General features: G+C 46.5%; 2 protein-coding genes across 4 annotated transcripts; one reads left to right on the plus strand and one right to left on the minus strand.

The window, feature by feature from the left end:
• Positions 1-5,441: 5,441 nt before the first annotated feature.
• On the minus strand, positions 5,442-59,329 carry PTPN21 (protein tyrosine phosphatase non-receptor type 21). Of its 3 annotated transcripts, XM_056545945.1 has the most exons (20): positions 59,062-59,329; positions 47,119-47,406; positions 42,151-42,320; positions 40,819-40,916; positions 40,121-40,188; positions 39,104-39,174; positions 37,778-37,865; positions 36,611-36,699; positions 35,399-35,486; positions 34,111-34,187; positions 31,038-31,142; positions 30,148-30,202; positions 28,776-28,857; positions 24,969-26,437; positions 24,278-24,418; positions 22,683-22,904; positions 19,842-19,970; positions 18,373-18,607; positions 16,865-17,025; positions 5,442-6,971 (listed from the first exon to the last, which is right to left on the minus strand). In XM_056545945.1, the coding sequence occupies exons 2-20, from the start codon at positions 47,296-47,298 to the stop codon at positions 6,843-6,845; spliced, it is 3,657 nt and encodes a 1,218-aa protein (XP_056401920.1). In that variant the 5' UTR covers positions 47,299-47,406; positions 59,062-59,329; the 3' UTR covers positions 5,442-6,842. The 3 variants fall into 3 exon arrangements, with proteins under 3 accessions (XP_056401920.1, XP_056401921.1, XP_056401922.1); XM_056545946.1 differs by lacking the exon at positions 31,038-31,142 and having other exon boundaries at positions 59,062-59,324; XM_056545947.1 differs by lacking the exons at positions 42,151-42,320; positions 47,119-47,406; positions 59,062-59,329 and adding an exon at positions 41,440-41,913.
• Positions 59,330-64,131: 4,802 nt separating this feature from the next.
• On the plus strand, positions 64,132-106,414 carry ZC3H14 (zinc finger CCCH-type containing 14). The gene is given in 18 exon segments (XM_056546168.1): positions 64,132-64,284; positions 74,720-74,762; positions 74,979-75,093; positions 77,283-77,323; positions 79,478-79,640; positions 79,991-80,423; positions 81,477-81,640; positions 82,235-82,335; positions 96,228-96,368; positions 97,016-97,090; positions 98,545-98,680; positions 102,552-102,653; positions 102,655-102,761; positions 103,191-103,299; positions 103,822-103,958; positions 104,504-104,586; positions 104,669-104,775; positions 106,065-106,414. Coding segments are annotated over 18 exon segments (2,100 nt in total). The 5' UTR covers positions 64,132-64,248; the 3' UTR covers positions 106,072-106,414.
• The last annotated feature ends 928 nt before the right edge of the window (positions 106,415-107,342 follow it).

Consider the following 107,342-nt stretch of genomic DNA (forward strand, 5'->3'; position numbering starts at 1 on the left):
CGCCACCCCTGTCTGCAGGTGGTGTGGGGTATTGAGGCTCAGTCCTTCTGAAGTCAATGGAACAAAGTTGTAATACCACACCCAACCTGAGGACGGCTGTGGCACTGTTCTTGGAAGTAAGAAAATGTTTTTGTAATCCTGAAAACTGCTTTTATAGGAGTACTCCAGCAAAAACGAACTCATCCCTTAAGTAGCTGATCGCGGGGGGCCGGGCCCTGCGACGGGACAGGACCCCGACTCTCTCACTGAGGAGTGTGTGCTGCAGGTGGCTCGCCCTCCATTCATTCCTATGTGAGCGCCGATGATGCCCGAGTGCTGTATTTGGGTCTTTTCGGCGCTCCCATAGGAATGAATCAATGAGCCCGTGATCAGCTACTTATCCCCAATCCTGTTGATGGGGGAGGAGTTACTTTTTGGCAGAGATCTCCTTTAAGGCTGTGATCACACAGCAGAATTTCTGCAATTCCACACAAATTCCATTTCCACAAAGAATGCTAAATATAAATCCGTGCTCTCAAAACACAGAATTCTGCTGCAATTAAAAGCCCCGGAATTTCACTGCAGAAATTCACTAAATTAAAGACTGGCTTTTAAATTTGAGGAAAATTCCGTTAATGTCAATAGAATTCTTCAGCGGAAATTCTGCTGTCTGAACGTGGCCAAAGACCGTTTTCTGAGATCTCTGCTTGCCATCAGTGAATGAAGAAGAGACCAAAATGTATTAGAAATGTGCAGAATCTTATTCATTAAAGGGGTACTCCAGCCCCTAAAAACATCCCCTATACACAGGATAAGGTAGGGTTTCCCAACCAGGGGGCCTCCAGCTGTTGCAAAACTACTGAACTTTGAAACCCACCTGCATTCTCTAGAAGGAGGACAATCCTGTCCTAGAGATCGCTGGGGGGACCCAAACCCCATGATCAGGTACTTAGCCCCAATCCTATGGATAGGTGCTAGAATACCCCTTTAACTGAAATTAAATGGTTTGTGCAATATTTGGAAAAACATATCTGCTTTTTCTTCCCAAAACCAGCGCCACCCCACTCCATAGGTTCTGTGTGGTATAGCAGCAAGGATGGGATTGAGGCTCAAATGCAATTCCAAACCTGGCCTGTGGACGAGTGTGGCACTGTTTTGGGGAAAAAAGCTATTTTTTTTCCCCCCTAATCCTTTAGGTTCTGTTCACATGCAGAAAATCTGCAGCATATCTGGGAAAAAATCCCATCCATGCTGCGAAGAAAATCTGCTGATAAATTGACCTGAAATTTGAACTTATTGATAAATTTCCCTCATTCCAATCTGAAGGAAATGTTGCAGAATTTCTGCGTGAAAATCTGCAATGTTTAAAAAAAAAAAAAAAATTAAGATTGGGATACCTTTTGACAGTGTAGCAGTGCAGAGATGGATACAATGTAACAAAACCTACTGGTGTGTGTGTGTGTGTGTGCAGGATGGAACATGTTCGTTTACTGACTGCAAGCAGAGATCTTGATACTCTCCTATAAGATGATGAGTTTGTATAGGTCAGTGTTTGCCTGCCAGGGTGCCTCCAGCTGTTGCAAAACTACAACTCCCAGCAAGCCCGGACAGCCGCTGGCTGTCCGGGCATGCTGGGAGTTGTAGTTTTGCAACAGCTGGAGGCACCCTGGCTGGCAAACACTGGCCCAGGCTTATTGACAACAACTAGAGATGAGCAAACATGGCCGCCACAGGCTGCTGCACATATACTGTGTGAACTCACCTCTAATCAGAATGGCGATTAATTTTTATGTAGAACGATGAGGGTTGTAGTCGTGACATCTGACTCGTTTTCTTCCGGATCGCTCAGATCTAATAAATTTCCAGTTAGAACGTTTACAACATGAACGCTTTGTGTTTGGCGTTATTGTCACTCGTATAGTTTGTAACCATTACGTACACTTGTGCTCATATACTGGAGCCAATCAGAACAAGCAGAGCTGCAGTGTAAAGAGGGAGACAGTAGCAGCCTGATCCTTATAGAAATACAGAGCCGATTTCTGCAAAAAAAAAAAAAAAAACTGCACCACCTTCAGGTTGACGCGGCGGCTGACACACCCCACCCATGTATCCTATAGATACATGGAGGGGGCTTGTCAGCCTCCGCCGTTTCATGCGGCCTACCAGGGTCCCAGCGGTCAGACACACCCCCCCCCCCCCCCCCCCCCGCGATCTATAATTTATCCCTTATCTGAAGGGGATAGGTTCTTTTGCACTACAGTATTCCTTTAAAGTGAGTGGAGCTAAGTTGCAATACCACACACAACCTGAAGCACAGAGGTGGCGCTGTTTTTGATGATTATCCAGGTATAGAAAAACAAAGCTAATTTCTTCCAGAAACAGCGCCAGCTCTGTCTTCAGGTTGTGTTTGGTATTGCAACTTAGCTCCACTCACTTAAATGGAATGGAGCTACAATACCACACACAACCTGAAGGTGGCGCTGTTTTTGGAAGAAATTAGCTCTGTTTTTCTATACCTGGATAATCCCATCAAACAGTGGATTTCGGACGACCTCAGTCTCCAATGATGATCATAGCTGCAGTATAAAGCAGGGTGTCCGCACACGATTTATATATAACTAATGGCGCGGCCGTTGTCATCTTTACAACACAGGACGCCGCGGTAACCGCCCCAAATATTTTATTTCCATGGCAAAAATATACTATATTCATTTTTGCATAAAATATCACATATGTTACATATTTGGTTATACAGAGATTATCACAGTCTGTACAGCGAGCTGCACCCATTATAATGTACATGAACCCCAAAAAGTCCACAGGACGCCCCTGCAGGTCGGGGGGGGGGGGGGGGGGGGGTGGTCAGGTCGGGGGGGGGGTGGTCAGCTCTGCCCAACCTGCTCTGGAGTCATAAATGCTGGTGATCCAATAAGATAAAGGACTCCAGAACAGGAGCATTGGGATCGTTACATTGTATTAATATACAGAGCTAACTTATTCCAAAAAGAGCGCCACCCCTGTCCACAGGTTGGGTGTAGTATTGCAGCTCCGTTCCACAGACTTATATGGAGCCAAGTTGTAATACTACAACACAACCTGATGCCAGGGTTGGCGCTATCCACTTTGTTTTTCTATTCCTAAACAACCCCTTTAAAGGGGCACTCCAGAGGGGGGGGGGGGGGAATTATTCAAATCAATTGGTGCCAGAAAGTTAAACAGATTTGTAAATTACTTCTTTATAATAATCTTAACTCTTCCAGTACTTATCAGCTGCTGTATAGTCCTTTCCAGTCTGAGCACAATGCCCTCTGCTGCCACCTCTGTCCATGTCAGGAACTGTCCAGAGTAGGAGCAAATACCTCAGTCCGTGTCAGTAACTGACCATAGTGCCCTCTGCTGACCCCTCTAGCAAACAGGACAGACTGGAAAGGACTACACAACTTCCTGTGGAGCATACAGCAGCTGATAAGTACTGGAAGGGTTAAGATTATTATAGAGAAGTAATTTACAAATCTGTTAAACTTTCTGCCACCAGTTGATCTGAAAACTATTCTCATTCCCCCCGGAGTACCCCTTTAACGTATTACACATCAGAGCTCAGCGTTTAGCATTGGCGCTGTGTACAATAAACCCACATTACTTACATTCACTTCTGTATCTCAAACTCTGGAGAACCATAACTCCCAGCATGCTGGGTGTTTTTTTTTTCCCTGTTTTGTCTGGTTTTGAAGCAGAACCTTAAAGGGGTACTCCGGTGGAAAACTTTTTTTTTTTTTTTTTTTTTTTTTTTTTAAGTTAAACTCTCTGGCACCAGTTGATTTAAACAGATTTATAAATGACTCCTATAAAAAAAATTTTTTACCCTTCCAATACTACTTAGCAGCTGTATGCTACAGAGGAAATTCTTTTCTTTTTGAATTTCTTTTTTTTTGTCTTGTCCACAGTGCTCTCTGCTGACACCTCTGTCTGTGTCAGGAACTGCCCAGAGTAGAATAGGTTTTCTATGGGGGATTTTCTTCTGCTCTGGACAGTTCCTCATCAGGTGTCAGCAGAGAGCACTTTGGACAAGACAAAAAAGAAATTCAAAAAGAAAATTTCCTCTATAGTATACAGCAGCTAATAAGTACTGGAAGGATTAAGATTTTTTTTTATAGAAAGTGAAACAGATTTATAAATTACTTCTGGCACCAGTTGATTTATTTTTATTTTTTCCCACCGGAGTACCCCTTTTAAAAACAAACTCTTCTCTACATGAATTTCATGCACATTTATCAGACATGGACCCTTTTACAAAGAGGCAATGACAGCAGCGGCAGCTTTATAAGGGGGCGCCCCACCAATTGCTATACAGTCGGTAAATTATGGGTGGGGGTCATGACTCCAGCAGCCTATTTATTGTCTCCCAACCAGGGTGGCTGCAGCTGTTGCAAAACTACAACTCCCAACATGCCCGGACAGCCAACGGCTGTACGGGCATGCTGGGAGTTGTAGTTTTGCAACAGCTGCAGGCAGCCTGGATGGGAAGCACTGCCACAGGTTTATTGACACATGATTTAGTACTTTGCACTATCTGCGTGGGTTTTTTTTTGCATGTTTTTTTTTCTGAGGGTTCTTGTCAGCCTATTAGTCATTTGCACCCTTGTGCACTAGGGGTTCTTGTCGACCTATTAGTAATTTTCACCCTTGTGTACTGAGGATACTTGTCGACCTATTAGTCACTTACACCCTTGTGCACTAGGGGTACTTAATCTAGACATATGATTGATGTCTTGCTCCTTAATTGTTTCCAAGAGTTTGTTTAATCATTTTTGCAATATTTTTTTCGCTTATAAATGTATCTTCGTTGTGTAAGGTTTGTAATAGAGATGAGCGAACTTACAGTAAATTCGATTCGTCACGAACTTCTCGGCTCGGCAGTTGATGACTTATCCTGCATAAATTAGTTCAGCTTTCAGGTGCTCCGGTGGCTGGAAAAGGTGGATACAGTCCTAGGAAAGAGTCTCCTAGGAATGTATCAACTGCCGAGCCGAGAAGTTCGTGACAAATCGAATTTACTGTAAGTTCGCTCATCTCTAGTTTGTAACAAGAGGGTGGGGGGGGATGTTAATTATTTTGGTGCCCGTTATTCAGACATAAAGCGCCCCTCAATATAAAGATGCTGCGTCATCAGTGCCCCTAATTTCCTATAATAACCTGCACTTCCCATCACCCCCCCCCCCCCCCCCCCCCACAGAGCCACAAACAGCGGCCTATATACTCCTTCATATCCGGAACAGATATACACTATATACAGAACTCATCCCTTCAATGCAGTGGTTCACAACCAGGGTGCCTCCAGCTGCTGCAAAACTACAACTCCCAGCATGCCCGGACAGCCGTTGGCTGTCCGGGCATGCTGGGAGTTGTAGTTTTGCAGCAGCTGGAGGCACCCTGGTTAGAAAACACTTAACTTAGGAAGTGTCTTCCAACCAGGGTGCCTCCAGCTGCTGCAAAACTACAATTCCCAGCATGCCCAGAGTTGTAGTTTTGCAACAGCAGGAGGCCCCCTAGTTAAGACAAACTGCTTCATTCATTGCTACAGCTCACCCCCAGATATCACTTACCTACTCATTCAGTAGTTCTTGAATTACGTCATACTCCAGTTACAGCCAGAGCTGCGTTCACAATTCTCATACAGTCAGTATTTCCATAGACTACTGGCAACCTTGACTGATACTAGAGGAAAAGACGACGTAACTCAAGAAATACGGTAAAATACAAAACAAAGTTACTAAACGTTATGTATCCGTAACCAGTGAAATGTTCAGGACGTAGCCGTTCCTCTCACCTTCCAGTAAAACTTCACCCAAGACGTTGCGAATCTTATCAAACATTTCCAGCACCTTAATCACATCCACAAAACCAATGCATCCTCTCCTCCTCTCCCCCCCCCACTCTCCCCCCCCCCACACTCTCCCAATATAATGCGGGAACTTCAGCCGTCGTGTTTTCAGTAAAATCCGTACACAACCGCCCCTTAAGATACAAATATCTATTTTTTTTCTAATATAAAACAATTGTTTCCAAGAGAAAAAAAAAACACTAAAATTCTTCATATAAAGTTGGCAAAAAAAAAAATATACAAAATCACTCCAAGGTCATCTGACTGTACAAAAAGCGAGGCCCACGCATTTCGGTAGTGGGGGTTGCATAAAACTGCGCGGTATCCTGTGTGATTGGCTAAGGCTGCTTAATAAAAAGGAAAAATAAAAAACACCTTAGGCAAGAAAAAGTGGCGGCATACATCACACAACCCCCGGGGGGCAGCGCAGGCAACGTACTGATCGCCCCCGCACGCGCTCCTGTATTAGGAATTAAATTGCTCCCCCTAGAGGCGATCAAAATAGTTGCAATGTGCCCAGATAGCTGCAACCTGATTGTGGGTTAGTAGAATTAAGGGGGCGTTAAGATATATATATATATGCAACATCATAAATAAAATCATAAAAAATAAAAAGTGCTTTAAACATCACAAACGTCAGATTTGATTTCAACCAGTAAAATCAGAGCTGTATAGAGTAATACTGCTGTATGCGGAGTCCTCCCACGAGGTAACCACGGGCTGTATAGCGCCCCCGAGTGGTCAAAGAGCTCTTGCTGGCACTTGAATTTGTTTTCGCTTCGGCACTGTGCAGGAGCGGATGACGCGTTTCGGGTTCTAGTGTCAGGTAGAGACCCTCCCAGGGACCACCCAGAGCTCCGTAAACTTCAGTGGTCACTATGGTCATCAGAGGCCACGTCCGGCCAGTAGTAAATCGCCCAGCAACTTATCTACGTGACCGGGTCTCTGGCTGCCCCTCCCTCCCTCCATGAGATGTCAGGGGTTAGATGAGGCGAGAGTTCTTCAGGAACTGGATCAGGACTTTGTACACAAACGTGTACTGCGCGATGGTCTGCACAGTCATCATCCTCTGGTGCCGCAGCATGTCCAGAACTAGAGGGATGTCCAGCATCTAGGAGAGGAGACAAGGAGATTATTATATCATTCTGGATCCAAACTACAGAATAAACCTGCTGCGGGGGGGAAACATTAAAGGGGGACTCCGCCCCTAGACATCTTATCCCCTAATCACAGGATATGGCATAAGATGTCTGATCGCGGGGGGGTCCCTCTGCTGGGGACACCCGCAATCTCGCTGAGCATCGCTGGAGCACCGGAGGCTCGTGACATCACGGCCACACCCACTCAATGCAAGTCTAAGGGAGGGGCCGTGATAGCAGTCACACCCCTTCCCATAGACTTGTATTGAGGGGGCGTGGCCGTGACATCACGAGTCTGCGCCCTGCATTGCCAGTCATCTGGCATGGAACAAAGTTCGCTCCGTGCACTGGATGTCTGGGGTGCCACAGCAGAGATCATGGGGTCCCCAGCTGCGAGACCCCCACGATCAGACATCTTATCCCATATCCTGCGGATAGGGGATAAAGATGTCTAGGGGCAGAGGGTACTCACCAGAAAGTTATACAGACTAGTACATTACTTCTATATGAAAATCTTCACCCTTCCAGTACTTATCAGCTGCTGTATGCTCCACAGGAAGTTGTGTAGTTCTTTCCAGTCTGACTACAGTGCTCTCTGCTGACACCTCTGTCCGTGTCAGGAACTGTCAAGAGCAGGAGAAAATCCCCATAGCAAACCTCTCCTGCTCTGGACAGTTCCTGACATGGACAGAGGTGTCAGCAGAGAGCACTGTGGTCAGACTGGAAAGAACTACACATCTTCCTGTGGAGCATACAGCAGCTGATAAGTACTGGAAGGGTAAAGATTTTCATATAGAAGTAATTTACAAATCTGTAATCTATCACCAGCTGATTTAAAAAAAAAATATATATAATTCCTCCAGAGACCTTTAAGTTCATACAAATGTATATACTGAGAAGCCTCAGCTATAACAACAGGTGGTTATATATATATATATATATATATATATATATATATATATATATATATATATATATATATATATATATATAATGAGAAGCTTCATCTATAATAACAGGCGGTGATTATATATATGTATATACTGAGAAGCTTTATCTATAATAACAGGCGGTGATTATATATATATGTATACACTGAGAAGCCTCAGCTATAATAACAGGCGGTGATTATATATATGTATATACTGAGAAGCCTCAGCTATAATAACAGGCGGTGATTATATATATGTATATACTGAGAAGCTTCATCTATAATAACAGGCGGTGATTATATATATATATGTATATACTGAGAAGCTTCATCTATAATAACAGGCGGTGATTATATATATATGTATACACTGAGAAGCTTCATCTATAATAACAGGCGGTGATTATATATATATGTATATACTGAGAAGCCTCAGCTATAATAACAGGCGGTGATTATATATATGTATATACTGAGAAGCTTCATCTATAATAACAGGCGGTGATTATATATATATATGTATATACTGAGAAGCTTCATCTATAATAACAGGCGGTGATTATATATATATATATATAATGAGAAGCTTCATCTATAATAACAGGCGGTGATTATATATATGTATATACTGAGAAGCTTTATCTATAATAACAGGCGGTGATTATATATATATGTATACACTGAGAAGCCTCAGCTATAATAACAGGCGGTGATTATATATATGTATATACTGAGAAGCTTCATCTATAATAACAGGCAGTGATTATATATATGTATATACTGAGAAGCCTCAGCTATAATAACAGGCGGTGATTATATATATATATATAATGAGAAGCTTCATCTATAATAACAGGCGGTGATTATATATATGTATATACTGAGAAGCCTCAGCTATAATAACAGGCGGTGATTATATATATATATATAATGAGAAGCTTCATCTATAATAACAGGCGGTGATTATATATATGTATATACTGAGAAGCTTCATCTATAATAACAGGCGGTGATTATATATATATGTATACACTGAGAAGCCTCAGCTATAATAACAGGCGGTGATTATATATATGTATATACTGAGAAGCCTCAGCTATAATAACAGGCGGTGATTATATATATGTATATACTGAGAAGCTTCATCTATAATAACAGGCGGTGATTTTATATTATATACACTGAGAAGCTTCATCTATAATAACAGGCGGTGATATATATATGTATATACTGAGAAGCTTCATCTATAATAACAGGCAGTGATTATATATATGTATATACTGAGAAGCTTCATCTATAATAACAGGCGGTGATATATATATGTATATACTGAGAAGCTTCATCTATAATAACAGGCAGTGATTATATATATGTATACACTGAGAAGCTTCATCTATAATAACAGGCGGTGATTATATATATGTATATACTGAGAAGCTTCATCTATAATAACAGGCGGTGATATATATATGTATATACTGAGAAGCTTCATCTATAATAACAGGCGGTGATATATATATGTATATACTGAGAAGCTTCATCTATAATAACAGGCAGTGATTATATATATGTATATACTGAGAAGCTTCATCTATAATAACAGGCGGTGATTATATATATATATGTATATACTGAGAAGCTTCATCTATAATAACAGGCGGTGATTATATATATATGTATATACTGAGAAGCTTCATCTATAATAACAGGCAGTGATTATATATATATGTATATACTGAGAAGCTTCATCTATAATAACAGGCGGTGATTATATATATATGTATATACTGAGAAGCTTCATCTATAATAACAGGCAGTGATTATATATATATGTATATACTGAGAAGCTTCATCTATAATAACAGGCGGTGATTATATATATATGTGTATACTGAGAAGCTTCATCTATAATAACAGGCGGTGATTATATATATGTATACACTGAGAAGCCTCAGCTATAATAACAGGCGGTGATATATATATGTATATACTGAGAAGCTTCATCTATAATAACAGGCAGTGATTATATATATGTATATACACTGAGAAGCTTCATCTATAATAACAGGCGGTGATTATATATATGTATATACTGAGAAGCTTCATCTATAATAACAGGCAGTGATTATATATATGTATATACTGAGAAGCTTCATCTATAATAACAGGCGGTGATTATATATATGTATATACTGAGAAGCTTCATCTATAATAACAGGCGGTGATTATATATATATGTATATACTGAGAAGCTTCATCTATAATAACAGGCGGTGATTATATATATGTATACACTGAGAAGCTTCATCTATAATAACAGGCGGTGATTATATATATGTATATACTGAGAAGCTTCATCTATAATAACAGGCGGTGATATATATATGTATATACTGAGAAGCTTCATCTATAATAACAGGCGGTGATTATATATATATGTATATACTGAGAAGCTTCATCTATAATAACAGGCGGTGATTATATATATGTATATACTGAGAAGCTTCATCTATAATAACAGGCGGTGATTATATATATGTATACACTGAGAAGCTTCATCTATAATAACAGGCGGTGATTATATATATATGTATACACTGAGAAGCCTCAGCTATAATAACAGGCGGTGATTATATATATATGTATATACTGAGAAGCTTCATCTATAATAACAGGCGGTGATTATATATATGTATATACTGAGAAGCTTCAGCTATAATAACAGGCGGTGATTATATATATGTATATACTGAGAAGCTTCATCTATAATAACAGGCGGTGATTATATATATATGTATATACTGAGAAGCTTCATCTATAATAACAGGCGGTGATTATATATATATGTATATACTGAGAAGCTTCATCTATAATAACAGGCGGTGATTATATATGTATATACTGAGAAGCTTCATCTATAATAACAGGCAGTGATTATATATATGTATATACACTGAGAAGCTTCATCTATAATAACAGGCAGTGATTATATATATATGTGTATACACTGAGAAGCTTCATCTATAATAACAGGCGGTGATTATATATATGTATACACTGAGAAGCTTCAGCTATAATAACAGGCGGTGATTATATATATATATATATATATATATATATATATATATACTGAGAAGCTTCATCTATAATAACAGGCGGTGATTATATATATATGTATATACTGAGAAGCTTCATCTATAATAACAGGCGGTGATTATATATATATGTATATACTGAGAAGCTTCATCTATAATAACAGGCGGTGATTATATATATGTATATACTGAGAAGCTTCATCTATAATAACAGGCGGTGATTATATATATGTATATACTGAGAAGCTTCATCTATAATAACAGGCGGTGATTATATATATATGTATATACTGAGAAGCTTCATCTATAATAACAGGCGGTGATTATATATATATGTATATACTGAGAAGCTTCATCTATAATAACAGGCGGTGATTATATATGTATATACTGAGAAGCTTCATCTATAATAACAGGCAGTGATTATATATATGTATATACACTGAGAAGCTTCATCTATAATAACAGGCAGTGATTATATATATATGTGTATACACTGAGAAGCTTCATCTATAATAACAGGCAGTGATTATAGATATATATGTATATACTGAGAAGCTTCATCTATAATAACAGGCAGTGATTATATATATATATATATATATATATACTGAGAAGCTTCATCTATAATAACAGGCAGTGATTATATATGTATACACTGAGAAGCTTCATCTATAATAACAGGCAGTGATTATAGATATATATGTATATACTGAGAAGCTTCATCTATAATAACATGCAGTGATTATATATGTATATACTGAGAAGCTTCATCTATAATAACAGGCGGTGATTATATATATGTATATACACTGAGAAGCTTCATCTATAATAACAGGCAGTGATTATAGATATATATGTATATACTGAGAAGCTTCATCTATAATAACAGGCGGTGATTATATATATATGTATATACTGAGAAGCTTCATCTATAATAACAGGCGGTGATTATATATATATATATATATATATATACTGAGAAGCTTCAGCTATAATAACAGGCAGTGATTATATATATATGTGTATACACTGAGAAGCTTCATCTATAATAACAGGCGGTGATTATATGTATATATACACTGAGAAGCCTCAGCTATAATAACAGGCGGTGATTATATATATATGTGTATACACTGAGAAGCTTCATCTATAATAACAGGCGGTGATTATATATATACTGAGAAGCTTCATCTATAATAACAGGCGGTGATATATATATGTATATACTGAGAAGCTTCATCTATAATAACAGGCGGTGATTATATATATATGTATATACTGAGAAGCTTCATCTATAATAACAGGCAGTGATTATATATATGTGTATACACTGAGAAGCCTCAGCTATAATAACAGGCGGTGATTATATATATGTATATACTGAGAAGCTTCATCTATAATAACAGGCGGTGATTATATATATATATGTGTATACTGAGAAGCTTCATCTATAATAACAGGCGGTGATTATATGTATATACTGAGAAGCTTCATCTATAATAACAGGCGGTGATTATATATGTATGTATATACTGAGAAGCTTCATCTATAATAACAGGCAGTGATTATATATATGTGTATACACTGAGAAGCCTCAGCTATAATAACAGGCGGTGATTATATATATATATATATATATATATATATATATATATATATATATATATATATATACTGAGAAGCTTCATCTATAATAACAGGCGGTGATTATATATATGTATATACTGAGAAGCTTCATCTATAATAACAGGCGGTGATTATATATATACTGAGAAGCTTCATCTATAATAACAGGCGGTGATTATATATATATGTATACACTGAGAAGCTTCAGCTATAATAACAGGCGGTGATTATATATATATATATATATATATATATATATATACTGAGAAGCTTCATCTATAATAACAGGCGGTGATTATATATATGTATATACTGAGAAGCTTCATCTATAATAACAGGCGGTGATTATATATATATGTATATACTGAGAAGCTTCATCTATAATAACAGGCGGTGATTATATATGTATATACTGAGAAGCTTCATCTATAATAACAGGCGGTGATTATATATATATGTATATACTGAGAAGCTTCATCTATAATAACAGGCGGTGATTATATATGTATGTATATACTGAGAAGCTTCATCTATAATAACAGGCGGTGATTATATATGTATATACTGAGAAGCTTCATCTATAATAACAGGCAGTGATTATATATATGTATATACACTGAGAAGCTTCATCTATAATAACAGGCAGTGATTATATATATATGTGTATACACTGAGAAGCTTCATCTATAATAACAGGCAGTGATTATAGATATATATGTATATACTGAGAAGCTTCATCTATAATAACAGGCAGTGATTATATATATATGTATATACTGAGAAGCTTCATCTATAATAACAGGCGGTGATTATATATATATATATATATATATATATACTGAGAAGCTTCAGCTATAATAACAGGCAGTGATTATAGATATATATGTATACACTGAGAAGCTTCATCTATAATAACAGGCAGTGATTATATATATATGTATATACTGAGAAGCTTCATCTATAATAACAGGCGGTGATTATATATATATATATATATATATATATATATATATACTGAGAAGCTTCAGCTATAATAACAGGCAGTGATTATATATATATGTGTATACACTGAGAAGCTTCATCTATAATAACAGGCGGTGATTATATGTATATATACACTGAGAAGCCTCATCTATAATAACAGGCAGTGATTATATATATGTATATACTGAGAAGCTTCATCTATAATAACAGGCGGTGATTATATATATATATATACTGAGAAGCTTCATCTATAATAACAGGCAGTGATTATATATATATGTGTATACTGAGAAGCTTCATCTATAATAACAGGCGGTGATTATATATATATGTGTATACTGAGAAGCTTCATCTATAATAACAGGCGGTGATTATATATATGTATACACTGAGAAGCCTCAGCTATAATAACAGGCGGTGATATATATATGTATATACTGAGAAGCTTCATCTATAATAACAGGCAGTGATTATATATATGTATATACACTGAGAAGCTTCATCTATAATAACAGGCGGTGATTATATATATGTATATACTGAGAAGCTTCATCTATAATAACAGGCAGTGATTATATATATGTATATACTGAGAAGCTTCATCTATAATAACAGGCGGTGATTATATATATGTATATACTGAGAAGCTTCATCTATAATAACAGGCGGTGATTATATATATATGTATATACTGAGAAGCTTCATCTATAATAACAGGCGGTGATTATATATATGTATACACTGAGAAGCTTCATCTATAATAACAGGCGGTGATTATATATATGTATATACTGAGAAGCTTCATCTATAATAACAGGCGGTGATTATATATATACTGAGAAGCTTCATCTATAATAACAGGCGGTGATTATATATATATGTATACACTGAGAAGCTTCAGCTATAATAACAGGCGGTGATTATATATATATATATATATATATATATATACTGAGAAGCTTCATCTATAATAACAGGCGGTGATTATATATATGTATATACTGAGAAGCTTCATCTATAATAACAGGCGGTGATTATATATATATGTATATACTGAGAAGCTTCATCTATAATAACAGGCGGTGATTATATATGTATATACTGAGAAGCTTCATCTATAATAACAGGCGGTGATTATATATATATGTATATACTGAGAAGCTTCATCTATAATAACAGGCGGTGATTATATATGTATGTATATACTGAGAAGCTTCATCTATAATAACAGGCGGTGATTATATATGTATATACTGAGAAGCTTCATCTATAATAACAGGCAGTGATTATATATATGTATATACACTGAGAAGCTTCATCTATAATAACAGGCAGTGATTATATATATATGTGTATACACTGAGAAGCTTCATCTATAATAACAGGCAGTGATTATAGATATATATGTATATACTGAGAAGCTTCATCTATAATAACAGGCAGTGATTATATATATATGTATATACTGAGAAGCTTCATCTATAATAACAGGCGGTGATTATATATATATATATATATATATATATACTGAGAAGCTTCAGCTATAATAACAGGCAGTGATTATAGATATATATGTATACACTGAGAAGCTTCATCTATAATAACAGGCAGTGATTATATATATATGTATATACTGAGAAGCTTCATCTATAATAACAGGCGGTGATTATATATATATATATATATATATATATATATATACTGAGAAGCTTCAGCTATAATAACAGGCAGTGATTATATATATATGTGTATACACTGAGAAGCTTCATCTATAATAACAGGCGGTGATTATATGTATATATACACTGAGAAGCCTCATCTATAATAACAGGCAGTGATTATATATATGTGTATACACTGAGAAGCCTCAGCTATAATAACAGGCGGTGATTATATATATATATGTGTATACACTGAGAAGCTTCATCTATAATAACAGGCGGTGATTATATATATACTGAGAAGCTTCATCTATAATAACAGGCGGTGATATATATATGTATATACTGAGAAGCTTCATCTATAATAACAGGCGGTGATTATATATATATGTATACACTGAGAAGCTTCATCTATAATAACAGGCGGTGATATATATATGTATATACTGAGAAGCTTCATCTATAATAACAGGCAGTGATTATATATATGTATATACTGAGAAGCTTCATCTATAATAACAGGCGGTGATTATATATATACTGAGAAGCTTCATCTATAATAACAGGCGGTGATTATATATGTGTATACACTGAGAAGCTTCATCTATAATAACAGGCGGTGATTATATATATATGTATATACTGAGAAGCTTCATCTATAATAACAGGCGGTGATTATATATATATGTATATACTGAGAAGCTTCATCTATAATAACAGGCGGTGATTATATATATATGTATACACTGAGAAGCCTCAGCTATAATAACAGGCGGTGATATATATATGTATATACTGAGAAGCTTCATCTATAATAACAGGCGGTGATTATATATATGTATATACTGAGAAGCTTCATCTATAATAACAGGCGGTGATTATATATATATGTATATACTGAGAAGCCTCAGCTATAATAACAGGCGGTGATTATATATATATGTATATACTGAGAAGCTTCATCTATAATAACAGGCGGTGATTATATATATGTATATACTGAGAAGCCTCAGCTATAATAACAGGCGGTGATTATATATATGTATATACTGAGAAGCTTCATCTATAATAACAGGCGGTGATTATATATATGTATATACTGAGAAGCTTCATCTATAATAACAGGCGGTGATTATATATATATATATACTGAGAAGCTTCATCTATAATAACAGGCGGTGATTATATATATACTGAGAAGCTTCAGCTATAATAACAGGCGGTGATTATATATATATGTATACACTGAGAAGCTTCATCTATAATAACAGGTGGTGATTATATATATGTATATACTGAGAAGCTTCATCTATAATAACAGGCGGTGATTATATATAGAAGCTTCAGCTATAACAGGCGGTGATTATATATATATGTATACACTGAGAAGCTTCATCTATAATAACAGGTGGTGATTATATATATGTATATACTGAGAAGCTTCATCTATAATAACAGGCGGTGATTATATATAGAAGCTTCAGCTATAATAACAGGCGGTGATTATATATAGAAGCTTTAGCTATATTAACAGGCGGTGATCCGCGGACCCAGCACTTCCTCACCTCATTGTGTTCCAGGCAGGCGATCATGATCTCGGACAGTATGACCACCCCGGTCCGGCCAACGCCCGCGCTGCAGTGAACCAGCACAGGGGGATTGGGACTGTTGGGGTCCGTTGTGCTGTTTGTATGGCGACGAACAGACTGGATCTCTTCTAGATAGGCTGAAAAGGAAGAGAGAGATGAGGATCGGGAGAAGATGGGATCAGAGGCAGGAAAATCCAAAGCAACAGGGCAAACTCTGCAGGTACAGGGGGTCTGCACTTTATAAGAGGATGAGGGGCCTAACAGCTTAGATCTACCGCATTCTCAATATAGAATCATCAGCAGAATAGTGAGTGCAGCTCTAGAGGTGACTGGAGGATAAGACAAGATGTAACAGCAGAATAGTGAGTGCAGCTCTGGAGGTGACTGGAGGATAAGACATGTAACAGCAGAATAGTGAGTGCAGCTCTGAAGGATAAGAGAAGATCGAACTTAAAGCGCAGCCGTCATCCTATTCTGACCCCCCAGACCCCTATAATGGTGTCCAGATGATTATACGGTGACTGCAGTCATTTACCTTTATTGCTGTTTGTTCGTCTTTTCTTAATAAAAACCTTTTATCCAAAAGTCAGGCAGAGTCGGATAGGCGTGGCTTGGGGTTCGCCAATCACCGCCGCCACGCCTATCCTGCCTTCCAGTGCTGGGACCGCTGTCTTACTACACAGTGCATCCACAGCGCATGCGCCCGTCCCATTGGCACAAACGTGCACACGCCGCCGCCGCGTTGAATTGACAGAGCGAGCGCTCACTCCCAACGTCTGTGCGCTCAGTGTGCATGTGCTGTACCAGAGGTAGACGCTCATCCACTCACTGCCTCTAGTACAGCACTGAGCGCACAGACGTGGGGAGTGAGCGGCGCGTCCACGTTGCAACGGGACGGGCGCATGCGCTGTGGCTGCACTGTGTAGTAAGACAGCGGTCCCAGCACTGGAAGGCAGGATAGGCGTGGCGGCGGCGGTGATTGGCGAACCCCAAGCCACACCTATCCGACTGTGCCTGACTTTTGGATAAAAGGTTTTTATTAGTAAGAAAAAAAACGAACAAACAGCAATAAAGTTAAATGACTGCAGTCACCTTATAATCATCTGGGCACCATTATAGGGGTCTGGGGGGTCAGAATATGATGACAGCTGCGCTTTAAGTTCTATATGTTTGTTTTATAAAGCTTTCAAAACTAACAAAACAAATCTTTTGCTTAATATACTTATCTTTACATGGTAACAGCAGTAAAATATACTAAGTATAATAAGATTTGTTTTGTTAGTTTTGAAAGCTTCATGAAACAAACATATAGAAGTTAAGGTCGATCTTTTCTCCAGAGCTGCACTCACTATTCTGCCGTTTTCTATCAATAAGCAACATCAGAGGAGAGCAGATAACCCGCAGACACATTGTACTCCTCAGACCTGTTACTTTGCCGTTTTCCCCATTCTCGTTGGTATCACCAGAAATCCTATTACACTTACATAGAAATCCCTTCAGGTCCTCAGGGTGCCCGTGCTCAGGCCAGTCCGTGTACTGCAGGTGCCACACCGTCCGCTCCTGACCCGTCAGAAGGTGTTTTATCTTAAGGCCCGTGGTGGCGTAACACCCCGAATCTGTGCGGAACCGCGTGGTAATCTTGAACCTGCCGTAGGTGACAGTGTTGTGCCGGGAGCCCAGTCGTGGCCAATATCGGTAACTCTTCTCTCGGCCGCTCTCCTGAATGGGAAAAAAGGAGAAGGTATTATAAATCTATAAAGGATGAGGAGTGATTATACCATATAGGCAGCAGCTCTGGGGCTCCGGCAAAGAAGGGTAACAAAACTCTGTATCCACCACACCATGAAAGGGGAAAGAGAATAATCATACTCCAGAGCTGTACTCACTATTCTGCTGGTGAGGTCACTGTATACATACATTACTTATCCTGTACTGATCCTGAGTTATATCCTGTATTATACTCCAGTGCTGCACTCACTATTCTGCTGGTGAGATCACTGTGTACATACATTACATTACTTATCCTGTACTGATCCTGAGTTATATCCTGTATTATATTCCAGTGCTGCACTCACTATTCTGCTGGTGAGATCACTGTGTACATACATTACATTACTTATCCTGTACTGATCCTGAGTTATATCCTGTATTATACCCCAGAGCTGTACTCACTATTCTGCTGGTGGGGTCACTGAGGATCAGTACAGGATAAGTAATGTAATGTATGTACACAGTGACCTCACCAGCAGAATAGTGAGTACAGCTCTGGGGTATAATACAGGATATAACTCAGGATCAGTACAGGATAAGTAATGTAATGTATGTACACAGTGACCTCACCAGCAGAATAGTGAGTACAGCTCTGGAGTATAATACAGGATATAACTCAGGATCAGTACAGGATAAGTAATGTAATGTATGTACACAGTGACCTCACCAGCAGAATAGTGAGTACAGCTCTGGGGTATAATACAGGATATAACTCAGGATCAGTACAGGATAAGTAATGTAATGTATATACACAGTGATCTCACCAGCAGAATAGTGAGGGCAGCTCTGGAGTATAATACAGGATATAACTCAGGATCAGTACAGGATAAGTAATGTAATGTATGTACACAGTGACCTCACCAGCAGAATAGTGAGTACAGCTCTGGAGTATAATACAGGATCTAACTCAGGATCAGTACAGGATAAGTAATGTATGTACAGAGTTCTATCCTGTATTATACTCCAGATCAGCACTCACTATTCTGCTGATTGTTATTGGTAATTACAGACTTATGCCCCATGACCTCTTAGCTGAGCTCTGATACAGAGGACGCATCCTATTATAATTCATCAGGAAATTATCTTTACCGACAGTGAACAAGCAGGGGGTGCAGGGAGATAGCAGCTGTAATGATAAGGCATACATAATGGCATTCTGGGCTCTTCCTCCTATAGGACTCACCTCCTCCAGCGTTACCATGGCGATAATGGCCACCCCCTGTTCCCACACCATCTGCCAGAAGTCTTGGCACGTGTTTTGCAGAGGACCCTGCGTTGCGATGTAATCCCACTCCACGCCACCGACCGTCACCTGTGGAAATGGCGGCAGATGTTCACTAGAGCCTGAAAATTTCCTTGAAATCAGAAGCAAAGGGGGGGGGGGGCGAGGGAGGGAGTTACCTTTATGTGACAGGAGGCAGAGCCTGGCGTGACCTTTATGTGACAGGAGGCAGAGCCTGGCGTGACCTTTATGTGACAGGAGGCAGAGCCTGGCGTGACCTTTATGTGACAGGAGGCAGAGCCTGGCGTGACCTTTATGTGACAGGAGGCAGAGCCTGGCGTTACCTTTATGTGACAGGAGGCAGAACCTGGCGTTACCTTTATGTGACAGGAGAGCGTCCCCTTTACAGTGGGGCAAAAAAGTATTTAGTCAGCCACCAATTGTACAAGTTCTCCCCCTTATAAAGATGAGGCTGTAATTTCCATCATAGGTTATAACCAACTATGAGAGACAGAATGAGAAAAAAAATCCATAAAATCACATTGTCCGATTATTAAAGAATTTATCCGCAAATTATGGTGGAAAATAAGTATTTGGTCAATAAGAAAAGTTCATCTCAATACTTTGTTATATCCCTTTGTTGGCAATGACAGAGGTCACATGTTTTCTGTCTTCACAAGGTTCTCACACACTGTTGCTGGTATTTTAGCCCATTCCTCCATGCAGATCTCCTCTAGAGCAGTGATGTTTTGGGGCTGTCGCTGGGCAACACAGACTTTCAACTCCCTCCAAAGGTTTTCTATGGGGATGAGATCTGGAGACTGGCTAGGCCACTCCAGGACCTTGAAATGTTTGTTATGAAGCCCCTCCTTCATTGACCAGGCGGTGTGTTTGAAGGTGAAACATGGCTGGGTCTTACAGCATGACAATAATCCCAATGCCCTTGCTGATGGAAGGAGGTTTTCACTCAAAATCCCATATTACATGGCCCCATTCATTCTTTCCTTTACACTGATCAGTCGTCCTGGTCCCTTAGCAGAAAAACAGTCCCAATGCATGATGTTTCCACCCCCCATGCTTCACAGTAGGTATGGTGTTCTTTGGATGCAACTCAGCATCTTTCTCCCGCCATGTTTCTCCTCCAAACATGGCGGGTAGAGTTTTTACCAAAAAGTTCTACTTTGGTTTCATCTGACCATATGACATTCTCCAAATGCTCTCTAGCAAACTTCAGACGGGCCCGGACATGTACTGGCTTAAGCATTGGGACACGTCTGGTACTACATGATTTGAGTCCCTGGCGGTGTAGTATGTTACTGATGATAGTCTTTGTTACTTTGGTCCCACCTCTCTGCAGGTCATTCACTAGGTCCCACCCTGTGGTTATGAGATTTTTACTCACCGTTCTTGTGATTATTTTGACACCACAGGGTGACATCTTGCATGGAGCCCCAGATGGAATGAGATTATCAGTGTCTTGTATGTCTTCTATTTTCTAATAATTGCTCCCAAAGTTGATTTCTTCACACCAAGCTGCTTGCCTATTGCAGATTAAGTCTTCCCAGCCTGGTGCAGGTCTACAATTTGTTTCTGATGTCCTTCGCCAGCTCTTTGGTCTTGGCCATAGTGGAGTTTGGAGTGTGACTGTTTGAGGTTGTGGACAGGTGTCTTTTATACTGATAACAAGTTCAAACAGGAGCCATTAATACAGGTAACGAGTGGAGGAAAGAGGAGACTCTTAAAGGAGAAGTTACAGGTCTGTGAGAGACAGAAATCTTACTTGTTTGTAGGTGACCAAATACTTATTTTCCACCATAATTTGCAGATAAATTCTTTAATAATCAGACAATGTGATTTTATGGATTTTTCTCATTCTGTCTCTCATAGTTGAGGTTATAACCTATAATGATAATTACAGCCTCATCTTCATAAGGGGGAGAACGAGTACAATTGACGGCTGACTAAATACTTTTTTGCCCCACTGTATGTGACAGGAGGGCGTTACCGTTATGTGGGAGGCGGGACGAGGCCGTACCTTTATGTAAGGGATAGGGCCGGAGTAACCTTTAAGTAAGGGGCAGGACAAACCGGTTACCTTTATATAGGAGGCGGGCCCAGGCATTACCTTTATATAAGGGGCAGGACAAACCGGTTACCTTTATATAGGAGGCGGGCCCAGGCATTACCTTTATATAAGGGGCAGGGCCAGGCGGTACCTTTATGTGAGAGGCGTGGCCAGGCATTACCTATGAGGGGCGTGGCCAGGCATTACCTTTGTGAGGGGCGTGGCCAGGCATTACCTTTGTGAGGGGCGGGGCCAGGCATTACCTTTGTGAGGGGCGGGGCCAGGCATTACCTTTATGTGAGTGGCGGGGCCAGGCATTACCTTTATGTGAGTGGCGGGGCCAGGCATTACCTTTATGTGAGTGGCGGGGCCAGGCATTACCTTTATGTGAGGGGCGGGGCCAGGCATTACCTTTATGTGAGGGGCGGGGCCAGGCATTACCTTTATGTGAGGGGCGGGGCCAGGCATTACCTTTATGTGAGGGGCGGGGCCAGGCATTACCTTTATGTGAGGGGCGGGGCCAGGCATTACCTTTATGTGAGGGGCGGGGCCAGGCATTACCTTTATGTGAGGGGAGGGGCCAGGCATTACCTATGTGAGTGGCGGGGCCAGGCATTACCTATGTGAGTGGCGGGGCCAGGTGGTACCTTTATGTGAGGGGCGGGGCCAGGCATTACCTTTATGTGAGGGGCGGGGCCAGGCATTACCTTTATGTGAGGGGCGGGGCCAGGCATTACCTTTATGTGGGAGGCGTTGATGTATCCCGTGTTGTTCTCTTTGGTCGGCACTAGCTCTACGCGGGTGTCATCGTATGGCAGCACGTCCTGGAATCTGTTGCGTTCTGCGTTCTCGGGGAGGCGCGCTATGGTGCACTCTGTGTCTGGCAGCCGTTTCTTGAGTGTCTGCTCATACTCAGTGAAGACCATTCCCTGCTCCAGCCGCTCCTCAAGGAGTTTACACTGAGAGAAGAGCAAAGAGGTGAAACCGCGAGGCAGCAAATAAACCATCCGCGCTGCGTCTCAAAAGATTTATATCTTTATCAGTCATAGTCAACATCTCTGCTTGTGGTCAGCAAATGGAGACATCCATAATGACCCCATATATACCACAGCAGAGGGTTTGCTACAATTGCATCTAATCAAGACAGCAGCTCTAATCCATTTCCTGTCCTGATCTTTTGCTACATTTAGACCCCGAACCAAAACTTCACAGCTGAGGTTTAGTTACAATTGCATCCAAGCTTGTTACAGTATAGAAAAGCAGGAACGAGATATCAGTCTGGGGTCCAGGATGTTTAGCTCACAGAGCATTGTCTAGACTGAATACAATTGTATCACTTCTCAGCTGAGAGCAGGACTAGCTATGTACAATGTATCAGTCTGGGGTCCAGGATGTTTAGCTCACAGAGCATTGTCTAGACTGGATACAATTGTATCACTTCTCAGCTGAGAGCAGGACTAGCTATGTACAATGTATCAGTCTGGAGTCCAGGATGTTTAGCTCACAGAGCATTGTCTAGACTGGATACAATTGTATCACTTCTCAGCTGAGAGCAGGACTAGCTATGTACAATGTATCAGTCTGGAGTCCAGGATGTTTAGCTCACAGAGCATTGTCTAGACTGGATACAATTGTATCACTTCTCAGCTCAGGGCAGGACTAGTTATGTACAATGTATCAGTCTGGAGTCCAGGATGTTTAGCTCACAGAGCATTGTCTAGACTGGATACAATTGTATCACTTCTCAGCTGAGAGCAGGACAAGCTATGTACAATGTATCAGTCAGGGGTCCAGGATGTTTAGCTCACAGAGCATTGTCTAGACTGGATACAATTGTATATACTTCTCAGCTGAGAGCAGGACTAGCTATGTACAATGTATCAGTCTGGGGTCCAGGATGTTTAGCTCACAGAGCATTGTCTAGACTGGATTCAATTGTATCACTTCTCAGCTGAGAGCAGGACTAGCTATGTACAATGTATCAGTCTGGAGTCCAGGATGTTTAGCTCACAGAGCATTGTCTAGACTGGATACAATTGTATCACTCCTCAGCTGAGAGCAGGACTAGCTATATACAATGTATCAGTCTGGAGTCCGGGATGTTTAGCTCACAGAGCATTGTCTAGACTGGATACAATTGTATCACTTCTCAGCTGAGAGCAGGGCTAGCTATGTACAATGTATCAGTCTGGGGTCCAGGATGTTTAGCTCACAGAGCATTGTCTAGACTGGATACAATTATCACTTCTCAGCTGAGGGTAGGACTAGCTATGTACAATGTATCAGTCTGGAGCCCATACTGGCCCTTTAACAATGTGTACAACAAACGTACCCTCTCGTCATTGGATGCTCTGGCAGGCTCCTCCCTCTCATCATCCAGCATAGGCATTCTGGGCACAGTTAACCCATTCCATGCTGCTAGTTTCAGGGGCCCCATTTTTTTTGCTTCCATGCGGTTCCCTTTCTTCATTCCCTACAAAAAGAGAAAAAAAAAACGCAATGAAACAAATAAAATGCAGGGGGCGTGCACCCCTCCCCGTGGTGAAGTAATGTGGGCGATGCAGCGCCCTGACGTCCATGTTCCCCCAATCTCCAATCTGTACATAGAATTTCAATAAACTCCACTCTAGGTCACATCCAAATCTGCTGTCTCATGAACCTGTAGTGTTCACAGCAGGTTTTGCATCATGGTCACTACAGCAGTGTTTCCCAACCAGGGTGCCTCCAGCTGTTGCAAAACTACAATTCCCAGCATTTGGCTGTCCGGGCATGCTGGGGGTTGTAGTTTTGCAACAGCTGGAGGCACACTGGTTGGGAAACACTGCTCTATAGTCATGCATCTCATGGCTTTTTTCATAAACAGTGCCACCCCTGTCCACAGGTTGTGTCTGGTATTGCAGCTCAGTCCTTTTCAATGAAGAAACCCATGGACAGTTGTGGAGTAGTTAATGGTAGAAGCAGCCATGTTTTTTATTTTTCTAATCTAATCCCTTTAGGTGGCGCCCCCTGTGGGCTGTACTCACTCCTGAGGGTGGTAGTCCTTCTACGATGTCCTTCTTCCCAGACAGGAAGTCGGACACTGGTCTCTTCTTTGCAGGCTCCTTCTTTACTCTGTAACGCACGGTCACGGCCGTCAGGTCAGATTCAGAAACTGAAGGCGGGATTGACCCATTGCTCCTCCGACCGGTCAGGTGTTCTCCGAACTGCACGGGGCTGACGGCGGTGACTCGCCGCTCCTTCTCCGCGTCGGGGGCCTTGTGTTCGTAGATATGGAGATGATTGACAGGCATAGAGCTGTAGGGGTAATTGGACTCTGACTCGTCGGTGTAGGTCTCCATCACCGGCCTCAGCTGGGATCGGTCATAGAGCGGCTTCTGGGAAACATTTGCGCCGTTGTTGTCTTCTTCGTTGTCCTCCTCATCGTCCTCGCTGCTGTGGATGAGCATGGTGGCGTCCGACAGGGACTTCTTGTGACCATATCGCCCCCTGTCGTGCTCGCCTCCCTGCTCCTCCTTGGTGCGCTCAATATAAACGTTAGTTTGCGAGTCTGTCGGGTTGATCCTCTGAGACGCTGCGTTGGTGGCAGAGGAAGATGTGGTGGTCCTCTCCTTCACCCTCATCCCTTCAAAGCTCTGGGTAATCCCCGCTATTTCGATGCTGTTCCGTTTTTGTACTTGGCCGAGACGGGCGGCGGTCAGCGGTTCGCTGACCTCCTGAAGAGAATGCGCCACGGGCAAACTGTCCTCCTGAAACATCTGGACAGAATGGTGGACGCGCCTGGTGATCAGGTCCGGATTACTGCTGCTCGTATGGTGGCGGGTCAGATCGGGGGTGCTGTTTGCTGGCCGCGGGTAAGGATACGGAGGTGGAGGCCGGTAGACCTGAGTCTTCATGATGTTGGAGGGAGTGTAATCCTGAGACTGGAGCTGGACGTTGGTCAGCTCTGGGACACTGACTGCTCCCACCACCGGGCGGCGCTCTGCCTGGTATGGGTATGGCGACTGGCTGTGGAAGCTATAGTTCAGGTTGAAAGGATAATGATGAGACTGGGGCGAGGTGAACTGGGCATGCTCCCGGATCTCCGGCTGGCTGTACACCAAGGCGTCCGGTCTGCTGTAGGCGTAGGAGCTGCCAATGTTGAGGTTCCGCATTGAATGGCTCTGCCGGTCCGTGTGCATTATACCCCTGTTCAGTTGTCTCATCACGGTCTCGTAGTCGGGTGTAGGGCGATAAGAGGGCGGGATAAGGGCGCTGTGCCGGTGGGAGGGGATGTACTCCTGCCTCATGATGTCGCTGCCCGTGATGCTGGGATTGGAGGACATCGGGGAGGGCTGCATGTAGTGCTGCTGCGTGTTCAGAGAGTTGGTGCTGTGAGCGCTGTAGACGCTGCCGTTGCGGATTCTGCCGTTGTAGTCGAGCGGGCTGCGGTCCAGGCTCGTCTGGGAGTGATAGTAATAACCGTTCTGATTGCTCACAAACACTGGGAGATTGTCTGGAAGGATAAAAACAGAGGAAAGTGGTTAAAATGGAAGATTTATGGGCTAAAGGCTCAAAAGGAAACAAAAAAAAGTGTCCAATCATCTAGGCTGGGGCTACAGGCACAAAGATCGCAACGTAATCAATAGTGAACAGTGCTGCTCTGTAATGTCACATGTAATGTTAGTGAACAGTGCTGCGCTGTAATGTCACGTGTAATGTTAGTGAATAGTGCTGCGCTGTAATGTCACATGTAATGTTAGTGAATAGTGCTGCGCTGTAATGTCACGTGTAATGTTAGTGAATAGTGCTGCTCTGTAATGTCACGTGTAATGTTAGTGAATAGTGCTGCGCTGTAATGTCACATGTAATGTTAGTGAATAGTGCTGCACTGTAATGTTAGTGAATAGTGCTGCACTGTAATGTTAGTGAATAGTGCTGCACTGTAATGTCACGTGTAATGTTAGTGAATAGTGCTGCACTGTAATGCCACGTGTAATGTTAGTGAATAGTGCTGCGCTGTAATGTTAGTGAATAGTGCTGCACTGTAATGTCACGTGTAATGTTAGTGAATAGTGCTGCACTGTAATGCCACGTGTAATGTTAGTGAATAGTGCTGCACTGTAATGCCACGTGTAATGTTAGTGAATAGTGCTGCACTGTAATGTCACATGTAGTGTTAGTGAACAGTGCTGCGCTGTAATGTCACGTGTAATGTTAGTGAACAGTGCTGCGCTGTAATGTCACGTGTAATGTTAGTGAATAGTGCTGCGCTGTAATGTCACGTGTAATGTTAGTGAATAGTGCTGCGCTGTAATGTCACGTGTAATGTTAGTGAATAGTGCTGCGCTGTAATGTCACGTGTAATGTTAGTGAATAGTGCTGCGCTGTAATGTCACGTGTAATGTTAGTGAATAGTGCTGCGCTGTAATGTCACGTGTAGTGTTAGTGAATAGTGCTGCACTGTAATGTCACGTGTAGTGTTAGTGAATAGTGCTGCACTGTAATGTCACGTGTAATGTTAGTGAATAGTGCTGCAGTGTAATGTCACGTGTAATGTTAGTGAATAGTGCTGCGCTGTAATGTCACGTGTAATGTTAGTGAATAGTGCTGCGCTGTAATGTCACGTGTAATGTTAGTGAATAGTGCTGCACTGTAATGTCACGTGTAATGTTAGTGAATAGTGCTGCTCTGTAATGTCACGTGTAATGTTAGTGAATAGTGCTGCACTGTAATGTCACATGTAATGTTAGTGAATAGTGCTGCACTGTAATGTCACGTGTAATGTTAGTGAATAGTGCTGCAGTGTAATGTCACATGTAATGTTAGTGAATAGTGCTGCGCTGTAATGTCACGTGTAATGTTAGTGAATAGTGCTGCACTGTAATGTTAGTGAATAGTGCTGCACTGTAATGTCACGTGTAGTGTTAGTGAATAGTGCTGCACTGTAATGTCACGTGTAATGTTAGTGAATAGTGCTGCACTGTAATGTCACGTGTAATGTTAGTGAATAGTGCTGCACTGTAATGCCACGTGTAATGTTAGTGAATAGTGCTGCACTGTAATGCCACGTGTAATGTTAGTGAATAGTGCTGCACTGTAATGTCACGTGTAGTGTTAGTGAATAGTGCTGCACTGTAATGTCACGTAATGTTAGTGAATAGTGCTGCACTGTAATGTCACGTGTAATGTTAGTGAATAGTGCTGCACTGTAATGTCACGTAATGTTAGTGAATAGTGCTGCACTGTAATGTCACGTAATGTTAGTGAATAGTGCTGCACTGTAATGTCACGTAATGTTAGTGAATAGTGCTGCACTGTAATGTCACGTGTAATGTTCGTGAATAGTGCTGCACTGTAATGTCACATGTAATGTTAGTGAATAGTGCTGCACTGTAATGTCACGTGTAATGTTAGTGAATAGTGCTGCACTGTAATGTCACGTGTAATGTTCGTGAATAGTGCTGCACTGTAATGTCACGTGTAATGTTAGTGAATAGTGCTGCACTGTAATGTCACGTGTAATGTTCGTGAATAGTGCTGCACTGTAATGTCACTGATGAGAGACAGAAGTCGGGGAATACTGCACTAAGCCATCTGCCATCTGGATGAACGGTCGCTGCAATGGTCTCCAGGAGGACGATGACCAAACGGGATCCATTACAGAGATCCCACCGTAACCTTAAGGTACTAACGCTACTACACAGGTGGATTGTACCTCTAGGATCCCAAAACACTGAAATTATCTGCATGTTACTGCTATATGTTATCAGCCAGTCAAGGATTAGACGAGACTGCAGCAAAAAGAAAGAAAATGTGTGACCCAAAAAATCCATCACATCAAGTCCTGTTACCCTGTGAGGAGGTGTAGGGCTCATTGTAGTGTCCATTGTAATGCATCTGAGGAGCCGGGATCATGTACGGCTGGTGCTTGGGCTGCAAGAGACAAGAATACATACAGAATAAAGACCCTGATCACAGCCCCGCCCCCTGTATGACATCACTGATATAATATAATAGTAATATAATGACATGTGATCACAGCCCCGCCCCCTGTATGACATCACTGATATAATATAATAGTAATATAATGACATGTGATCACAGCCCCGCCCCCTGTATGACATCACTGATATAATATAATAGTAATATAATGACGTGATCACAGCCCCGCCCCCTGTATGACATCACTGATATAATATAATAGTAATATAATGACGTGATCACAGCCCCGCCCCCTGTATAACATCACTGATATAATATAATAGTAATATAATGACGTGATCACAGCCCCGCCCCCTGTATGACATCACTGATGTAATATAATGACATGTGATCACAGCCCCGCCCTCTGTATGACATCACTGATATAATATGATAGTAATATGACATGTGATCACAGCCCCGCCCCCTGTATAACATCACTGATATAATATAATAGTAATATGACATGTGATCACAGCCCCGCCCCCTGCATGACATCACTGATATAATATACTAATATGACATGTGATCACAGCCCCGCCCCCTGTATGACATCACTGATATAACATAAGAATAATATAATGACATGTGATCACAGCCCCGCCCCCTGTATGACACTGATATATAATAGTAATATAATGACATGTGATCACAGCCCCGCCCCCTGTATGACATCACTGATATAATATAATATTAATATAATGACGTGATCACAGCCCCGCCCCCTGTATGACATCACTGATATAATATAATAGTAATATAATGACATGTGATCACAGCCCCGCCCCCTGTATGACATCACTGATATAATATAATAGTAGTATAATGACATGTGATCACAGCCCCGCCCCTGTATGACATCACTGATATAATATAGTAATATAATGACATGTGATCACAGCCCCGCCCCCTGTATGACATCACTGATATAATATAATAGTAATATAATGACATGTGATCACAGCCCCACCCCCTGTATGACATCACTGATATATAATAGTAATATAATGACATGTGCTCACAGCCCCGCCCCCTGTATGACATCACTGATATAATATAATAATAATAATAATATAATGACATGTGATCACAGCCCCGCCCCCTGTATGACATCACTGATATAATATAATAATATGACATGATATCACAGCCCCGCCCCTGTATGACATCACAGATATAATATGACATGTGATCACAGCCCCGCCCCCTGTATGACGTCACTTAATATGTCATTTCTCTCACCAGTGACATCCGCGTTGATGATCTCCTCCGCACCGGATTTACCGCTTGCGTTTGCCTTGAATAAAATAAAATGATAAATTATCGACTGTGTTCCAGATGGAGAATGGAAATATTCACTGACAGCAAGCGACAGACAGCCACTACAATGGACACAGGCAGTGCAGTCACTACTCATCATTACCGCCTATTAGACATCACTCAGCTTTCCTAGATTCCTGAACGTCTGTATAGGACCCTGGGAGACCAGCACCATGGGGGCTATAAGGATGAATGGATCCTGGTAACAGCATGTAGATTAAACGTTGCGCACCACTTACAAGTTTAATAAAGGGTTACTTTATTTACAAAACAATGACGTTCCGGCCCGCACTGGACACCTGACGCATGCTCCCAGCGCCTACAGGTCGCACCGCCATATACCCGGCATCACAGCTACAGGACACTTCATTTTCCCAGACCTCCGCAGCAACCCGGTCTGTCCAGTGTGGACCGGAACATTTTTGTTTTGTTGGATTGCAAATAAAGTAACCTTTTATTCAACTTCAAAGTAATGTGCTAAGTTTTACCTCTACACAGCTTTCCAAGAACCCTGACTTGGTTTTGGAACGCAGGATCTATCAATGCATCACCGCCGCTCAGGTGCCTGGGGGAGCTGGATGACACAATGACCCTACTATACATAGAAGAAAGGCCAATAAAAGCTGCACCCAGGCAGGATCAGGCTAATGCTCGCAAGTCAGCTTATGTAGAACTACAAGTGCCAGCATGCTGCGACACATAGCAACAAAATGCCCTCTGCTAGCTGTGCAGTGCAGCCATGTTCTGTTCATGCGGTACAGGATGCGGCAGATCATGCAGCGCAGGTTACGGGCCCCGGGATTCGGGCTCACCCTTTAGGAAGTGACGGACGGGACAGAATCGGAAAGCGTTGGAAAGAGAGAAGAGAAGAAGAAGATTTCTGGGCAGAGTCCACAGGAGGAGGATGAGAGGAATCACTGAGGATAAACACATGAAGAGACCACTGAAATACTCTGTGCTGCGCCGATATACTCTGTGCTGCGCTGACAGCCAGAGAGACAGTGCTGAAATACTCTGTGCTGAAATACTCTGTGCTGAAATACTCTGTGCTGCTGCAGCCTGATGTTTCATGTCCCCATAGGCTGTGGGATGGTGCATCAAGATGTAGGGAGGAGATTCCCCAACCAGCGTGCCTCCAGCTGTTGCAAAACTACAATTCACAGCATGGGCATGCTAGGAGTTGTAGTTTTGCAGTTTCACAACAGCTGGAAGCACCCTGGTAGGGAAACAATGATTTATATCTTATTTATCTATGTCAGTGTTTACCAACCAGGGTGCCACCAACTGTTGCAAAACTACAATTCCCAGCAAGCCCGGACAGTCAAAGAGACAGTGCTGAAATACTCTGTGCTGCTGCAGCCCAATGTTTTATCTCTCCATAGGCTGTGGAATGATGCATCTAGTTGTAGGGCAGTGTTTCCCAACCAGTGTGCATCCAGCCGTTGCAAAACTACAACTCCCAGCATGCCCAGACAGCCTTCGGCTGTCTGGGCATGCTGGGAGTTGTAGTTTCGCAACAGCTGGAGGCACACCAGTTGGGAAACACTGATGTAGGGAAAAGCAAAAAGTGGCACTGCCTTACAGGGTTTTCCAGCCTAGAGAGAGTGAGGGGCTAAAAAAAGTTTCTACAGTTAACTAAATTCTGTCCCCCATTAGGTCTTCTTCTGTCCCCCATTAGGGGGGGATTAGGAACACATTGCTGTTTTATTAAAAAATAAATAAATAAACAAACTAGCACCACACCAGTCCTCAGGTTGAGTGTGGTATTACGATTCTCCATTCACTTCAATGGAACAGAGTTGCACTACCAAACCTTAACTGGAGGTGGCGCAGTTTCCGGAAGAAAGCACAAATGTGTTTGGAATCCTGGATTTAAAGGGCCGGTTCAGTGATAAAATGTTATCACCCGTATAAAGAAACATGTTTAAAGTAATTATTATGAAGGCCTTCAATAGCTGTCAGTGAATGGAAACATTAACATGACCTGTTCATTCTCAGCGTTGAAGGTTTGTTTCAACGTATCAGCGTAGATAAGCGCTATCCTGAAGCTCAGCAAATTATTTAAAAAAAAGAAGTAAATTAAAATAAAAAAAATAAAAAGGTGGAAAATCTCGCTACCAAGATAAACCGCGGCTCACCGTGGGACACTGGAAAAGTTTCCGCTCTCACAGTCAACGCCGTCACATCTTCCATTCATTATCACAAATTGTCAAATTGATGAAAAGAAAAGTAAATAATAACCGAGCAGAGACACAAAGTGCAGGATCCGCTCCTCTGAAAAAACCCACCAAATAATGGGATCCTGCAGCAAGGTCCAGTCTACTATAACCTTTAATAGTTTAATCATTTTACTTTTAAGATCTCTGCTTGCTTTCAGTGACTAGGATAAGTCTAGTTCACACCTAGATGCTGAAAGCCGATCCATGATGTGGGATATGTGTCGCACTGATGCAATGTGATGACAAGGGCCGCCCCGCCCCCCCCACCCCCACCCTATTCTTAGCATCAGTCGGGGTCCCAAAAGGTGTGATCCCCTATTCTGTAGATGGTCAATAACTTCTACCTCTGTGAGCTAAACACCTTGGACCCCGGACTGATACATTGTACATATCTAGTCCTGCTCTCAGCTGAGAAGTGATACAATTGTATCCAGTCTAGACAATGCTCTGTGAGTTAAACATCCTGGACCCCAGACTGATACATTGTACATAGCTAGTCCTGCTCTCAGCTGAGAAGTGATACAATTGTATCCAGTCTAGACAATGCTCTGTGAGCTAAACATCCTGGACTCCAGACTGATACATAGTACATAGCTAGTCCTGCTCTCAGCTGAGAAGTGATACAAGTGTATCCAGTCTAGACAATGCTCTGTGAGCAAAACATCCCGGACCCCAGACTGATACATTGTACATAGCTAGTCCTGCTCTCTGCTGAGAAGTGATACAATTGTATCCAGTCTAGACAATGCTCTGTGAGCTAAACATCCTGGACTCCAGACTGATACATTGTACATAGCTAGTTCTGCTCTCAGCTGAGAAGTGATACAATTGTATCCAGTCTAGACAATGCTCTGTGAGCTAAACATCCTGGACTCCAGACTGATACATTGTACATAGCTAGTTCTGCTCTCAGCTGAGAAGTGGTACAATTGTATCCAGTCTAGACCAGGACCAACTAGTTTGCCTCCAGCTGTTGCAAAACTACAACTCCCAGCATGCCCGGACAGGCTGTCCGGGCATGCTGGGAGATGTAGTTTTGCCACAGCAGGAGGCACACTGGATGGGACACACTGGTCTAGACAATGCCCTGTGAATGGCTAATACATATCTTGATGGAGGATTGTTTACACCAATACACTGTAACAAATCCTCAGATGTGACGGATGCTTTTTTTTTCTAACTTTTGTATGTAAACTAATTTTCCTTTTCACTGCCTGCAAGCAGAGATCTTGAAAATATGAAGAATATTTTTTTTATCCACTTCTGATTTAATAGAAGGTAATGTGCAGACATGAGGGGATATTACGGGGGAGGGGGTCAGCTGTGTGATGGCGGCAGCTGTCCCACCTTAAAAGACAGACAGGCTTGTGCAATGGACAGATGTCCCCACGAGAAGCCGCATTATGTCCACACAGAAGAGTGTGTGTGCGGGGGACAGGTGGCCAAGATTAACACAGCGCGGTGACAATGGCGCTCTATCCTCCTGGACGCAAACAGCAGCCGTAGCCGCCAGATAAGAGGATATAACAGCTGACGGGGAGGGGGATCTGCAGACCCCGATATATATATCCCAGATGTGACCCTCATACTCCTCCACTAATACTATGTAACACCAGGTCCTCCATGGAGGGTGAATGACACGAGGGGTCTACACGTCTCTACTCACAGGTTACAGTTCATTCTGTAGAACTTGTGCCGGGCGACGCACATCCGCCACACGTACTTGGCAGTTTCCATGTCTTCCTAAAAGAACAAAAACAGGAAAGGTGACTGGAAAACCAAACACTGATGATTCACCTGCCGCCAAGTCACATGACACCGCGCCAAAGACCGTCAGTGACCTCTGTACAGTGGAAGTCACCCCCCATGGCCGTGTTATATAGAATTATTCTACAGCCGACTGTATACAAACATTTCTGATCCTGAGTTATATCCTGTATTATACTCCAGAGCTGTACTCACTGTTCTGCTGGTGAGGTCACTGTATACATACATTACATTACTTATCCTGTACTGATCCTGAGTTATATCCTGTATTATACTTCAGAGCTGTACTCTCTATTCTGCTGGTGAGATCACTGTGTACATACATTACATTACTTATCCTGTACTGATCCTGAGTTATATCCTGTATTATACTCCAGAGCTGCACTCACTATTCTGCTGGTGAGGTCACTGTGTACATACATTACATTACTTATCCTGTTCTGATCCGGAGTTATATCCTGTATTATACTCCAGAGCTGTACTCACTATTCTGCTGGTGAGGTCACTGTGTACATACATTACATTACTTATCCTATACTGATCCTGAGTTATATCCTGTATTATACCCCAGAGCTGTACTCACTATTCTGCTGGTGAGATCACTGTGTACATACATTACTTATCCTGTACTGATCCTGAGTTATATTCTGTATTATACTCCAGAGCTGTACTCATTATTCTGCTGGTGAGATCACTGTGTACATACATTACATTACTTATCCTGTACTGATCCTGAGTTATATCCTGTATTATACTCCAGAGCTGCACTCACTATTCTGCTGGTGAGGTCACTGTGTATATACATTACATTACTTATCCTGTACTGATCCTGAGTTATATCCTGTATTATACCCCAGAGCTGTACTCACTATTCTGCTGGTGAGGTCACTGTGTACATACATTACATTACTTATCCTGTACTGATCCTGAGTTATATCCTGTATTATACTCCAGAGCTGCACTCACTATTCTGCTGGTGAGGTCACTGTGTATATACATTACATTACTTATCCTGTACTGATCCTGAGTTATATCCTGTATTATACCCCAGAGCTGTACTCACTATTCTGCTGGTGAGGTCACTGAGTACATACATTACTTATCCTGTACTGATCCCGGAGTGTCTCCAGTAGCAGAATAGTGAGTGCAGCTCAGGATCAGTGACTCATTTATATGGAAATACTTACAGTCTGGAACTGGATGGTCTCCTCCTTACTGGCCAGCTCCAGGGTGAAGAAGGATTTGTTGTGGGACATGTTGGTGATGTCCATCCACCTACAGATAGAGGATAGTCTTTGTTTACACAGCGGCGGTTCAGGCAGCTCCGTCACTCAGTCAGAACAAGAACTGAGCAGAGAAAAACAATATTGCATTTCCCATCTTTTTCTCCGCTCATTTCCCCTAAAATACTGGACACCCAATAAACCCCATTATAATGAATGATCTGCCGGGGCCCAGGGGTGTCCATTGTTCTCTGACCTGTTTAGGGTGTGTTCAGTGCAGAAAGATAATAATAATAAGAACATACCCCAACCAGGAACGGCAGAGTGAACCTCACCTTACAATGTTACCAAATTAATTAAAGTATAAAATGATCCCTCAACTTACAATAGTTATAACATACGAAGGGGTTTTCAGGACCATTGTAGCTATAAACCAGACTCAACATACAATGTACAGACAGTCCAGATCTGTTATACCTGTCAATGGCCGGAAGAACTGACCAATCAGAATGGACATTCACTGGTTAAAACACCTGTATTACTGAAGTGTATGCACTGACTGGTATCTAGTAGCGCCCCCTACAGTACAGGGAGGTGTTACGTGTTCTGTACTCTTTACCTGTATTACTGAAGTGTATGCACTGACTGGTGTCTGGTAGCGCCCCCTACAGGAGGTATTACATGTTCTGTACTCTTTACCTGTATTACTGAAGTGTATGCACTGACTGGTATCTAGTAGCGCCCCCTACAGTACAGGGAGGTATTACGTGTTCTGTACTCTTTACCTGTGCCAGGGTTAGCTGCTCCTTTGGACACCAGGGGAGGGCGGCTCCATTACTTTTTTAGGACATTGGGGGAGATTTATCAAAACCTGTGCAGAGGAAAAGTTGCCCATAGCAACCAATCAGATCGCTTCTTTCATTTTGCAGAGGCCTTGTTAAAAATGAAAGCAGTGATCTGATTGGTTGCTATGGGCAAATCAGCAACTTTTCCTCTGGATGGGTTTTCATATATCTCCCCCAATAAGGTTAGATTTTAACAGTTTGAAAATTCTGCACGCTGTGATCTGCGCACACACAAATATATATTTTATTTATTTATTTATAGATTTAACCTCTCTAAACGGTGCCTGATACATCCGTCATTTATAGTTATATCACAAACCTGGACACTTACCGGAAGATAGCCGGCGCTCTGCCGTTCTTGTGCCTGACGAAGATGCCGTTGAGGCACGCTCCGATGGAGAGGTCGGCACCTTGGCTGTCCTGGGAAGGAGAGGACGGACTGCGGTCAGGGGGGGGGGTCAAATAATAATTTCTCCAATATCTTTTCAATTCACCATTTACATCTACACAGAGGCGAAATCTGCAAAACCGCTGTCTGCTGCTCTACACATTTTGAATTAGACATGTGACCTCATCTGAGCTCCCACAATGCACCGCTCTCCCCAATAAAAGGAAAGCGGCAGAATTGTGAATGCAGCTTTGGATAGGACTGGAGTAAAGGACGGGTGTTAATTACTTTTACTTAAGGTTTACATTTTTTTTCCCCAAAAAACAGCACCACCCCCTGTCCTCAGGTTGTGTGCGGTACTGCAGCTCAGTTCGATTGCAGTTGTAATACTACACACAACCTAAGGACAGGAGTGGTGCTGCTTTTGGAAGAAATTAGCTCTGTTTTTCTATTCCTGGATAATATTCATTTAAGGCTGCTGGGAGGTGTAGTGTTTCAACAGCTGGAGGGTCACAGGTTGGACACCACAGTATTATTACAATTACTCAATAGATGAAACTTCGATACAAAGTGATCAGGACAGAACGTCTAAGGGCCCCATGCTTAGACTATGTTCACACTGCATCTTGTGTTTGTGTCAGTTTATACATTTGTAAAAAAATAAAATAAAAAAACGTATGTTTATGGATGCCAAAAATGAATGCTGCTATGTGCCATACAGCAGGACCCATTTCCCATTAACTTACATAAAAATTAAAAAAAGATTTGCAGCGTATACGTATATTTGCCATACACAATAGCATTGTTGTGTACGCTTTTTGTATGCATAAAAATTAAACACACTGTGGAGGTGCACCCCACCCACCTGGATAATCTGGGTTGTTATATCCAAAAAAAATTTAAAGTGAAAACACAAAACTATCAGTGAATCTACAGATTGAGCTCAGTCAAGCAGTACCCAGCAACAACCTGCAGGTGGCGCAGCATCACGGGATCTGCAGATTGGCAGCACGACCTGACTTTTTCAGTGAACAGGATGGATGTATAACTATGAGCAGAACATGTCCAGGCGTCCCCCCCCCAATCCCCTCGACCCCCGCCATCCATTACCTTGGCAGGGTACACTTCCTCTCCATAGTTTTCCAGCCTCTCAATTTCCTGCATGTACAAGAGCTCGGCCTCTGGAGGGGAGAGACCCCTGTGAAGAGACACAGAATTATAGCTGGAATACAGATACAAGCTGCCCCAGGTATCCGGGGTGAGGATCAGCATTTACTGACTTCCTGCTGAGCTTCTGATTAGAGAACAAAAAGAAAATCTGAACAAGCAGCGCTGCAGTGTAAAGCATGGAGGAGGAGGAGGAGGAGGAGGTGGTAAAATGAACTGCAGAAATAAGAGGAACAAAACAACTCAGACTCCAATAGGCCAGAGCAGCTGAGCTGAGGGGCACTGATCACCGCTATGTCCTAGTGGAGCAGTGTCAGTGTAAAGGATGGGGAAGGGACTGAGGAACTACGGAAGGTTCTGTCGTGATCACCCCAAGCATTCTTCACCTCTACTTGTTTCCTTACCTCTCTGCAGAAGCTACAGTAGTTGCTCAGTCCCATTTCCATTCTTATATAAAAGAAAGAAAAAAAAAAAGTGCACCCCTAGTGAAGACCATTTAACGGGTGTAACCGAAAAGAGATATAGATGGGTTCTTACCCTTAGGTGTTGCGCTCAGGGCACAACACCTACAGTAGCGTCTGGAGAGAAACGGACGGAACGCTGCCATGAGGAACTTCCCAGAGTGACGTCAGTCTATCCGGTGGAAGTAGAGTTTCGGGATTTTTGGAAAGAGATTCCTCTGAATGAAGGCGCTGGGGACCAGCGCCTTCATTCAGAGGAACCTCTTTCCAAAAATCCTGAATCTCTATTTCCGTTCTTTACACTGCAGCTGTGCTTTATTAGGACATAACAGTGACCAGTACCCCCTGCTGCATTGTCTGCAATATTCTGAAATTCCCCTCCTGATATAGAAGAGGATGTTCACACCATTCTCCATCATGCTTTGCACTGCAGCTCTGCTTGTTCAGTCGGGCTGGTGTATAATCCTCCATCCTTTACACTGCAGCTTAGCTTCAATAGGACATAGTTATGAAAAGTCACTCCAAGCATTGATCTGCACCCACATCAACAAAACTGAAGGAAAAGAGCTGCAGTGCAAAGCATGGTGGATAAACAAAGCAGCTGAGCTGCGGCACTAGTCCTAGCTATGTCCTGAGCTGCGGCACTAGTCATACCCGTGTCCTGAGCTGCGGCACTAGTCATACCTATGTCCTGAGCTGCGGCACTAGTCATACCTATGTCCTGAGCTGCAGTATAAAGGATGAGAGCGGAGTGAGCCATAAACCTAGCGTTTCCTGAATAGTAAATAGAAGGATAAGGGAAACGTACCGCAGCTTCTGGTGCAGCACCGCTACGCTCTGCGTTGCCTCCTCCAGCGTTTTTTCATCCTGTATCCATCCCTGAAATAAAAAAAATTGTAATCCAGAGAGTAAAAAAATAAAAATAAAATTAAATAAAAATGATCTTAAAAAGATTTGTCTAGTCATTATGTATTTTTTTAAATATATTGGTATTTGATGCATATGCGTGCACATGTATATGTATTCATTTAGATATTTATATGTATATATGTATATATATATATATATATATATATTTATTCTTGTTTGTATGTACGTATATAACAATTTATTTATTTATTTATGTTTGATTGTATTTAAGAATTTATTTAGGTTTGTACGTGTTTATTTCCATTTATGGACTCCAGGCTGGTACAATGTATCAGTGCAGGATAGGAAAGACCCGAACTGCTGATGTGTTCACCTCCCATAGGGCTGGGCAGAATGGATACATTGTAAGGCTAGGTTAACACTGCGGAATCTCCGGGCAGAAAATTTCCGCCCGGAGATTCCGAGTGCGGCCGGCACTAGGACCGCGCGGACACTGCAGCCTCCAATAGACTGCAATGTGTTCCGCGAGTATTTCCACCTGAAGAATGAGCAACACCATACTTCAGGCGGAAATTTCCAAGCGGACTTTCCGTTCACAAATTCCACTTCACAAATTCCGAAGTGTGAATTTGTGAACGGAAAACCATTCACTACACTATACATTTTAACAAGTGGAATTTCTGCCTCCAATTTCAAAGCAGAATCGCAGGCGGAAATTCCGTAGTGTGAACCTAGCCCAACACATTCAGCTGCGTCAACAGGACAAAGTTAAACATGAAAAGGTTTTTACTCATTGACATAAAAAAAATAAAAAATAAAAATAAAAAGTAGAAGAATGAAAACACATATTACTATGTGGTCAAATTTCTCATTATAGAACAATGAAGCTTTATTTATAAAAAAAGACTGGACAACAAGCTGAGGTTTCAGGACATTCCGGGGTTAATAGACTTACCACAGGAAAAAGCACGTAACGCTGCAGGAAATCCTGAGATTCGTACTGATCGTAATCTCCAAAATCAGCTGGAAGAGAACAAAAACAGAGGGGCCGCCTGTCACCAGGAGCAAAGAACGGAAAACGCAGGCGGCCCGTGCCCAGCGCCAAAGTAAACCGACAATCAGGAGAGCAGCAGTTTAACCCTCTCTGTGCTGTACAGGTCAATCAAACCCCAACGTGACTAACTTCCTCCGCAGAATTTCCTGATCAAATTCCTCATCAAATTCTGCATCCTTTCCGCACCAAGAAGATGGCAGAACTTGCTGAATTTCCTGACCAAAATGATTCCTCGTCAATTCCTTAGTGTGAACAGACCCCAAGAGCTCATTTACGCGCCGCGCCATTCGAATTGCCCCAGAATTTGGTGCAGAAATAAATGGGAACTTTCTCGCGGCTTCCACCGAAAGAATAAACATGCGGAATTCACCCTAAATTACCTGGTGTAAATTCAGAGTGTTACTTCCGTAGTGTGAACGTACCCTTATACATCGGTATCACGCCTGAATACTGACATGCGTACCGAGGTTCCTGTGGTTTTTCCATAGCCTCTGGCTGTGCGGGCATGCTGGGAGTTGTAGTTTTGCATTATACTGTATGTATGTAATAAATGGGGAACCGTCCCTTTAAATCACCCTGAGAGGCGTCTGCGTACTCACCCTGCACAGCCAGACCCGCCAACTGGACCGCCTGCTCCAAGGTACAGGGGATTTTTCCCTCCAATATGTCCTTCTTCAGCTGCAGGTAATACTGGTATCTGCCGCAAAAAACAAAAACAACGATACATCAGGGCTACAACAACATGGCGGATGCAAGACTTTACATACAAGGCAAGCTCATCCCTGAGTCCTGTTGGAAAACTACAACTCCCAGCATGCCCGGACAGCCAACGGCTGTCCGGGCATGCTGGGCGTTGTAGTTTTTCAACAGGTGAAGGAACAATGGATTAAGCAAAGACCATCACCCAGCTTTCCCAGAATACGCAGTAATGTCCCCTTCACAGTATTGTCAAATTTACCCCTCCATTGTGCATGTCTACTATCTCCCAAAAAACAGCGCCACACCTGACCTCAGGATCTGCAAGGTATTGCAGCAGAGCAGCAATACCGCGCACAGCCAGCGGACCAGTGTGGCGCTGTTTCCAGAAAAATGCCATTATATTCTCATTCTGTAGACTTCCATGATGGGCACAAGAATAAGTTCTAGAACTTTCTAATAGACATAGCATTTCAATTCTGTATCATTTCAATGATCTCTACTTGCTGTCAGTGAATAGATACCGGCACAAATCTCTCTCCTGTCCTGACCGGTCGTTACAATGTATCAGCGCGGGTAAAAACGTATCAGCCTGGAGGGTAGAGCTCAACCAGAGTATCAGGCCAGGACGGAAATAACCAGATTTCTATTCAGTGCCTGCGGACATGGTGAGCGATTAAGAACTGAATGTAGGAGATCGGCGCTCAATTACTTAGGCCTAAGAGTCTACTTGTTGCCCATAGCAACAGATCACAGCTCAATATGAAAAGTGAAAGCTGAGCTGTGATTGGTCATCTCACTTAAAGCCGGCACCATAAATCTTCCCCATAGTTTTAGAATGATCCATCTCTGAGGACTGTGGGGGAGAGCAATTATACCTTGTGTAAAGGATCAGAGGACCAGGTGTCCATAGCAACCAATAAGATGGCGGCTTCTTGTATTTTTCAAAGGCCTTTTTAAAGATGAAACAAGCGATCTGATTGGTTGCTATGGGCAATTTTTCCTTTACACAGGTTTTGATAAATCTTCCCGAACATACATCTGGTCACCCCACCCAGTCATACCCTCTCTTACTCTTTGCGCACCCTTAGACCCACTTTATCTGGACCCCCTGCGCACCCCCCCCCCCCCTTACATGCCAGGTACATCCGCACCCCCCATTCTTTCCGCCCCATTACACCCCCCCTGCGCAGCACCCCCCCCCCCCCCCTTCTGTATGCACCTTGCGCCCTCACCTGGTGATCTCCTGCTGCAGCTGGGACACTGAATGCACGTAGTAGACCACCCCAAAATACACGGTGGGCTCCAGGGCGTACTTGTCCAGCTGCTTCTTCAGCGGTTTCTCCAGGTCCACCCATCGCTGCTGGTTCTGCTTGTTGTAATACCACAGGCTGAAATAGGTCACCTGACCGGAGAGAAAGCATAATAATGCAATTACAGTGATATATACACACACATATAATATATATATATATATATATATATATATATATATATATATTTTCACACACACACATACATACATACATATATCTATATCCAAAGAAGTCGAGTTGCTGCAACACACTGTGGTAAATGTCAATCATGATTAAATAAAGGCTGCATGGGCTGAAACGTTGCATTTTTTTTTTTTATTTTTTTTTTTTTTTTTTTTTTTATTTTTTTTTTTTTTTTTTTTACACATCTGGATTGGAATAAAAGCTACTTTTTTCACCCCAAGTGCGCTGCAGCAACTCGACTTTTTTGGATGTATCAAGAAACCTTTTGACCAGGGCCATGACTGCTCATCTAATCTGTGAAGTGCTGTTCCACCTAGATTTGGGGATAGGGATTTAGGGGATAGGGATTTAGGGGATATAGATATAGATATAGCGAGGGGCATAGTGGGCACTGCGGCCTATACTAGGGGTCATCAGGGAGTATATACATAATTACATCAATGAGAGGTCCTCAATGTATATAGATCCCTTATTGTCCAGACCCCTGTATAGAAAGAATATAAATACTATATTAGAAGGTGCTGGATTACAGAGTCCACAGTATATAGATGTCTTACAGCCCTGATATATCTGCCATAAACATACAGATCCTTGTACATAACCCAGAGAAAGGCCAAGACCTGAGAGGGGGGGGGGGGGGGCACATACTTGTCCTGTATCACCGCGCCTGTCATCATTGGCCCTGTATACTCCATAGACATGAGGAGACTTGTCCACTGCGGGGCCCCAGATCCCCCCAACCCAACAGAGAAGACAATCCCAACCTCAGACATATTATCTGCTGAAACTTTATATACCACAGGCCTAAGGCTCTGTATCACACATCACAGGCTTAGATACAGCTAGTCAGCTGACATGATCACATATGATGGGATTAGAAACAGTAGTTTAAAAGACAGTATCACACAGGCTTAGATACAGCAGCCAGTATAACACCTTAGATATATTAACATTAGATAGTATCATGCATCAAAGGCTTAGATACAGCAGCTAAGAAACAGTGTTATACTTGATAGAATTAGATACAGCAGCTCAGCAGACAGCATCACACATGATAGGCTTAGATACGGGGGAGAGGGAGGGGATTTCAGAATCAGAAGACAGTAGCATAGTATCGGATAGAGCAGTTCAGAATGCAGTATCACCTGAAAGGATTAGATACAGCAACTAGTAACACTCCTGATTAGATACATCAGATGTTGCACATAGTATCAGAGTATCACATGAGAGTCTTAGATACAGCACAGACTGTATCAGACAGATAAGCTTAGATACCGCAGCTCAGCAGACAATAACCGCATGACTAGATACAGGAGTATCCAACACCTTGCACGTTCTTATTTTTCAACACTTTTGCGCCTCTAATGTAATAGTCCCCGCATCGCAACGACAAAACCCCCCGCAGCCGCTTCGGAAGATGACGCCAGCAGGCAGGAATGATGTGAAGACATGTTTAGTCGCAGTGCAGCAGGACTGGCATGTGGATCTGTCGCTCATTAGTCACCGACCATCTGGGTCCCGGGAACTACAAACCGCGGTCCTCGCAGGACAATAAACGCATTGTGACGTCAATGGGGGAAAACGGTCCCGAAACCAAGAATGCAAAAAAAAATAAAAAAATATCATGGCAGTCGTCCAAGGAGCCGGCTCTATCACTGCCCTGGAATGCGTTGCACAACGAGTTCGCCGCATTCCGCTCATTCCACGCACGCTGGAAGGTAGGACAGGTTTGTCTGCAAGCCCCAGCTTTCCCAGGTGCAGAACGGAACACAGGGTCACATTACTCATAGCTGCACTGTGATTTTACTTCTCTACTGCAGTGACCCCATGCAAAACTACAACTCCCAGCATGCTCGGACAGCCTTTGGCTGTCCGGGCATGCTGGGAGTTGTAGTTTTGCAATAGCTGGAGTGTGTCAGGTCGGGGGTCATTGTTCTACAGTTTCATTTAAACCTTTAACTCATCCCCGTGCCCTGTATAAAACACCAATAGTAGAGTGTCCGCTCCCTGTACAAAATTTCCCAGAATTCCATTTAAAAATAAAAAAATTTAAATTAAAAAAAAAAAAAAACGCAAAATGAAATTTTTTGTAAGTTTCTAAATATAATTTAGATTCAGAAAACAGGACTTTATCATTAGCGCAGATTTTGGCGAAATTCTAAATGTGTGGTTTCCCCAGCTGCTGCGCAAAACTTATTGGCAGGAATTTATCGACCGACTTGCACTTGTAAAATTGCGCCCACCAGTAGTTCAATACTCCCCCATTGAGAGGCGTAACGGTCGCAGTTCATACACGTTGGGGGGGAAATATATAATTTGTGCTGATTTTTGCGCAGAGAGGCTGCTGCTGTGAATCAAAAGAAACAACAAAGTTGGACAACATAAAAATGGCGCAAAATTATGATCCGGTCAGAGCACGTCAGTGCGTGAAATTAACACACACACAGCGCACGCAATATTGCAGGTAGGTGCCAGGTGATAAATGCGTTTTTTATTTTGCTTATTAACTTTATCATCTAATTTTACGGTATTTTTATGCAGTCAGCGCTGGATTCATCATTTTTGTGCTTGCGGGGGGCGTGGCCATCAGATGCGCTGAATTTATCATAGAATCCAGTCAACATTCCACCGATGTCTATGGTAAAACAAGGTGTAATCAATTCAATAGCTCTGCTTTCTGTAAATGAATGTGAACATTCTAGTTCATACAGCTGAGGGTTCTGTGCAATGTATCAGTGTAGGAAACGGCGCTCAGCCTTGAATCTGGGACAGGAAAAAGATATTCCAGGACTGAAGAAACGCCTTGAAGGCGTGAAACGGCGCTGTCGCTCTGGACGGTGTCCCCAGCACCTTCTGCCCTGCAGTAACATCCGTATTTGTATCGCCATGTATATGGAATAGAGGTTACAGCAGCGGTGAGTGATCTGCGTCTTTTTTCTATTTCCATTTGAATTTTAAAAAGTTACATTTTGCACAGATACAATAAAATTACATTCCACTGGACGTTAATAAGAATCTTCCATTCACCGTCAGTAAGCAGAGATTTTGAAAAATTGCATTGTGAAATATTATCGTTAGATAACACTGGATGGCGCCGCTGAGAGGGGGGGAATCCTTCTTAGTCGTTAGCAATTAATTTCATATCAAAAGTCTAGACATGCTTAAAAGGGAAACGAACAGCCGCTTCTCCCGCACTAAACCCAATACAGCTATGGGGGGAGATTTATCAAGGGATTTAGAGCTCTTTTTTGCTTACAAAAGTCGCATCTGCGCCTAAGCAAATTTTTGTGCAACTTTTGGGGGATCGGCTGGTGCCTCCATCTGTTGCTCAACTACAACTTACATGATGGGAGTTGTAGTTTAGGAACAGCGAGACTCCAGCTGTTGCTAAGTTAAAACTTAAAGGAGTACTCCGACGCTAAGACATCTTATCCCCTATTACTAGCGATCACAGGGACAGAGCATAGTGACGTCACAGCTCTATCTCTCCCCCCCCCCCTCAGAAATCGCTTACCAAAGCAACAATGATAAATGTCCCCAGTAATGCGGGTGAACCGAATTAAAATTATGTATAACTTAGCCGATGCACAGTTCTGGAGATACAGGGTGTATTAGACTCCGCCCCTAGGCCTACTCACCTCGCACTCACATGTGCAAAGTGGTCGATGAATATTCACATGGTGGGCGGGCATATGGGAGACGAGGGAATGGAGGCAGGGATGGATTCTGCGTATGCCAAGTTCCGCCTCCATTGCGCAAGGGAGGACATTTACATATTGGCAATGGAGGTTAACACACCCTGTATCTCCAGAATGGCGGCGCAGTTCTGGGTACGTTATACATCATTTTATGCCAGTTCATCCACTCAAAAACCCTGTGTATTGGGTTTAGTGAACCAGCTGTAAGTTTTCCTTTAAAAGTAATTTACAGCATTTGCTGCTGGTGGTGAGGTCTGCACAGAATCAGTCTCCTTCCGCCTCTGGCAGCTGACAGTACAGTCTTCTCTTCCTTCCCCTGCAAGAGTCTTCTCAGCTATACTGCCAATTACTGCAGATGCTCTGCTCCTTCCATGACTATATAGAGACCTGGTTGTGGGGCAAGTGAGTATTGTGTGTCCCCCAGCTCATTAGGTGGACGGGGAGGGTGACTGAGCATGTGTGTCCTCCAGCACTCAGCTCATCAGGTGGATGGGGAGAGTGACTGAGCATGTGTGTCCTCCAGCACTCAGCTCATCAGGTGGATAGGGAGAGTGACTGAGCATGTGTGTCCTCCAGCACTCAGCTCATTAGGTGGATGGGGAGGGTGACTGAGCATGTGTGTCCTCCAGCACTGAGATCATCAGGTGGACGAGTCCAGTGACTGAGCATGTGTGTCCTACAGCACTCAGCTCATCAGGTGGACGGGGACAGTGACTGAGCATGTGTGTCCTCCAGCACTCAGCTCATCAGAGGGACAGTGACTGAGCATGTGTGTCCTCCAGCACTCATCTCATCAGGTGGATGCGCACATTCTGAACACCAGGTGGCACCATACTGTATAAGCTAAAGTCAGAACACAATCGTAGAGCATTTATTAACGGTAAGTAAATGTAGAATATTGCTTATTTTATTATCTATACAATGTATATGACATTAAATGGTGGCACATCCAGCATCAACCTTAGACAGGAACAGAACTACAATTCCCAGCACAGATAATCATTACCTCTCTGAGCTCCAGTCTCTGGGCCACTGCTTCCAGACACTCCTGCCCCGAACTTTCCACCGACAGGGTAAATTCCACAAACTCATTGTTCAGAAGCTGGATCCGGGCCACCAGGCAGCTCTTACTGGACACCGTGTATCTCCTCGTCCGCTTTAACTTCAGCCCAAAAGGAAGCGGCATCTTCCTAGCGTGAGCGATCAGCTGGAGCGTCCCGAGTGTCCAGCCCAGATCATCCAGCGGCCATTAAATAGAGAGAGAAAAATCTGCACATGGGACACATTCAGGACCCTGCGGGGGGAGAGAGAGAAGAGAGGTCAGCACCAAGATCCAGGGAAAAAAAGAGGAGGAAGAAGAGCAGCACCAGAGAAGAGGAGGAGCAGCAGCAGAGGGTTCAGCGCCTGGGAAGTAGAGGAGGGGCAGCAGAGGGTTCAGCGCCTGGGAAGAAGAAGAGGAGGAGCAGCAGAGGGTTCAGCGCCTGGGAAGTAGAGGAGGAGGGGCAGCAGAGGGTTCAGCGCCTGGGAAGAAGAAGAGGAGGGGCAGCAGAGGGTTCAGCGCCTGGGAAGAAGAAGAGGAGGAGCAGCAGAGGGTTCAGGGCCTGGGAAGAAGAAGAGGAGGAGCAGCAGAGGGTTCAGGGTCTGGGAAGAAGAAGAGGAGGAGCAGCAGAGGGTTCAGGGCCTGGGAAGAAGAAGAGGAGGAGCAGCAGAGGGTTCAGGGCCTGGGAAGAAGAGGAGGAGCAGCAGAGGGTTCAGCACCTGGGAAGAAGAAGAGGAGGAGCAGCAGAGGGTTCAGGGCCTGGGAAGAAGAGGAGGAGCAGCAGAGGGTTCAGGGCCTGGGAAGAAGAAGAGGAGGAGCAGCAGAGGGTTCAGCACCTGGGAAGAAGAGGAGGAGCAGCAGAGGGTTCAGCACCTGGGAAGAAGAAGAGGAAGAGCAGCAGAGGGTTCAGCGCCTGGGAAGAAGAAGAGGAGGAGCAGCAGAGGGTTCAGCGCCTGGGAAAAAGAAGAGGAAGAGCAGCAGAGGGTTCAGCGCCTGGGAAAAAGAAGAGGAGGAGCAGCAGGGGGTTCAGTGCCTGGGAAAAAGAAGAGGAGAAGCAGCAGAGGGTTCAGTGCCTGGGAAGAAGAAGAGGAGGAGCAGCAGAGGGTTCAGTGCCTGGGAAGAAGAAGAAGAGGAGGAGGAGCAGAGGGTTCAGCGCCTGGGAAGAAGAAGAGGCGGAGCAGCAGAGGGTTCAGCGCCTGGGAAGAAGAAGAGGAGAAATAAGAGAGGGATCAGCACCAGGTAGAAGGAGAAGGAGAGGGGTCAGTGCAAGGGAGAAGGAGGAGGAGGAGAAAACCTGCAAAAAAAATTTGCCCCAATTGATCCTGTTTAAATGGTAAATTTGGTGGGAACCTAACTGAGGCCCAAGTGCCCCACTCTGAGCTTAATATTGTATTTCTCTACTATATATCCTCATGAACCTCCAGTTCACCGATACCAGAGAGGAACATGTGACAAGAGACAACTATATCATCACAGTTATTAATAATCACATTCCAGCCATGTCCGGGTAATATAACTACAGCCGGGCCTCACCCTACACATTATATAACCGCCTGATAACAGGTGAGAGGAATATTTATAGTCAGACGTGAGTCACAGACATTATTATAGTATCAGGGAGCGCAACGGTGGAGAAAAGATGTGGAATCTGCATAATGTGCCACACATGACATAAGAAGAGTATTTCAGGAACTGTATGAATAGACTTCCTTAGTATAGTCCTGTACAAGAGGGAGGGAGTCCACAAGAGATTATGTACATAGATTGTACTGATCCTGAGTTATATCCTGTATTATACTCCAAAGCTGCACTCACTATTCTGCTGGTGAGGTCACTGTGTACATACATTACATTACTTATCCTGTACTGATCCTGAGTTATATCCTGTATTATACCCCAGAGCTGTACTCACTATTCTGCTGGTGAGGTCACTGTGTACATACATTACTTATCCTATACTGATCGTGAGTTATATCCTGTATTATACTCCAGAGCTGTACTCACTATTCTGCTGGTGAGGTCACTGTGTACATACATTACATTACTTATCCTGTACTGATCCTGAGTTATATCCTGTATTATACCCCAGAGCTGTACTCACTATTCTGCTGGTGGGGTCACTGTGTACATACATTACATTACTTATCCTGTACTGATCCTGAGTTATATCCTGTATTATACTCCAGAGCTGCACTCACTATTCTGCTGGTGAGGTCACTGTGTACATACATTACATTACTTATCCTGTACTGATCCTGAGTTAGATCCTGTATTATACCCCAGAGCTGTATTCACTATTCTGCTGGCGAGGTCACTGTGTACATACATTACATTACTTATCCTGTACTGATCCTGAGTTATATCCTGTATTATACTCCAGAGCTGCACTCACTATTCTGCTGGTGAGGTCACTGTGTACATACATTACATTACTTATCCTGTACTGATCCTGAGTTATATCATGTACTATACTGCAGAGCTGTACTCACTATTCTGCTGGTGAGGTCACTGTGTACATACATTACATTACTTATCCTGTACTGATCCTGAGTTATATCCTGTATTATACCCCAGAGCTGTACTCACTATTCATCTGTACACCAAATTCCAATCTGTTGAAAAGAAATCTATCTGCATTATTGTGGTCAGATAAGTTGTTTGTTCTTTTCACAATGATGATAATAATAAATAATAATAAATAATAATAATAATAATAATTCTGCCACAACTATCTTCCCGTCTGTGCCCGTGTGGCTGGGATTATTGCTGCAGATCACCCCGGGCTATAGAATCTTCTTGGGCGTTACTTATATACACACGAGGACTGTATAACCGGTCATTATGGGGATTATTCATCCTTGTATACAGGATCTTCCCTCCAATGATTATTAGACAATGACACCAGGTGTCGGGGGGTTTGGTTTCTGGGACAATGTAAATCTATATGTTTGTCCTGCAATCAAATGCTTTTCAACCAATGTGCCTCCAGCTGTTTGGCTGTCCGGGCATGCTGGGAGTTGTAGTTTTACAAAAACTAGAGAGTCACTCTGATTGGGAAACACTGCTGGGTGACTGCTGAATGTAGAACAGTGTTTCCCAAAACATGGTACCTCCAGCTGTTGCAAAACTACAATTCCCAGCATGCTTAGAAAATTTGTCTGGACATGCTGGGAGTTGTAGTTTTGCATCAACAGGAGACACACTAGTTGATCTGGGCACGATGGAAGTTTTAACAGCTGGAGGCCTACTAGCTGTTACTGGGAGTTGTAGTTTTGCAACAGCTGGAGGTACCCTGGTTAGGAATCACTGCTCTAGGTCAACTGCTAAATGTAGGACACTGTTGGACTATGTTTTCCAACCAGTGTGCCTCCAGCTGTTCCAAAGCTACAACTCCCAGTGTGCCAGGACAGCCTTTGGAATCTGGGCATGCTGGGAGTTGTTGGAGGCACACTGGTTGGGAAGCAGTGGTCTACAGTGAGTGTCTCCAGCTGTTGCATAACTACAACTCCCAGCATGCCCAGATTCCAAAGGCTGTGATGGCACACTGGGAGTTTTAGATTAGCAACAGCTGGGGCACCCTGGATGGAAAACACTGCTCAATCCCTTAAAGGGGTACTCCGGTGGAAAACTTTTTTTTTAATTTTTATTTTTTTTAAATCAACTGGTGCCAGAAAGTTAAACAGATTTGTAAATTAACGGACAAAAGATAAAGAATCTGGCACTGCTGAAGCCGCGGCAAGTGGGCAGCCAAAGGTGAGAATATGAAGCAAAATCAATCTGTATGGTGCTCAGTCCAGAAACATCAAATAAATTCAAACAGGCGAAGATAAAATAGTAGACGGCACTCACCCAGGTAGAAGCTTCAGTATATTTTTTATTAAACAGACAGGACCTAAGGCTGAGGTCCTCGGCATTCCTGTTTGTTCACCTGTCTGACACCGCCACTCTGTTATACTGAAGCTTCTACCTGGGTGAGTGCCGTCTACTATTCTAACTTCGCCTATTTAGATTTGTAAATTACTTCTATTAAAAAATCTTTACCCTTCTAGTAGTTATTAGCTGCTGAATACTACAGAAGAAATTATTTTCTTTTTGGAACTCTCTGCTGACATCATGAGCACAGTGCTCTCTGCTGACATCTCTGTCCATTTTAGGAACTGTCCAGAGCAGGAAAGGTTTTCTATGGGGATTTTCTCCTACTCTGGACAGTTCTTAAAATGGACAGAGGTGTCAGCAGAGAGCTCTGTGCTCGTGATGTCACCAGAGAGCTCTGTGTTCCAAAAAGAAAATAATTTCCTCTGTAGTATTCAGCAGCTAATAAGTACTGGAAGGATTAAGATTTTTTTATAGAAGTAATTTACAAATCTGTTTAACTTTCTGGCACCAGTTAATAAAAATAATAAAAGAGTTTTCCACCGGAGAACGGTACCCCTTTAACTATCACAAGACACAATACAAGCAGGAGCTCAGTGCAGACTGTTTTTGTTATTAATTCAATGTATTAGTTGTATGCAGCATGCTCCCCCTAGTGGTGGAACCGGGCAGCAACATTTTAATTCTGCATCTCCATAAATTTTGAACTGAACTCCAAACTGTTACACTCTGCCGCAAGCACCGGCCGTGAACGCAGAGTCCCTGTGTCCACGTCTGCCGGCGGGGCCGGGATTCGCATCGCGGGACGCGCCCGCATGCGAATCCCGGGCCGTCACTCACCATGTTCCGCTGCCGCCTCCTCTCCTGTGTCTCGGCTCCGGCGCGCACGTCTCCATCTCCTAGGGCGCGAGCACCGGAGCTCTGAAATTTAAAGGGCCAGTACGCCCATAATTACTGTTTGCACCTGACACTACATTATAAAGTCCCTGCACCTCCCACACTTCCCTGCCGGATCTTCAGTGCTCCTAGCCTGAGATTAAGCGACCCTTCCAGAGCCTACCCTTGTATCCAGACCTTCCGCTACGTTATTAGACTCCGCACCTTCTGCTACGTCTGACTACGCTATAGCCTTGTCCTTCAGTACCTTGCCTTGCCCAGCTACCTGTGTGGTCGAGCCGTGTCGGGGGTAGCGACCTGGGTGTCGCCTGCCGCAGCAAGCCCACCCTGCCTTGTGGCGGACTCTGGTGAAGACCAGCGGCACCTTAGACTCCGCTCCCCGATACGGTCCGAGTCATCAGCCACACAGGTTGGTGGATCCACATCCAGCTCCGTAACACAAACCCTGCGCAGACATAAGAAATGAACGTCTACATCATTAGGAATCTGAAACACTGACCGAACGATAAAATGAAGTGGAGATTCCCTTCATACAGACATGACGGGGACCCTACACCGATGGCCTTTGTTTCTGAGTATCTAAGCAGCCGGCACATAGCTCCGTCTTGGAGCGGAGCCTCATATCTCTCCATCACACTCGTGGAATTCTTGTGGGTTTATTCAGCTGCCAACTAGAGATCAATTTTTGCCAAGTTGAGCGGCTGCAGAGGAGAAAACACAAGACCCGTGACTCAGTGCCCACTGGCTGCAGAGGTGAAGCTGGCACCGGGCGCTGGACCACACCTGACCCGCATGAAGCTGCCCCCGATAATTCATGGAATGTTCCAGAACATCAGCTCTAACTCATCAGCAGGGCAGGGGCTCCAGGGACACATCAAGCTGGGCAGAGATTAACCCTTGACATGCCGGCTGCCTGATGCATTTGTGACTGAACCCTGCACCACTATGAGCACCGATCCCCAGCTATAATCTACATCAGTGTTTCCCAACAAGTGTGCCTCCAGGTGTTTCAAAACTACAACTCCCAGCATGCCTGGACAGCCAAAGGCTGGGAGTTGTAGTTTTGCAACACCTGGAGGCACCCTGGTTGGGAAACACTGATGTAGATGGGTTATATATTTTTTTTAGCACAATAGAAATGAGCACTATCCCTTTATAAAGGCCTATTTAATGGAAATCCACTCGTATACTATAGCCATGTACCCAGCAGCACTGGGGGAGGGGCTTTTAAGGGGTACTCCGCCGCTAGACATCTTATCCCCTTCCCAGTGATCTCCCTACTGCATCCGGCGTTCGTTTAGAGCCCCCTCCCATAGACTTGCATTGAGGGGGTGTGGCCGTGACGTCACGAGCGTCTTCCGGCACATAGCAAAGTTCGCTCCGTGTACCGGATGTCTGGGGTGCTGCAGCCGAGATAGCCAGGACCCCCACAATCTGACATCTTATCCCCTATCCTTTGGACAGGGGATAAGATGTCTAGGGGTGGAGTACCCCTTTAAAAGGGGATTCTAGAAGATACATATAAAGTGCTCTGTCTGACATAAAAAAAAAAAAAAAGTCCATACTCACCTGCCGCCAATCCCCGGGCAGGTGCTGGTTCATGCAGAAAATGCTGGTGTAATGAAGAAAACTGTGTCCTTGTAGAGAAATGTGACCCTCTGCACACCCTCGGCTACAGAGACACAGTTTTCATCATCCCCGGTCCCCCGCACTCCATCCCCGCTGCCCTCGCAGTTAAAAGGGGTACTACACTGGCCAGTGTTGGGAATGAAATATGCTGAATGCTGTTTTCGCACTGCGGGGGTAGGCCGCGCCCCTTGTGACGTCATTCCCATGACCCCCGCAGCGCGAATACCGAGTCCGGCATATTTAGTTCCGAACACTGGCCAGTGGAGTACCCCCTTAAATATTCTATTCATATCCTGGAATACCCCTTTAACATCATCCACAATGATCAGGTCCAGCAGGTTGGGCCCGGTGTCTGACCAGACAAGGTGATCGACAATAAATGGAAACTCATTGGGTGGAATTTACTACAACAGGTTGTTGTTTGTTTCACGTGTTTTCTGCTTGGCATTTCGTCTGTCGTGTCGCACGGCCTGGGGTAACTTTGGCTATTACAACTTTCTGGAGTCGGCACAGGCAGTTTTCTAAGCGCAGTTGCAGTTGGCGTGGATTTGCGACATTTGGAGGTTGGTCGCACATCGTAAATACATTACCACCAAACACAACCATCTAGTCAGCAACTTTAGAAATATTTTATATGAAAAAAGTTGCAAACTTCTGCCGCAGAAAATGACTGCGCCAAACCATTGCGACAAAGAGAAACAAATAAATAAATCTCCAAGCATAATGATGAATTCCCCCCGATGTATCCAGAAACCTCCCTCGTGCCGGATATAGTTTGTACATTTTACTGTCCTGATCATTCTGTGAAGCTGATCAGCATACAAGGGGCCACATAGGCCGTAACCTACAGGGGACACAAGGAACAGCCCGCAGGGAGCACACAAGACACACCTGAAGGCAGGGGCCACAGTACCCCATCAGCATGCACAGGGGCCCAGACCCTTAATCTTCAGATCACAGATAAATCTTATTTACCCCCTAAGTTTGGGTTCTAAACCCAGAAAGGGGTTCTCTGGTGAAACACAAATTTTTTAAATCAACTGGTGCCAAAACAGATCTGTAAATTACTTCTATTTAAAAATCCTAATCCTTCCAGTACTTATCAGCTGCTGTATGCTCCACAGGAAATTGTGTAGTTCTTTCCAGTCTGACCGCACTTTTTGGCCCATATTCCACACTTTGGATTCCATACGAATTCTGCTCCCAAACCACATCCCATTATTTTCAATAGGAATCTGTGCCACAGAACTACAGAGCATTTACGGTGAATAGATGGACCCAAGTGCAATTGTGGCACCGCTGAGGACGGGCATGGACCCGGCACCGCTGAGGACGGGCATGGATCCGGCACCGCTGAGGACGGGCATGGATCCGGCACCGCTGAGGACGGGCATGGACCTGGCACCGCTGAGGACGGGCATGGATCCGGCATAAAGGGGATCTTACGGAGCATGAAGTAGTAGTAGCCATGTACCCAGTCCCTTATAGGAGCGGTCTTGAATGTATAGGTCTCCAACTGTTGCAAGTACACAACCTGTAGCCATCAGGCATGCTGAGAGTTGTGGTTTTGCAACAACTTAAAAAAATAAATAAATAAATAAAAAAAAAAAGGCACAGATCTCTGCATAATAGAATTAAAGCCATTCCAATAATAAGTCCAATCCAGGCCCTGCAAGATCCGCAGCTGGGTGAATGACACCCTATCCCCCGCCACCCCGTCCATTCATAGGGTGAAAGCTGCAGGAGACTCCATGATACGATACCAGTGACATCACCAATACTGCCCCCCCCCCCCCCCCATCCATTCATAGGGTGAAGGTGCAGGAGACTCCATGATACGATACCAGTTACATCACCAATACTGCCCCCCCCCCCATCCATTCATAGGGTGAAGGTGCAGGAGACTCCATGATACGATACCAGTTACATCACCAATACTGCCCCCCCCCCCCCATCCATTCATAGGGTGAAGGTGCAGGAGACTCCATGATACCAGTGACGTAGAGATGAGCGAACTTATCCTGCATAAATTAGTTCAGCTTTCAGGTGCTCCGGTGGGTTGGAAAAGGTGGATACAGTCCTAGGAAAGAGTCTCTTAGGTCTGTATCCACCTTTTCCAGCCCACGGGAGCACCTGAAAGCTGAACTAATTTATGCAGAAAAAGTCATCAACTGCCGAGCCGAGAAGTTCGTGATGAATCGAATTTACTGCAAGTTCGCTCATCTCTACCAGTGACAGCCGCGCATAATACAATCATAATAATTTATACAATACTCTTGATGCTTTCTGTACAACCACATTATAGAGTTTGCATCTCCTGACGGTAATACTGTCCGTACAACATAGCAATGCGTACTTCCAGATGTCGCAAAACTACAACTTCCAGCATGCCCGGACAGCCAACGGCTGGGAGTTGTAGTTTTGTAACAGCTGGGGGTCCACAGTTTGTAGACCACCGATGTAGCGGATCAGAATTTACAGCGAAGGGATCACAAAATCCAATGACAACGTATCAGCAATGATGACTCAATGTAACAAAATGAACACTAGATCATTAACCCCTTAATTGACTGTCAGGATCACAACAGCAGAGACCAAACCATTACGCGTGGTGAGGATAGTGATCCCCTGCACTCTGCATTATCCTTCCCATAATCCCTGAGCAAATAAATACAGATCCAAAAATACTACAAGACCTGATGATGATGATGATGATGAGAGTGCGGGGTCCACCCCCGGCTGTCATTACACTGGAGCCCTCTCAGCTATTCCAAATGTGCGAGAGCGGAGCGAGGGGACAGGCTGCCCTGCCAAGACCTGGATCCCCCCCCGGCTAGAGTCACAGCGCTTAATATAGAGCTATGAAAATCCCATCTAAACTTCCAAGAAAGACCCCCCACCTCCACCCCGAGCCCGGCTGACCCCAAAACCTGCACCCACCTCTGACCCTACAGCAGAACTGACAATGGATCATCCCATAAAGGTGCAAACAGATACAGCGCCTCGCCGCCGCCGAGATACTACTCCACAGCGCCTCGCCGCCGAGATACTACTCCACAGCGCCTCGCCGCCGAGATGATACTCCACAGCGCACCGCCGCCGAGATGATACTCCACAGCGCCTCGCCGCCGAGATACTACTCCACAGCGCCTCGCCGCCGAGATACTACTCCACAGCGCCTCGCCGCCGAGATGATACTCCACAGCGCCTCGCCGCCGAGATACTACTCCACAGCGCCTCGCCGCCGAGATACTACTCCACAGCGCCTCGCCGCCGAGATGATACTCCACAGCGCCTCGCCGCCGAGATGATACTCCACAGCGCCTCGCCGCCGAGATGATACTCCACAGCGCCTCGCCGCCGAGATGATACTCCACAGCGCCTCGCCGCCGAGATGATACTCCACAGCGCCTCGCCGCCGAGATGATACTCCACAGCGCCTCGCCGCCGAGATGATACTCCACAGCGCCTCGCCGCCGAGATGATACTCCACAGCGCCTCGCCGCCGAGATGATACTCCACAGCGCCTCGCCGCCGAGATGATACTCCACAGCGCCTCGCCGCCGAGATGATACTCCACAGCGCCTCGCCGCCGAGATGATACTCCACAGCGCCTCGCCGCCGAGATGATACTCCACAGCGCCTCGCCGCCGAGATGATACTCCACAGCGCCTCGCCGCCGAGATGATACTCCACAGCGCCTCGCCGCCGAGATGATACTCCACAGCGCCTCGCCGCCGAGATGATACTCCACAGCGCCTCGCCGCCGAGATGATACTCCACAGCGCCTCGCCGCCGAGATGATACTCCACAGCGCCTCGCCGCCGAGATGATACTCCACAGCGCCTCGCCGCCGAGATGATACTCCACAGCGCCTCGCCGCCGAGATGATACTCCACAGCGCCTCGCCGCCGAGATGATACTCCACAGCGCCTCGCCGCCGAGATGATACTCCACAGCGCCTCGCCGCCGAGATGATACTCCACAGCGCCTCGCCGCCGAGATGATACTCCACAGCGCCTCGCCGCCGAGATGATACTCCACAGCGCCCCGCCGCCGAGATGATACTCCACAGCGCCCCGCCGCCGAGATGATACTCCACAGCGCCCCGCCGCCGAGATGATACTCCACAGCGCCCCGCCGCCGAGATGATACTCCACAGCGCCCCGCCGCCGAGATGATACTCCACAGCGCCCCGCCGCCGAGATGATACTCCACAGCGCCCCGCCGCCGAGATGATACTCCACAGCGCCCCGCCGCCGAGATGATACTCCACAGCGCCCCGCCGCCGAGATGATACTCCACAGCGCCCCGCCGCCGAGATGATACTCCACAGCGCCCCGCCGCCGAGATGATACTCCACAGCGCCCCGCCGCCGAGATGATACTCCACAGCGCCTCGCCGCCGAGATGATACTCCACAGCGCACCGCCGCCGAGATACTATACAGCGCACTTGATAAATTCAGCACCAATGCATTTTCCAATGCATTTCCATCTAAAATAGACTTGCATCATGTTCTAAAAATCCTCTACAGCAAAAGTTGCAGAAAAGTCGCAAATATTTAGACAGCGACTTTCAGTGCGACAAATTTAGACAAGAAAAACCAGTCTAAATCCTTTGATAAATCTTCCCCAGTGTATCGCCGCTGAGATACTATACAGTGTATCGCCGCTGAGATACTATACAGTGTATCGCCGCTGAGATACTATACAGTGTATCGCCGCTGAGATACTATACAGTGTATCGCCGCTGAGATACTATACAGTGTATCGCCGCTGAGATACTATACAGTGTATCGCCGCTGAGATACTATACAGTGTATCGCCGCTGAGATACTATACAGTGTATCGCCGCTGAGATACTATACAGTGTATCGCCGCTGAGATACTATACAGTGTATCGCCGCTGAGATACTATACAGTGTATCGCCGCTGAGATACTATACAGTGTATCGCCGCTGAGATACTATACAGTGTATCGCCGCTGAGATACTATACAGTGTATCGCCGCTGAGATACTATACAGTGTATCGCCGCTGAGATACTATACAGTGTATCGCCGCTGAGATACTATACAGTGTATCGCCGCTGAGATACTATACAGTGTATCGCCGCTGAGATACTATACAGTGTATCGCCGCTGAGATACTATACAGTGTATCGCCGCTGAGATACTATACAGTGTATCGCCGCTGAGATACTATACAGTGTATCGCCGCTGAGATACTATACAGTGTATCGCCGCTGAGATACTATACAGTGTATCGCCGCTGAGATACTATACAGTGTATCGCCGCTGAGATACTATACAGTGTATCGCCGCTGAGATACTATACAGTGTATCGCTGCTGAGATACTATACAGTGTATCGCCGCTGAGATACTATACAGTGTATCGCTGCTGAGATACTATACAGTGTATCACTCTACTATCACCAGTCCATAAGCTGCACAATATGTTACACTGTATCCCTCCTGCGCTACACACTAGATACAGTGTATCCCTCGCACCTGTTGCTCTCTCCTCCGGGTGGTATACAGGGGTCCGGCTCTTGTCTCCCGGGGTCCGGTTCTCCTCACACAGTCCCGTAGTCTCCGGTCTCTGCTCCCTCCGCTCGCTTCCTGTCTGTCTGCGGATCAGTGCGCGCTGTGATGAGGTCGGGGGGAAGGAAGAATAAAACTTTCTCGTTAAATAGTCCGTCCCGCTGCCATAGTCCCATGGAGTGCCAGCTGTGCCGGGCAGGGGTGTCTGGCATCGGCCATACAGATAATGAAAGAGAGAGGGATGTAGTCCTGCGCGGAGGGACACAGGGCTGAGGGAGGGATCTGTGCCGCCTGCTGCCCATGATGTCAGGGGGTTGGAATGCCAGGCAGCGGAGATGGCAGGGACAGCTGCTCCTCAGAGGGCACTGCAATACATGGCACACATACAAACTAGTGCAACTACAACTCCCAGCATTCCCAGGGAGCAGAGCACTAACAATCAGCTGCAGATATGAAGTAAACATAATGCAGTGTATCCCAACTAGAGTGTCTCCAGCTGTTGCGAAACTACAACCCCCAGCATGCCCGGACAGCCTTTTGCTGTCCAGGCATGCTGGGGGTTTTAGTTTTGCAACAGCTGCAGGCACATTGGTTGGTCAACGAATGCTGGGAGTTATAGTTTTGCAACAGCTGGAGGCCCGCTTGGCCCTAAGCATGCTGAGAATTGTAGTTTTGCAACAGCTGGAGGCACCCTGATTGGTCCAGGCATGCTGGTAGTTATAGTTTTGCAACAAATGAAGGCACCCTGGTTGGTCCAGGCATGCTGGTAGTTGTGCAGCAGCTGGAGGCACCCTGGTTGGTCTGGGCATGCTGGGGGTAGTAGTTTTGAAACAGCTGCAGGCACACTGATTTTCTGCACATGCGGGGAGTTGTAGTTTTGCAACAGCTGGAGGCACGCATGGTCTAAGCATGCTGAGAGTTGTAGTTTTGCAACAGCTGGAGGCAGCCTGGTTGGTCTAGGCATGCTGGGAGCTGTCTCCTGCAACAGCTGGAGGCATCCTGGTTGGTCCGGACATGCTGAGAGTTGTAGTTTTGCAACAGCTGGAGGCATACTGGTTGGTTTGGGCATGCTGGGAGTTGTAGTTTTGCAACAGCTGGAGGCATACTGGTTCAGAAACACTTGCATAATGTGTAAGTGGCAATCAGTGGTCTGATACTGGGAGTGACATATATTTAGGCAGAATTGGCTTTCAGGAGTTTAGAAAAGCTGGGTGATAATGGTGACCTCATTATGTCTGACTCCACTTTTCCAGAAATATATAAAACACTTAAAGGATTAGAAAACAGAAAAGAAAAACTTCCACATAAAAGAAGAATTCTGATCTGGTTATATACATCTGATGCCAGGGTCAGGCAGGCTGGTGTATATACTGTATATATATATATATACCATGAGAGTCAGAGAGAGGCAGAGTCCTGGAGATGAGTCGGCTCCTGAGGATCCCAAATATGTGCTCCACATTACTGCGACATTACTCATTGTTTACCACAGTGCGCAGCCCTCACCCTGCCCGCAGCTACGTGGAAAAGAATACACACAAAAGGGAGCTGCCCCAAGAGCTAACACTCTAATAAGGATCAGTACAGGATCAGTAATGTAATGTATGTACACAGTGATCTCACCAGCAGAATAGTGAGTACAGCTCTGGCGTATAATACAGGATATAACTCAGGATCAGTACAGGATAAGTAATGTAATATATGTACACAGTGACCTCACCAGCAGAATAGTGAGTACAGCTCTGGGGTATAATACAGGATATAACTCAGGATCAGTACAGGATAAGTAATGTAATGTATGTACACAGTGATCTCACCAGCAGAATAGTGAGTACAGCCCCGGAGTATAATACAGGATATAACTCAGGATCAGTACAGGATAAGTAATGTAATGTATGTACACAGTGACCTCACCAGCAGAATAGTGAGTACAGCTCTGGAGTATAATACAGGATATAACTCAGGATCAGTACAGGATAAGTAATGCATGTACACAGTGACCTCACCAGCAGAATAGTGAGTGCAGCTCTGGAGTATAATACAGTATATAACTCAGGATCAGTACAGGATAAGTAATGTAATATATGTACACAGTGATCTCACCAGCAGAATAGTGAGTACAGCCCCGGAGTATAATACAGGATATAACTCAGGATCAGTACAGGATAAGTAATGTAATGTATGTACACAGTGACCTCACCAGCAGAATAGTGAGTGCAGCTCTGGAGTATAATACAGGATATAACTCAGGATCAGTACAGGATAAGTAATGTAATGTATGTACACAGTGACCTCACCAGCAGAATAGTGAGTGCAGCTCTGGAGTATAATACAAGATATAACTCAGGATCAGTACAGGATAAGTAATGTAATGTATTTACACAGTGACCTCACCAGCAGAATAGTGAGTACAGCTCTGGAGTATAATACAGGATATAACTCAGGATCAGTACAGGATAAGTAATGTAATGTATGTACACAGTGATCTCACCAGCAGAATAGTGAGTGCAGCTGTGGAGTATAATACAGGATATAACTCAGGATCAGTACAGGATAAGTAATGTAATGTATGTACACAGTGACCTCACCAGCAGAATAGTGAGTACAGCTCTGGAGTATAATACAGGATATAACTCAGGATCAGTACAGGAGAAGTAATGTAATGTATGTACACAGTGACCTCACCAGCAGAATAGTGAGTACAGCTCTGGAGTATAATACAGGATATAACTCAGGATCAGTACAGGATAAGTAATGTAATGTATGTACACAGTGACCCCACCAGCAGAATAGTGAGTACAGCTCTGGAGTATAATACAGGATATAACTCAGGATCAGTACAGGATAAGTAATGTAATGTATGTACACAGTGACCTCACCAGCAGAATAGTGAGTGCAGCTATCAGGTATAATACTGAATGTAACTAAGAATAAGTAATATAATAAATTTATGCTGCAATTAGTAAATATCACTTACAATACACAACAGAGACGTAGGAGTAAAGCAGCGCTGTCAGTACTTGAAAACACTCATGGACGCGGTAACATTTCTTATAAAATCCCATTTATAGAGGGCAGAGTCGTACAGGGTATACAATCATCTTGGGGCCATGTTATGGGAAAGGTTTTGGTGTTTTCCTTTCTTTCCATTTATATCAGTGAGATCGGACGCAGCGTCTTCTCTCTGTATCTGGCGGCAGGTTGTGACCATTGATCTGTCCGCTAATCCGATCGTCTCCGCCATATGTTGTCTGATCGCAGGATAATCCCTGAGGAGTCCTGAAGATATTTGTAAGTCCCTGTAATACTGACAGGAATAAATGAGCAGAACATTAAATATAAATCTTCTTTGTTCTCCTGTCATCTCTGCTCATCCATAACACATCAGTAAGGGGTTAATATCTATGGGGTCTCCTATTATTCCCTGATGGTCGGGTACTCGGATTCTAACATGGCATATTATACAACCAATAGAGGAGGAGGACAGAGGAGTGTGGAGGAGGAGTACAGAGGAGTCTGGGGGAGGACAGAGGAGCCTGGAGGAGAAAGACAGAGGAGTCTGGAGGAGGACAGAGGAGTCTGGAGGAGGAGGACAGAGGAGTCTAAAGGAGGAGGAGGACAGAGGAGTCTAAAGGAGGAGGAGGACAGAGGAGCCTAAAGGAGGAGGAGGACAGAGGAGTGTGGAGGAGGAGGACAAAGGAGTCTGGAGGAGGAGGACAGAGGAGTCTGGAGGAGGAGGAGGACAGAGGAGTCTGGAGGAGGAGGAGGACAGAGGAGCCTAAAGGAGGAGGAGGACAAAGGAGTCTGGAGGAGGAGGACAGAGGAGTCTGGAGGAGGAGGAGGACAGAGGAGTCTGGAGGAGGAGGAGGAGGACAGAGGAGCCTAAAGGAGGAGGAGGACAGAGGAGTCTAAAGGAGGAGGAGGACAGAGGAGCCTGGAGGAGAAAGACAGAGGAGTCTGGAGGAGGAGATAGGGGTCTGGAGAAGGAGGACAGAGGAGTCTAAAGGAGGAGGAAAGAGGAGTCTGGGGGAGGAGGAAAGAGGAGTCTGGGGGAGGAGGACAGAGGAGTCTGGAGGAGGAGGACAGAGGAGTCTAAAGGAGGAGGAAAGAGGGGTCTGGAGGAGGAGGACAGAGGAGTCTGGAGGAGATAGATGGTGGCTGTTATTTTATGAGGAGCCTTATATGTGGCCTCTATGATATCTATAAGTGAGAAATGGTCATGGACAGGGGTTTCTTTTTGAAAAACATTTAAAGGGGTACTTTTTTAACTGATCATAAAGTAAATAAATAAAGGTGTACTTCCCTCAGGTATAGCCTCCCGGACTTTTCTGGTGCCGGCCATGACATTGCACTGCCGCTCAGTCTATCACCGGCCGAGGCGGACATCACTGCATCACGCGATTGGCTGGAAGAAGAACCGCGGCGGAGGCCGGCGGCAGGAAACCGGAGGAGCGGCGGGAGGTAAGTTCTATCCCGGAGTACCCCTTCAGGGGAAGATTTATCAAAACATGATAAAAAAGAAAATGGCAGCAGCCGCAGCACACATAGTCAAACGTTTCCCCCCCATCCACCACGCGGAGGTGGCCTCATGTCGGATGGGACCCTCACACACCTCAGCTGGGCACATGGCCTCTGACTGGGTGACATGTTGGATCCACTATGAATCCAAACCACCTCCTGTGAAATAGGGGAGGGGGTGCACGGCTACAGAGGGGGACACTGCACCCAAATTACACTAAAATGTAGCCAGCACCTAAACCCAACATTTATCAAAACCTGTGCAGAGGAAGAGCGATGCAGTCGCCCATAGCAACCAATCAGACCCCAGCTTTTATTTTTCACAGGCCTTTTTAAAAATGAAAGGATTGAACTTATTGGTTACTATGGTCAACTGCACCGCAGTCCTGTGTAATGGGGGATAGCCCTGGGGAAGTTTTCATTCACTGACAGCAAAAAGAGATAGTACAGGGGTTATTGACAGGAGTGGGCGGGGCTGTACGCTCTGCGGTCCGTGCTTGTAATTCGTCCTCCGCCCCGCGAGGTGTCGCTGTGAGGCCGGTGATAAGTGAGCGCTGTGCTGCGGCCTCGCTATCTTCCTGCCCCGCTGTGGTGTCCGGTAACCGGCGTCTGTATCCGGGATCTTAGAGCCGCAACATGGAGATCGGGACGGAGATCAGCCGCAAGATCCGGGTGTGTGACCTGGGGGCTGTGTGTATATTGGGGGGAGGATGTGTGTATATTGGGGGGAGGATGTGTGTATATTGGGGGTGGACACTAGTGATGGGGGGGATGTGTGTATATTGGGGGGGGGGGGGGACACTAGTGATGGGGGGGACACACTAGTGATGGGGGGGGGGTGTGTGTGTGTATATTGGGGGAGGACACTAGTGATGGGGGGGGGGGGACACTAGTGATGGGGGGGGGGACACTAGTGATGGGGGGGGGGACACTAGTGATGGGGGGGATGTGTCTATATTGGGGGTGGACACTAGTGATGGGGGGATGTGTGTATATTGGGGGGGTGGACACTAGTGATGGGGGGGATGTGTCTATATTGGGGAAGGACACTAGTGATGGGGGGATGTGTGTATATTGGGGGAGGACACTAGTGATGGGGGGATGTGTGTGTATATTGGGGAGGACACTAGTGATGGGGGGGGGGATGTGTGTATATTAGGGGTGGACACTAGTGATGGGGGGGATGTGTATATATTGGGGGGTGGACACTAGTGATGGGGGGGGGGATGTGTGTATATTGGGGGGGTGGACACTAGTGATGGGGGGGGGGATGTGTGTATATTGGGGGGGTGGACACTAGTGATGGGGGGGGGGATGTGTGTATATTGGGGGGATGGACACTAGTGATGGGGGGGGGATGTGTGTATATTGGGGGGGGTGGACACTAGTGATGGGGGGGTGGGATGTGTGTATATTAGGGGTGGACACTAGTGATGGGGGGGATGTGTATATATTGGGGGGTGGACACTAGTGATGGGGGGGGGGGGGGGATGTGTGTATATTGGGGGGGGTGGACACTAGTGATGGGGGGGGGGATGTGTGTATATTGGGGGGGTGGACACTAGTGATGGGGGGGGGATGTGTGTATATTGGGGGGGATGGACACTAGTGATGGGGGGGGGATGTGTGTATATTGGGGGGATGGACACTAGTGATGGGGGGGGGATGTGTGTATATTGGGGGGGTGGACACTAGTGATGGGGGGGGATGTGTGTATATTGGGGGGTGGACACTAGTGATGGGGGGGATGTGTGTATATTGGGGGGTGGACACTAGTGATGGGGGGATGTGTGTATATTGGGGGTGGACACTAGTGATGGGGGGTGGGATGTGTGTATATTAGGGGTGGACACTAGTGATGGGGGGGATGTGTATATATTGGGGGGTGGACACTAGTGATGGGGGGGGGGATGTGTGTATATTGGGGGGGTGGACACTAGTGATGGGGGGGGGGATGTGTGTATATTGGGGGGGTGGACACTAGTGATGGGGGGGGGATGTGTGTATATTGGGGGGATGGACACTAGTGATGGGGGGGGATGTGTGTATATTGGGGGGGTGGACACTAGTGATGGGGGGGATGTGTGTATATTGGGGGGTGGACACTAGTGATGGGGGGGATGTGTGTATATTGGGGGGTGGCACTAGTGATGGGGGGGATGTGTATATTTGGGGGGTGGACACTAGTGATGGGGGGGATGTGTGTATATTGGGGGGTGGACACTAGTGATGGGGGGGATGTGTGTATATTGGGGGTGGACACTAGTGATGGGGGGGATGTGTATATTTGGGGGGTGGGACACTAGTGATGGGGGGGATGTGTATATTTGGGGGGTGGACACTAGTGATGGGGGGGATGTGTGTATATTGGGGGTGGACACTAGTGATGGGGGGGATGTGTGTATATTGGGGGTGGACACTAGTGATGGGGGGGATGTGTATATTTGGGGGGTGGACACTAGTGATGGGGGGGATGTGTGTATATTTGGGGGGGTGGACACTAGTGATGGGGGGGGGATGTGTGTATATTGGGGGTGGACACTAGTGATGGGGGGGATGTGTGTATATTGGGGGTGGGACACTAGTGATGGGGGGGGATGTGTGTATATTGGGGGTGGACACTAGTGATGGGGGGGGATGTGTGTATATTGGGGGTGGACACTAGTGATGGGGGGGGATGTGTGTATATTGGGGGGAGGACACTAGTGATGGGGGGGATGTGTGTATATTGGGGGTGGACACTAGTGATGGGGGGGATGTGTGTATATTGGGGGGGACACTAGTGATGGGGGGGATGTGTGTATATTGGGGGGGACACTAGTGATGGGGGGGATGTGTGTATATTGGGGGGGGGACACTAGTGATGGGGGGTGGGATGTGTGTATATTGGAGGGAGGACACTAGTGATGGGGGGGGATGTGTGTATATTGGGGGAGGACACTAGTGATGGGGGAGGATGTGTGTATATTGGGGGGAGGACACTAGTGATGGGGGGGATGTGTGTATATTGGGGGGGAGGACACTAGTGATGGGGGGGGGATGTGTGTATATTGGGGGGAGGACACTAGTGATGGGGGGGGGGATGTGTGTATATTGGGGGGAGGACACTAGTGATGGGGGGGGGATGTGTGTATATTGGGGGGAGGACACTAGTGATGGGGGGGGATGTGTGTATATTGGGGGGTGGACACTAGTGATGGGGGGGATGTGTGTATATTGGGGGGAGGACACTAGTGATGGGGGGGGACACTAGTGATGGGGGGGGACACTAGTGATGGGGGGGATGTGTCTATATTGGGGAAGGACACTAGTGATGGGGGGGATGTGTGTATATTGGGGGAGGACACTAGTGATGGGGGGGGGATGTGTGTATATTGGGGGGTGGACACTAGTGATGGGGGGGGATGTGTGTATATTGGGGGGTGGACACTAGTGATGGGGGGGGGATGTGTGTATATTGGGGGGAGGACACTAGTGATGGGGGGGGGATGTGTGTATATTGGGGGGAGGACACTAGTGATGGGGGGGGATGTGTGTATATTGGGGGGGAGGACACTAGTGATGGGGGGGGGATGTGTGTATATTGGGGGGGAGGACACTAGTGATGGGGGGGGGATGTGTGTATATTGGGGGGGAGGACACTAGTGATGGGGGGGGGATGTGTGTATATTGGGGGGAGGACACTAGTGATGGGGGGGGGATGTGTGTATATTGGGGGGGAGGACACTAGTGATGGGGTGGGGATGTGTGTATATTGGGGGGGAGGACACTAGTGATGGGGGGGGGGGACACTAGTGATGGGGGGGGACACTAGTGATGGGGGGGGATGTGTGTATATTGGGGGGTGGACACTAGTGATGGGGGGGATGTGTGTGTATATTGGGGGAGGACACTAGTGATGGGGGGGATGTGTGTGTATATTGGGGGAGGACACTAGTGATGGGGGGGGGGACACTAGTGATGGGGGGGGGGACACTAGTGATGGGGGGGGGACACTAGTGATGGGGGGGGGACACTAGTGATGGGGGGGGGACACTAGTGATGGGAGGGGGACACTAGTGATGGGGGGGGATGTGTGTATATTGGGGGAGGACACTAGTGATGGGGGGGATGTGTGTGTATATTGGGGGAGGACACTAGTGATGGGGGGGGATGTGTGTATATTGGGGGTGGACACTAGTGATGGGGGGGGATGTGTGTATATTGGGGGTGGACACTAGTGATGGGGGGGGGATGGGTGTATATTGGGGGTGGACACTAGTGATGGGGGGATGTGTGTATATTGGGGGGGGTGGACACTAGTGATGGGGGGGGGGATGTGTGTATATTAGGGGTGGACACTAGTGATGGGGGGGATGTGTATATATTGGGGGGTGGACACTAGTGATGGGGGGGGATGTGTGTATATTGGGGGGTGGACACTAGTGATGGGGGGGATGTGTGTGTATATTGGGGGAGGACACTAGTGATGGGGGGGATGTGTGTGTATATTGGGGGAGGACACTAGTGATGGGGGGGGACACTAGTGATGGGAGGGGGACACTAGTGATGGGGGGGGATGTGTGTATATTGGGGGAGGACACTAGTGATGGGGGGGATGTGTGTATATTGGGGGAGGACACTAGTGATGGGGGGGATGTGTGTGTATATTGGGGGGGAGGACACTAGTGATGGGGGGGGGATGTGTGTATATTGGGGGGGAGGACACTAGTGATGGGGGGGGGGGGGGATGTGTGTATATTGGGGGGTGGACACTAGTGATGGGGGGGATGTGTGTATATTGGGGGGTGGACACTAGTGATGGGGGGGATGTGTGTATATTGGGGGGTGGACACTAGTGATGGGGGGGATGTGTGTATATTGGGGGGAGGACACTAGTGATGGGGGGGGGATGTGTGTATATTGGGGGGGAGGACACTAGTGATGGGGGGGATGTGTGTATATTGGGGGGAGGACACTAGTGATGGGGGGGGGGGATGTGTGTATATTGGGGGGGAGGACACTAGTGATGGGGGGGGGGATGTGTGTATATTGGGGGGGAGGACACTAGTGATGGGGGGGATGTGTGTATATTGGGGGGATGTGTGTATATTGGGGGGTGGACACTAGTGATGGGGGGAGATGTGTGTATATTGGGGGGTGGACACTAGTGATGGGGGGGTGGGATGTGTGTATATTGGGGGGGGATGTGTGTATATTGGGGGTGGACACTAGTGATGGGGGGATGTGTATATTGGGGGGTGGACACTAGTGATGGGGGGGGTGGGATGTGTGTATATTGGGGGGGATGTGTGTATATTGGAGGAGGACACTAGTGATGGGGGGGGATGTGTATATTGGGGGGTGGACACTAGTGATGGGGGGGTGGGATGTGTGTATATTAGGGGGTGGACACTAGTGATGGGGGGTGGGATGTGTGTATATTAGGGGTGGACACTAGTGATGGGGGGATGTGTATATATTGGGGGGTGGACACTAGTGATGGGGGGGATGTGTATATTGGGGGGTGGACACTAGTGATGGGGGGTGGGATGTGTGTATATTGGGGGAGGACACTAGTGATGGGGGGTGGGATGTGTGTATATTGGGGGAGGACACTAGTGATGGGGGGATGTGTGTATATTGGGGGGAGGACACTAGTGATGGGGGGGGATGTGTGTATATTGGGGGAGGACACTAGTGATGGGGGGGGGGGATGTGTGTATATATTTGGGGGGTGGACACTAGTGATGGGGGGATGTGTGTATTGGGGGAGGACACTAGTGATGGGGGGGATGTGTGTATATTGGGGGGTGGACACTAGTGATGGGGGGGATGTGTGTATATTGGGGGGTGGACACTAGTGATGGGGGGGGATGTGTGTATATTGGGGGGTGGACACTAGTGATGGGGGGGGTGTGTGTATATTGGGGGGTGGACACTAGTGATGGGGGGGATGTGTATATATTTGGGGGGTGGACACTAGTGATGGGGGGGATGTGTGTATATTGGGGGAGGACACTAGTGATGGGGGGGATGTGTGTATATTGGGGGTGGACACTAGTGATGGGGGGGATGTGTGTATATTGGGGGGAGGACACTAGTGATGGGGGGGGGGTGTGTGTATATTGGGGGGTGGACACTAGTGATGGGGGGGATGTGTGTATTGGGGGGTGGACACTAGTGATGGGGGGGATGTGTGTATATTGGGGGGTGGACACTAGTGATGGGGGGGATGTGTGTATATTGGGGGGTGGACACTAGTGATGGGGGGGGATGTGTGTATATTGGGGGGTGGACACTAGTGATGGGGGGGGTGTGTGTATATTGGGGGGTGGACACTAGTGATGGGGGGGATGTGTATATATTTGGGGGGTGGACACTAGTGATGGGGGGGATGTGTGTATATTGGGGGAGGACACTAGTGATGGGGGGGATGTGTGTATATTGGGGGTGGACACTAGTGATGGGGGGGATGTGTGTATATTGGGGGGAGGACACTAGTGATGGGGGGGATGTGTGTATATTGGGGGGAGGACACTAGTGATGGGGGGGATGTGTGTATATTGGGGGGAGGACACTAGTGATGGGGGGGATGTGTGTATATTGGGGGTGGACACTAGTGATGGGGGGGGGGATGTGTGTATATTGGGGGGAGGACACTAGTGATGGGGGGGATGTGTGTATATTGGGGGTGGACACTAGTGATGGGGGGGATGTGTGTATATTGGGGGTGGACACTAGTGATGGGGGGGATGTGTGTATATTGGGGGAGGACACGAATGATGGGGGATGTGTGTATATTGGGGGCTGCACACTAGTGATGGGGGGGATGTGTATATATTTGGGGGGTGGACACTAGTGATGGGGGGGATGTGTGTATATTGGGGGGAGGACACTAGTGATGGAGGGGATGTGTGTATATATTTGGGGGGTGGACACTAGTGATGGGGGGATGTGTGTATATTGGGGGTGGACACTAGTGATGGGGGGGATGTGTGTATATTGGGGGAGGACACGAATGATGGGGGGGGGATGTGTGTATATTGGGGGAGGACACGAATGATGGGGGATATGTGTATATTTGGGGGGCTGCACACTAGTGATGGGTGGGGATGTGTGTATATTGGGGGAGGACACTAGTGATGGGGGGGATGTGTGTATATTGGGGGTGGACACTAGTGATGGGGGGATGTGTGTATATTGGGGGGAGGACACTAGTGATGGGGGGGGATGTGTGTATATTGGGGGTGGACACTAGTGATGGGGGGGGGATGTGTGTATATTGGGGGGAGGACACTAGTGATGGGGGGGGGGATGTGTGTATATTGGGGGTGGACACTAGTGATGGGGGGGGGGGATGTGTGTATATTGGGGGGAGGACACTAGTGATGGGGGGGATGTGTGTATATTGGGGGTGGACACTAGTGATGGGGGGATGTGTGTATATTGGGGGAGGACACTAGTGATGGGGGGGTGTGTGTGTATATTGGGGGGAGGACACTAGTGATGGGGGGATGTGTGTATATTGGTGGGTGGACACTAGTGATGGGGGGGATGTGTGTATATTGGGGGGAGGACACTAGTGATGGGGGGGATGTGTATATTGGGGGGAGGACACTAGTGATGGGGGGGATGTGTGTATATTGGGGGGAGGACACTAGTGATGGGGGGGGGGATGTGTGTATATTGGGGGGAGGACACTAGTGATGGGGGGATGTGTGTATATTGGTGGGTGGACACTAGTGATGGGGGGGATGTGTGTATATTGGGGGAGGACACTAGTGATGGGGGGGATGTGTGTATATTGGGGGTGGACACTAGTGATGGGGGGGATGTGTGTATATTGGGGGTGGACACTAGTGATGGGGGGGATGTGTGTATATTGGGGGTGGACACTAGTGATGGGGGGGATGTGTGTATATTGGGGGTGGACACTAGTGATGGGGGGGATGTGTGTATATTGGGGGTGGACACTAGTGATGGGGGGGATGTGTGTATATTGGGGGTGGACACTAGTGATGGGGGGGATGTGTGTATATTGGGGGGAGGACACTAGTGATGGGGGGGGATGTGTGTATATTGGGGGAGGACACTAGTGATGGGGGGGATGTGTGTATATTGGGGGTGGACACTAGTGATGGGGGGGGGATGTGTGTATATTGGGGGGAGGACACTAGTGATGGGGGGGATGTGTGTATATTGGGGGTGGACACTAGTGATGGGGGGGATGTGTGTATATTGGGGGAGGACACGAATGATGGGGGATGTGTGTATATTGGGGGCTGCACACTAGTGATGGGGGGGATGTGTATATATTTGGGGGGTGGACACTAGTGATGGGGGGGATGTGTGTATATTGGGGGGAGGACACTAGTGATGGAGGGGATGTGTGTATATATTTGGGGGGTGGACACTAGTGATGGGGGGGATGTGTGTATATTGGGGGAGGACACGAATGATGGGGGGGGGATGTGTGTATATTGGGGGAGGACACGAATGATGGGGGATATGTGTATATTTGGGGGGCTGCACACTAGTGATGGGTGGGGATGTGTGTATATTGGGGGAGGACACTAGTGATGGGGGGGATGTGTGTATATTGGGGGTGGACACTAGTGATGGGGGGATGTGTGTATATTGGGGGGAGGACACTAGTGATGGGGGGGGGATGTGTGTATATTGGGGGGGTGGACACTAGTGATGGGGGGGGGATGTGTGTATATTGGGGGGATGGACACTAGTGATGGGGGGGGATGTGTGTATATTGGGGGGGTGGACACTAGTGATGGGGGGGATGTGTGTATATTGGGGGGTGGACACTAGTGATGGGGGGGATGTGTGTATATTTGGGGGGTGGACACTAGTGATGGGGGGGATGTGTGTATATTTGGGGGGTGGACACTAGTGATGGGGGGGATGTGTGTATATTGGGGGTGGACACTAGTGATGGGGGGGATGTGTGTATATTGGGGGTGGACACTAGTGATGGGGGGGGATGTGTGTATATTGGGGGGAGGACACTAGTGATGGGGGGGGGGATGTGTGTATATTGGGGGTGGACACTAGTGATGGGGGGGGATGTGTGTATATTGGGGGGAGGACACTAGTGATGGGGGGGATGTGTGTATATTGGGGGTGGACACTAGTGATGGGGGGATGTGTGTATATTGGGGGAGGACACTAGTGATGGGGGGGTGTGTGTGTATATTGGGGGGAGGACACTAGTGATGGGGGGATGTGTGTATATTGGTGGGTGGACACTAGTGATGGGGGGGATGTGTGTATATTGGGGGGAGGACACTAGTGATGGGGGGGGATGTGTATATTGGGGGGAGGACACTAGTGATGGGGGGGGATGTGTGTATATTGGGGGAGGACACTAGTGATGGGGGGGGATGTGTGTATATTGGGGGGAGGACACTAGTGATGGGGGGGGATGTGTGTATATTGGGGGGAGGACACTAGTGATGGGGGGGATGTGTGTATATTGGGGGAGGACACTAGTGATGGGGGGGATGTGTGTATATTGGGGGAGGACACTAGTGATGGGGGGGATGTGTGTATATTGGGGGTGGACACTAGTGATGGGGGGGATGTGTGTATATTGGGGGTGGACACTAGTGATGGGGGGGATGTGTGTATATTGGGGGTGGACACTAGTGATGGGGGGGATGTGTGTATATTGGGGGTGGACACTAGTGATGGGGGGGATGTGTGTATATTGGGGGTGGACACTAGTGATGGGGGGGATGTGTGTATATTGGGGGTGGACACTAGTGATGGGGGGGATGTGTATATATTGGGGGTGGACACTAGTGATGGGGGGATGTGTGTATATTGGGGGTGGACACTAGTGATGGGGGGGATGTGTGTATATTGGGGGTGGACACTAGTGATGGGGGGGATGTGTATATATTGGGGGGAGGACACTAGTGATGGGGGGGGATGTGTATATTGGGGGGAGGACACTAGTGATGGGGGGGGGATGTGTGTATATTGGTGGGTGGACACTAGTGATGGGGGGGATGTGTGTATATTGGGGGGGAGGACACTAGTGATGGGGGGGGATGTGTATATTGGGGGGAGGACACTAGTGATGGGGGGGGGGATGTGTGTATATTGGGGGGAGGACACTAGTGATGGGGGGGGGATGTGTGTATATTGGGGGGAGGACACTAGTGATGGGGGGGATGTGTGTATATTGGGGGAGGACACTAGTGATGGGGGGGATGTGTGTATATTGGGGGAGGACACTAGTGATGGGGGGGATGTGTGTATATTGGGGGTGGACACTAGTGATGGGGGGGATGTGTGTATATTGGGGGGTGGACACTAGTGATGGGGGGGGATGTGTGTATATTGGGGGGTGGACACTAGTGATGGGGGGGATGTGTGTATATTGGGGGAGGACACTAGTGATGGGGGGGGGATGTGTGTATATTGGGGGTGGACACTAGTGATGGGGGGGATGTGTGTATATTGGGGGTGGACACTAGTGATGGGGGGGATGTGTGTATATTGGGGGAGGACACTAGTGATGGGGGGGATGTGTGTATATTGGGGGAGGACACTAGTGATGGGGGGGATGTGTGTATATTGGGGGTGGACACTAGTGATGGGGGGGATGTGTGTATATTGGGGGTGGACACTAGTGATGGGGGGGATGTGTGTATATTGGGGGTGGACACTAGTGATGGGGGGGATGTGTGTATATTGGGGGTGGACACTAGTGATGGGGGGGATGTGTGTATATTGGGGGTGGACACTAGTGATGGGGGGGATGTGTGTATATTGGGGGTGGACACTAGTGATGGGGGGGATGTGTGTATATTGGGGGTGGACACTAGTGATGGGGGGGATGTGTGTATATTGGGGGGTGGACACTAGTGATGGGGGGATGTGTGTATATTGGGGGGTGGACACTAGTGATGGGGGGGATGTGTGTATATTGGGGGTGGACACTAGTGATGGGGGGGATGTGTGTATATTGAGGGAGGACACGAATGATGGGGGATGTGTGTATATTGGGGGCTGCACACAAGTGATGGGTGGGATGTGTATATATTTGGGGGGCTTTGTGCTGGTGTCTCTTGGTTTCATCCCCTCCTCTATATTGCCCCCACAGACGGCCATTAAAGGGAAGCTGCAGGAGCTCGGCGCCTATGTCGGTAAGTTCCTGATATCTAAGTGAACTCTTGACCTTTCCTCCTAAAACAGGGTTTCCCCACCAGAGTGCCTCCAGCTGTTGAAAAACTATGACTCCCAGCATGCCCGGACAGCCACTGGCTGTCTGGGCATGCTGTGAGTTGTAGTTGTGCACAGCTGGAGGCACCCTGTTGGGGAAACCCTGCCCTAGTGTGTGACCTGACTCCATCTCCCTCCAGACGAGGAGCTCCCAGATTACATCATGGTGATGGTGGCGAACAAGAAGAGTCAGGAGCAGATGACGGACGACCTGTCGCTCTTCCTCGGGAACAACACGGCGAGATTCACCACCTGGTAACCGTCTCTTGATGATCACAATTGGCGCGGTGATATCCGATATCGCACTGGAGACTCCGTGTGAACGCCACCAATATAATGGTGAATAGAGCGTTGGTGCGCAGACTGTAAGGGGTACTCCGGTGGAAAACTTTTTATTATTTTTATTTTTTTTTATTTTTTTTAAACCAACTGTTGCCAGAAAGTTAAACAGATTTGTAAATTACTTCTATTAAAAAAATCTTAATCCTTCCAGTACTTATTAGCTGCTGAATACTACAGAGGAAATTCTTTTCTTTAGAACACAGAGCTCTCTTGCTGACATCATGACCACAGTGCTCTCTGCTGACATCTCTGTCCATTTTAGGAACTGTCCAGAGCATCATATGTTTGCTATGGGGATTTTTTCCTACTCTGGACAGTTTTTAACCCTTTAAGGACGCAGCCCTTTTTCACCTTAGGGACTGAGCCCTTTTTCGCAATTCTGACCACCGTCGCTTTACTACTTAATAACGCGAAAACGCTTTTACCGAATATTCTGATTCTGAGATTGTTTTTTCGTGACATATTCTAGTTTATTTTGGTGGTAAATTTTCGGCGTTATTTTTTATCCTTTTTTGGTGAAAAATCCAAAAATTTCATGAAAATTTTAAAAATGTTGCATTTTTCTAAATTTGAAGCTTTCTGCTTGTAAGGAAAATGGATATTCCCAATAAATGTTATTTTTATTCACAAATACAATATGTCTACTTTAAGTTGGCATCATAAAATGGACATATTTTTGCTTTTTGAAAAAATTAGAGGGCTTCAAAGTAAAGCTGCAATTTTCAAAAAAATTCATTAAAATTTGTAGTCTCCAGCGACGATCAACTGTTCCCAGGCATCTTCAGGTAAGGTACCCGGTCTCCATCTTCTTCCCACGATCTCCTCGACATCCAGGGGAGGGCAGAACGGGGGTTGCCATGGCAGCCCACTGTCCTGCTCTGCCATTGGTCAGAATCAGTTCTGACCAATGGCAGGGGATAGGAGGAGATCACAGCTCTGTTACCTCACTCCTAGCCCTCAAGATGATCGGGGCTGTCCCTGACAACTCCGATCATTGCTATTTTCTGGGTTATCGGGTCACCAGAGACCCGATCAGCCCGGAATAGCAGAAAATCGCATGTCTGAATTGACATGCGATTTTCTGCGATCGCCGACATGGGGGGGGACATCATGACCCCCCTGGGCGATATGCCGCGACGCCTGCTGATCGATATCAGCAGGTATCGGGCTCCGACTAGCGGCGGGGGGCTGGGAATGGACAGGACGTACTCATACGTCCTAAGTCCTTAAGGGGTTAAAATGGACATAGATGTCTGCAGAGAGCACCGTGGTCATGATCTCAGCAGAGAGCTCTGTGTTCCAAAAAGAAAATAATTTCCTCTGTAGCATTCAGCAGCTAATAAGTACTGGAAGGATTAAGATTTTTTAATAGAAGTAATTTACAAATCTGTTTAAATATCTGGCACCAGTTGGTTTAAAAAAAAAAGTTTTCCACTGGAGTACCCCTTTAACCAACGCTCCATTCATTGTGTATGAGAGCGCCAAGTATGGCGGAGCACAGCACGGTTTGAATGGCGGTGCGACCCTTTATGCAAAAATCCGGGGGGGGGGGCAAATGTGGTCCGATGCTATAGATCCTCCACAAATAGAACAGTGTAAGATGGCCGACCCCACTGTTGCTGTTTAACAGTATTTTCTAGTATTAGTCCCCGACCGTATGTGGAGGATCTTAAAGGGGTACTCCGCCACTAGACATCTTATCCCCTATCCAAAGGATAAGGGACAAGATGGGACCCCTGGAACCTCTGCGCAGCACCCGGCATTCTAAACAAACATAGACGTGCACAGAAGGGTCGCTGAGATGAAGGGGGGGGGGGGTCCCAGTGGTGGAACCCCGCGATCAGACATCCCTTATTCTTTGGATAGGGGATAAGATATCTAGCAGCGGAGTACCCCTTTAATTCCAGTTTCTTATTTTTTTTTGCGTGTGTCAGTGAATGAAATCCTTATTATTTAAAGCTGAGACCAGCACAGGCCTAATGCCTTTCACAGCTGAGGGTCTGTTACTGTCCAGTCTAGACAATCCCGTCATCTCTACATGTGCTGATGGTTTGTTACAATGGAATAGGATGTTATAATGTCCGCCTCTCTCTATTTTCCAGGCTGCAGGGGGTTCTGGATAAGCTGCGCTCCATCACGCCAGGTCTGTGGCTTTATATCTTTTTTCTTCTTATGTTTCTGGGAGGTGTAGGTAAAATGTGACGAGAGAGCGGCCGCAAAGCCCGAGACCCCTCCCCCGGGGTGCACTACAAGTCTCACTGCAGATAGCGATGCCGCAGCACAGTCCATATGTCTTATATGATGTGCTGCAGGTTTCAGACCCGGACACCATGTAGGGACACAATGGCAGAATTCTGCAGGAATATTCTGCTGCAGCAGTCCCCCATTGATTTCAGTGGGATTCTGCTGCACTGTGCACACGGCGCAATTTCCGTGGACGAAATCCGAATTCTGGCATCCACAGAAATGTTGAACCTGTTCTTTGTCTCTGAAGATTCTGATCGGAAATGCATTCCCATCTATGAAGGCGACGCATTTCTGAGCGGTCCTGGTGCCGCGGAATGTCTGCCGTGTTTTTTAATTTTTTAAATTTATTTTTCTGTCCATCATTCTTCACGTTTTTGGCCATGTAAACATGACCTAAGGGGTTAAATCCACGCAATATTTTGTGACAAATCTAGAACATAAGTGATAAGTGTAACGTGCGTTCTCTATGTTCTGCTACTTGTGGGTGGAGTTCCTCCAGAACCCTGTAAAAAAACTACAACTCCCAGCAGAGTCTTGCATAGAAAATATAATAAAGCAAATGGGATCCACTGATAATCTATTGTAGTTTAGATTGGCCCGACCATTTAGAAGATAGAATCGTGTTTTCCAATCAGAGTGACTCCAGCTGTTGCAAAACTACAACACCCAGCATCCCCGGACAGCCAAAGGCTGTCCGGGCATGCTGGGTGTTGTAGTTTTGCAACAGCTGGAGGCATGTTGGTTGGGATACACTGCCATGAAGGCTGATAAGAACAAAACTACAAGTCCCAGGAGAGTCTTGCATAGAAAATATCCTAAAAGCACATGGGATCCACTGACAATATTCCAGGGTGTCTCCAGTTGTTGCAATACAGAAGGCTGTCCGGGCATGCTGGGAGTTGTAGTTTTGCAACAGCTGCAGGCACTCTGGTTGAGAATTGCTCATATAGGATCCAGACATATATGCGAATTTTACTGTGCAGAATCAAGAACGTCTGGACCCTATATGAGCAATTCCCAACCAGGGTGCCTGCAGCTGTTGCAAAACTACAACTCCCAGCATGCCCGGACAGCCTTCTGTATTGCAACAACTGGAGACACCCTGGAATATTGTCAGTGGATCCCATGTGCTTTAGGATATTTTCTATGCAAGACTCTGCTGGGATTTGTAGTTTTGTTGTTATCAGCCTTCATGGCAGTGTATCCCAACCAACATGCCTCCAGCTGTTGCAAAACTACAACACCCAGCATGCCCGGACAGCCTTTGGCTGTCCGGGGATGCTGGGTGTTGTAGTTTTGCAACAGCTGGAGTCACCCTGATTGGGAAACACGATTCTATCTTCTAAATGGTCGGGCAAATCTAATCTCCACACGTTTTGTTAACCCTTTCCTCATCGGATCGGCGCCGTTACATTTTAAAGGGGTACTCCAGTGGAAAACCTTTTTTTTTATTTATTTATTTTTTTTAAATATATTTTTTTAAATCAACTGGTGCCAGAAAGTTAAACAGATTTGTAAATTACTTCTATTAAAAAAAAAAAAAGCTTATTCCTTCCAGGACTTATTAGTTGCTGAATACTACAGAGGGAATTCTTCTCTTTTTGGAACACAGAGCTCTCTGCTGACATCATGACCACAGTGCTCTCTGCTGACATCTCTGTCCATTTTAAGAACTGTCCAGAGTAGGAGAAAATGCACATAGCAAACATATGCTGCTCTGGTCAGTTCCTAAAATGGACAGAGATGTCAGCAGAGAGCACTGTGCTCGTGATGTCAGCAGAGAGTTCTGTGTTCCAAAAAGAAAAGAATTTCCTCTGCAGTTTTCAGCAGCTAATAAGTACTGGAAGGATTAAGATTTTTTAATAGAAATAAATTTACAAATCTGTTTCACTTTCTGGCACCAGTTGATTTAAAAAAAAAATAAAGTTTTCCACCGGAGTACCCCTTTGTGGTTGTGGGGGGGGGGGGGGGGGTCGTTTGACAATCCTCGGACCTGTTATTCTTTTGACTTTTTTTTTATTTATTATATTTTTTTTATATTTCAATTCAGAAACAAATAGCCTAAAAGCGTCGGAGGCCATCATCTTCAATAGCAGCATGCCTCCCCTTAAGAGCCTGCCGCTAAGCAGAGAGGATTCTGGGAGAGAAGCTCCGCCGCCTCGCCAGGAGAGGATGTACAGCGACGCTAGAGAGCAGCGATCTGCGGATGTCAGGTACTGCGTGACAGTGTGTCAGCTCATCTGTACAGGAGGTTGTCAGGATTATTCCTTTCTGCTAGAATCCCCTTGATACAGGGAGGTCAGGTGTAAAGCCCCCACCCAACCTCCCTCCCCCCACCCAACCTCCCCCCACCCCTCTACCGTTCCTGATTCCCGGCTTCTCCTATAGACAGGATTATCCCCTATTACAGACCTGGGGCCCCTCACATGGATGTTATGCAGAGGGCCCCCCTGTGATCAGCTCCAGGGGGGTCCTGTAGATTGGGGGCAGCTCCTCCGTCTCTATGGATGGCCCCGTCCCTGTTTACTTCACTCGCCCTTCATTTTAGTCCATGGTTTTCTAGGGTCTCTTCTGAGATCGGCACAGCCGCCCGTCTTACCTCGGCAGTGAAGCCCATCTATGAATTCTCCCCCTCCGAGGCCGTGATTGACATCAAGCTGGACTCCGATGACCCCTTCAATGACGACTTGAGCTTCGGACCCGACCATTTGCAGTTCTCAAGGAAGATCCCGGTTACGATCTCCAGTATCCGAGCACAAAGACCTACGGCTCCGCTGTACAGACCCCCGGGGAGCAGCCAGAACCTTTACCAAGTTACAGAGGCCAGCACCATCCAAAGACTCCATGAGAGCGGGGTCCAGACTGCCAGACCCAAGAGCGCACAGGTCAACCGGACCCCCAGTGCCACAAAGATGTATGAGCCCCATGATGTGAGCGCCGCTGAGGAGACCTACATGTCTGCCATGTCCTCAGCCACCGAGAGAACAGCACGAGAGGTGGGTACATGTCCGAAGACTGGTAATCCTAATGTATTATACTCGTACTCACTATTCTGCTGGTGAGGTCACTGTGTACATACATTACATTACTTATCCTGTACTGATCCTGAGTTATATCCTGTATTATACTCCAGAGCTGTACTCACTATTCTGCTGGTGAGGTCACTGTGTACATACATTACATTACTTATCCTGTACTGATCCTGAGTTATATCCTGTATTATACTCCAGAGCTGTATTCACTATTCTGCTGGTGAGGTCACTGTGTACATACATTACTTATCCTGTACTGATCCTGAGTTATATCCTGTATTATACTCCAGAGCTGTACTCACTATTCTGCTGGTGAGGTCACTGTGTATATACATTACTTATCCTGTACTGATCCTGAGTTATATCCTGTATTATACTCCAGAGCTGTACTCACTATTCTGCTGGTGAGATCACTGTGTACATACATTACATTACTTATCCTGTACTGATCCTGAGTGATATCCTGTATTATACTCCAGAGCTGTACTCACTATTCTGCTGGTGAGGTCACTGTGTATATTACATTACTGATCCTCTACTGATCCTGAGTTATATCCTGTATTATACCCCAGAGCTGTACTCACTATTCTGCTGGTGAGGTCACTGTGTACATATATTACATTACTTATCCTGTACTGATCCTGAGTTATATCCTCTATTATACCCCAGAGCTGTACTCACTATTCTGCTGGTGGGGTCACTGTGTACATACATTACATTACTTATCCTGTACTGATCCTGAGTTATATCCTGTATTATACCCCAGAGCTGTACTCACTATTCTGCTGGTGAGGTCACTGTGTACATACATTACATTACTTATCCTGTACTGATCCTGAGTTATATCCTGTATTATACTCCAGAGCTGTACTCACTATTCTGCTGGTGAGATCACTGTGTACATACATTACATTACTTATTGTGTACTGATCCTGAGTTATATCCTGTATTATACCCCAGAGCTGCACTCACTATTCTGCTGGTGGGATTCACTCTCTAACCTCCCGTTTCTTGCAGGCGGACGGTTTCCGTAAGAGGAAGATCCCGGTGGCCAGTTCTGTGGTGAAGGTGAAGAGATTTGCTGAGGATGTGCAGGAGGAGGAGGAAGACGAGGAGGATCACATGTCCCGGGCGGCCGGTTTATCCAGCAGTGTGTCGGTGCCGTCTCGGCCGGAGAGGAGGTAGCGGAGGAGAAATCCCATGATCCTGGGGAGCATTCCATAAAATAACTAAACATTGTCTACCCCCCCCCCCCCTCTCGAGCATTGTTCTTCAGTCCTTGCATAACTACAATTCCCAGCATGCCCTGATGGCCATCGGCGGGTAGTTGTAGGCTGTATGCTGCCCCCCCCCCAACCCTAAAAAAGAACACAACAGACCTTTACCATTAGTCAATAGGACTGGACCGAATACTGATTTCTGATCTGACTTTGCGGCACCTGGATAATTCAGGGCCCCGGGCTCTATATATGCAGTCACATGATGTAGGTAATTTGCGTACCTAGGTCCCCACACTATAGGGTCTCACCTGTGGGCTCCGCTCGGGGTCCTGGGGTTCGGAGTTCCTACTCGTTCTGTTGTGATTTGTATTTTCCCCAGACGCTGATCGGTCATCTGATGTAGGGAACCATCTCCCATTGTATTTTAGGACCGGTCTGTCTCCAGGGGTTGTATGAGGTCTCTGAGCGCCTGCTGCTTGTTCAGTGTCTGCACTGATTTACATGGAGTTCTGGAATAGAGAACTGACTGTGTCCGAACCTTTTCTCATTTCTTAGGCCAACCCTGCCCCCGTCCAAACAAGCCAACAAGAACCTCATTCTGAAAGCCATATCCGAAGCTCAGGAGTCCATCACGAGGACCACCAACTACTCCACAGGTAACTAGACGTGCCCCCCTATATCACTACTCTACAGGTAACTAGACGTGCCCCCCTATATCACTACTCTACAGGTAACAAGACGTGCCCCCTATATCACTACTCTACAGGTAACAAGACGTGCCCCCCCTATATCACTACAGGTAACAAGACGTGCCCCCCCCTATATCACTATTCTACAGGTAACAAGACTTGCCCCCCTATATCACTACTCTACAGGTAACAAGACGTGCCACCCTATATCACTACTTTACAGGTAACAAGACGTGCCCCCCTATATCACTACTCTACAGGTAACAAGACGTGCCCCCCCTATATCACTACAGGTAACAAGACGTGCCCCCCCCTATATCACTATTCTACAGGTAACAAGACGTGCCCCCCTATATCACTACTCTACAGGTAACAAGACGTGCCCCCCTATATCACTACTCTACAGGTAACAAGACGTGCCCCCCTATATCACTACTCTACAGGTAACAAGACGTGCCCCCCTATATCACTACTCTACAGGTAACAAGACGTGCCCCCCCTATATCACTACTCTACAGGTAACAAGACGTGCCCCCCTATATCACTACTCTACAGGTAACAAGACGTGCCCCCCCTATATCACTACTCTACAGGTAACAAGACGTGCCCCCCCTATATCACTATTCTACAGGTAACAAGACGTGCCCCCCTATATCACTACTCTACAGGTAACAAGACGTGCCCCCCTATATCACTACTTTACAGGTAACTAGACGTGCCCCCCCCCTATATCACTACTCTACAGGTAACAAGACGTGCCCCCCTATATCACTACTCTACAGGTAACAAGACGTGCCCCCCTATATCACTACTTTACAGGTAACTAGACGTCCCCCCTATATCACTACTTTACAGGTAACAAGACGTGCCCCCCCTATATCACTACTCTACAGGTAACAAGACGTGCCCCCCCTATATCACTACTCTACAGGTAACTAGACGTCCCCCCTTTATCACTACTCTACAGGTAACAAGACGTCCCCCCTATATCACTACTCTACAGGTAACAATGAAATAAATAGAAAGAAAAAAGACCGGGGAACGGCGCCTCGTGTATTACCCTTAAACACAAACAGCAAGTGTAAATGTGGGAGAAACCCACGGCACTTATAGGTGGCTGCTCACCAGATGTAAATAGAAGTAACGCATATCACCCCAAATAGGGGTACTCACTGATGTCCAAAGGAGGGCTGCAAGCCGGAGGTCACAGGCACATACGTCCTGACGTAGTCATCAAACGGAAAATGGAAAAGGACCTCATTCATCCAGGCGCTGCCGGTTAGGTCATCAGGTGCACAAAATGATGTACAGGTAACAAGACGTGCCCCCCCTATATCACTACAGGTAACAAGACGTGCCCCCCCTATATCACTACTCTACAGGTAACTAGACGTGCCCCCCTATATCACTACTCTACAGGTAACTAGACGTGCCCCCCTATATCACTACTTTACAGGTAACTAGACGTGCCCCCCTATATCACTACTTTACAGGTAACTAGACGTGCCCCCCCCCTATATCACTACTCCACAGGTAACTAGACGTGCCCCCCCCCCTATATCACTACTCCACAGGTAACTAGACGTGCCCCCCCTATATCACTACTCTACAGGTAACAAGACGTGCCCCCCTATATCACTACTTTACAGGTAACAAGACGTGCCCCCCTATATCACTACTCTACAGGTAACAAGACGTGGCCCCCCTATATCACTACAGGTAACAAGACGTGCCCCCCCTATATCACTACTCTACAGGTAACTAGACGTGCCCCCCTATATCACTACTCCACAGGTAACTAGACGTGCCCCCCCCTATATCACTACTCTACATGTAACTAGACGTGCCCCCCTATATCACTACTCTACAGGTAACTAGACGTGCCCCCCCCCTATATCACTACTCTACAGGTAACTAGACGTGCCCCCCCTATATCACTACTCTACATGTAACTAGACGTGCCCCCCTTTATCACTACTCTACAGGTAACAAGACGTGCCCCCCCCTATATCACTACTCTACAGGTAACAAGACGTCCCCCCTATATCACTATTCTACAGGTAACTAGACGTGCCCCCCCTATATCACTACTCTACAGGTAACAAGACGTGCCCCCCTATATCACTACTCTACAGGTAACAAGACGTGCCCCCCTATATCACTACTCTACAGGTAACAAGACGTGCCCCCATATATCACTACTTTACAGGTAACAAGACGTGCCCCCCTATATCACTACTTTACAGGTAACAAGACGTGCCCCCCTATATCACTACTCTACAGGTAACAAGACGTGCCCCCTATATCACTACTCTACAGGTAACAAGATGTGCCCCCCCTATATCACTACTCTACAGGTAACTAGACGTGCCCCCCCTTTATCACTACTCTACAGGTAACAAGACATGCCCCCCCCTATATCACTACTCTACAGGTAACAAGACGTGCCCCCCTATATCACTACAGGTAACAAGACGTGCCCCCCCCCTATATCACTACTCTACAGGTAACTAGACGTGCCCCCCTATATCACTACTCTACAGGTAACAAGACGTGCCCCCCTATATCACTACTCTACAGGTAACAAGACGTCCCCCCTATATCACTACTTTACAGGTAACTAGACGTGCCCCCCCTATATCACTACAGGTAACAAGACGTGCCCCCCCCTATATCACTACTCTACAGGTAACTAGACGTGCCCCCCCTATATCACTACTCTACAGGTAACTAGACGTGCCCCCCCCTATATCACTACTCTACAGGTAACTAGACGTGCCCCCCCTATATCACTACAGGTAACAAGACGTGCCCCCCCTATATCACTACTCTACAGGTAACAAGACGTGCCCCCCCTATATCACTACTCTACAGGTAACAAGACGTGCCCCCCCCCTATATCACTACTCTACAGGTAACAAGACGTCCCCCCTATATCACTACTCTACAGGTAACTAGACGTGCCCCCCCTATATCATTACTCTACAGGTAACAAGACGTCCCCCCTATATCACTATTCTACAGGTAACAAGACGTGCCCCCCCTATATCATTACTCTACAGGTAACAAGACGTCCCCCCCTATATCACTATTCTACAGGTAACGACGTGCCCCCCTATATCACTACTCTACAGGTAACAAGACGTGCCCCCCTATATCACTACTTTACAGGTAACAAGACGTGCCCCCCCTATATCACTACTCTACAGGTAACAAGACGTGCCCCCCCTATATCACTACAGGTAACAAGACGTGCCCCCCTATATCACTACTTTACAGGTAACAAGATGTGCCCCCCCTATATCACTACTCTACAGGTAACTAGACGTGCCCCCCCTTTATCACTACTCTACAGGTAACAAGACATGCCCCCCCTATATCACTACTCTACAGGTAACAAGACGTGCCCCCCTATATCACTACAGGTAACAAGACGTGCCCCCCCCCTATATCACTACTCTACAGGTAACTAGACGTGCCCCCCTATATCACTACTCTACAGGTAACAAGACGTGCCCCCCCTATATCACTACTCTACAGGTAACAAGACGTCCCCCCTATATCACTACTTTACAGGTAACTAGACGTGCCCCCCTATATCACTACTCTACAGGTAACTAGACGTGCCCCCCTATATCACTACTCTACAGGTAACTAGACGTGCCCCCCCCTATATCACTACTCCACAGGTAACTAGACGTGCCCCCCCTATATCACTACTCTACAGGTAACAAGACGTGCCCCCCCCTATATCACTACAGGTAACAAGACGTGCCCCCCCTATATCACTACTCTACAGGTAACAAGACGTGCCCCCCCTATATCACTACTCTACAGGTAACAAGACGTGCCCCCCCCTATATCACTACTCTACAGGTAACAAGACGTCCCCCCTATATCACTATTCTACAGGTAACAAGACGTCCCCCCTATATCACTATTCTACAGGTAACAAGACGTGCCCCCCCTATATCATTACTCTACAGGTAACAAGACGTCCCCCCTATATCACTACTCTACAGGTAACAAGACGTGCCCCCCTATATCACTACTTTACAGGTAACAAGACGTGCCCCCCCTATATCACTACTCTACAGGTAACAAGACGTGCCCCCCCTATATCACTACTTTACAGGTAACAAGACGTGCCCCCCCTATATCACTACTCTACAGGTAACTAGACGTGCCCCCCTATATCACTACTCTACAGGTAACAAGACGTGCCCCCCCTATATCACTACTTTACAGGTAACAAGACGTGCCCCCCCCTATATCACTACTTTACAGGTAACAAGACGTGCCCCCCCTATATCACTACTCTACAGGTAACAAGACGTGCCCCCCCTATATCACTACTTTACAGGTAACAAGACGTGCCCCCCCTATATCACTACTCTACAGGTAACTAGACGTGCCCCCCTATATCACTACTCAACAGGTAACAAGACATGCCCCCCCCCTATATCACTACTCTACAGGTAACAAGACGTGCCCCCCTATATCACTACAGGTAACAAGACGTGCCCCCCCCCTATATCACTACTCTACAGGTAACTAGACGTGCCCCCCTATATCACTACTCTACAGGTAACAAGACGTGCCCCCCTATATCACTACTCTACAGGTAACAAGACGTCCCCCCTATATCACTACTTTACAGGTAACTAGACGTGCCCCCCTATATCACTACTCTACAGGTAACTAGACGTGCCCCCCTATATCACTACTCTACAGGTAACTAGACGTGCCCCCCCCTATATCACTACTCCACAGGTAACTAGACGTGCCCCCCCTATATCACTACTCTACAGGTAACAAGACGTGCCCCCCCTATATCACTACAGGTAACAAGACGTGCCCCCCCTATATCACTACTCTACAGGTAACAAGACGTGCCCCCCCTATATCACTACTCTACAGGTAACAAGACGTGCCCCCCCCTATATCACTACTCTACAGGTAACAAGACGTCCCCCCTATATCACTATTCTACAGGTAACAAGACGTCCCCCCTATATCACTATTCTACAGGTAACAAGACGTGCCCCCCCCTATATCATTACTCTACAGGTAACAAGACGTCCCCCCTATATCACTATTCTACAGGTAACGACGTGCCCCCCTATATCACTACTCTACAGGTAACAAGACGTGCCCCCCTATATCACTACTTTACAGGTAACAAGACGTGCCCCCCCTATATCACTACTCTACAGGTAACTAGACGTCCCCCCTTTATCACTACTCTACAGGTAACAAGACGTCCCCCCCTATATCACTACTCTACAGGTAACAAGACGTGCCCCCCTATATCACTACTCTACAGGTAACAAGACGTGCCCCCCTATATCACTACTCTACAGGTAACAAGACGTGCCCCCCCTATATCACTACTCTACAGGTAACAAGACGTGCCCCCCTATATCACTACTCTACAGGTAACAAGACGTGCCCCCCCCTATATCACTACTCCACAGGTAACAAGACGTGCCCCCCTATATCACTACTCTACAGGTAACAAGACGTGCCCCCCTATATCACTACTCTACAGGTAACAAGACGTGCCCCCCTATATCACTACTCCACAGGTAACAAGACGTGCCCCCCCTATATCACTACTCTACAGGTAACTAGACGTGCCCCCCCCCCTATATCACTACTCCACAGGTAACAAGACGTGCCCCCCCTATATCACTACTCCACAGGTAACAAGACGTGCCCCCCCCTATATCACTACTCTACAGGTAACTAGACGTGCCCCCCCCCTATATCACTACTCCACAGGTAACTAGACGTGCCCCCCCTATATCACTACTCTAGTGATATAGGGGGGCACGTCTTGTTACCTGTAGAGTAGTGATATAGGGGGGGCCACGTCTAGTTACCTGTGGAGTAGTGATATAGGGGGGGGGGGGCACGTCTAGTTACCTGTAGAGTAGTGATATAGGGGGGGCACGTCTTGTTACCTGTGGAGTAGTGATATAGGGGGGGCACGTCTTGTTACCTGTGGAGTAGTGATATAGGGGGGGGGGCACGTCTAGTTACCTGTAGAGTAGTGATATAGGGGGGGCACGTCTTGTTACCTGTGGAGTAGTGATATAGGGGGGCACGTCTTGTTACCTGTAGAGTAGTGATATAGGGGGGCACGTCTTGTTACCTGTAGAGTAGTGATATAGGGGGGCACGTCTTGTTACCTGTACTCTACAGGTAACAAGACGTGCCCCCCTATATCACTACTCTACAGGTAACAAGACGTGCCCCCCTATATCACTACTCTACAGGTAACAAGACGTGCCCCCCCTATATCACTACAGGTAACAAGACGTGCCCCCCCCTATATCACTACTCTACAGGTAACTAGACGTGCCCCCCTATATCACTACTCTACAGGTAACTAGACGTGCCCCCCTATATCACTACTCTACAGGTAACTAGACGTGCCCCCCCCTATATCACTACTCCACAGGTAACTAGACGTGCCCCCCCCTATATCACTACTCCACAGGTAACTAGACGTGCCCCCCCTATATCACTACTCTACAGGTAACAAGACGTGCCCCCCTATATCACTACTTTACAGGTAACAAGACGTGCCCCCCTATATCACTACTCTACAGGTAACAAGACGTGGCCCCCCTATATCACTACAGGTAACAAGACGTGCCCCCCCTATATCACTACTCTACAGGTAACTAGACGTGCCCCCCTATATCACTACTCCACAGGTAACTAGACGTGCCCCCCCCTATATCACTACTCTACATGTAACTAGACGTGCCCCCCTATATCACTACTCTACAGGTAACTAGACGTGCCCCCCCCTATATCACTACTCTACAGGTAACTAGACGTGCCCCCCCTATATCACTACTCTACATGTAACTAGACGTGCCCCCCTTTATCACTACTCTACAGGTAACAAGACGTGCCCCCCCTATATCACTACTCTACAGGTAACAAGACGTGCCCCCCTATATCACTACTCTACAGGTAACAAGACGTGCCCCCCTATATCACTACTCTACAGGTAACAAGACGTGCCCCCCTATATCACTACTTTACAGGTAACAAGACGTGCCCCCCTATATCACTACTTTACAGGTAACAAGACGTGCCCCCCTATATCACTACTCTACAGGTAACAAGACGTGCCCCCCTATATCACTACTCTACAGGTAACAAGATGTGCCCCCCCTATATCACTACTCTACAGGTAACTAGACGTGCCCCCCCTTTATCACTACTCTACAGGTAACAAGACATGCCCCCCCTATATCACTACTCTACAGGTAACAAGACGTCCCCCCTATATCACTACTTTACAGGTAACTAGACGTGCCCCCCCTATATCACTACAGGTAACAAGACGTGCCCCCCCCCTATATCACTACTCTACAGGTAACTAGACGTGCCCCCCCTATATCACTACTCTACAGGTAACAAGACGTGCCCCCCTATATCACTACTCTACAGGTAACAAGACGTCCCCCCTATATCACTACTTTACAGGTAACTAGACGTGCCCCCCCCTATATCACTACAGGTAACAAGACGTGCCCCCCCCTATATCACTACTCTACAGGTAACTAGACGTGCCCCCCCTATATCACTACTCTACAGGTAACAAGACGTGCCCCCCTATATCACTACTTTACAGGTAACAAGACGTGCCCCCCTATATCACTACTCTACAGGTAACTAGACGTGCCCCCCCTATATCATTACTCTACAGGTAACAAGACGTCCCCCCCTATATCACTATTCTACAGGTAACAAGACGTGCCCCCCTATATCACTACTCTACAGGTAACTAGACGTGCCCCCCCTATATCACTACTCTACAGGTAACTAGACGTGCCCCCCCTATATCACTACAGGTAACAAGACGTGCCCCCCCTATATCACTACTCTACAGGTAACAAGACGTGCCCCCCCTATATCACTACTCTACAGGTAACAAGACGTGCCCCCCCCTATATCACTACTCTACAGGTAACAAGACGTCCCCCCTATATCACTACTCTACAGGTAACTAGACGTGCCCCCCCTATATCATTACTCTACAGGTAACAAGACGTCCCCCCTATATCACTATTCTACAGGTAACAAGACGTGCCCCCCCCTATATCATTACTCTACAGGTAACAAGACGTCCCCCCTATATCACTATTCTACAGGTAACGACGTGCCCCCCTATATCACTACTCTACAGGTAACAAGACGTGCCCCCCTATATCACTACTTTACAGGTAACAAGACGTGCCCCCCCTATATCACTACTCTACAGGTAACAAGACGTGCCCCCCCTATATCACTACAGGTAACAAGACGTGCCCCCCTATATCACTACTTTACAGGTAACAAGATGTGCCCCCCCTATATCACTACTCTACAGGTAACTAGACGTGCCCCCCCTTTATCACTACTCTACAGGTAACAAGACATGCCCCCCCCTATATCACTACTCTACAGGTAACAAGACGTGCCCCCCTATATCACTACAGGTAACAAGACGTGCCCCCCCCCTATATCACTACTCTACAGGTAACTAGACGTGCCCCCCCTATATCACTACTCTACAGGTAACAAGACGTGCCCCCCTATATCACTACTCTACAGGTAACAAGACGTCCCCCCTATATCACTACTTTACAGGTAACTAGACGTGCCCCCCTATATCACTACTCTACAGGTAACTAGACGTGCCCCCCTATATCACTACTCTACAGGTAACTAGACGTGCCCCCCCCTATATCACTACTCCACAGGTAACTAGACGTGCCCCCCCTATATCACTACTCTACAGGTAACAAGACGTGCCCCCCCTATATCACTACTCTACAGGTAACAAGACGTGCCCCCCTATATCACTACTTTACAGGTAACAAGACGTGCCCCCCCTATATCACTACTCTACAGGTAACTAGACGTGCCCCCCTATATCACTACAGGTAACAAGACGTGCCCCCCTATATCACTACTCTACAGGTAACAAGACGTTCCCCCCCTATATCACTACAGGTAACAAGACGTGCCCCCCCTATATCACTACAGGTAACAAGACGTGCCCCCCCTATATCACTACTCTACAGGTAACAAGACGTGCCCCCCCCTATATCACTACTCTACAGGTAACAAGACGTGCCCCCCCCTATATCACTACTCTACAGGTAACAAGACGTGGCCCCCCTATATCACTACAGGTAACAAGACGTCCCCCCTATATCACTATTCTACAGGTAACAAGACGTCCCCCCTATATCACTATTCTACAGGTAACAAGACGTGCCCCCCCTATATCATTACTCTACAGGTAACAAGACGTCCCCCCCTATATCACTATTCTACAGGTAACGACGTGCCCCCCTATATCACTACTCTACAGGTAACAAGACGTGCCCCCCTATATCACTACTTTACAGGTAACAAGACGTGCCCCCCCTATATCACTACTCTACAGGTAACTAGACGTGCCCCCCTATATCACTACTCTACAGGTAACTAGACGTGCCCCCCCCTATATCACTACTCTACAGGTAACTAGACGTGCCCCCCTATATCACTACTCTACAGGTAACAAGACGTGCCCCCCCTATATCACTACAGGTAACAAGACGTGCCCCCCCTATATCACTACAGGTAACAAGACGTCCCCCCCTATATCACTACAGGTAACAAGACGTCCCCCCCTATATCACTACAGGTAACAAGACGTCCCCCCCTATATCACTACAGGTAACAAGACGTGCCCCCCCCTATATCACTACTCTACAGGTAACTAGACGTGCCCCCCCCTATATCACTACTCTACAGGTAACAAGACGTGCCCCCCCCTATATCACTACTCTACAGGTAACAAGACGTGCCCCCCCTATATCACTACTTTACAGGTAACAAGACGTGCCCCCCCTATATCACTACTCTACAGGTAACTAGACGTGCCCCCCCCTATATCACTACAGGTAACAAGACGTGCCCCCCCTATATCACTACAGGTAACAAGACGTCCCCCCCTATATCACTACAGGTAACAAGACGTCCCCCCCCTATATCACTACAGGTAACAAGACGTGCCCCCCCCCTATATCACTACTCTACAGGTAACTAGACGTGCCCCCCCTAATATCACTACTCTACAGGTAACAAGACGTGCCCCCCCTATATCACTACTCTACAGGTAACAAGACGTGCCCCCCCTATATCACTACTCTACAGGTAACTAGACGTGCCCCCCCTATATCACTACTCTACAGGTAACTAGACGTGCCCCCCCCTATATCACTACTCTACAGGTAACTAGACGTGCCCCCCCCTATATCACTACTCTACAGGTAACAAGACGTGCCCCCCCCTATATCACTACAGGTAACAAGACGTCCCCCCCTAATATCACTACAGGTAACAAGACGTCCCCCCTATCACTACAGGTACAACCCCCCCCTATATCACTACAGGTAACAAGACGTGCCCCCCCCCTATATCACTACTCTACAGGTAACTAGACGTGCCCCCCCTATATCACTACTCTACAGGTAACAAGACGTGCCCCCCCCTATATCACTACTCTACAGGTAACAAGACGTGCCCCCCCCTATATCACTACTCTACAGGTAACTAGACGTGCCCCCCCTATATCACTACTCTACAGGTAACTAGACGTGCCCCCCCTATATCACTACTCTACAGGTAACTAGACGTGCCCCCCCTATATCACTACTCTACAGGTAACAAGACGTGCCCCCCCCTATATCACTACAGGTAACAAGAACGTGCCCCCCCCTATATCACTACTCTACAGGTAACTAGACGTGCCCCCCCTATATCACTACTTTACAGGTAACTAGACGTGCCCCCCCCTATATCACTACTCTACAGGTAACAAGACGTGCCCCCCCTATATCACTACTCTACAGGTAACAAGACGTGCCCCCCCCTATATCACTACTCTTACAGGTAACAAGACGTGCCCCCCTATATCACATACTCTACAGGTTAACAGAAGACGTGGCCCCCCTATATCACTACAGGTAACAAGACGTGCCCCCCCTATATCACTACTCTACAGGTAACTAGACGTGCCCCCCTATATCACTACTCCACAGGTAACTAGACGTGCCCCCCCCTATATCACTACTCTACAGGTAACTAGACGTGCCCCCCCCCTATATCACTACTCTACAGGTAACTAGACGTGCCCCCCCTATATCACTACTCTACATGTAACTAGACGTGTCCCCCTTTATCACTACTCTACAGGTAACAAGACGTGCCCCCCCTATATCACTACTCTACAGGTAACTAGACGTGCCCCCCCTATATCACTACTCTACAGGTAACTAGACGTGCCCCCCCTATATCACTACTCTACATGTAACTAAACGTGCCCCCCTTTATCACTACTCTACAGGTAACAAGACGTGCCCCCCCTATATCACTACTCTACAGGTAACATAACGTGCCCCCCCCTATATCACTACTTTACAGGTAACAAGACGTGCCCCCCTATATCACTACTTTACAGGTAACAAGACGTGCCCCCCTATATCACTACTCTACAGGTAACAAGACGTGCCCCCTATATCACTACTCTACAGGTAACAAGATGTGCCCCCCCTATATCACTACTCTACAGGTAACTAGACGTGCCCCCCCTTTATCACTACTCTACAGGTAACAAGACATGCCCCCCCCTATATCACTACTCTACAGGTAACAAGACGTGCCCCCGATATCACTACAGGTAACAAGACGTGCCCCCCCCCCCCTATATCACTACTCTACAGGTAACTAGACGTGCCCCCCTATATCACTACTCTACAGGTAACAAGACGTGCCCCCCTATATCACTACTCTACAGGTAACAAGACGTCCCCCCTATATCACTACTTTACAGGTAACTAGACGTGCCCCCCCCTATATCACTACAGGTAACAAGACGTGCCCCCCCCTATATCACTACTCTACAGGTAACTAGACGTGCCCCCCTATATCACTACTCTACAGGTAACTAGATGTGCCCCCCCTATATCACTACTCTACAGGTAACTAGACGTGCCCCCCCCTATATCACTACAGGTAACAAGACGTGCCCCCCCTATATCACTACTCTACAGGTAACAAGACGTCCCCCCTATATCACTACTCTACAGGTAACAAGACGTGCCCCCCCTATATCACTACTCTACAGGTAACAAGACGTGCCCCCCCTATATCACTACTCTACAGGTAACAAGACGTGCCCCCCCCTATATCACTACTCTACAGGTAACAAGACGTCCCCCCTATATCACTATTCTACAGGTAACAAGACGTGCCCCCCCTATATCATTACTCTACAGGTAACAAGACGTCCCCCCTATATCACTATTCTACAGGTAACGACGTGCCCCCCTATATCACTACTCTACAGGTAACAAGACGTGCCCCCCTATATCACTACTCTACAGGTAACAAGACGTGCCCCCTATATCACTACTCTACAGGTAACAAGACGTGCCCCCCCTATATCACTACAGGTAACAAGACGTGCCCCCCTATATCACTACTTTACAGGTAACAAGATGTGCCCCCCCTATATCACTACTCTACAGGTAACTAGACGTGCCCCCCCTATATCACTACTCTACAGGTAACAAGACGTGCCCCCCCTATATCACTACAGGTAACAAGACGTGCCCCCCCCTATATCACTACTCTACAGGTAACAAGACGTCCCCCCTATATCACTACTTTACAGGTAACTAGACGTGCCCCCCCTATATCACTACAGGTAACAAGACGTGCCCCCCCCTATATCACTACTCTACAGGTAACTAGACGTGCCCCCCTATATCACTACTCTACAGGTAACAAGACGTCCCCCCCTATATCACTACAGGTAACAAGACGTCCCCCCCTATATCACTACAGGTAACAAGACGTCCCCCCCTATATCACTACAGGTAACAAGACGTGCCCCCCCCTATATCACTACTCTACAGGTAACTAGACGTGCCCCCCCTATATCACTACTCTACAGGTAACAAGACGTGCCCCCCTATATCACTACTCTACAGGTAACAAGACGTGCCCCCCCTATATCACTACTCTACAGGTAACTAGACGTGCCCCCCCTATATCACTACTCTACAGGTAACTAGACGTGCCCCCCCCTATATCACTACTCTACAGGTAACAAGACGTGCCCCCCCTATATCACTACTCTACAGGTAACTAGACGTGCCCCCCCTATATCACTACTCTACAGGTAACAAGACGTGCCCCCCTATATCACTACTCTACAGGTAACAAGACGTGCCCCCCCCTATATCACTACTCTACAGGTAACTAGACGTGCCCCCCCTATATCACTACTCTACAGGTAACTAGACGTGCCCCCCCTATATCACTACTCTACAGGTAACTAGACGTGCCCCCCCCTATATCACTACTCCACAGGTAACTAGACGTGCCCCCCTATATCACTACTCTACAGGTAACTAGACGTGCCCCCCCCCTATATCACTACTCTACAGGTAACTAGACGTGCCCCCCCCTATATCACTACTCCACAGGTAACTAGACGTGCCCCCCCCTATATCACTACTCTACAGGTAACTAGACGTGCCCCCCTATATCACTACTCTACAGGTAACTAGACGTGCCCCCCTATATCACTACTCTACAGGTAACTAGACGTGCCCCCCTATATCACTACTCTACAGGTAACAAGACGTCCCCCCTATATCACTACTTTACAGGTAGAGTTGTAGTTTTGCAGCAGCTGGGGACACTCTGTTTGCATAAAACTGCTTTCCGCTTATGAGAGAAGTGGCGTCGGCTCAGTCTTCACTGTTTTCCTTATGTCTGTAACCTTAAAGCTCCTCTGAAGCAGACTGTGCCCGTGGCCCCCCGCACCCGTCCTACACATGAGGAGGAGCTGATCCTGCTGAAGAGCCGAGCGTCTGCGCTTCGCTACCAGGAGGAGGCGGAGGAGGCGACTGTAATGGACACTGCGCCAGGTATGGACCACAAACCCCTCGGCCAGGCTGTGGGGGGGGGTTGTCTGGAGGGGTTGGGGGGGCCTGCGTGTCTGGAGGGGTTGGGGGGGGCCTGCGTGTCTGGAGGGGTTGGGGGGGCCTGCGTGTCTGGAGGGGTTGGGGGGGGCCCTGCGTGTCTGGAGGGGTTGGGGGGGCCTGCGTGTCTGGAGGGGTTGGGGGGGGCCTGCGTGTCTTGAGGGGTTGGGGGGGCCTGCGTGTCTGGAGGGGTTGGGGGGGCCTGCGTGTCTGGAGGGGGTTGGGGGGGCCCTGCGTGTCAGTTGGGTGGGGGGGGCTGCGTGTCTGGAGGGGTTGGGGGGGGGGGGCCTGCATGTCAGGGGGGGGGGGGGAGCCTGCGTGTCTGGAGGGGTTGGGGGGGGAGCCTGCGTGTCAGTTGGGGGGGGTGGGCTGCGTGTCTTGGGGGGTGACCTGCGTGTTTGCGGGGGGGGGGGGCTGCGTGTCTGGGGGGGTTGGGGTCCGCGTTAGAGTTGGTGTTTTTCCAAACAGTCCTTGCGCCCGCCTGAACAGATAAACGTGTGGAATATTTGTTATTCTGTACGGAAATAACTGTGTGAACGCGGCTTAATGCTGAGCGCCGCGCCGTGTGATGACGTATCCCGGTCTTGTTTCAGCAGAGCAGCGCAGAATGGACGTCCTCTCCCGACTTCAGCCCGATCCCTCCAGTGAAGCGCAGATTTGGAGACAAGGTGTCTGCCCTCCATCTTATTGGTTTGGTTGTGTTCAGTGTCCTTACATACATGTGATACTTGCATTATAAGGGGGGGGGGGTCCCAGACAGGCATGCTGGGAGTTGTAGTTTTGAAACAGCTGGAGACGCACTGGTTGGGATACACTAACCCGCGGCCTGAGCTCACAGAGTATTGTCTACATCAGTGTTTATAAACCAGTGTGCCTCTACCTGTTGCAAAGTTACAACTCCAAGCATTCTGGGAGTTGTAGTTTTGCAACCTCTGATGGGGCACTAGTGGGGAAAAAACTGTCCTACACTCAGCCCTAGACCAGTATTTCCCAACCAGGGCGCCTCCAGCTGTTGCTAAACTACAACTCCCAGCATGCCCGGACAGCCATAGGCTGTTTGAGCATGCAGGGAATTGTAGGTTTGCAACAGCTGGAGGCACTTTTTTTGGAACCACCAGTGAAAGGAAAGAAAGCCTTAAATGGCCGCTGTCAGATACAAAAACTTCTGATATGTTGTGAAGCAGGTATAACCTAGAGGCTTTGTAATTGCTTTCATTAGAAAATGTTAAGTATTTCATATAGAAAAAGCCAGTCCCCCCCCCCTGCCTGCTTGAATACATACCAGTCCTGCTGTGTCCATGAGTCATCACCTATGTCATGGACACACTTCCTTGATTGACAGCTGTGAGCGCAGGGCTCCTCCCACTGTCAGCTTGTGTCCGGCTACTGTCAGTGAGGACATTCTGGGAGTTGTCGTTTTGCTACTGCTAGGGGAGATGTGAGCAGACAGCATACTGAGGGAGGGGGCGGAGACCTGCAGTGAGGCCACGCCCTCTCCTTTTGAGAGGAATTCAGACTAATGAGCTAAATTAAAAGTGTAATAAAAACAAAAAATAAAGGTGCTAGACACATAAAAATTACATGTACGAGGTCAGGATTAGACACTGAGTTATATATATAAAACATGTTTTATTGTTGGATGCTTTAAGTTTGATTATTATAAAGTAGTTGATGGCTGGGTTAGGGTGCGGGGGAGGGGGGGGCTGGGTTAGGGTGCGGGGGGGGGGCTGGGTTAGGGTGCGGGGGGGGGGCTGGGTTAGGGTGCGGGGGAGGGGGGGGCTGGGTTAGGGTGCGGGGGAGGGGGGGGCTGGGTTAGGGTGCGGGGGGGGCTGGGTTAGGGTGCGGGGGGGGGGCTGGGTTAGGGTGCGGGGGGGGCTGGGTTAGGGTGCGGGGGGGGGCTGGGTTAGGGTGCGGGGGGGGGCTGGGTTAGGGTGCGGGGGAGGGGGGGGCTGGGTTAGGGTGCGGGGGGGGGGGCTGGGTTAGGGTGCGGGGGGGGGGGCTGGGTTAGGGTGCGGGGGGGGGGGGGCTGGGTTAGGGTGCGGGGCTCTATTAGTTATTAGCCGTCAGTACTCTACCGCCATTGTGTGCAGTGTTGACAATGCTCTGTGTGCTCTTGTATCAGATGAGGAGGTGGAGACCCTCAGACCTGCGGACAGCCGTTCCTTCATCCTCAAGAGGCTGAAAGCCGCCAAAGATCCGGCAGTCCAAGGAGTTCCCCCAGCGGTGGAGCCGCAACCAGGACGGCTCATCCAGCCCAGGTAGGTGCGGTAAAGGGTTTTTTCCGCCCGGGCACAATGGACGGGTCCTTCTCTCTTCACTTCTCCTTTTTTAATAGCAATAATTTGGGACTCGGGGTCCCACTTAATCTTGCACCAGACTTGTGTCTTTCTGGATTTGGACCTTCAGGTAGTGACGCAGTTATAGGGGTCACCATTACATTGGGCTCCCAGCCCCCGCACAGGTGACTGCACAGCGATGGTGTCCGGTCTCCTCCTGTGAGGACGTCCCTGGGAGGGGGTGAATGTTAGTGGTCACAGGACCTGAGGCCCCACCATCATGTGATCAGATGCCACCTCTGCTGTATGGCCCAAGTGCGTTCCTGCGGGGGGCGCCGTTGGGGTCCTGCACGGCGGGGGCCCCTGAGACATTGCCAGTATCAGCTGAGTTCGTGGACAGACTATTGTCTGGAAGAAGTTGTCGCGGTCCGAGCCCGGATCGGAGAAGTCACCTGAGAGGACATATAAACCTTTATCACCTCCACAGGATATCATTAGGAGATAAATGTCTGATCACTAGGGGGCGCTCACTGATCACTGCTCCTTAGTGTAGGAATGAAGTGCGCACCGCTCCATCCACGGTTTATGGATCCACTGGGATCCGCTCCTTTTGTTTACCCCGTCACGTTCCTGTTATTTATAGTTTGGCGTTGATCTGTCTGATCCCTGCTGATCACTGATTCCCATGTGGCGATGTATCCAGTCCCTAGAGCAGGATTTCCCACCCAGGGTGCCTCCAGCTGTTGCAAAACTACAACTCCCAGCATGCCCGGACAGCCAACGGCTGTCCGGGCATGTTGGGAGTTGTAGTTTTGCAACAGCTGGAGGCGCCCTGGTTAGGAAACACTGCTCTAGGGATCGGTTTGCTGTCTGCACATTTTTCTCCCGTTGCAGCTTCAGTAGAGACAGTTGCCATAGCGACACCCAACACAGGCCTCGTCCCCTGGAGACACGTGATGGCGTCATTCACCTGAGTGGACTCTGCCCCGGTGCGGCGGCGGCTGCCAGAACGTATATCTGTGACCGCCGCGCCAATTCTGTCTGCACTACAATGCTGGCGTCTTGTGAGAGCTCAGTGCGTGTAGTGCAGGGTTTCCTAACCTGTGTCTCTCCAGCAGTTGCAAAACTACAACTCCCATCATGCCCTGAAGGTTTTTTCCTATACATATTATACATTACTCTGTATAACAAAAAGGAAATGGAGAAATAATCGCCAATAAAGACCCGAACTGCCCAATGGACGCCTGTACCCAACGTGCCGGAAAAAATGGGTTAAATACTACAGAGTAATGGGGCTCAAGGTCACGGATATTGATAAATATATTATTGTATGTAAAAATATTCTCTCTTTCTCTCTCTCTTTCTCTCTCTCTCTCTCTCTCTCTTTCTCTCTTTCTCTCTTTCTCTCTCTCTCTCTCTCTTTTATTATTATTATATATATATATATATATATATATATATATATATATATATATATATATATTTATATATATATTTTTTTATATTCATAAAGTACATTGTGTCCCGCTCGCAGGTAGAGTTGAGAGAACTTACAGTAAATTGGCTCGTAGTGAGCCTCGCAGCTCGGCTGTTGATTACTTTAGTCTGCGTAAATTAGTTCAGCTTTCCAAGGGCTCCTGTTGCCTGGAAAAGTCAGGGATGACGGTCTTAGGTCTCCTAGCGTTGCGCCAGAAATTCTTTGCGCCAGAATTGCAAAAAAACCAGACTAACTCTCGAAAAAGGGGCGTGACTGTTGGGAAAGGGGCGTGGTCACAAAAAGGGGCGTGTTCCGGACATTTTCACAAAAACCCAACATATTTACTAAGGTTTCCATATGAAATAAGGTGGATTCGAGCTGAGGAAAACCCGACAGATCAGATCAGAGCAGGTGCACAAAAAGAAAAGTGTTGGAAACCTTTAGTAAATATCGGGGGGGGGGGGGGGGATTTTTAGGAAATTAAAACCCTCAAAGAAACCTACGCAACAGTCTTAGTAAATCAGGGCCAAAAATAAGTTCCATTATTATCCTCAGACACAATAGTGGCATATGTATATGTGTGTGTGTGTATGTGTGTGTGTGTATATATATATATATATATATATGTATGTGTATATGTATATGTATATATGTATGTATATATGTATGTATATATGTTGGGGATAATACTCGAGTTCTGTTACTGTCCTCAGACACAATAGTGGCGTTGTATATATATATATATATATATAATATTGGGGATAATACTCAGTAATTTCCGTTATTGTCCTCAGACACAGTAATGACCCGGCGGTATGTGATGTCAGATGCAGTGTATTTCGTTTGTCATAGATCAGATGTCACCGGTCCGGGAGGGGAATTAGGACTTCTATGCAGATTCCTCTCCTATTCGGATGCCGTAATAGCTGGTGTCATAAGCCGCTATCGTAAACAAATTATTCTATTTTAAGGCTGCTGAGGATAGGACCTATGGGGGTCCTGAAACTCGTCTAGCTGACTATGAAGTTTTGTGACCACCACCAACCCAAACATTGTGACCCTATTCCATCTACGAACCTTATCTACCTAAGACATCGTTCTGTCAATCAAACTGCCTGACAGCGCGCGCTGCAGAGACATGAGGCGTTTACCTTACAACATGTGCTGGTCTATGCCCCCGTGTCGGCTCTTAGCTGTAGACTTGGCCGTCTCTCAGGATCGCAGCGCAGTGGGCGGCACACACGACTGATCGCGGCGGCGTCCTTGTGTCTCTGCAGCGCGCGCTGTCAGGTAGTTTGATTGACAGACCGATGTCTTAGGTAGATAAGGTTCGCAGATGGAATAGGGTCACAATGTTGGGGTTGGTGGTGGTCACAAAACTTAATAATCAGCTGGACGCGTTTCAGGACCCCCATAGATCCTTTCCTCAGCAGCTTTAAAATAGAATAGTTTACGATAGCGGCTTATGACACCAGCTATAACTGCATCCTGATAGGAGAGGAATCCGCATAGAAGTCCTAATTCCCCTCCCGGACCGGTGACCTCTTCTCTATGACAAACGGAATCCACTGCACCTGGCATCACATACCGCCGAGTCAATACTGTGTCCGAGGACAATAACGGAAATTATTGAGTATTATCCCCAACATATACACACACACACACACACACACACACACACACACACACACACACACACACACACACACACATATATATATTATATATATATTATATATATATATATATATATATATATATATATATATATATATATATATATATATATATATATGCATGCGCCACTATTGTGTCTGAGGAAAATAACAGAACTTATTGAGTATTATCCCCAACATATATATAGATTTATTATATTGCTCCCATTTTATTTAATACGATTTTATGTCTAGTGATCCTGACCACAACCGAGGGCCCTGTGAGTCGCAGGGACACAACGTACTTTATGAATATATGTTGAAATTATATTTTTATATACAATAAATATATTATCGGTGACCTTGAGCCCCATACTCTGTATTAACCCTTTAGGAACCTTCATACTTTAAAGCGATGACCTATGACCTTATATTCGTGTTGTTGGACAAGTTTTATCTAATATGTGTGTGTATATCTATCTATATAATTAAAGAGGTACTCTGCTGCTGTTCCGAACGCTGTTGCTGGCAGCTCTTGATGTCATGGCCCCACCCCCTCAATGCATCTATGGGAGGGGGTGTGACATCATGAGGGGGCGGGGCAATGACATCACGAGCTGCCAGCACCAGCGTTCGGAACCGTTTGTTCCAAACACTGAGCTGCGGAGTACCCTTTTTAATAAATTATATATACTTTTTTATTTTTTTTTCTCCTCATCAGGGAGAGCGCGGTGATTGAAAAACCTCCGAGTCCAAAATTTATCGTAACCTTAGAAGGCGTCCCCAGCCCCCCGGGATACATCTCCGAACCAGAGGAAGAGGACCATGTGTTACGCAGAACAGGGGGAGGAAATGTATCCTGAGCCGTACAACACCCTGAACAGGGCCGAACCAAACTTCCCCATCCTACAGGACACACCCAGCACAAATGGTATGACCCGCCACAGTCAAGGACCCCCCCCCCCCCTCCCCCACTGATGGGGTTTAGCCTGTGTAGGGCGACTGAGCAGATTGGGCCGTTCATGTCATTCTGTCCAGTTTTGTTGTTTGATGGAGGCACCAGGCGATCGGTGGGGGGCAAATACACGTTTTTTTTTTTATGTTTTTTTTTCATTGCTAGTCATTTTGACCTTACAGCCTGGCCAAGCTCCCATAATGCACTGCTCTCAGTTCAAGATGTAACTGGTCAGTAATGGAGATGAAAACCTGAATCTCAGAAGATATATTTAGAAATTGCGCAGCCTTTATTTACAAAAATGTAAGGCCTCTCGTAGATGATGGAGGTCGCTCCCCCGCCTGCTGCTGACCTCACAGGACACCTGACCTTTGTATAACACCTGACCCTTTTACTGTCCAACAGAGTCCAGCGAGGCTCCAACCAAAGCGAAGATCCTCGAGCGCTGCAAGTACTGGCCGGCGTGTAAGAACGCAGAGCGCTGCCCTTATCAGCACCCCACAACACCCTGCAAGTAAGTGACCCCCCCCAAGAGCCCAGAACTGGGGCAACCTCTCTCTCCTTCTTTCTCCGAGCTTCACTCCTGTCTCTTCTCTTCTTCCTCCGCAGACCCTCTCTCCTGTCTCTTCTTCCTCTGCAGACCCTCTCTCCTGTCTCTTCTTCCTCCGCAGCCCCTCTCCTCTCTCTTCTTCCTCCGCAGCCCCTCTCTCCTCTCCTTCCTCCGCAGCCCCTCTCCTCTCTCTCTTCTTCCTCCGCAGACCCTCTCTCCTGTCTCTTCTTCTCTGCAGACCCTCTCTCCTCTCTCTTCTTCCTCCGCAGCCCCTCTCCTCTCTCTCTTCTTCCTCCGCAGCCCCTCTCTCCTGTCTCCTTTTCCTCCGCAGCCCCTCTCTCCTGTCTCCTCTTCCTCCGCAGCCCCTCTCTCCTGTCTCCTGTTCCTCCGCAGCCCCTCTCTCCTGTCGTATCTTCCTCCACAGTCCTCTCTACTGTCTCTTCTTCCTCCACAGCCTCTCTCCTGTCTTATCTTCTCTTTCTTCAGAGCTTTTCCCAAGTGCCGATTTGCGGAGAAATGTTTCTTCATTCATCCAAATTGTAAATTTGATGCAAAGTGTGCGAAGGCCGACTGCCCATACACCCACGCCAGCAGACGGACGCCGGCACCTTTGGTAAAGCCAGGTAAGTTTTCAGTGGTGATGATGTGTTATATGAATGGTAGAGACTCTGTCTACAGTGCTGCGACTATGATCGGTGACATCACTTATGTTTCATCCTGACATCAGACTTGAGGGGGATAATATATGCAGCCTATTGCTCTTCTGACTCCTCCTCTTTTTATTCTGGTCAACAGACTATGAGCATTATGAAATACATATATATATATATATATATATATATATATATATATATATATATATATATATATATATATATATATATATATATATATATACTCCCATATACATACACATATATATATATATTATACTCACGCATATCCCATATACATATACTCACATATATCCTATATACACATATACTCACATATATGCCATATACAGAAATACACACACACACACACATATATATATATATATATATATATATATATATATATATATATATATATATATATATATATATTATAATATAAATATTTTTTTCACATATATCCCATATACATATCAGGTCTGTTTTGTAAATGTTTTCCCTCTTGTCCCCAGTAGCTCATATCCCGCCTGTCGTGCAGCAATGTCGCTACTTCCCGGCCTGTAAGAAGACAGAGTGTCCGTTCTATCACCCCAAGGTAAGTGTCTCCCATAGATTTCTACCCCCGGCCTCCCCTGGTTTGACGCTCATTTCAGTCTCTTTGTATTTCGTCCTCTCAGCACTGCAGGTTCGGTAATCACTGCACGCGCCCGGACTGCGAATTCTATCATCCCACAGTCCCTGTCCCTCCCCGGCACGCTCTGACATGGACCCGGACCCAGGCCAGGTACAGACCCTTTATCTGTGTATTACTCTGCACTTCAATGGCTCCACCAGAAGTCGCCAGTTGTGTCAGATTTGCAGATTTCCTGCCGACCTGTTAGAATGGAAGCGTAAATCACATTGGATTCCCCACAGCGATTACGATTGCGTGCCATTTTTGTTTTTTACTGGTCCCAGTCTTGCAGTATTGACTTTTTGATCACTTTTTATGCAATTTATTTTCTGGGCTGTGATGACAATTTTGACTCTTGATCACAATAGGGGCCTAATACAATCAATTGCATATACGTGCGTTTATATATTCTGACAAAAACCTAATCACCATGGCACCCTGCCAGGGATTTCTCAAGACGTACCCCAATACAGTGTTTTCCCAACTAGGCACCCCAGTAGGGAAAGGCTGTTATAATAAATGAACATATATTGGTAAATTTTAGTACCTTTTGTGTCTTCAGCCCAACTTCCTGTCTGCTGTGCTTCCTGTCTGCTGTGCTTCCTGTCTGCTGTGCTTCCTGTCTGCTGTGCTTCCTGTCTGCTGTGCTTCCTGTCTGCTGTGCTTCCTGTTCTTATGTACAATCTAGCTGGAAATTCATCCAACTCTATTGGGGAAATGTTGTCAAAATCTGTACAGAGGAAAAATTGACCAGTTACCCATAGCAACCAATCAGATTGCTGCTTTTATTTTTTTTAAAACAGTTTGAAAAATAGTGATCTAGTTGCCATGGGCAATTGGTAATCTTTTCCTCTGCACATGTTTTGATAAAACTCCTCCTCTGTATCCTTCCCACCAGAACTTGATTAAAACACTTTCTACACAGTGGGATAGAGTTGGCTGAATTCCCAGCTAGAGTGTATACTGGAACAGGAAGTCTGTCACTGGATGTACAGCAAGCAGGAATTCGGGCTGATGACTACAGAAAGGTAGTAAGAACCTTATTTACCACTATATAGTCATTTATTAAACCATTTAAAAGGTTTAATCATTGGATGACCTTTTTTGAACCTCCCTGGAGATCTCTGACCTTTTTTTCACAGTCTCCAAGTGTGCACAATAATTCTGAATTGCGCCCCTCTCAGGAGGGCGGCCCCTTGTCTATAGTCTAGACCAGTGTGCTCCAAAGAGTGTGCCTCCAGCTGTTGCAAAACTACAATTCCCAGCATGCCTGGACAGCCGAAGGCTGTCCAGGCATGCTGGGAGTTGTAGTTTTGAAACGGCTGGAGGCACACTCTTTGGAGCACACTGTTCTAGAACCTTCTTGTACTTACCGCTACTTTTTGTGTTTCCCTTCCCAGCGACTGACGCTGCGGCTCGGACCCCGCGACCTCAGCCTTAAGTCCGTGAACCAAGACGACTCAAGATGAACTCAGGCATCGCACCAGCAGACGCTGCGTCAGGGTTTTAATGTATTTTAGACTTTATTTCCACGTTCCATGTTTTATACTTGTTGCGGTTTTCTACATTCACGTAGGGAAAAGGTGTTTTTTTTTTTTTTTGTTTTTGTTTTTTTTTGTGCTTTTTTTTTTCTGGTTTATCCTTATTTTATAATTCTTCTAATTGTTGGAGCTGAAACTTTAAAACCGTTCTAAATACAATGGAGGATTATTTCACACCTTGTGTTAATGGTTTCTATTCAGTGTAAGTAAACAGTGTTACGTTACGTCTTAAAGGTATTCTGGGATTTTTGGTTCTTTGCATGTTAGGGACTAGACTAACTGTGCTGCCCCTGTCTAATACACAGTGGAAAAAAAAAGTATTTAGTCAGCCCCCAATTGTACAAGTTCTCCCCCTTATAAAGATGAGGCTGTAATTATCATCATCGGTTATAACCTCAACTATGAGAGACAGAATGAGAAAAATCCATAAAATCACATTGTCTGATTATTAAAGAATTTATTTTTAAATTATGGTGGAAAATAAGTATTTGGTCAATAAGAAAAGTTAATTTCAATACTTTGTTATATCCCCTTTGTTGGCAATGTGGTAAATATGAGAGTAAAAATTTTCCAGGTTTTCGGCGCAATCCACCAAGGATGGGTCAGAGTTTCTTCAAAGGAATTTTATTTGCCAAAGAAACAACGTGTTTCAGAGCTTTGGAGCTCCTTCGTCAGGTAAACATGGCAGTATCCATGTACTGCCATGTTTACCTGACGAAGGAGCTCCAAAGCTCTGAAACGCTTTGTTCCTTTGGCAAATAAAATTCCTTTGAAGAAACTCTGACCCATCCTTGGTGGATTGCGCCGAAAACCTGGAAAATTTTTACTCATATTTACCACTGTACCTACCGGCCAGGAGCACTCCTAGATCCGGGACCAGGAGGCTGCACCACATGCATGATCACCCAAGCGCATTTGTAGTTGTGTCTTTATACACAACTAAGCAAGGTGAGCGGTTCACTAACACCCACTGCACACCACTTGGTTCACTAACACCCACTGCACACCACTTACTTGATAACACACTGTGTATCAAACGATACTTGTCCCATGAGGAGCTCTGCCATTTTTTTCCTCTCCAGACTTACGCCTTTGTTGGCAATGACAGAGGTCACATGTTTTCTGTCTTCACAAGGT

The sequence above is a fragment of the Hyla sarda genome, chromosome 11, assembly GCF_029499605.1.
Source record: "Hyla sarda isolate aHylSar1 chromosome 11, aHylSar1.hap1, whole genome shotgun sequence".
NCBI classification, from domain to species: domain Eukaryota; kingdom Metazoa; phylum Chordata; class Amphibia; order Anura; family Hylidae; genus Hyla; species Hyla sarda.

What these genes read in the sequence shown, in the direction of transcription:
- PTPN21 (XM_056545945.1), bottom strand. Translation starts at nt 47,298, where the DNA reads ATGCCGCTTCCTTTTGGGCTGAAGTTAAAGCGGACGAGGAGATACACG. An exon ending in GTTACGTGCTTTTTCCTGTG is followed by an intron (nt 39,175 to 40,120) that starts GTAAGTCTATTA and finishes TTTTTATTTCAG; the next exon opens with GGATGGATACAGGATGAAAA. An exon ending in CGTCCGTCACTTCCTAAAGG is followed by an intron (nt 30,203 to 31,037) that starts GTGAGCCCGAAT and finishes ATTTTATTCAAG; the next exon opens with GCAAACGCAAGCGGTAAATC.